This window comes from Tachypleus tridentatus, chromosome 8, assembly GCF_004210375.1.
Source record: "Tachypleus tridentatus isolate NWPU-2018 chromosome 8, ASM421037v1, whole genome shotgun sequence".
NCBI lineage: Eukaryota > Metazoa > Arthropoda > Merostomata > Xiphosura > Limulidae > Tachypleus > Tachypleus tridentatus.
The window spans coordinates 4943542-5087256 of NC_134832.1; the positions used below are offsets into that span (position 1 = coordinate 4943542).

General features: G+C 32.4%; 1 protein-coding gene and 1 pseudogene across 3 annotated transcripts; both read left to right on the forward strand.

The window, feature by feature from the left end:
* The first annotated feature begins 5677 nt into the window (after nucleotides 1–5677).
* LOC143258443 (U6 snRNA-associated Sm-like protein LSm5) lies at nucleotides 5678–20277 on the forward strand. Of its 2 annotated transcripts, XM_076517384.1 has the most exons (5): nucleotides 5678–5818; nucleotides 7967–8062; nucleotides 11835–11862; nucleotides 14263–14335; nucleotides 20104–20277. In XM_076517384.1, exons 1-5 carry the CDS (start codon nucleotides 5773–5775, stop codon nucleotides 20134–20136), a joined length of 276 nt encoding a protein of 91 aa, XP_076373499.1. In that variant the 5' UTR covers nucleotides 5678–5772; the 3' UTR covers nucleotides 20137–20277. The 2 variants fall into 2 exon arrangements, with proteins under 2 accessions (XP_076373499.1, XP_076373500.1); XM_076517385.1 differs by lacking the exons at nucleotides 11835–11862; nucleotides 14263–14335; nucleotides 20104–20277 and adding an exon at nucleotides 11309–11795 and having other exon boundaries at nucleotides 7967–8058.
* A 1218-nt stretch (nucleotides 20278–21495) lies between these two features.
* Nucleotides 21496–97377, forward strand: LOC143223862 (proton myo-inositol cotransporter-like; annotated as a pseudogene). Its single transcript, XR_013013174.1, has 10 exons — nucleotides 21496–21568; nucleotides 25084–25230; nucleotides 77180–77340; nucleotides 81681–81895; nucleotides 84810–84909; nucleotides 86045–86207; nucleotides 86352–86394; nucleotides 89816–90057; nucleotides 93876–94028; nucleotides 95885–97377. The product of XR_013013174.1 is annotated as a proton myo-inositol cotransporter-like (transcript).
* The last annotated feature ends 46338 nt before the right edge of the window (nucleotides 97378–143715 follow it).

Below are 143715 nucleotides of genomic sequence, written 5' to 3' on the forward strand. Positions count from 1 at the left end.
CTCACAGGTGTCTGTCGACTCACCTACAGAAGAAACATCTGTGACTGGTGAAGATTGTCTGCTAGTGGCACTTCCAGTATTTCTTAACCGGTAATGGGTTGTCTTTAGTAGAATTAGGTTTATGGTGTACCCTGTGTGATTAGAGATTTAAAATCCACTCGAGATTTTCTCATGTGGTCTCAAACTCATCAAGCACCGTTCCACCTTGATGTTTCTCAGACACTTTTATTTCTTTTGAGCCAAAATTTATTCTGAGGAACATGGTTTGATATACCAATTTGGGTGCACCAGCAACTAGTCAATCATTCTGAGCTTATGTCTGTAGGCTGATCAATGTCAAGAATATTCAGGAAATTGGGAAACGTCGCATATCCAGTAAAGAACTTCACTTGGACTCAAATCCTCTCTAATATCACCAATCTCTTTCCGATAATAAATTCTCCTATTGGTCATGAGAATTACATTTTGAGAATAAACCATTTCTAGTTAGAAGCATTTCTTTAAAGTTTTCCATTTAATAAATCAAACAAGAGCCATCCCATACATCACTCCTGTGGTGACGGAATCAACATTTATTTTTTCCATCTACTATGTGGAATTCACAGGGTTAACCGATTTTTAGTATGGTCTACCTTACATTAGGTTATTTGTACTAGATAATTACAAAACAATCTGAATTTAATTAAATGACTCTTAAAAGAAATGGAATTTATACATGATGTAAAGTATAAAATAATCTTTATTCAAAATACAAAGTAAAAATACAGTCTATTTGCATAGATTCTGTATAGTTTCTTTTCTACCAGATCAGTTAATTAATTAACAGTCATTATACCTCATTTGAATAACTCAGACTTTGAATCAAGTGGATATTCTGTATTTTGAAAAAATAATATAAAACTGACAATCTGTACCAAAGAAGAAACCTTGGTAAATGTACTACTTGACTTGTCATTCTCTTACAGCACGGGCCCGGCATGGCCAAGCGTGTTAAGGCGTGCATCTCATAATCTGAGGGTCGCGGGTTCGCATCCCAGTCGCGCCAAACATGCTCGCCCTTTCAGCCGTGGGGGCGTTATAATGTGACGGTCAATCCCACTATTCGTTGGTAAAAGAGTAGCTCAAGAGTTGAAGGTGGGTGGTGATGACCAGCTGCCTTCCCTCTAGTCTTACACTGCTAAATTAGGGACGGCTAGCACAGATAGCCCTCGAGTAGCTTTGTGCGAAATTCAAAAACAAACAAACAAAACAAACTCTTACAGCACAGATAGAATTTAACGAAAACCAGTGAAAGACATTGCTGTCGTATTTTAAAGAATATATGAAATTGCAGCAATATCCCAGAAGGCAAAGTATTTACTTTGCGTTTGAGAAGAATAAAAGTAACTATAATGAAACAACTGAATAGTTCAATGGGTCACGTCTTTAGAAGTTTTTCATAAATTCATGGCCCATAAATCATTAAGTTGATTCTGTTTTAACTACATTTATTCCTTTGTTATTCTCTATGAATAATTTCTGCTTCCTTCGTGGATATAGTGCTAGAACGCTGCAAATATCAACAAGAGCAATATCGTTCACTAGTAGCACAATTGCTATTTAGAAGTTATAACACTCCCAATGTTGAACGAGAATGACTAGTCATGGAGCTTATTCTAGCTTCTTTAGGATCTATCGTTTCCTGTACAGTAAAAAGTGTTTGATTCAAATAATTCTACATGATACCTTAAGAGCTGATTGGCAAAAATATATCTTGAGAGAAGAACAATTATTGATCAATTCGCAAGTTCAATAGAAAGCAACCATTCAGAGTCCACCACACATACATACACTGTATTTTGTGTTTTCTTATAAACGCAGACTGTTCATTTTACATTACACATCATGTGTAGTCTATTCATTTCTTTGTTTTAAAACCTAGTCAGTATAAGTAACTTTAGGTTTACTTCATAATTTATCCCACCGATTCTTCTGTCATAAAGTAGATTTACCTAATACTCTTTGCAGAATACAGTTAATATGAAAACACCACATTTCATTATGCTTTTCTACGCTGGGATATCTGTAATTCTAGCACTATGGTAAGTTATGTAAAACTGCTTACAACTAAAAATCTCAGTGTTAAGTTTAAATAATTTTCCATCTTTTTACACTAAATGTTTTAATAAGGCGTACACTTTCAGCAAATAGGACAAATACAAGAAACTGAACAACTATTTGCAATTCATTAGCTTCCAAAGGCTCAGCATCTAGTTCAATACCATATATAAAACATTAATTTATGTTTTCATTGTATACGTTTATATGAATCAGTTACATGGTTTATACATACCTGCACATAGTTTCTTGATTTTTTCCAAATAAAAAAAATTGTGGTTTAGAATCTCAAAAGAAACGTTCAGTGATTTTTCTTAGTGAACTGAAAGAGATAAGACACAGTTTTGACGTTTGAATAACATAAACTTATATTTTCTGAAAAAAATTAAAATAAGCTAATAACTTGGGTGGACTATTCCACTGTGATAAAGTAAGATAATAAGTAAACTGCATTTAAAAGATAAATAAAATTAACCCACATGATCAGCAAAAGGGATGGACATAGATGAACCTTTAGAACAGAAACAAGTTAGCTCACCTGAAAGGTCGAGAGATAACAAATCGCTCAATCGCAAAATACGTTTCTCTTTATATGACCCACATGAAAACAGGTACCAAAATGCTACTTCTGCTCCACATTGACGGTTGACAACAAATATTGATTATGAAAATTTTAACACACAAATATACTAAATTGACGTTGCAATCATTACTTTATGAGTAGTGTAACGGATTTATCGTTGTACGTTTATTTTAATACCTACGTATGTTTCAGTCTAATGCAAGTGACTTATATTGTTAGATGTGTATTGTTTTCGAACACTGCTGAACGTTCGAGAATTTTGCCTTAAACTATATAAGTCAATGCGCTAAGAGATAGATTATTATATGACCCAGTTTGGTCAGGTGGTTAGGGCGTTCGACTCTTAATCCGAGGGTCAGAGGTTCAAATCCCCGTCACACCAAACATGCTTACCCTTTCATCCGTAGGAGCGTTATAATGTTACATAAAATCCCACTATTCATTAGTAAAAGAGTAGTCCAAGCTTAGGCGGTGGGTGCTGATGACTAGCTGCCGTCCCTCTCGTCTTACATTGCTAAATTAGGGACAGTTATGGCGAAATTTACAAACAAAAACAAATTATTATTTGTCTCCTACAGTCAATATACTATAAGCTTCAGAATCTTTATTTATGATTAATACTTATTCACTAGAAAACTACAGATATTTGACCAGAAATGTTTATAGATTTCGAACTTCGAATGTTTGTATTTTTACAAGTAAAAAGTCAGGCCAACCAAGCTAGCTAGCTTAAACGAGGTGTAACAATCCCACTCAGAATTAATTTGCTAGTCTTGGATCTGGATCATCGATAAATTATTCAGTTTTTGACCAAAAAGAAAACTCAGTATAGTTTGTAAGTTTGTAAAATTCTTGCACATAAACGATTATTTGTAATAATTATTAGTTAAAACCGTTATTATGAATTGTATTGTTTTCATGTTCGAATATTAAAATATATTTGTGCTAAGAAAAAGGAAAGTATGTGTATATTAGTCTTGTTGGCAAATATCATACATTTGATATATATTAATATTCAATTAACTTTTAAATTAAAATTCAAAACAATTCTGCTATTTGAAATCGTAATATGTAACATACATAACATAATAAATCGGAGACTCGTCCGATATAAATTATAATACCTAATAGTAGTTATGTTGAATTTTGTATTAATTGAGGGTAGACGTTTAATTCTCAAAAATCATGAGAGAATTTATAATTTCGTTCATAGGTTTACGTAATTTTGTGTTTTGTCCCAATGCGATATTTCGTCTGATGGACACTAAGGTCGCGTTTTTTGCACCTCTTGGAGTATGACGGTGTGTTAAACAAAATACAAGGCCTTATTAACTAACGAATAAATATTTGCTGTAGAATGCCTATCAATGTTATAAGTGTAGCAACCAGTTTTGCCGCCAATTTTGATTACACTTCTTTAAATCGCATGTCCAACCTTTTTTTTGGAGGGGCTGCACATTTTTCTCACATCTAAGGTATTTTTAATTAGATATTACGATTTTTTTGTCGATACACCACCAATCCAAAGCAAGTGAGAAAGTGACACTCAGTTATACCCAACATTATCTTCAGAAATGCAGTCCTATTATTCAGAACACACCAAATCTTTACAGAACCAATCAGATCCTTTAAAATAAATGGTGGTAGTTTTTCTCTCTTAAACAGAGTTAATACCTTCTTTTATACTAAGTTCATCAAAACTTGATTAACAGTTTTTGTCATCATACACATACAGCCATATCAAACATTGTTATTTCTGCTAATTGCTTAAGCTAATATCATGTAAAGCAAATATTCTTTAATGTGGAAAATTTCATAAAATCTAGCAAACTTGTGCCAACAAATTGTCAATGAATAATAACCGTCCACTGTATGATTCTTTTGCTGATCTAGTTTGCTTGGCCTAACTAATGTTGTACTTATATATCTGCACCTACTCTCCGCCTATAGTTCTGTTGCTCTAAATCAGCTGTCTCTAATCCGAATGACAAAATTCTGAAAATGAACCACCTTTACTCTAAGATTAAGCTGTAGCAAACATTTTATACCGATAGTTCACATGACGTTCCTCAGGCACGAGCAAAAACATTTGTTAAATAACTTTGCACATGTAGCTTATATTTAGACCAAATTTGACATATAACTGTAGGTTGTAATTAGTATACGAGATTTGACAAAATTACGTGAAAGTTAAATATATTTTATGACAAAATATATTTTCTGTGCTTAATGTATTTTCTTCAAATTTGATATGTGAAATAAAAGTCCAGTATAGCATGTCTACTGAAAAATACGTAATAGTTTAGATTACCTCAGTCTTAGCTACAGAAAGTGGAGAACTACTAAACTATAACTCTTGTTAATAACACAAGGTGTGTCGCGTAGATTATTTTGGTTACCCGACACATTCCTATGCATCTTGGTGTGTGCGTTTGTTTAGGGAAGAGGTGGTTTTAAGGAACAATAAAAAAATAATTTCAATTGTTTCTGTAGACTTGCGTCTGTGATTTTAGACTAGATTAATGTCAAACACGTCTTTCTTATTCGATTCGAATATCGCAAAATTATTATTGCAACGAAATGAGCGAACAATGCTTGTCCTTCAAATAAGCACTGTTCATTCATATAAACAAAATATTTTTGATCAGTGATGTCCAGAAAACCCACTTGTAGAGAGATATGTATGCAAAAACAGCTCGTTTGGGTGGAGAAAATATTTTACATAGAAGAGCGAACAACGTTTCGACCTTCTTCGGTCATCGTCAGGTTCACAAAGAAAGAAAGAGGTTTCTATTTTCTCAACCCAAACGAGCCATTTTTGCATATATAAAAATATTTTTGAAACAAACACGAATTTTGTTAATAGAACAAACTATTTCTATCTGTTAAAAATTATATAACATTTTTACATTTTGTAGACATGAGTTTAGTATTTGGAAGGATATGCAATAAAAAGCTTTTCTTTTGAAACATTAACCTTTCAGATAAAATAATTATACTAGCCTGTGTTGCAACACAATTCAGTGCTTTTATTCATTCGTGGTATTTTCACTTTTATGAGAGGTCTCTTTTGTTAGATAAATGAATACGTTATGGCGGCAACGAGTATACCGAATCCTTCGACCCTTCTTCCTCTTGGTAACTGTCATTACATTTTTTTTTAGTTAATGTGAAAATACGAAATTTTTATTCGTACTTCTTATTCATTTTAATGAAAGAAACAATTTGTACGAAAAGTAAACGTTTGTTATTTCTTTGTACAAAGTACTATGATCAGAAAGGGTCAAAATTTGATTGAGAAAAGTGGTGGTTGAAAATTGTCTACGTTAGATTATTGTAAGCTCTAAAAAAACATCAACAAAAAGTTGCAGTTATTAATGGTATTAGTCTGTAATTTGTAATTTCTTTACCCAGTTTCACTGCATGTCACTATTACTGACATGTTTAATTGGTGATATTTATAGTAAAATTAAATATTAAAATTAGTAATAAAAAGGGTACGACACTTCAATTTTTAAATTTAACTTAGCCAAGTACCTCGTCACGTATTAAGTTATACTCATGAATGGATTAACAAGAGATCAACTGGCTCTCTTTACTATCTTGTAAAATCACAACCTAAGGAATGAGTTTGGTGAAATAAGTTTACACTTTATTGCAAAACAGGATTAATATACTTGCTCACATAACATCAGTACTAGTATTTTGTTTCAATGGAAACTGACTCATATCTGTATTTTCAGATGGCAGATTCTGAAACTTAAAACCAATAAAAAATTGAATTAAAGTTGATTTATTTGTCTCTTTCTTGAAATATCACTATACATTATTTTGATGTTGTTCAATGATGCCAAGTGATACTTGTTAATTTGGTATACATAAAAACTGGTAATTATCACTTGCAAGTTACAGTGTTATTTTTATTTAACAGAATATAATTTAATAATAAGTTGGAAACAGTCTTATGTAAAATACTTTCTAAAAACTAGATGACATACTGTAAAGAGATAAACAGATGGCAGCAGGGTATGATAAGTGTTAGGGCAAGAAGTTTTGAGTTATGAAAGGTATATAAGCATTGAAATGTGTATCACTATTGTCTCCTTTTTGATAATGAATATGAATCATTTGGGTAAGGTCTGTTGCCTTCAATAGTGTTAGTATATTGTGTAATTTCAAATCCTGTATTATATAGTATTTAATAACTTCTTTACAAACTAGTATGTAGTTGATAAAGTACAGTATTGGTTTGTAAAGTTAATTAACATTCAATTTTAAAGAATCTTCTTGGTACATTGAAGCTGTCTTATCAACTTAAAAAAGAAATAAAATCTCAAGTAAATACCTGATCATTTAATCATTTATTGAGTATTTCTTCAAACTCCTCCTTTGGATATATTGCATCCAGTGTTCTACTACATGTGAAGGCAGTCCATTCTAAAGGCAAAAAATACTGTTATAAAAGTAAACCTACCTAATCTGAATATAACTCCTATTCTGCCAAGTCAGAAATATAAAGCTTAGGCTTGACTAATAAATCTTGCTGATTTTTGTCAGTTTTTTTTTGTTATTGTAGTTAGTTTTTGCCACTAATTTCAGATTGCAAAAGTCAAGAATCATATGTCTTGTATGCAGCATTTACTTTGGGTATTGATGTGTAATATTGCCATAATTTTTTTAGTTCTCAAATCAACAGACTCATTTCTTGCTTAGTATTTCTAAAAGCATTGAAAGATTTTCAACAAAATAAACATGGATACTATCACATCTTTACAACTGAATGAATGACAACTGTGTTTTAAGTGCAGCAATGTAAGTTTTAATGTTTTAATTCAAGATTAGGTTACCATGGAAAATGAATTTACACATACAAATTCTAAATTTAGAATAAGAAACTAGTGTTATGCTAAGAAGTGGCTTATAAATTATTTTGCCAAATTATTGTTTATAAAGTATTATGTTTATTACATTCAGATTTTCCAAGTAGTAAATAACAGTAATGTTTATTATAAACATTATGATTACATCATCTGTTTAGTAATTTCTTTGTAATTATGATAATGCAAGACATGGCAAAATATGGAGAAATGAACAATTTAAGTAGTTTGACAGGGTTCCTCAATATCAAGTTTGTATGAATCATTTCCTAGATTCCTGAATTATAAGTCTGATAGTAAGACCAGATAGAATTTAATTAGTGGTTTTCCACTAATTCCATTGTTTATTAGCTTAAAGGTTTGTATTCATTATGGGTTTGCAAATCATGGTAGTTTTGTTTCTTAATAGAGTTGGTTGACAAATGCATTGGCTCCAGAATTCACATCATTATGAAAAATGATAAAGAAATTGTTGGAACCTTACTTGGATTTGATGATTTTGTTAGTATCCTTTTGATGATTTATATGATTTTAAATAGCAAGAATTGTTTAGATAAGCTTTAGAAATTTCAAAATAAAAAAAAAGGTATTCCACTAATTTTTGTTGATAGTAATAGTTTCAGTGAGATTGTTTGTATCATTTTAGTATTTGCTCAGATACATAATGTTGTACATGTGGTTTTGGAAATTGTGATTCAGTACATGAAATTGTTGAGGGTTTTCTTTTAAGTTATAATGTGGAATGTGGTTATTTTTTACTGTTTAGAACACAGTATTTGTGTATTTCTTTTTCATTAGTATGGTTATATTGAAATTTTTTAAATTAGATCTTATTCTTTGTGGTGTCAGGGTCATTTGTAACTTTTGATTTTTAAACTTAAAATATGTTTTATAAGTTTTTACTTACATGTCTGTTTAATGTTTTTGAATAGCATTACTTACATTTATTGTTAAAAGGAATATATTTTATATTTGTGAGATAAATGTAATATCTTGTGTAAAATTTTATGTTAGGGAATAATCCATTTTGGAATATCACTCCCACTTTTCCAACTATTTTGAAAGCTATGGCAGAGTATTCCAGACATAAATATTGCAATACAAATTTTTTTTCGTATTGCAGTATGTGTTGATAACTTTTTTTTACTTGTAAATTTGTTGTTCTATCAGAAAATTGCTTGCATTCTTTTGCTACCTTTCTTCAACACTGAGTGTCATGCCACCAGTTGGTGACTTTCCTGTTGATTCCAGTCTCATAAGGGCTTGTTTATCCCAGTTTGTTCATCTATGGCAAGATTTTGCCAGGGATCTTTGGGTCTTTCAGGTTTTATCTGAAGACCTTGCCATCTACTTCTTTTTACCTCTTCCATTGTTTCAGATACACATTTCTTTCCTTTTGTCTTTGGATTCTACTACATATCAGTGTCTGTCTGATACACTACAGAATATTTTCTCTCAGAATGCTATTGAACCTGTGGTTCACCCCTTTCCAGAGTTTTATTCCAGGCTATTTGTTGTCCCGAAGAAAACTGGGGACGAGCAGCCTGTGAATGATCTGTCATGCCTCAATTACTTTTTGGTGCTATCTTGTTTTACCATTGAGTTGTTTCTCATCTTCAGGTTAGTTTTCCTCCTTGTTTATAAATTGCCAAGGTTGACAACTTGATTACTTATCTATATGCTCCTGTATTATGGCAAACAAGATGATATTTTTTATTTGTTCATCGCAGGGTGGTTTGTCAAGTTCGTGTTCTACCTTTTGGGTTTGTATGTCTCTGTATGTTTTTTATTGGGTGGTTAAGGTTTTTACTATACTTGTGTCTACTTAAGGGTTGCACTTTCACCACTACATAGACAACTGGTTTCAGGTGGCTCATTTTGAACTAAAATCTGTCTGACATCCTTGTATGCTTTTTTTTTTTAAGGTGGCTCAAGGTGGTTTGTCGATTAAGTTGTAGACATCTGTCTTTGTTCCCACCCAGTATATTATCCATTTGGATGTTTTATTCAATACTCATCTTAGTCAGGCCTGTTCGCTTCCTCTGTGACTTCATTCATTGGAGCTGGCAGTCAACAACATCCTTACCTCTCCCTTTATTGCTGCTTACTTGGCCATATCTCTTTTAAGGATATGGCCCTCTATAATGGCACTTATCCCCAATGGTTATGCTCATATGAAATATTTTCAATGAACTTTTCACTATCAGTGGAACTATTCATAGGATTTTGTGATACTTATTACCATCATTCCTTCCCTGTAGATGATCGGCATTGGAGGTTGACCAAGGCTCACACTTTCTTTCCCTCATCTGGATTTATATATTTTCATGGATGCTTTGCTTCACAGCTGGGAGGTGTGGGTTGAGCAGTAAGTTGCTTCAGGCTAGTGGTCTTACCATATTAATATCCTGGAGCTTCTTGCTGTCCACTGGACTTTGGATTATTTTCTTCCTTTTGCCTGCAGTTCTTTGGTTATGATCCATACTGACATTTCTGTGGTAGTAATGTATATCAATCATCAGGGAGGCACCCATTTTCATTCACTTTGTTGTTGAAAATTAGATCTCTCTTGGGGCTGCATGTACAGTATTCATAATTGTACACCATATTCTGGGTGCTTTCAATGTTGTTTTGGATCTTTTTACACACCAGGACAAATTAGTCTTTAGATTTTTAAGTTTTCCAGTGGCTATGCATTTGGGTGGGTAATCTGCAACAGGATACTTTTGCTACTATTTTAAATATAAAGTTGCCTCTGTTTTGGTCTCCAGTGCTCCATTCACATATTCTAGCTGTAGATGCATGTTGTCAGGATTGGACGAACAAATTCCTTTATGTGTATCCTCTTATCCAATTCCTTCTCAAGGTGATTTTTATCATACACTCCACTCCATGTTAAGTCTGTCTGATTGCTCCTTACTGGCTGGCCTAGCCATGATTTCTGTGACTGCTCCAGGTTCAATCTGCTCCACTGTTGTCTCCTCTGTCTGTGTTGTCTGATCAATAACTTAATGCGAATACTTGTGATATACCTAGGAGATAGCATGGTTCTCAATCTCCTGGTCACTTGGGTTTGAGGGGAAATTGCTTTTGATCTTCATTTCACCCCAAATGGTTCCCAGCAGCATGGGTTTTGGATGTAGTTGACTTACTGAGTACAGTCTGTTGTGCTATAGCCACTCTACACCTGTTCTATTCATAATATTAAGTTATAGTTATTTTATATGGTTTGGAACATGATTTTGGTAATTTCTTTTCTATTTAGATGTGCTCTTTTCCTTTATCATCCTTATCTTCTCCACATTTCACAGTAGGGCAAAGAGTATACTTGGCTCAGAAGTGGCATGGTTTCCCTTGTCAGATCTTTGGATCTGACTCTCATTTTCACTGGTATCCATCACACACATTTTTGGAAGGGGGAGAATTTATCATTTCCTTGCACCAGTCTCTCCTCCAATGCAATGTGGGATTTAGCTAATTTTGTAAGTGTAAGTAAGTATCATATCAGGAGTTATAATTTTCCTATACTGAAAGTGTATTTCCAATAGGTAATTATCTCTCATACTTTCCACCCTTCCTTTCATCTTTAATCCAGTGCTTATGTCTTCTGCCAGTTTTTGAAGTGATAATTTGATAAAGGAGAATATAGGGAGTTGCATGCATCATGTGAATATGTTAGGTTTCTGTTGGTGGAGAAGTGACGCAATATGATTTGCACAAGTGACACATTGGAATTTTTCAATTTCAGTAGGGTGGAGCAGAAGGCTTGTGGCATGCATATAGAAAGAAATTTGCATATAGAGGACATCACGGAATGGTTATAGCTAATTTTGTGAGTTAAGTATCTAAGATAGATATCTTCAGTACAGGAAAATTAATACTTGCATTTGCAAGTGCTTGGAGTACTCTATAAGTGTATGTATGTTTAGATCTTAAGATTAGAGAGTCCAACAATTCATTATTTAATATTTAATATTATAAACCTAGGATTTAACAGGAGAATTACTTGAGAGTTTGACTTGGGAACTACATGTGTAGAGTGAACTTGTAAAGATTATAGGAAAATATTGGTGTTAACTTTTGAGATAAATTTAAGAGTTATTGTAATTTTTTTTTACTATACTTAGTTAGAAGCAATAAGTTATATGGATGTCCTCAATAAACTAGTGGTCTGCTACATGAACAGTTTATGTAATTTTTTATTTGTTTGAAAGAAAAGAGGGGCAGGGATATTTTTGAGTTTATTATGAAATGTTATTCCTTGACTTTTTTCTGAGATATGGTTTTAGAGGATGTTACTGAATAGTAAGTAGAAGTTCCATGTTTGATAAATAATTCATTTGAGAGATAAAAATTGTAATATTGATAGGAATTTGAATGATTTTGAAGAACAAACTGTTCATAATAATGTTTTATTGTAAGTTAGGAAGTAGAAATGTTTCATATATGACAAACTATTGCATAAATATATTTCTGGAAAAAATATTAAATATTAGAATAGTTTATATTTGCAGACATCATAGTGTAGGTATAATACACACAATGTCTGTATTGTTACTGTTTGAAAAAAAATAAGCAAATAGTTTAAAATAACATTGATGATCAAATTTTCAAATAAATCCAAGTTTTTTTATTGTAATCACATGTTATTGTTTTAAATTTTGGATGAATTTTATTATGATAATTTTAGATATTAAGAAAATAAGCAGTGATTTTTGTTTAAAACTAATTTTTCTGATTTTGATACAAAATAAAAAAGTGTAGAATTGTTAAACAATAATTGTTTGTCACATTTTTTAGAGAAAAACTTGTATTTCATTAAAATAATGGAAAAAAAATATTGTTTACTGATCTTGAACAAACTTTTCAGTAAAAGACATTAAACATTGAAAACAAAATAACACCAATATAAATCTATTAATAAAAGGATACACTAAATAAAATCAACTTGTAAATACAAGGATAGCATGTAAATAAAACTAAACTCCTTAGCTATTATATTTCACTGTTTGTCGCATAAGATGCAAGATGATTGTGTGGGAATGGAAAGGAAAGTACTTCTGCTGAAAAATTTGATCAATAAGAAGGTGTCACATTAAATTTAGGAAAATGGGGATGGTGGTATTTATTGATGGGTTTAAAAAAGCTGTAATAAAAATGCATTCTTGAAAGAAATGTCCAATCTAAATAAGAAGTACAGAGGTCATCTCTGTACATGAATTTTGCCTTAATATTTGTTGAGACGGATAAAGTTGCATGTGGTTATGATAGTGTGTCCTTGTTATAAATTCATCATAGATAAGTTTCAGGTGAGAAAAAATTGCTTTGTGCAATTTTTCAAATGACTGTTTCTAAATACTCAATACTAACATATTGATGTGACTTTTTTGTGTGTGCGCTTTCATGGATGTAATTCAGTAACATAATATATTATTAAATGTGAATCAAAATCAGTTTCACCACAAAATACATAAGGTCTATTAAATAGGTTTGAAAATAATAGTTTCCAAGCAAAGTAAAAATATACTTAGCCATCAGATAGCTGATAAAATATATTTTTCTTACTCGTAAAGATTAGAATGCATTGTTTCATTTGTTGGGTATCCTTGCTTTTAGTGATATTTTCAATCATAATCCCAGTAATACCTCATGAGGCTCAGGAAGTTTAGGTTAGTCTTAATTATAAATCCCAAATAGAAAAAAAATTAACAATCAACACAAGTATAATAATAAACATTAAATCAAAATGAAAAGTAATGGCATTCCATATACTAACATTTGTAATTAATATTATTAATAGAACAACAATAAATAAACAATATAGTATACCTTACTTTTGGAACACAAACAGTAGATAATTGTTGAATTATATTCTGTAGGAAATTATAAACTTGGTTTCTTTCTAGCATGTTGCTTTACCACAGGAAACTTATTTAGCAATCCTTCAATATAACATTAGAAGCTATTTCCATCTGTCACAATTCAAGATGTGCATTTCAGTTTAAACCATCTAAAATCTTTAACATTCATTTTTACTGATGTAGTAGAGGTTTCCATAAAATTAGCATGTATTATAACATTTCTGATTTTTCTTGTTTGTAGTAAGGCCTTTTTGTCAGTACCTAAGTTTGTCAAATGATCTAAATTTACATTACTTTTTTATATTAATGCTGTTTAAACCTGAATAGGAATTTTAAATGCTTAAATTTTTCTTCTGAAAGAAGTAACTGATAAGTTGGAAGATATTACTCTGTAGATATACCAATTCAAAATGAAAAGAATACTCGTGTCTTGTTTAAATTTTGAAAATTTAACAAATTAATATTTTGAATCATTTGTTTTTAAAAACATGATAAACATAATGTGTCTAGGTATTTATTCTACAATTTATTGCTATATCTTTCGACTACAAAAAAATTATCTGAAATTCAAAACATTAATTTGTTAAATTTTTAAATACTTAATAGTACGTATACATTTTGGAATGATTAAATAGTTCAGATGCTATTTCAATTAATAACAAGCCATATTTTACCTAAAGACAAGCTTTTTTAAAAATATTTCTAGTGTAGTTATGATTTAGAAGTCGTGTATTCAGATATATATTGCTGTAATGCAAGAAAGTGTTGTCTGTGTATGGTTACCTTTTTCAGATGCCATTCAATTATAGAAACATTTAAACTAATATTCTTGTCATCATTTTAGTGAGAGTACACCAGAAGGAAGAAGAATAACAAAATTAGATCAAATTTTGTTGAATGGAAATAACATCACAATGGTAAGATTAACTTGAAAAAATATATTCTCAGTGTATTTACGTTATTGGAAGATAATAAAAAAAACAACAAAAACTAGTATGAAATTTAACATGCACTAATCAAGCATAAAAAATACAGTATACTTCAGCTGGTTAATGCATCTAGAAGTATTAGTTTGAATCTAATTCAGTTTCATAAAATTCTGAATTTATATAATATGTTACCCAGTACAATATTAATTCAATTGAAACTGTTTTTAAAACATCTTTTTGTAAATTAAGATACTTTTCATAGCTCTCTGCTTAAAAATCAGAGAACTTTAAGGTTGGAAAGATTTTAGTGGACTAATTGATTAGAAATAATAATAGATATAATCTCATTGTACTTTAGACTTTGATGTTAAAAATAAAAAAAATTTAATAGTTATGTGTCCCCCCCAAAAGAAAAGCTTTAATTTAGTTTATTATATGATGGTAATGTTGTTTTAGACTGTTATTTTAATTTTTAAATTTTGTGATTTATGACCAGAACTTTCATGAAATGAAAATTTAGAAAATAGTTTTAAGTGTATAAAATGTGAGTTAGGAGAGACTAGAGTAAATTCATGATTGACTGTTGATTGAAACTGTTATAATGTAGATTGATTATTAAATATAGCAAGTTTGTTAGTCCTTAATTTCTTCAGTTTTGGAAGTATTAAGTATATGTTTGATGAAGAAATGAGAGGTGTGAAGATAGGAAGAGTACAACTGTTTAATGTTTGTGAAGTTAGGCCTATCATAAGTTTGCAAAATTGCCTTCTGTTTTTCTGGTAAAAGAAATAAACCTTTAATTTCATTTCTTACTTAATAATAAAAAGAACCCCCAACTCAATATAAACCATTGCAGAATTGGTTTCAGAAACATAATTTATTTTTATAAAAATAAAATAAGAACTCAAATTTAAGAAGAAAGGACAACAACTGTATAAAAAGAGACAAAGTAAAGAGAAGAATTATAAGAACAAAACATAATATTTATAAAATAATTATAAACAAAAATAAATTTGAGAAAGAGATTAAAGAAGCTATAGAAAATGTATGAATAGATGTCAGTGAAGTAAATAGGAAATTTTGTAATGACATTAAGAACTTTAAAAAAAAAACATCATTGAAGTACAGAAGGATTATAAAAACAAAATCAAAGAATTATGAAGTGATAGCAATGAAGTACAGAAGGAAGGATTGTAACCAGGAATGTAAAAAAAATGTCTCACTAGGATAAAGTGTGGAAAATGAATCAGCAAATGCAAGGACCAAATTTATACCATTCACTAAATCTGCTCGAGAATTCCAGCTTCAAACGTTATAATAATCATGCTTTATGTACCACTTCAGCTACTCCACTACTTCATTAAGATATGTAATTTAGTTGGCCAGTTAAACAAGTTTGCCCAGTTAAAAATCGGGTACATTATGATAGTGAGGTAAATGAGACACGTAGAGCACAGATGGTTCTAAATATCTTCCAAGATGAGTAGATGCAGTGTTGAGCAGAAATCCATTCACTTTGCTACACCTTTAAAAGAATCTGTTTTAACAGTATTGAGCAACCTTTCCATAAAAGGACATAATGACTAACAGGCATTAATAGACATCTTATTATAATGATTTGGAGTGTCACATCACCAGGAAGTTCATAAAGTTAAGTATAAGAGCAGAGATAGGAAAGAGAAGAAATATGAGACCTTGTGGAAAATGTGGAAAGATGCACCAACTTATTCAATGTGAGCAATTCTTAGATGCCATAGGGGATGTGGATATATGAAATAGGCTAGAAAGAGTTGTATATTTTTAATAATGCTATCTACTTGGTGATGGAACTTAACCATATATAAATTATAGAATTATCAGATGAAACATTCACTTCTTCTGCTGGAAATCTAGAAGAATTCTAAACATTAATTAGATGACTTCAGTAGAGATCAGAAATGCATTACTTAAAGAAACCAAACCATGATCAGAATTTATTGATGCAAAACTTTGCACTATAATGAATAACTGGTTCTATAATTACTTCTGTGTGATCAGTCTGCTTATAAATGTTAGGAACTTGACTCCAGAGATGAAACAACTACATAAATTGATACAATTAATAAGTTACCCAGTGATACAGCTGTATGTCTGCAGACTTATAGAGCTAGAAATTGGGTCTTGTTACATGTGGTGGACAAAGCAAACAATCAAAGCAGTCAGGAAGGAGTGGTAGAATCCTAGAAAGAGGAAAATTAGAAGGTAACCTTATGGTGGGAAGCTTCTCCACACCACATGATGTGTGGGTAATTGACATTGAAGAAAGGTGCATATTAGGAATAAACTTTATATTGAAATGCAGATGTGACATTAGACTAGCTTTGAACAATTTCAGAGTCTGTGAGCAGGAAATACCCATGAAATATGTAATACCACCACTAAAAGTTGCTTCAGTGGAAGTTATGATAGAAACACAAATTAGTGAAGACAGCTAACCTAAATTGCAACAGAGTGGAATTCAAGATGACAAGTGCTGCAAGCCAAATATCTTTCATCGTGATGACATTTGAAGTATTTCAGTTGTTTGAAAGAAGAATCAATCAGCATTAAGTCATCCTGCTGAAGAGCCTGGAGTTATTGAGGCCACTTCAAGGAATAGAGCTATCAGTGTATTCCATTAATATGCATGTTTGAAGAGAACTATCTTGCTCCAGTGACAAGATTGCAAGCACTGATAAAAGGCAAGAGGTAATTGTACCATAATATCATAAGTCATGGAAAAGAAAACCACTAACAAGATTTAGTGAATGGATAGTAAAGATAGTTACAGAATAAAGAAAGAATTTGGTTTTGTAATTAGAATTTTGTTTGTAATAAGTTTCATACAGTTGATGATGTAATTATTATATTATCTACATTTACAAACATTAATGTTGTTTAATGTCAAAAGTTACTTATTGCTAGTTATGAAAGCTTAAGTTTAATCTGCAGTTGCTTTCTTTGAGTAACAGGATTGTTGAAGGAATTTCTTAATCCAAAGAGCAGCTTTGGAGGTTATATTTTTAATTTAGACAGTTAGATTGTTTTGACTGCAAGAAATGAGTGCACAAAGCAGTGACTACAGTTTTCATAAAAGTTTAGGAATAATTTGAATGGTAGAAAATGCAAGATGAGTCATAATATGGAGTGAAAGGCCTGATTAGCACTGGATAAGGCAGGTTTTGCATGATTAACATATTATAACATGTTGTCCCCTACTTTCAGGGGTTCTTATGGTAGTTTCCTCCTGTTGACATTGTGATTACTTGGCTCGAACATTTGCTTCTGAAGAAGGAAGGTCTATCGTCAAAAAGTGCTTGGGTTATATCAAGACATCTTGAACCTATATATTTTTCTGACATCATGAATTGACGAGAACATTTGTTTGACAGTTTTTGTGAATAATAATAAAGAGATAATCCATGCTAAGAATAAAATAAATAACTTGTGATGAACTTGGTCCCTAAAAATATGATTTGTGAATGATTTAAATAAAACTATAATAATTACAATTCACTTCCTTAATCTGGTTTGCAACATAAAAGTTGGTATTCATGAAAATTAATGATATATATGTATTAATGTATGTAATATTTCTAATACTTAAGACGTGTGTGTGTGTTTGCTAGAAAGACTATTTCTTAATATTTCATAATACAATAAAACCTGTCTAAGGTGTAATTGCACGGGACTGAGTAAAATTTCCTGCTTAAGCAGGTTTCCCAGCTTAGGCAGTGAACATGCATATCGTTAACTATATATAATTTTTGAGTGGAATGTTCTACTTGCTTGACTCAAGGGAAGTAAGTTGTTTGTGAATAAAGTTATTATACTGTTTTTCCTATATTTATTAGAATAAGAACAAAAATAGATATTCAAAATATACATAAGTACATAAAATCTTAAAATTTATTTGAAGAATGTGTCTAATTTCAACTGTTTTGTTTTTCATTTGCATCTAACATCAATTTTCATGGTCATTTCAGATGCTCTCTTACAGTCGTCCATGTTTGTAATAATACGCTGAAGCATAGGTTTTCTATATTTCAATTTTATACACTGTATAATTCCATTATCTAGTGGCTGTAGAACTGATGTTGTACATGGAGGTAGAAAGACTAAATGAACATTTGAAAGTTGAACTTTTGGGTGACAAGTTGCATTATCTAGGAAAAGTAGAATATTCCTGTTCTTTTGTTTCATTTGTTAAAAATTCCTCGAATGCAGCACTTGTCATCCATGCTTTCCATTCCACAGGAAGTTGATTCTTAAATTTTTGTAACAGTGCAGATTTTCACTTCTACCTATTACCCGTGGTAAATTTTCTTAAATTTTAAAATTAAGGAAGATAGGAATTTATTTTTTTCATGAGAATTATTTAGAGAATAGAATTTTGCACTTAAATGTATTTCTACAAATTATGAATCTAATAAACTGCAAAAATGATAATAGCAATAAAAGGAACAGAATATATTTAACCAATACTTACTGTAACAAAACGTCCGAGAATTCATTAACATTTAAACAAATTATTAATTAAACAAGAATTTATTAATATTTAAAGAAACTATTAATTAAATAAGAAATTAATATTTAATCAAAAACATTTTCTTTTACCTTACTCAAGTTCTAATCTTACTTGTTGATAGATGAGGTAGGTGAAAGATAGTTTTCTGTCTGTGTTATTCAGGTTCTGCCATATAGAGGGCATTTTATAAGAGAAATCTTAAGATAATGCAGCAAAATTTTGATATTTCCAGCTTGTACAGGTTTCTGCCCTATGCATTTTCCAGCTTAGACAGTTTTCACTGTATATATAATACCTAGACCACAACTGACCTGGTGAACTCTTATGTAGTGTGGAAGCTAGCTCTCTTTTGCACTGCATGTGGGAGATTTAGTGTAATTTCCATCTTATAATATTCTTGTTTGTTTTCACTTATAGGTTTGTAGAATAATGTATTTCCAGATCAAACAAAACTTTACTAAAGGAATCTGTGTTCAGCATTATCTGAAAGTGCTTCTTAGACCTGTAAATGGTCTTAAGGGGTAATGTAATTGTACAATATGATGATCTTTGTAAGTTTTATTGAATTCTAAAAGCGAGAATTTTTGTTAACATTTAATATTTCATTGTCATTTGAAATAGTGTACACTCTGTTTTAATACCAAATAGTTTTATTGTTTGTAATCACTGAACTGCATTAAAGTTGTAGGTAAATTGTTCCAATAAGGCCATGCTAAGCAACACTGAGAAGTCTTAAGGTATTACATTAAGTGTTCCTACAGCATAATATCTGGATAGTGTTATAAAGCTATTACAACTGATTCTTTAGAAACAAATTGATGTTACTTTGTATTTATTTCAATCTGTTTTCATTTATTTAATCACACTGTTTTTGGTTTACTAACTATTAAAGGTAATTTATTGAAATGTAATATAATTAGTATAACTTAGAAATATAACCTTTATTTTTTTATAAGTAAACTTCAGATGTTATTTCTTATCATCTGACTTTTAACAGTTAACAGTATAAACAGTTTTACTGTTTAGTTGGTTGCTAGGTGTAGATACATACAAATTCCCAGTTATGTGATTATTGGATGTGAAAATTAAATTTTAAATAATTAGATTTTGCTGAGGAGGTAATCTGCATCTAATTATTTTCAGTATTAGTCTACTGTCAACATAGATGCACATAATGAACTAAGTGATCTTCCCTTATTTATTTTTTTAGATGGTACCTGGTGGAGACATGCCTGAATCTTAAGTGTAATCCATTTTGTGAAGCGACAGAAATATTATACAACTCAATTTCCATATTCATTGATTCTTTTATGTTATTGGTAGTAGTAATAATGTACTATGATTAATTGGATTCTTTTGTGAATAAAAAAATTCAGTAAAATTATTTAATTATTGTACTTGTAGAATTTTAAAAGTTATAATACACCTTCAGACACACTGAGAGAGAGAGAGAGAGAGAGAAAGGACTTCAATGTGAAATGAGGTAATCTTATGATACTTTTGAGTTTAGTGTGCTATTTTTTTTTGTTTATGATAAACACCATTATAATAGTTTTCATGTTTTGAGAGTAACATATGATAAATACACAAATGGATATTTATACTTAATGAGAATTCTTTTGAATTACAGATTGTAAGCTAGACAAAATACATTTTGAAATGATAAAACAGCACAATTGAAGTGTTATTTGTTAGCTGTTTATTAAACTTAAATTTTTAAAATTTAATATTAGTGAAAATAATATTTGGGGTCCTGGAAACCATTCGCTTCAAAATTCTGTGATGCTGTAAAGAGTGACATATGTTTTAATCATATCATATTTGATTAAATTTGCACAGTAAACCTTTACAGTGATTAAAATTACTAATACCCAATAGAAAAGCCAAAAGCTTGTACAGAATGAAGCTTCAGGACTATTGGATGAAGAAGAAATTTCACAATGACAATATAGGAAAACCAGTAGATGCAAAATTCTTTATTAAACAGTGTTATGTTGCCAAGACTGGCAGTGTTTCTTTAGTCTGCTGGGAATTAATGCTGCACAACAGTAGTTTATTAGCAAGAGACAAAATTGTATGCCAGTTTGAGACATCGCATCAGTGAGTATGTCAAAATTATGTACAAAAACCACATGAAAATATAGAAAACTATGACATTAATATATCCAACAAAAGTGTGTTTTGTACTAGTTATAGTGAAACACATGATTATATCAGTTATTACAATCTTTCCTCCTTTTCTTACCTCAGGAGTGACCTTGTCTCATACTTTAATAACAGGCTGTAAGCTATAGTAATTGTTTAAAGCTTGTCCTCTTTTTCTTCAGGAATGTTTCTCAGTGGTTTCTAAATAAAATAGCCAGTAGTTGAGAATCATGTTGTTGTTTTTTTAAAGCAAAAGTCTAGTTGGAAAACTTTAAGTTAACTCAACCTGTGGTAAGTCAGAAGTTCCAACAGCAGCGTAAAAGTTAAACATCGTGAACAATCAAAATTATATGGGAAGAAAAAAATCTGGAATCAGGTGTGCATGTGCTGTGCCTGACCAAATTTGTGACAAATGCACTTCCTCCTGTGATAGGGGGACACATTCCAGAACTAGTAAATGTGCAGTCACTTAGCTGCTTATGGAGCAATGTCATGCAGCTTTCTTGGTCAGATTGTGCCAACAGTCACCAGTCAGTGAGTCAGTAATTCTACCAAATGTAGCCCTTAATATTTCAAGCAATGCTCTTAACTTTTTATGACTGAACTGTACTATTAAATAAATTATAAATGTGTATAATACATGGAAGAACTGGCTTAATATGCACCTGACAAACATATGGACTATACAAGCACTTTTATTTCAACGTTATATGATGTAGACACCAATGTATAATTTGTAGTACGTGTCTCCCCTGAATGGCTGCATAATCTTTATGGCAACAACAAACGCCAGTTGCTTACATCATGTGCTTTTGGAAAAACGAGCTAAGATGAAGCCTGTAGATACCATCAATTGAATTAGGGTTACCTAAACTTAGCAAAAAATGAGCAATTGCAGATTGCTATTTAGCAACATTGCAATACTCACATGTATTTTTTCTAATAATTATCACCAAGCTACACAGAATAAAATGTGACTTGGTGAATTAGGGGGCAAGCTGTTTGTAAATTCACTTTTACAGCACACAAATAAAATGATGCAATGTGGGTAATGTTAAGTTGCCTCATTTCGCTACTTGAGTTAAAATGGAATTTTGTTTTTCACTCGAGCATTGTGTGTGTGGGATGGTGTATGTTATTATTCATCGGTAAGTATTAGCTGGCTTGATTACCGTAATTTTAGTATGGTAATTAAAAGCTGGTTGATAGTGTAAGAGGGATATTTTGTTTTGATTATTGCTCGAAACAGCAGACAACAAAAAAGCCCCTGAAATGGAATACATGCCCACGGTTTTGGTTCTGAATTTATAGATAGAAGTGTTTAATCAGTTAAATGAGTCAATTACTACCTTCTATAAAAGAAAATATGGCATTAGCATCTAGTGAGGTCTTGAATTTAATAACGAATTATCTAACATTTACCCTGCATATAATTTTTGGTTCTTTAATGGGTGAGTTCAGCTAGCGTTTTATAAGAATCAATAAATTATAAATACCTAACATTTTCAGTTTTAACCACAAAATCTGATTTTCTTAAACGTATAACAAAGTGTAAGAAAAGACAACAAAACGAAACGACGTACAATTAGTAGCAAAGTGATATCTACTCGCACAGTGAGCTTAAGTGTGACAAAGAGCAGTTTGATTAAAATATTGAAGAACAAATGTATAATATTTTTATCGTAGATACTCCAAAACCGCAACTTTTACTGGTATAATCTATACAATTTTTGCTTTGCATTGTTACATTACATATGTCTATAAATCAAGAAAAATGCATCTCTTTGCAAGTTACCCGAAAAGTGATGTCTAAAATAAAAAAGGTACATTCAGATACTATATCCTACATCGAACTTAGTTGAAATGTATCCAAAAATATTTTAGAAAAAATTAGTCACATGTAATGGTTCAGTGGTACTTTCATCTTCAATAAGATTTAGTGATCACAATTACAGTGTAACACTGTGAGAGTATTCTAAACAACGGTATAACCAGTATTTATATATGCAAAAACGAGCCGTTTTTGGATATATATTTCTCTACAAGTGGGTTTTCTCGACATCACTGATAACCAGTATTTAATTTTTTAGAAAGAACAAAGAATTATTTGTAGGGAAGTAATGTAGTTGATCACGATAATTAAATACCAATTAATAATGGAACCGAGGCTTTCATAGAAGTATTTATAGGGTTTCCACCTTTTAGTTAAAATAATATCTAAAACAAATTTCGAATCTCAGATCGGAAAGAAATGAAATATTGACTATACTAATAAATATATATTTTATAGCAAAGCCATACCGGCATACCAGCTGTGTTCACCAAGGAAAATCGAATCCCTGGTCCTAGCGTTGTCATTTCGTAGACTTGTCGTCCCACGGGGACCATTACCTCTTATGATACTAGTAATTTTCAAAGAAAAATGAAATGTTTGAGTTTGTACGTTTTTACGCCAGGGAATACCAAGAGCCACAGAAAAACAAAACTAAATTACTGAGAAACGTGTAAATTGACTTCTCACATCACATCCACAAACATTGACAGAACAAGCTTTTCCTAACTCATGCAATTTTAGTCATTGGAGTCCGCATTTAACTTCTAGGCTTTCAATGTGATAGGGCCCGGCATGGCCAAGCATGTTAAGGCGTGCGACTCGTAATCCGAGGGTCGCGGGTTCGAATCCTCATCACACTAAACATGCTCGCCCTCTTAGCCGTAGGGGCGTTATAATGTTTCGGTCAATCCTACTATTCGTTGGAAAAGAGTAGGCCAAGAGTTGGCGGTGGGTGGTGATGACTAGTTGCCTTCCCTCTAGTCTTACACTGCTAAATTAGGGACGGCTAGTACAGATAGCCCTCGAGTAGCTTTGTGCGAAATTCAAAAAAACAAAAACAAAAATTCAATGTGATGGAGTCCCTTTGTGTATAGGCCCGGCATGGCCAGGTGGTTAAGGCGCTCGACTTGTAATTCGAGGGTAGCGGGTTCGAATCCTCGTCACACTAAACATGTTCGCCCTCTTAGCCGTAGGGGCGTTATAATGTTTCGGTCAATCCCACTATTCGTTGGTAAAAGAGTAGCCCAAGAGTTGGCGGTGGGTGGTGATGACTAGCTGCCTTCCCTCTAGTCTTACACTGATAAATTAGGGACGGCTAGCGCAGATAGCCTCGAGTAGTTTTGTGCGAAATTCAAACCAAACCCTTTGTTTATAAAAACAAATTATGATTTCTAAAATAAACCATTCATAAGCAAGTATAATTTTTATTCTACTCGTTCTATACTGTGAACTTTATTTCGTTTCGTAAAGAACATTTTATTTACAAATACTTTGACTATTTTTATCGCACGTTATTGTGTTTCCACATGACAAATTCTATTTTCTACCGTTTTAATGGAAAGAACAATGACCACTGCACTGCAGTTACTCCAACGCATGCAATTTATTAAAGTCGAAATTTTTAAGGTTTTATTTTTTGAATAACCTAAACTTTTGAAAAAAAAAAAAATTGTCATGATTTACTGAAAATTATACATTTTACCTTTATTGTTGTTCTTTTTATACAGTAATGGAGAAATGTACCCAGAGGTCGCTCATGTTAAACGTATTGATAAATGCTGAGTGTTAAAAGCAGACGCTCTCTTCAACGAATCTGGATTCTCGTGCTAACCGAACACAACATTACGCAAATGTCAAAATCTGCTTGAACTTTTATATGCGATCAACGTAAGAGACTAATTCTGCTTCAAACGATATATTAGGAGAGTATAAAAAAAACCAGTACTTAAGTAACATTTACACTTGAAAAAAGATATAATGTCTTCTGAGTTTTTAAACAACTTAGAAGGGCAGAGGTTAGTGGTGGACCGGGCACCTCTAAAAACACCAATGTTTGTATACTCTGCAACTTTAATTGTAGCATTTGTGGATATGACACCTTGATTATTTTGAATGCAATAACAACTTTGCGAGATTATTTCAAACTAAGCTATGCATTACAAAAGATAGTCACCAGCGTAACCACGGCTGCTGCCTTGTTTTTTTAACCAGTTGCTAGTATTTTAGCAGACAGATTCGGACGTAAATCTGTTTTAATTCTGGCGAATTTTCTTTTCGCACTTGGTTCTATTTTCATGGCTACAGCTCTTTATAAAAGGATGATTATCACCAGTCGACTCATGGTTGGAGCCGCCATAGGTGAGACCTTAACAGATATTGTTATTAAATATCCAGTTTTTTCTAGACATTTATCTTTGTTATTTAATTTTAGAACGTGTAAGTATTTTAAAATCCAGTGCAATAAGTTGTACGTTCGAAAATTTTCAGTAGTTAACACTACTTCCTAAACGATGTAGTGCATTTTTTTCTATGCGCAGGATAATTTGGTCATGTAAGACATTATTAATGCTCTTCAAATTTTATTTTGTATTTTTATTGACAAGAAATATTTTGCTATTAGCCTTATTATTGATTTTTTTTACACATGATTGCTTTTCTTTTAATGTTTAGCAAGATAAGCCGTAATTTAGAAACGTTCTCAATATTATGTTATTACATTCATTGTCTAAATTAACTTTACATATACCTAGGGCAAGGCGAGGTCTGGTGATTAGCTTGCCTTACTTGAATCAGACTGTGTATGTGCAACGTCTTGTTATCGAAAAAACGCTCTCTTGTTTGGGACAGCGGGCGCGCTTTGAAACTATAACTCGAGTTCCACTATTTGGTCACACAAAAGTTGGCGACTACAGCCTGAAACATATATGAATGGAACATTACTTCAGACTGCCACATTGGCAAAATTTCTAGGTCTAACCTATGACTCAAAATTAACATGGATTAACCATGAAAATGAAATTAAAAATAAAGTATGGTGAAGAACCAACTGTGCTTGGTATTTAACTAACAAAAATAGTAGAGCATCAACAGGCAACATACTAAAAATTTACAAAACATACATTAGACTAGTAATTGACTATGCAGCTCCAGCATGGATAACTGTAAGTGACAAAACAATTAAAACCAAGCTACAAACAATACAAAACATATTCCTCACAATAGCATACAGAGTTCCCAGTACCACATCATCTAAATCATACACAAATATTCAAACATAGCAGATAGACTCCTACATAGTATGATAACGTATTTTGATAAAAATTATGTGAAAAATGAATTATTATTCGAACTAGATAAGTACCTTATACATGATGAAGATAGTCCTAAACACCTCTCCCCGATCAACATATATTTTAAACATAAAAATAAATGAATGGAAAAAAATACATATATAAAAGGGAGGGGTAAAAAAAAGACCGCCATCGAACTAGACTTTCTACTGATAGGGCAAATAATATATACCAGTACATGGACATTCCCTGAAAAGGGTCGAAGAAATTCAGCCCACTCTGACCCTAAAACAATAGCCATACCAACCAACAATGCATGGTCATGATCACAAAGGAAGGAGGAAGAGGTCAAAGAGCACCTGACCCTCCAGGGTACATATCATTACTCAAATCCCAAGAGAGAAGACGGGTACTCTTGATAGGCGACGTTTGTTCGTGTTTTGATAAACAAACAAGCTTGTGCTTATATTTGAAAATTTCAACATAAGTAAGGCTGTATTCCATGTTCTTTATTACACTAAACAATAAACAAATATTTCTAATCTATTTCTCGACTCATTAGGTCGGGCTGATCTCATTCTGTGTCATCACTCCACTATTGTTAATACTAATAATGTTCAAATAATATATTTGATAGCAATGAAAAATTGATCAATAGGAAATATTTTTTTACTCACCTACTGACGTTTCATTTAACAATGTTGTTATTTTCCATCGTCTCTTTATATTCTTTCATCACGATATTAAAAAAAATCGTCATCACTTGAGTTATAAACATACCGTTTGTTCAACTTGGGCTTTCTTTCCTATATTCAATAATTTTAATAATGAAAAACAAAAATAACACCAATACATTTAAATGTTGTTATCGAATCCGGAGTACGTAACTATATCAGAATGGAAAACAAATTTCTTTGTATCTCGTAGTTTATGGTAAGTTGCTAAACGTTTGTTCATTGTTAGATATTTCTCACATTTAGAAGGTAGATTGTAATTATAAGATATTGAACAATATCTTTAAGCTTTTTTAGCAGACGTACATTTGTTCATGTGTGGGGACTACTGGAAAACTAATAAAAACAACTATTAAAAGGCTGTATTAATTTTAATCCATATTTTTCTTGGTTTCCGAAACGATCACTTCTTCTCAGGGATTTGGCAAACGATTTTTCTTAGCTTGTTATATCAATACAACTTAAAGCATAATGTTTGAATTTTGATAATCTTAGGATAATCTTGTTTGATCAATACAGTAGTCCTAAGATTATCAAAATTTAAACATTATGCTAATACTTTAAGTTGTAATGGACCATTTTCAGGCAATGAATAATTAATAATAATTACAAATTCAAAGTGTAACTTGAAATGGCTTGTGAGGAGCACTGTAATGAATAACATTAATGCAGGGTTACACGCTCACTGTAAATTTTATGCTACACGAATGTAATTATTATTTGTAACTACTAAAGGCGTGAATTTGAAGCCATGTGATATAAACGAGAATCAGTAGAATTAGATATGATGTAGAATTTTACATGTAACGTGACCTCTGTTGTAATGCTTTATTAATTTTGTTGTTAGCTGTAGACGCGTCGAAAATTAATTATGTTTCTATGATTTCATTTTCTTTTGTGGAAGTAAAGTCACTGTACATACGTAATTTCATCGTTATTGCTTTGCATGAGGTCATTAAAGTAACCTTTAAATAAATGTAAACCTTTTTGCCATAGTTAAGTAAGTAAAATATGTACAGGGGAGGACGAAATTTCACGTGACCCCCTTGAAAATGTTTTTAAATTGGCTATATATTCTATTAGATAACAGAATAATATGTAAAACTATTATGTTTTTAAAATGCAATAGACGAGATTTCTTCAAATATGGTCCGATGTAATATAATCTCTTCAAATTTTAATACTGGCGTTTGTAAATATCTGAACTTTTCATAATTTTAGTTACATTTTCTTATAAAAAATGTTGTTCACCTGCTGTAGATTTTTAGATAATTTTATTCCAGCTACCGTACAAAATTATCAAACAAGTTTATCTGCAATAATCAAATGTAAAAATGAAACTTAAAAGTAATACAAACCGGTTTCACAAGTTAATACTCAGTCGTCATTTCCTTGGATTTCAGTACTGGCATGCTTTCAATGAGTTTGTGCAAATATTCCTGAGTGATTTAGTGCCATTCTTTCTTGAATACTTCAAAAAATTCATCTGTGTTTAGCTTACAATCTTTCGTTAATCGGTTTAACTCAGCTCATAAATTTTCAATCACATTGATATTAGGTGATTCACCTGGCCATTCCATGACACCAGTTCTCTTATTTCTAAGATATGTTTTAACGGTTCCACAATTACAGAGAAACTTGTTTGATCATTTTGTAGGCTAACTGGAATAAGAAGATTTAAGAAACTACAGCAGGTGCATAACAGTTTTTATGATAATATGTTACTAAAATCATGAAAAGTTTAAGTATTTATAAAAGCCAGTGTTAAAATTAGGATTTGAGATCATATTTCAACCGATCTCATCGAGTGCGTTTTAAAAACATACAGTTTTACATATTTCCCTGTTATGTAATAAAAGATATAAAAAATTAACAACATTTTCAAGAGGGCCACTTTTTTTGTCCACCTGCTGTATGTTATAACAACATCAGATGTATGTGGAAGAGAAACTTACCTCTGTTTCTCATTAATGATTTTATTACAGGCTTTTCTTTATAAACATGAACAATAATACATGTAATAACGTTGTATTTATTTTAACTGTAAATATAGATGTAATATCATATCAACAAGCCTGCTCTTCACATAGAAAATATCATTGGAGAGCATTTTTGTCTGATGCATAATTCTCAATTAATAAATAAATATGTTAAATAAACTTAATAGTAGAAATTACAACATTGCCAGTGAAGTGTTTTTTAGTTAGATGTACTTATTAAACTTTCTCAAACGTCGTCTGATGGTTAGCGTGCCTACAATGAGAACCTGATAATTAATGTTATGCGTCCTATTGCTTATAAAACCAGCTTCGCACTTTGGGGTATGGATGTTTGATAGGAGTGACTGTCAAATCTCACTATTGTGTCAGACAATAATATTCCTGTAGCAGTAGTACGTGATGTTGAAGTAGTTCCCTTCTCTTTACTCTGTCGACTTATGTCCCCTGTTGGGAGAGGCATAAGTGTAAGGACCTTACAATGCTGAAATTTCGGGTTCAATTACCCGCAGTGGACACAGCGAGTAGCTCATTGTGTCATTTAAAAAAAAACAAACAAACAACCAATCATCTCTCATCGAGTGCGTCCATCAGCTCAAAGCTAGATGTGGCTATGTACAGATAAGCTTTATCAAAGTTCTAAGGCCCGACATGACCAAGCGTGTTAAGGCGTGCGACTCCTAATCTGAGGGTCGCGGGTTTGCATCCCCGTCGCGCGAAACATGCTCGCCCTTTCAGCCGTGGGGGTGTTATAATGTGACGGTCAATCCCACTATTCGTTGGTAAAAGAGTAGCCCAAGAGTTGGCGGTGGGTGGTGATGACTAGCCGCTTTCCCTCTAGTCTTACACTGCTATATTAGGGGCGGCTAGCACAGATAGCCCTAGAGTAGCTTTGTGCGAAATTAAAAAACAAACAAACAATCAGTTCTACAAACAAACTACTGTATTTAAGATCTAAGATATTAGGTTAAAATCAAGAATTTAAAGAAAGAACTAGACCACACTAAACATGCTGTCCTTTCAGCCGTGGGGGGTGTTATAATGTCGGTTTGGTAAAAGAGTAACCCAAGAGTTGATAGTGGGTGGTGATGACTGGCTGCCTTTCTTCTAGTCTTACACTGTAGAATTAGGGACGGCTAGCTCAGATAGCCCTCATATAGCTTTGCGCGATATTCAAAATCAAAGAAACAAACAATCGTTGGTAGCTCATAATCTATAAAAAGACTGAAGATCGAGCGCGACTGAATTATGGAGCTGAAATATGTTTGAACCAAAACTCTGGAGGAAATATAAAGTTTACGAAATGAGATCACTGCTTACATATCGACCTAAGTCGATTATTTACATAAATAAAGATTGGTCCAGGACACGTTACAGTACTTACAAGTTACATATATCATACCCTCCGATGGGCCAAATTTAAAATACATGGTTCGATTTCCAGCGGTGAATAATGTTTATTCTTTAGGTTTGCGCTAAAAATAACAAATTTATTATTTACTTCTTCGCGAGGTCCGACATCGCCCATCACACCAAACATGCTCTCTCTTTTTCAGTCATGGGGACGTTATAACGTGACTTTTCGTTGGTAAAAGAGTAGCCTAAGAGTTGGCGACGGACGATGATCACTAACGTGTTTCCTTTTAGTCTTACAACGTTGGATTAGGGACGACTAGCGCAGATAGCCCTCGTGTATCTTTGCGAGAAATTCAATACAAACAAAAAAAACAAACAAACGTATTCGCGAAATGATAGCAACGCATAACCATTTCGAAGAAAACTTTGACCAGTATCAATGTGTTTAAACAATTTATGCACTTAAAACTTTTCTTTTTTATTTTGTCCTTTTTTTTTTGTCCCCGCTAGTACAGCGGTATGTCTCCGGATTTACAACGCTAAAATCAGGGGTTCGATTCCCCTCGGTGGACTGAGTAGATAACCCGATGTGGTTTTGCTATAAGAAAAAACAAAAACAAAACAAATTGTCCTATTTTTAAGGAGACATTTTTAAAAATGCATTCCGATGATTTGATTCCAAGTGCTACGAAGCTAAAAACAATATTTTTCATAAGCATAACTCCCTTAGAATTAATTAAATAAAACATTTTCTTAACGTTGTGTAATAGAGGTTTTAAAATTAGGAGCTTCTTCAGTATAAGGTTTATTTGTATTTTAACTGCAAATTTTAAAGAAAAAGTTCAGTGTAACTTATTCTTTCTTTTAAATAAATAAATATATATATTTATACATAATTGCAGACATATAGATAACGTGTACATATTTACACTACATTATAAATGAAAGAGGTTATTTATCGGTATCGCTAAGTTAGAAAAAGATGTAACGTTTTTATCGCTCTAGCTAATTAACAAGATGAGTTTCGACGGATTATTCAGGTCACTTGTGGACAGAAAGTTGCAATTATTATTTAGAACACGAAAAGTATTTTCAGACCCTTAATATACATACACATATAAATAAGGAAAGGGAAAACTCGTTAGTTTACATATGTTATCTTTTACTAATGACAAATAAAGCCAAACTGTCATTATGAAATGTACAATGTGTTCGATTAATTAACATATCACAAAATTTTTAATTATTTTATTATAGTACAAGGAGAGCATTAAATTACATTACAACGTCGCTCAGTGTAAGAAGATAGTTTGACAAGTTCTTAATTTCTTACTGTATAATAAATTACTGAATTATTTTTTCATCACTTGAAATTATTTGATTTTCTGTGATTTTCAAACAAACTAGATAATTTTATTGTTCTAGCTCGAAGAGCAGTAAACTGATCTCAGACTGATTAGCAAGTGATTAAAGTAAATGCAATCAATGTTATTGTGATTAGGTAACATATAGCTGAACTTTGCTAAACTGTAGCAAAATATCCAATAACCAAAGTCATTACTGATTATTTGAGACCTTTTGCTGTTTATAGCGTTAAAATGTCGTTGTACTAGTTTATGAATATATCCTTTGATATAATATTTTAGGATTAAAATATCGTTGTACTGATTTGTGAATATTTCCTTTCTTGTACGTTAATATAATTAAAATATAGTTATATTATTTTGTGAATATTTCCTTTTATATGATCTATGTTACATATGTTATACTGATTTGTATAAGGTTTGTTTGTTTCTTATACAAATGTACAGAATTGATACGTTTATTAGATATATTTCAAAGAATTTTTAGGCTGTGAAATAGGTGGAAGAACATTATTTATGGAGAATAACTACTTGAACATTTTTAACATTTTCAGAAGAAGGGCTAGTGTGGAATCAGAAGCAACTTTGGTATCAAAAATGCCCTTCGTTCCTATTTATTTGTAGTTTAGTACAAAGCTGCACGATGGAATATCTACGCTGTGACCATCACGGATATCAAAACCTAGTTTTTCGTGTTATAATTTCACAGACTTACCGCTGTGCCACTAGAGGCACTTTCCGTACAATAATATTATTCATGGAGAAAAACTGCCTTGAAGGTTTTACCACTGACAGAAGAAGGGTCCATTGTGATATCCGAAACGCCTTCACTGGAAAACGTGCTTTTGTACAAGAATATTATATATGGCAGAGTTCTGCTCTAAGATTTTAATATTGACGGATGAAGGGTTTATGGTAGAATATAATATATTTTTGTATCAAAAATGTATTTCCAATTCAGTGATGTCAAGAAAACCCACTTGTAGAGAAATATATATGTGAAAAACGACTCGTTCGCTCTTCTATGTAAAATATTTTCTCAACCCAAACGAGCCGTTTTTTGCATACGTATTTCCAATTGCTGTCCATTAGTAATATTATTGAAAGTCGTAAATTGTTTGTTATGGTATTGATAGTTTGTAAAGTTTTATGTTATCAATACAACGTTAAGAGAGATAAAAATATAGAACTATCATATTTTTTATAAAAAGCAAACTTCCAAAAAACGACAAATACATGTCTAATGAAGTTTAATGTGCAACATTCTTGTTCCGCAAAAGATTTGTTTTCCCATTATTTATTACTTCCATTTCTTTTTGTTCTTTGGTCAACTATACTTCAATACTCTATGTTTCAGTAGATGTTGCACGCAAAACTTTTACAACAATACCTCATGTCTCATTAAATGTTGTTTGAAGTTAAGCACAATGCTACACAATGGGCTATCTGTGTTCTACCCATCAACGGCTATCGAAACCCAGTTTATAGTGTAGTAAGACGCGGACATAGCGCTGTGCCAGTGGGGGAGGCATGTTAGTAGAAGTTGCATGGAAAACTTTTACGACGTTGTTCCATGTTTCAGTAATAGTTGCATGGAAAACTTTTTCGACAATGTTCCGTGTTTCAAAAGAAGTTGTATGCAAATCTTTAAAGAGGTTATTTGAATACAGTAAACTGATATTATTTAAAAGTGATTATATATATTTCAGAATGTGTTCTTTACGAGATACATGACGATTAAGTACACTTATCGTTAATCACATTGCTGTAAGTATAGGTGTGATGGTTTCCTTTGAAACAGTAAGACACGGATTAATCAGTGATGTCGAGAAAACCCACTTGTAGAGAAATATATATGTAAAAACGGCTCGTTTGGGGTTGAGAAAATATTTTAAGTAGAAGAGTGAACAACGTTTTGACCTTCTTCGGTCATCGTCAGGTTCACAAAGAAAGAGAGATAACTGACCGGAAGCTGACCACATGTTTGAAAGGGGTTGTGTAACTGAGTGTCGGAGTGTAGAGGGCGGGCTTAGATGTTTGAATGTATATAATTACATCTACAGTAAACTATGGGGGCTGTATTCCAGCCATCAAGGTTTGGGATATACACGAATCTGATGGCACCCTGTCTGCTTACAAAAGCAGGCAAATTCTGATATATCATGTCTTCCCTTCAAGGAACACACCTCGTTCAGTAACTGTGCTAAGACAATATCTTGACAGTAAACAGTACAAGGAAATATTCACAATCACGACTTGTTGTACACAATGTTTCGATTTGGACATTCTTGAGGCTATGTGGGATTACGTGAAAACTGAGAAGGTCATAAAGTCAACTTGGTCAGATTTTGGGGAATATTAGAATGCTTGGAACAATATCCCACATTACACACTGATAAACTCCGACCGATGCAGGAAGGAAATGAAGTGTAGTGGACAGTGTAAAGCAAATAACTCTCACACAAACTATTACATAATGCAGTGTACATTTTGTCACTTCTTTTGTATTTTCTGCCACAGTGTTTTGTATCTTTAAAAAAATTAAACATCTAGTGTCACTACCAATTGTTTGTGATTACTCTCCGTGTATACCTTATGTATTTCTCTAATTGTTTCAGTTACTGTAAATAATAAAATAGATTCCAAGCTTTTCCTCATTTACGTCATGTAAGATAGCTATGTTTAGATGACATTTAATGAACATTATTAAATTTTCATGGCATCTATTTGAGCTATAAGTACATAGATATGATAAGAATTACAGTAAAAAGTTTTCCAAAAAGTGTTCACGATTTTGTCTTTTCAAAGCAGATGAAATATTCAAATTAGTTAAACCATTTTTGTGCAAATGAATGAAATGTAGAACTGGTACGAGTGGTTAAAATAGGTTAACATTAAATACAATAGCAGTTATGAAGGACTCCTTCTTTAGACTACTCCTTTCTTTAGAATACTAAGTATTTAAACTACGAACATCACTATTACACGTAAATGGGAGTTTATTTATTCTTAATTTTCCAATCTAGATATTTTAATCTTAGAATGTTTACAGTTCTTTCTTTAAAAATCGCCCCGCAAGACAAAAGTGTCCTGTTAAAACTTGTTGCTGCTAAATATAGCTCCCCCCCCCAGTGGCTTAGCGGTATGTCTGCGGACTTACAACGTTAAAAACCGGATTTCGATACCCGTGGTGAGCAGCGCACAGATAACCTATTGTGTAGCTTTGTGCTTAATTTTAAACAACAACAACTGTTAAATATATTTTTTTAAACTCTAGAATAAGTTCCACACTTTGGAACCATGACTGTGACAGTAAAGGCAAAGTCAAAATGCACTATCCATTCAGATAGTACACATACGCGCTGTTGCCAACAATAAACATATGGTGATTCAAAACCGCGTTGTTATGCATTTGTTATACACATTTACATGACGAACTTATAAAGCAAGCGCATATTAACGAACTCATATATATATATATATCCCAAAAGGTTCAATATATTTTTATATAAATATTTATTGTATATTCATGTGTCTATGTGAGCAAAAGTCAAACGTACGCGGAACTAATGTGTTATTATACACACTCGTATAGTGTAATGAATTTACTAACTTGTATGTAATAACATTTTGGCCCACTTTGTTCGATTATCGAAAACCCTGCTCGCCTAACCGCACCCTGTCAGTTGGGATTCAGATCGGAGCAGTTAAATGTCAATCAGGATGTGATGGAGTGGTGAAAATGTAGCAGAAACCATACTCTAGATTTCATTGATTCTACAGAGTCCAACCGTTACATCATGAGTAAAAGTTCTTTATGAGACAAATAATAAGGGAAGCGTAACAAATTGAAACGTGTATAAAAAGAATTAAAATTAAATATTTTCTCCCTTATTCAAAATATATTTTTTACTTATAGACGTGATATAAACGAAAATATAGTAAATCATAACTACATTAATTCAATAAACTACTATTCCGTGAATACTGAGAAATACATATTTATAACTTTTACTAACTTAACTCATGGTTTGTATATTTTGTAATTAAGCACAAAGCTATACGTTGGGAAATTTGTGTTGAACCAATCAAATCTATCAAAATTCGGGTTTTAGCTTTATAAGTCTTCAGACTTTCGGCCAATCACTTTTACGGTAAGAAGATCTCATATAAAGTTCTACATTTTAAAATCTAAACTAACTTTAATTTGTACAGGAATCTGTATTATTAACTACTCTATCTATACACAACTATTGAATATAATTATTTAACAATCAAATCATTAATTAGAAATTACATACGTTTTAGATTGTATTGAATGCGTTTATTGTTAAAACATTTGTTAGCTACGTCAATGTAGTGATAAAAGTAAATTTACTGATGAATGTATAAGTTTCATATCTTGTAGTTTTATACATATATATATATATATTTATTTAAATATTTTTACCATAATTTTATAAGTCAAAACAAAACGCATTAAAATTAATCAAAAGACATTGCATTAAAAAAAAAAGAAGATTTTAGGGTAAAAGCTACAACGTGGAATTGTAAAATATATTCTAGGTTTTGGAGGTAACTGCAGGAAGTAGGACCCACACTGCAGTGGGGATACACCGTCTATCAGTCTTAACCTCCAATTCGCTCGTCTCACATAAGAAGATTAGAAATTAGGAGAGCAAGATGTGGGTATTTATTTAATTTCACTAATATTTATTTAAATATATATCATACATATATAATTTTCTAATTTTCAAGATTCTTAGCTCTTTATAATTATTTTCAACACTCAAACCTTTGTAATATAGTAACGTTATAAAATAACAATATGTTAATTTCGAAATTTAAAGAGAAAAGAGTATAGCACCAGAATATCTCCAACTATTGGTTATTAAGCTGTTATTTTTGGTTATTAAACAAATAAGTTAAATTAGTAACGATGCTTACACAGAGAAGACAAATAAAATTATAAGCTAGTAAGTAGGCTACAGGATGAGTAGGAATGGCAAAACTTATCCTGGTGGGAAAAGTTTCTGTTGAAGTAAGCCTTACACAATGGGTATAACACCTTCCACAACATTTACAGGCATGTTTAAGATAAACTATAAACAGTATATTTTGTTAACTATATTGGTAACTGGGTTGATTTCGAGTTCTGATCCATATAGGCATCTTGCGTTGATCATAGGTTAATAGTATGGCCAAATAGTTAGGGCACTTTCCTCCAACCATATTCACCCTTTTAGCGGTAGGAGCATTATAATGTAATGATTAATCCCACTATCAGGTAAAAGAGTATACCAAGAATTAGTGATAATTGAAAAATAGTAACTAAAATAAAATATCCAAAATCAACTTAAGAAAATACACGAGATAGGAAATACTATGTTATTAATTTTTGTCTAGACATTTTTATATGTGAAAATGTACAAAATGGAGTAATTACACACAAAACAACTGAAAACTCATGCATAAACAAAGAGAATAAAGTATGAAAATTGTCTGCTTGATTTGTTTTCGCCAAGAGATTTTTGGTTTTAAGAATACGCCGATAGTAAGTTAAATTAAGTTTATTCAGATATGAACTGCTATAAATCGGTGTTAATTGATAGTGTAATTGTGACTTATTAAGGTTGGAATATTAAGCCACAGCACTCTCTGCGGCGGATATGTCGAAATTACACGCAGCTAATGTCTTGTGTGGTTTCATGCGCATGTGTAAACCTACTTTCACGTTCTAAGCTGCAGGTTTCTCTTTTAACGACTTTAGATTTTAATTGCACACGTAATTTTCTGAAGATACATCAAATGCTTTGTGATTTATGATAACTTCTCGGGTAGTGAGATGATTAAAACAGATTGAAGTTATTCACTTTAACGGTACGTGGAACAGTATTTGTTTCCCAATTTTTTTAGGCGAAAGAAAAGAAGCAGTAAAAACATCACACACATCTAAAGTGTAAGATTGGATAAATGAATAAAATTTAACTGGAGTTGATGTCAACCGATTTTTGTATTTGTCACATTTAACGTGACAATGATTTTTCACTGTGAAAACGAAATGATTTTCATAATTGTTGAAAAAGAATCGCATGAACCAGTCTAAGGTTAAAATTATCAGGTATTACTGATGTTCAAAGTATCAATTCTTTTCTCAATTAGTTCGTTGAATCCCAGACTCTGAGGCAGCGTAATGTATTTTAAGTTACTGTATAAATTAAAAATATATATGGTAAGTCATTATCCAATTTGTTCTAATTACTTCTTAACGGTGAAAAATTATGTATACCATTACAACACACAACAAACCAAATTTTTAAAATGGATGTTGAATTAGAAACTTAGGCGTGACAGGAAAATCACAAATACGCAATACATTTTGTGTGCAATTGTTCTAAATGATGGCTTACGTGTTCTTGTTAATCTTTAACAAAATCTTTAAATTGCCTGTGAAACCCTTTGATTTCCAGGTATTGTGGTTGATAGTGAAAAATAAAATTCAATACGTAAAAGTAGGTACTTTCTTTAAACGACTTTTGATATGGCTACGCTAAGGCTTAAGTAAGTCGGTTCAGTCAAACTTACGAGTCTCCAAACGTTCCTGATCCTCTTGTTTGATAGTTATGTACACCAGCTGGAATTAAAAAAGATCTAAGAAATTACAGCAGGTGCACAACACTCTTTATAAGAATATGTAAATATAGTCATGAGAAATTTAGGTTCATGTTTATGAAAGAGAACGTACTGATGTTTAAAATGCCGTTCTTTATTCTAATACTTCTTAACGTGTTCTGACATAATATTATTAATTTGTTGGCGACATCATTACATGTACTTTTCGCGTAATTGACAACCTCTTGAGTTTAGCTAGGGTGATAGACTGCTTCATACATACTGTGTAGTTAGTGTTGTGCTTGTCAGCTGTTAAGCATAACACTACACAATGGACTATCTGTGCTCAGTCCATCGAAGGTATTGACTGTTTGTTTTAGAAAAACAAAGCTATTCGAGGGCTATCTGCCCTAGTTGTCCCTAATTAAGCAGTGTAAGACTAGAGGAAAGGCAGCTAGTCGTCACCATCCACCACCAACTCTTGGGCTACTCTCTTACCAATTAATAGTGGGATTGAACGTCGCATAATAACGTCCACACAGCTGAAAGAACGAGTATATTTGGTATGACGGGGATTCGAACTCGCGACACCTAGATTACGAGTCGAGTGTCCTAACCACTAGGCCATGCCGGAGTGTAGCGCAGATGTTGAAATACAATTTTTAATTTATAGACTTGTCGCTAAGTTCGTGTTTTGAAAATAAACAATGATTTTTATGGTAGTCATCTTCTGTAGATTAAGTTACCTGATGGGTCAGTGGTAAATGTACGGACTTACAACACTAAAATCTGGGGTTTGATCTTTTTTCGATGGAGATACCACAGATAACTCATTGTGCTGCTTTGTACTAAAATAAAAAATACACACAACATACATAGATAGAAAAGTAAAAAGTATTTGTTAATTTTGCGACAATCGTCACCAGTTGTTTGTATGCTAGTTAGAAAAGTAATTGTCGGTTATGGCTAGGCAGAAGTTTACGTCACTTTTATCGTAATTAAAAAGTCCAGTTATTAACTGTTGGGGAAAATGTTAATTACCACAAGTTAATTGAAAATCTAGTTGCTAGCTATAAATGAAAATTTCTGAGTAACTATTTAGAGTTTTAAGGTGAAAGGTTATATGCTATCCATCCATAGATTAGTTGGAAAGTTGTTTGGTATTAATTAATTATTTTGTTTCAGTGATGTATAAGTATAGTCTAGCTTGAAATTCAGTTGTCACTTGTAAATAAAGAGCTGCCAGTCCATTTTAGAAATTGAGATGTTTTATTCGAAATATCGCTGATATCATGCGACGGTTAGTTTATAAATACTTCTAGCACTTATTTCGTGACTAAAATGCCACTTAAAGCACTTATTGGCTAGGTAGACATTCCACAGAAAATACTTACATGCCAGAACGATATTCAATAAACATTTTTTGCATACTAAAATGAGTTTGTGTACATGTCTGCTTGGTTTTGAGGATTTCTGTTAAAAAAGGTTTTTCCCACTAATGTCAGAAAGTTTCTTTCGGGGGCTAGTTAGGAGTTTAATAAAAACCGCGACTTTGTGCTATTTGGAAATTATTTCATGTTTGGTCTGAGATTAGACGAAAACTTTTGGTCGGGTTTTGTAACTCGTCATCTTTTTATATGTTAGTGATCGTAGTTTACTATGTTTAATAAGATGACTTTCAAAGTTGAGGTGAATCTTGAAAAGTTTTAAATAGTTGTTTGATTTTTCTTTCTACTTTTCTTAGTCTTTATAGATTAGGCCCGGCATGGCCAAGCGCGTTAAGGCGTGCGACTCGTAATCTCAGGGTCGCGGGTTCGCATCCCCGTCGCGCCAAACATGCTCGCCCTTTCAGCCGTGGGGGCGTTATAATGTGACGGTCAATCCCACTATTCGTTGGTAAAAGAGTAGCCTAAGAGTTGGCGGTGGGTGGTGATGACTAGCTGCCTTACCTCTAGTCTTACACTGCTAAATTAGGGACGGCTAGCACAGATAGCCCTCGAGTAGCTTTGTGCGAAATTCAAAAAACAAAAAAAACAAACAAACTTTATAGATTAACAGTTTTTATTACCCTTTATAACCAAAATTATTTAACATATGGACTGTCCAAGGGTTTTGGAAACACTTTTGAAAAAAACAACAACATACCAGGAAACCTATTTAGGGATAGTTTGTTTTATATGCAAAAAATAATTTTTGAGTTTTTTACCGTATTCAATCACAATAGTCTAACACGTGCAACACAAGTTTTATGTCAAGTGTTTAGACTTTGTGGATACAATGACGCAGTTTATCCTCAATTCTCAGTTTTGTCAAACCCAAATCTCTGTGAGTTCTTTCGGTTTGGGATCTCACAAGGAACATTAAGGAAGCCTCGCGGAAGGGAGCAACTGAAGGCATTTAGAAATTCCCGTTTATCGTCACTCTGCGCGTAGAAGTGAAGTGCAGGGGAGAATAACAGACTAACAAGAAACATGGGAGTAGCGAGAGTAACGAAATTAACATTAGCAGTGTAATCACAAGAAGATAACAGGCAAGAAGATGCATTAAACCCGATCTCTGAAGCAGTCAAGATAATTCATCATTGAGTGTGGCACTACAGAGAGATAGATAGGCCCGGCATAGCCAGGTGGGTAAGGTGCTCGACTTGTAATCTGAGGATCATGGGCTCGAATTTCCGTCGCACCAAACAGGCTCGCTCTTTCAGCCGTGGGAGCGTTATAACGTGACGGTCTCTCCCACTATTCGTTGGTAACAATTAGGGACGGCTAGCGCAGATAGCCCTGGTGTAGCTTTGCGCGGAATTCAAAAACAAACAAAACAAGCAGATAAGAGATAGAGAGAAACAAATGAAATCTTTTGAACTCTATTATACCATTAACATTCTGGCTTATTCTAAGCACGTTTACTTAAACTATAAACATGAGTAATGTTAAATAGCAGACTTGGGGTAAGATAACGAATCATGAAAATAGCCAAACAACACTTTTTAACGTTAATCCCTTACGTAACACAACAACTCATGAGAACTACAATAAGAACAAATAAAGCTAGCAAAAATTAAGTACAACAGTAATGAGATAACATTACATGGACATGGTTTTGAAAAGCCATGGCCCATACATTAAATTAATACCAAAAAATATAGCACATTAGTAAAGGAGGGAGTTGTTGTTTGTTATTAAGCACAAAGCTATACAAAAGGCTATCTGTGCTCTTTCCACCACGAATATCGAAACCTGGTTTTTAACAGTAAAAGTTTGCAGTTATACTACTGTACCACTAGGGGCGAAAGAAGGGAGAAGAGGTCACATTGTACCTGACCCTCCCAGGTCATCAAAATCAACGAGAAAGGAAGCGAGTTACTAGCGTAAAGCATGTCATTTATGAAGCTACGTAAAAATATCCTTAGGCGTAATGTCCGGAGAACGATGAGATCAGCTGACTGGACCTCCATGTCTAATCCACTGACCGAATGTGATTTTTTTTGTAAAGTATTTTGAAGATGTTAAGGGAAGGGTAATCTTACTGAGGAAATAACACGTTTATAACATCTGTCGGTGGTGTGAAGAAACTTTATACATGTAACATTCAATAACCCGTGTGCATCTATGTTAAACGGTTTTCCTGGTAAGAATCTTTAAGTCTGTTTCCAAAATTCTTGGACTCTGTATACATTAGAGATAATCTTCACAGAATATCGCTCCAATCCGATATTTTTAGTTTTGCGTATTACGTTTGTATATATATTTCTGAAACGTTTTACGATTACTTGAATTACCCGACTCATATTTTACACTTTGGTAGGGTAGTGTAGTTATTAGACTTTCTAAACTCTATCATTTTAAAAAACTTTTACTCCTACATTTGTCCTCCGATGGGACAGCGGTAAGACTACGGACTTCATCGCTACAATCAGCGTTCGATTCACCTTGGTGGACATAGGAAATAGCATGACGTGACCTTGATATAAGAAAACGCACGTACTCTAACACTCTCAATGTGTAAATATAAACATATACAATATTTATAAGAACAAACTTTTACGTTTTTGTATAAAGCTGACTGAAGTAATGTTAAATGTTTGATTTTGTTGTCATAGATTTAGATTTAGGCCAGAAAATGTAGATAATTAGTTTTTCACAGAATTAAAAAAATATATTAAAGATATACTTTTTGTTATGATTATTGTTCTTGTCCTTGGTGATTGCCATTAATCTTAAATTTAACTTGTTTCTGTGAAAGTATTTAAATACTTCTCCTAATCATACCTTAATGTTATGGTTGAATAATTAGTATGACAACTGGTTTTATTCAGTCAATTTTTATACCTTAGTTTTTTTAAATTTTTGTACATAAAACATCACCAGATTATACCATGTAGCTTGTCTCATGTAATTGTTTCAGCTCTTTGTTTTAGAGAAAGCCACACCGGGTTATCTGCTTTGTTTACCTCAGTGAATCGAACAATGTATAAGAAGAGACATATAAAAAGAAACTGAGTGTTGTTTGAAAATTACTGATGTGTATATTGGAAAAGATCCAGAACTTTTCTAAGATAAGTTTGATCGAATATTACTATAAACTGAGCTAATTAAATAGTTTTACTATAAACACATTTTTTCTATGCATAAATTAAAAAAAAAACATGACAAGATTTCCTGTCTGACACATTATTGTTAGGTAACAATTATGTAATACATCTTATGTTTCTGGTAATAATCGAAAATAATTTTTAAATCGTTAGAACTTTCAGTTTGATTATATGAATAAAAAGAGCGTAGTGCATGATTGCTCAAAAACGTATAAATTATTTCTGTAACATAAAAATGTGTAATTAAATTCTTCAGCGCCCTCTATAATATTGATTATAAATTGTACTGCGAGTTTGATAAAAAGACGTAAAGCTACTTGAGTAATGCTTCGGAAGTTGCATCAAGATGTTAGATCATCCAGGGATTTTTCACGAATGTGTCACTAGGAGGACATGCTTGTCTATTATAATATCACCTGACAAGAGCAGCATGCGTATGACAGAAATCTTCGTTACGTAGTGGAATGAATATCCTGACTAATTCCTCTTTTGTTGTTTAGAAAGACGTATGGGAAGGATGGGTTTCGTTGGCTAAATGATCATCTCGAATTTTATAATACACGTATTTCATTCGCAATAATTTATAACTGTTTATGATAACACTTACAACGAGTGGTCCTTTCGTTATGGTACTGAAATTACTGCTAAATGTTGCCTACATTTGTGAACAGTAACTCATTTGTATTTACAAGAAAACTTTAGGAAATGTTAGTGCAGTGATAAATAAAGAACATACATTCTGTTAATGCTGAAAACGTTGAATACAATTTCATATATGTATAGTCGAGATGGTACAAACACTGTACTATAAGGCATAATTTATTTCAATTCTCACAGTAATTCCCATTATCTGTCTAATACGCGACATTTTCTTAAGCACTTCGATTAATATTATCATTTTCATAGTAGTTTACAAAACCTTTTAGTGATTTTTAGTTTGTCTAGATGCGCGTATTTCTCAGGAGTTTGCTGCAATAGAAAATACGTTGTCAGGCAACACCTAATCGTGCAGCATTCAGAATGAACAAGAAATAATGGATAAACTAGTTATAAGGGTAAGAGACTATAGGTGAACAATTTCTAAAGGTAACAGAAACAGATGAACAAGTTCTAAAGGTAACACACTATAGATGAATTAGTTCTAAAGGTAACAGAAACAGATGAACAAGTTCTAAAGGTAACAAATATAGATGAACAAGCTCTAAAGGTAACACACTATAGATGAATTAGTTCTAAAGGTAATAGAAACAGATGAACAAGTTCTAAAGGTAACAAATATAGATGAACAAGCTCTAAAGGTAAAACACTATGGATGAACTAGTTTTAAAGGTAACAGACAAAAGAATAAACTAGTTCTAAAGGTAACAGACAATAGACGAACTAGCTTGGGTGACATTAAAGTAATGTTGTTTGAGTTTTATTTTTTAAACAAAATATCCAAAATATTATTGTTTTAATTTATATTTTCTTTACTTTCAGATCCACATGATATATATTGTCATTCACAAATAATCCATGTACAATGTATATAGAAATAGATTTTTCCAAGGATTTCATCTTGTATTGTAACAGGTGACTACAATCAGAGATAGCACTTACTATTATGTTTCAGATAACTTTAATAAATATGTTCTTCTACCCTAACTGCATTAAACAGTGATAGTGAATACTTTATACTGATAGTAAACATTTGTAGTATTAATGCTTGTAAGCTTAATATATATATAGTGGACTGCTAGTGGCTCAGCAGTACGGTCGTGGGCTTATAACGCAAAAAAATAGTTTCGATATCTGTGGTTAGCGCAGCATTGATGGCCCTTTGTGTCGCTTTATGTTTGTCTGCAGAAAAATAAAAAATAACTGGAGAGAATGGAGAAGCTATTAAACAAATAGTTTAATAGGACATACAAGTAATTTAACAAAAAGCTTAATAGGGTTGACAAACAATCAAACAAATAGCGTAACAGGATCGACAAATAATTAAGCAAAATAGCTTTGTTAATAGGGTAAACAAATATCTTAATAGGGTATCAACTAGTTGTTCATGTTTTAATATTCAGATTTACTGAACAGTCTTGGATATAAATGGTGAAAAGTGCTGTTTAAACTGTATTATTATCACAGAAAGGTCTGTACACAGGAAAGCAATGTTTTCAATATGATGGATGAGAAGTTTCCTTATTAACACCTTGCGGACGGATCACGACTTTACCTGTGTTTCATGCAAAGCGTTTTTGTGTACCATTTATTTAAAAGTTGAGTTTGAAAGGTGTCTGACACATTTATTTTGTTCATAACTCAACTATACTATTTATGTGAATCTTACAGAGCATAGACGTGAAGAATTTAGTAAATGTTTTAACGTGTGATATTTTGTAAAACATTTTCCTTTATGGAGTAGAACCTGCCATGGGAAGGAGGAACTGCTTATATTGTACTTTCTTATGTTGATTCGGGACTTTGTAGATTATATGTGAATTGAGAAGGCCTAAGTTTATTATATAAAGTACCACATTTGTTGCTCATTTCTCTGTTTTTCTGAGAATGGTGTAGTATGGGAAGTACTGATTTGTACGATCAACACCTTTCACGTGTGTATTGGAGACCACACACTGGTTATTTAAAACTTTTTCTTCAATGATTATATTTTTTCCTTCCTGTGATAAAAACAGATGAGTCTTGTAAGGTTGAAACCATTCTCACTTTTCTCTTGTTTTTCCACGTGAAAATGAGAACATCACTTTTTCTATGGAAAGCTGTTGCACCTTTTTTTATTGTTGAAACTTCATGCTTGGCAGGAACCCTCTATTCACTGTGGCTGTTCTACAGGTTCTTGTTTTATGTTTTAAGAACAGATTTGTAATGGAAGTACTGTTGTTATAAATGTCCTGATATATGTGGGGCCATCATCCAAGATTGGGAACAAGAACAGAAATAATAGTTTCCCCTCCCAGTATAAATCTCCATGTTGCAATATAACCTGTGTTACTCTCATACACCATTCTTACCAGCAGGTTATATTTTAAAATTTTTATAGGATATATATTCAGAATTTTATACGTCCTCTCCATAGAATCATGCCTTCATCCAATGACAATTGTTGCTATGGTATGTATAGTGTCCTGAATTTAGTGAGGAAATAATCCAGTATTGGTTGAATTTTAAGGAGCCTGCCTGAAGACTAATCTATTTTCTGATTATCATGATTATCAAAATGTCCAAGTTTCTTCAAATCTGTTTCTACTCATTGCCTACGAGAATACTGGGATAATCAAGCGGATTTGTAGTAATCTTTCTAGTTATATTTCATTGTCTGTCCCTTTAGTAGAATAAGGCCTAGGAATTTCCTCATGTCTGTACGTGTAACTTCAGACCATTGAAGATTTTTAGATGACATTTTATGTTTCTCTGTAGTTTGATTATGGTAGATACGCATTTCCTGTCCAAACATTTGGAACAAGTCATCACCATACATTGTCACAACAGCAACACTTCCAGGTTTGGATTGAGTTATAATGACCACTGGATTTCCTTCAAATATTTTCAAGTTCGATGAAATATCTATTACTCACCAATTATCATTATCATAACGAGAAAACAAATCACTAACAGGAACATTTGTAGAATCATCACCACTTTCTAATGAAGAATCAGTTGAGAGCAGAACAACTTTACGTATCTTTGTAGTTCTGACAATATGTAGGTAGAGTCACAGTCAGAATGATCCACAAACACATCCACATCAAAATTTTCATCTTCACTTGGAATGTGTAACAAATTATCTTCAAGTAGTTAGTAATTATCTTATTTTAACTCAGCACTACGTTTTCTGTGAGAAGCCAAAGATATGGGTATTGTAAGCAAAATTAGAAAAATAATAAACGTGAGGAAGAAAATAAAACGCGTCCGATTCGTTTCAAATCTTAACGTTTTGACGCTTTGTATGAAATAGGAGTAAACTCGCTATTCGTCCGAAACGGGTTAAGAAAACAATGTATGTATGAAATTCAGATGTTCAGGTTATATTTTTTCTCTTTTTGTTTAGAGCATGCCGTGCATTAGATTAAAAAAAAAACAATGAAATAAATCGTCTCTGATATACTATGATTCAGTATTTTGTTGTTTTGAATTAAGCACAAAGCTACTGAATGGGCTATCTGTGCTCTGCCCACCACGGGTATCGAAACCCGGATTTTAGCGTTGTAAGTCCGCAGACATACCGCTGAGCCACTGAAGGGTGCAGTATTTTGAAACTGGAAAAAAAAGAAAAAAAATCTCTTTTAATAACCTTAAACTTAGTAATTGTTGTGAACGCTTTATTTTGTAACACTCAAATTGTTTTCTTTAAAGTAAGTTAAAACAATAAATGATACTTTTAAAGCCGTTTTTAATATAATTTTGACATTGTAACATATTATGAAAAGTATAAGTTAATAACTTTGTTAAACTTTGTTCAGTCAGCAAGGTAGATGTGATAGTTGAAAATATATGCTCTACACATTCACTACATGCTATGCAAAACTAAAGGTGTCTGTAGGGTTAGTGTTTTACTACGGTAACCTTAGAATAATAAACATATTCTAAATGTATTGAATTTTATCCACTACTAAATGTTATAGACATGGATTATGAAAAAACTGATGGAAATAAAAAATAGTTTTACTAATCAAAGACATTTCATGGTAGTACAGCGAAACTTGTAAATGATCAATTTCATCCTTGGAAAGAGAAATTTAATTCTAGATTATGGATGATGATGTCTTATTTTGTTTATAGGTTCGGAAAGACTGTTTTATCAGATTGTAATGGAAACAGAAGTAGTCTTAAATTTCATTATATTCTTGACAGATGATGTATATATATATTACAAAACCATATAACGTATATTTGTACCCTGAAGGAAGATATACTGTATCCATTATGAAAAAAAAGACTTGCAACTATGCAGTTCGTTCTAAGCTGACAGCAACTGAAAACAAAACGTGAACATTTTCAGATGAAAGAATAAATGAATGAATATTAAAGCAGCTTTCAAATACCATCTATGTTCTTAAAGAAAATTTCAATGAGATAAACTCATAGCAAAGATGATTTGTAAAAGAAGAGAGTTACATGGAAATGAAAAGGAAAAGTCAAGAATTAAGGAAATAAAGTACTGTTCAGTATTTCACTGGTAAGGTTTGAGAATGATGTAGAGAAATAACAAAAAATATTGCAATGAAATAAATAAGAGTGACATGCGTTGAAGAAGAAAATTCAGTGATGAATGATAAAGAAAGATCAGAATTGAGTGAGAATGAAATAAAGAAGCGATTATTTAAGTTGCACAAGTAGCGAGATGAGGGCCGGAAGGAGTGTGAGGAAGATGGCATTTAAATATTTGATGTTTTATATAATGTAAAAAAATCTGTACTAATTTTCCAGTTTTCAAAAGAAGATGAATATGTAAAACGACTAATCTGTACTAATTTTCCAGTTTTCAAAAGAAGATGAATATGTAAAACGACGACACTATCAAATTTTAAAGCGGCCTCTAAAAATTATCTTTAAAAATAAATTCTGAGTGAATTTGATAGATATTGTCTGAAGCACTGTTTTGAATTTAAATTGTTAGAAGAAACAGAAGAGAGCAGTATATAGATCTAAGGAAGACAAGAGAAAGACCTGATGATATGGTTAAAATAGTTCTTATGAAGTTGCAGTTGACAGAAACTAATATCATATTGACTGAATTTTGCAGCTGCTAAGTTAAAGTAGAATGAATGGAAGAGAAGTGACGAGAAAGAAATGAAGGTATAAGTTAAAAGAAGGATGTTTTAGGACAGAATGATCTCGAAATCAATTGGGAGGAAAAGCTGAATCAGTTGGAACATTAGAAAAATTGGCCATTTTTTTGCAAAATAAGAATTTTTTTTAACTGCCAAACACTGTGTGGATAAAACTAACTTTGTTAGATTTTAAATATTTTGTTTCAAAATCTCGAACGCTTTATTTCATATGATTTCATGCGAGTAAGCTCTAAAATCGAGGGTTTTATTTTCCATAGTAAACAATGTGCATAAAACGCACTGTGTGGTGTTGCAGAAAAAACAACATCCTGAGCTTATAATACAGGGTTTTTGGAAAGTTACTCTGCACTTATATATGTATATGATTACAAAACTGCACAGTGACTTTCCGAACACCCTGTAATTTACATTCGAGAGACACCATAATTTTGGATTCTAAGGATAACAGATTTAACCTACTTTAGTTTTGTTCATATTATCGTAACGTTCGCCCTTAGTTTCGAATTTTTCTTTTATATTATTTCAAATGACAACTGTACAACTTGTACGTAAGTCTTATAAAAAATAAGTTCTCTTCAATCGTGTGGTGGGTATCTTGTAACTTGAGAATATAACTTTAGAGACAATGTTAGTTGTCATCACGTAATGTTAATTCCACCAATTTTCCTTATGGGGATGTAAGAGGAAAGTAAAAAAAAGTTATAAAAGGCTATAAATATTTAGTAATCTGTATATATATACCTACAGTAATTCCATTTTGTTTCACGATATATTTTTTCGCTCTAGGTTCGAGTCTCAAACTTCGGGCAAAAAGTGAGTGTTCTACAAACTAAGATAAAAGGCTAATAGATCGTGTTTTGTAGCAAGGAGCATCTTAACACTTTAAACTTTTACCTGTCTAAAAAGCGTTTTATCTCATTACATACCTGTATTATATAAAAGTGATCAAGTGTTTTTGCTTGTATTTCGATGTAGGTTTATAAAGCTACACACATTCCCGCAAACCAATTTCACTTGTTGGTTTATTTTTTTGTGTGATACATATGTACACAGTTCTGGTATTTGTTCTCCTCGATGCTCCTATTTAAATAATAGTCATACAAGTCTTTATCACAATATCATTTAGTCATATATGTCTTTATTTATCAGAGTATTATATTAGTTATACAAATACTTGTTTATTACAGTAATATATTAATCGTACAAGTACTCCATTATCACAGTATTATATTAGTTATACAAATACTTGTTTATTACAGTACTCCATTATCACAGTATTATATTAGTTATACAAATACTTGTTTATTACAGTACTCCATTATCACAGTATTATATTAGTTATACAAATACTTGTTTATTACAGTACTCCATTATCACAGTATTATATTAGTTATACAAATACTTGTTTATTACAGTACTCCATTATCACAGTATTATATTAGTTATACAAATACTTGTTTATTACAGTAATATATTAATCGTACAAGTACTCCTTTATTGCAGTGTTATATTAGTCATGCAATTACTTTTATATCACAGTATTATTTTATACAGTGCATTTCGAGTCGAGCTCTTTAGCTACAAGGTCATCAACACATCGAACAGAGTTTAAATATTCTTGATTATAAATAATAATGTTCACTGGTTTAAGAAATGAATTATATTTCAAATAAAATAACTGTTTTTGTTTTTTTTCTAATTTGGAACATAAAAGATAACGTACCGAACAAATAACCTGCGAGTCCAGCGTTTGCGCCTCACACTTCAAATAATAAAACCATAAACGCCAGTTGCTATGGATGAGGTAAAGGGCAACATTCATCATAATGTGTTCTTATCAATGCTTCTTTCAATAGCCATCAGCATTCAATAATGTCCTATGATGCCATACGAAGAACATTACGTAAACTGTTATACATTAGTCGAAAATCTCAAGTTCACAGTTTCAGTGGTGCTTAGACTACAAACTGTGGATAACAAATCATTACACTTATGAAATACGGCCTGCCAACATCTGTGATATAATTACAGGCCATATTTCTCGACGAATGGATAACAATAAAATAAGACACCTTCTGGTGTGTTGGGAAGTCAATGCTCACGCTATTATCAACAACAAAAAGATGACCCAACTCAACATTAGGTAGGAGTCCTATTAGAGTGGTTAAATAATATACTAAGTGTACCTACAAGATATTTAGATAGCAGTAAAGACATGTAAGCTTCAAGTGAATAGTCATTATTGTTTACCTTTCCGTTTTTCATGTTCTATGAATTAATTTCGAGATACCGTAACATTGAAACAAACGAATTAAATGCAGTTTTTTATTTAGGTATTGTTGCATTTCACGCACAGTTATTTGAGGGCTACCCGATCTAGCTGTTTCTAATGTGGAAGTGATAAACTAGAAATAAGGAAGCTAGTCAACACCGCTCATCGCCAACTCTTGGGTTACTTCTTACCAACGAATAGTGGGATTAACAGTCACGTTACAGCATTTTCACGACTGAAAGGGCTAGTTAGTCTATTGGGTGAATGAATTCGGTTATTAGGTTACGCTAGACCTTATTTGTATATAGTCGTTCATGTTTAAATTCGCTATAAATTGGAAACTCTGCATCCAGTGTTATTGAATTTCTTGGATGAAGTTGCATTTCCAAATGACCTTAACTAAGTGTTAAGCTCATGTACATGATATTTTTATTTTTAGTCAAGTATATTTTGCTCTCATAATCTAAAAAAAGAAAAGAAACAGATCAAATAAAGCAATATACGTAGTTTAAGTAGCTCTTGTAACTTATTTCGCCATAAAGAATATTGAGTTATTATAAACGTGCTGTATTTCTTTCTCCTATATAACAACACGAGACAATAATTTTTAAAGCTCTTCATTAATAATTTTTAGAAGTATCTATTGCCAACTTAGCAGTAGTGTAAAATGACTAATATAATTCAAAACAGGGGCGGCATGACCAGGTGTCTTAGGCACTCGACTAGTAATCCGACGGTCTCGGGTTCGAATCCCCGTCACGCCAAACATTTTGAGCCGTGGAGACGTTATAATGTGACGGTTAATCCCACTCTTTCTTGCCCAAGACTTGGCAGTGGGTGGTAATGACTAGCTGCCTTCCCTCTAGTCTTACGCTGCTAAATTAGGAACGGCTAGCAAACAATAAGTCAAAACTAATTCCCTCATAAGTATTCAATTTCTATACCGAAAAATATTTTGTATTTTCAACATGAACGAAACAAGTAGGAAAATATTCTAAAATTAATGTATAACCATTTTTGATTTAGAAATATACTTACCAGAATAACAAAATACAATTAGCAGCACCAATTGCTTATCCAGCTACTCGGGTTTGTCTGTCATAGTTATAATAACACCACAGATGAAAGTGCGATACATATATAACAGCATATTGTAGATCGAGCCTTTCCGATATGCAACCTATATCAAAATGAATTACCTGTATTCTAAAGAAGTTCCACTTTACTGTCAGAGCAATGACTGCTGGGAATCACAACTCTTTAGGATGGACTTTTTCATTATCGTTTGGTATATTAATTTTGTTTACAAAGAATTAAAAGTTTGAAAATGATCGGAATTCAATTTTTGGTCCAACCTTGATTGGCATGTGTTCTAACCCAATAAGCTATCATGCAAGAAGAAAGAAACCAACAAAGAGTTTCTATTCTATTTCATTTAAATTAAACTGTATTAATTAACATTCCCAAGCCATTCAAAAATAATGTAAATATTTCTTTCAAAATGATAATCAGCCGTTTTTTACTTGCGATATGAATTCACATGCTGGTCATTCTGTTTTGTTGACATTCAATCTTGACTAGCCTTTATCAAAGCTAATTTTGTCACGTAAATTTTACTCATATCATCTGGCAACTCTTTAATCATTCTACAACTGTTCTAAAAAGTTGAAAGCGAAAAAATGAACAAGATATTGAAGCTGCGAACTTCCTAGTTCTTCGTTTCTTCTCTCAATTTTTTGTCACTCTTTTTTGTTTTAAGTTAAGTTTCCAAGATATATAGATTATGGAAAGATTATTTGACAAATGTTTTAATCGTAATCTATACTCTCTATAAATTGAAAATTATCATATAAGGCATTTATAAATTGTCTGTTTTGAATTTTCGCACAAAGTAATACGAGGGCTACTTGTACTAACCGTCCCTAATTTAGCAGTGTAAGACTAGAAGGAAGGCAGCTTGTCATTGCCACTCACCGCTAACTCCTTGTGCTAATCTTTTACCAACAAGCAGTGGGATTGACCGTAACGTTATAACGTCCTCCGCGGCTAAGAAGGCGAGCATGTTTGATGAGGTGGAAATTCAAACCCAGATCCTTATTTTAAAAGTTGAGCACCCGAACTACATGGCCAAAGTACTTGTTTGCTTGTTCTGCATTTTAGTTCCAAGTTACACAAACGGCTAGCTGTTTTTGGCCGTACTTAATTTTGGTTCAATACACTAAAAAGAAGGAAGCCTCTATTACTTACTTTAGGCTTTTTTTTATGATATCGTAGGGTATGTATGTTTCTTGTGACAACTAGGTGCGAACACTCAGTCGTCATATTTATAATAAGGGAATACTAAGCGCTATACCACGCACAGTCTATTTTTAATTGCTAACAGCTTGAAATAAACGTCAAGATTGATACGATGTTTAATGATGAAGATAAAGACGATTGATAAAACATAAAACATTTTAGTTACAAGTTCGAACATTTCGGAATAACTTATTTCAATTTTCAGCGAAATCTGAAAATTGTGTTACAATGATGTTATTACTAATATTATAATTATTAGTTCACTTAGCTATTAAGAAAAGCGGTAAATGAACGGACAGAACAATGTTTATATATATATATATATACTAAACTGTGGATTTGTTACGCGTGAATATTTATAACAGTTTTAAATCTTAAGCTCTTTGTGAATCGTTAAGGGTCGAGCGGTCTTTAGCTACATGTATATCTTCTTTAATGTAGAGTTCAAGGTCTGAATATTCTGTGATGATGATAGAGAAATCGTTACATTAGATATTGCGACTGGAGGTTTCAGAATGTGTGCGAATGGATGAGTGGCTAGGTTTAAGTTGTGGAAAGTTGACTCTGTTAGAAACAACTAACTGTTACGAGAATCTATTTTTTGAGTGACATTTCATTTTGTCAATGTACATGACCTTACAGTCACTACACGTCTATTTATGCACGAACCATAAAAGTTAAGGTGCTTGATCTTTGTACTGAAGTAAGTGTTTAATGGGTCTCTATATTATTCCAACCTAAATATGAGAATAGAAGTTTTTTCATTAGGGAAGAGAGATAGTTTTTACTTGGTATAGGTATTGTGAACCCATAAAAAGAAGGGAGACAAAGGGAAATTTGGGAAAGGTGTGTACATTGGCTGGTGGTTGAAATTTGTTGTTTAAGAAATTGCATGTAATCTTCCTTAGAAATGTGGTCTGACAGCCATTATTTAATATGTATGTATGTCGGGTAGCTATAATTTAAGAAGTATTTATGTAGAAAGGTAATTTATTCGTGTAAAATAAAGTGATGAGAACAAATCTTAAAAATCCTATTTAATAATGATACAACAATACGTATTACGTTTGATGAAGTTGGCTTTGAAACTATTAAAATGGACGTAGACGCCAGTAAAAATCCTTTCATTATATACAGAGGTAAAAAAAATATTTTAACTTTTTCGTTAATCTTAACATATAAGAAGGGTAAAGCATCATTTTCTTCAAATTTGGATCTGAATTTCATATTGCAGTGTTTGTAATTTCAGATGTAATTGCAGTTTTGGACTCAGGTGGTCATACCAATTAGTTTGAATATTTGTCCATACACATTAATTTACTCTAATCCAGTCTAGAAAAATATCCAGTTTGAGGGTAGACTGGTAGAGATCTTGCTATGTAATAAAATCGAATAAGAGTATACGCATGCCCTTCCCTTGGTATTGCTAGCGCACATAAATATAGCTAATAAAAATAAAAAGGTCTATTAGATTAATTTACAATAATCTTGCCTAAAAGAATTTCAAGTACCGCGGCTATTGAGAATTTCCTCTTGTTATGAACATGAAGATTTCGAGCATAAGAGCCCCCTGGTAGCACAACGGTTTGTCTGCGGACTCACACCGTTAAAAACCGAGTTTTGATACCCGTGGTGGGCAAAGCACAGATAGTATATTGTATAACTTTATGCTTAATTCCAAACAAACAAACTCGAGCATAAGTCATAAAAGCTGAATAGAGAGTCTTTGGGTTTTGAGATATCATCTTAACGTTATAAAATGTGGAGTTTGTACTTTCATATTAATATTTGAAAATATATTCAAAACAAAAACTTTGTAACTGGATAACCTTGGGAAGTGAATTTTATTTATAATTGTTAAGGAGATGAACGTTAACTGATCTATTGCATTTTTAGTGGAAAATAATACTTTCATAATGAAATAAATATATGAAATAAAAATTACATATATTGGTGTACAGATCTTGTGACTCAAAAAACGAAATAGCGCTAATTTAGAATATTTTAGGTAAATGTGTGTATGAGAATTGAAAATCACGCGAAAATGTGTGCATCACACGGAGAGTGATTGGTGTCTTGATGGGTTGACGACCAAGACACGAAAGAATTAAGTCAAGTGTACAATAAACTGTTATTTCTGACATTGTGGTAGAATTTCAAATACGCGACCTTGTTTTAGCTTTATCTGTGAGTAAAAAATAATCAGTTTTATGGCATTTAAACTCTTTAAAAAAAGTATTTAAACACAAGATGATTTTAGCTTGAACTTTCACATATTTTTGTCAAATGTCATTTTCATTGAAACCACATTTCAAATTATCAAATTACACTACCAGTAGAGACGTGATGAGAACATTCAAATTATTATTTAAATATTTGCCTGCTAAGTGGTTAGGACTCTGGACTCGTCAATCTGAACGTCGCTAGTTTGAATATCTACTCACTCCAAAGATGCTCGTTTTTTCAGCCGTGGGGCGCTATAAGGTAGCTGTAAGTTCCACTATTCGTTGATAAAAGAGTAACCCAAGAGTTGGCGGTGGGTGGCGGCGACTAATTACTTTTACTCTTATACTACTAAATTAATGACGCTAGTGCAAATAGTCTTCGTTTAGCAAAACAAAAACAAAAACAAACTGCAGAAATAAACTGAATCATTCTTGAAAAAAAAGAATTTATTTTGAGAATAGGTAAAATCTAGTGAAATATTTCAACTACAATTCAAATGAATATTATTCTAAGACAATATTTATTATGGCTTTAACTCAAGTTGATTCATGCAACTTTAAAGTTCTTTATGCTTGTCTTAAATTTCTTTAAGTAACTAATGACTCTGAAATGTCCATAGTCTAATTATGTTTATACTGCTGTCTTCCTTTAATGTACTATATTCTATGCCACGACTCAAGTCTTTCAATTACTGATATTTTTTCTTATATATATATATATATATAGTCACATACAAACACAGACTTTACATCCAATTTCTTAACCATGCAAAAGAAAGCGCAAAATAGGCGACAATTCAGAATTAGATGAGTTGGTGATTGTCTAATATAAGATATATAGAAATGCCACTTGCAAGCTTTCAGACCTGAAACATCAAGGTTCAGTGTTGATTACTTTGCATTTAATGTGTTTCAGTAGGTGTTTTTCTCATTCACTTCTGTTACCGAAAGACGATAAAAAATGTGGACTCAAGGAGAGCAAGGAAGTTTAGTTAATGTGTAATTAGTTTACAAACTCTATCAAGTGTTAGTAATGTAAGATAACCATAGAAGTTAAGAATATTTAAAGAATTAGATAGATAAGGTAACTGTTCTGAAGGGTCATACATAAGAAGTATATTGAGCATTCATTATACTCACCTACCAAAAATATAGTGTTCCATATATAATCGATCAATATTTTGGTTATAAAAATGTTTAACTAACGTTATTATGTTATACAATAATTGAAATATTAGGCTTAGTGTTTGCGATGATTATGATTAGCTATTGATCATTTAAAGTTTGGGCTGGATATATTCAAGGAATGAACATGATCGATCGCATACCTAAAGGTTCGTAGTTCGAGTGCCACATGTTACTAAATTCATTTTGATCTTTCACCAGTAAGGGCTCTAAAATTAAGCCCCTCCCAGTGGCACAGCAGTATGTTTGTGGACTCACACTGCTAAAAACGCATATAGCATATTATGTAGCTTTATGCTTAATTCTAAACAAAGGTTAAACAAACTAAAACAGGGCTATTCAATCTAGCTATTCGGTTAAGAGCAGCTATGCATGCGATGGTATTACTAACTGGTTATAAGTTTGGCATGACGATATTTGAACCTGTCATGTACTGGCACCCTGTCCAGGGAAAATGTGTTGCAATTCTCACCTGGCATGGAAACCACTCTTCAGCACTATTTCCTGTGTGTTGTTTAAACATGGAATTGCTTTCACTTTAACTGAAACTTAACCCTTCAAATATTGACATGGTCGTATAACCTTGGATTTTTTGTATAGTTTGAAAAATATTCAAAGTATTTAAAGTAATTGCAAGTATAGTAGCACTGTACTAATGTTAACTTTAAATACAACAGCTTTTTAAATTAATTGTTGCGTAGGAGACACTGATCGAATTTTAGAATTGAAGGGTTAATTAAATGAACAACGCCATTTAAAATTAATCCTAACATATTTCACTGCATTGATCATGTGTTGTTGACTGTGCACTAGCAATAACATTATAATTTTGCTTCTGACTATATTAGAGATAATTTGACAAAAAGAGAAGATTCACAAGGTATATGTAATGTTTTAGGACAAAAAATGTCAGGTTAAATGGTCAACGGAAAACATTGTTCGTCATTTGTCTGAGATACTAGCAATTTTTTATTTAACACGTTTCTCAGAAGTTAAGAGGTGTCTTTATACTAAATTTTGTTGAATATTAAAAGTAAGTTTAATCCGGAAACTCTCTAAGAGGGTGGTTTTGGACATGTCTTTTTGAGAGAACTTTGAGATACGTTTATTTGTTAAATGATAAATTTTAAACAAAATAGAGCATCCCTAGTTAGTATTACGGTCTAACCACTGGGAGTAATCTCAGTATATATCAATACAGCCACATTCTAAGTATTATTAATTAAGCAATTACCAATTTGTTATGTTTCTTCTATCACCTTTCCGTGTCTAGCTTTGAGTTAAAACACGACAAGGAAGATCGAAGCATTACGATAGTTAGTAGTAGAATGAGCAGACAGAAATAATATTGTACTCGACTTGCTGTACAGTATTTATCAAGGTGGTTCTAAATAGTTTTTTGACACCTCTGTGTTGTTAGGAGACTTCCATGCTTCTTGTACATGATCGTTAATCCCGTGTAGAGCGAACGGATTTTAAGCACCTTACCACTTCAAATCACTTTTCATAACCACAACTCTGAAGGAATATGGGAAATACCTTCTTTTTTAATCAATAAAAATGTCTAAAATTTCAGTTCAAATTAAGTCAAATCGAATTAGGTGGTTTTTATTTAAACAAGAACAACAACAAAAAATAAAAATATTTTCGAATTCACAACCATGTGAGAGGTAAGCACGTAATTGAGTAGAGTTGAAATGTAAACACCTAAAATAAAATATATAGTTTTATAAATGCAGGTACCAGACCTAAACACTGAAACACACATTGTTCCAAAGACGCAGGAATTAGGTGTAATAGAGATGTAGCAACATACTTTGGGTTGAAGTATAAGACGTTGAGCACCTGATGAAGGTGCTACAAGAAGGTTTCATAATTAGTTACTTTTTGGTTTGTTTTCTTTCCATGTTTCACAATAAATCTGTCGTAATCAGTGTAGCAAAAACTGCGATAAAGATCGTTTTTAATGAAATGGGTAAACACGTATTGATGCTGACTTAGTTTCATTAATAGTTTTAATATAACAGTAAACAAATGCGTTGTTTCCGTCCTGTACATGAGTTACAATTTTATTGAAATAAGCTTCGTTCTAAAGATTGTTTCAACATCAATGCATAATAACATACTAAATAAACACGTCTTAATGAAAGAGATAAAAACATCATTAAGTGCAGACATTTAATACAAAAACTCGGACATATAAATATGTGTACATTGTAACATAGATTGAGATTTCAGTAATAACGCCAAAATAGTGGGCTTTGTAGAAATTATGAAGGTAGAAAAAGATGTAATATCTTATTTCTTCGATCTTAAATAGATAAATATACTAAGCTTTCATTATTCTAAGTCGATTATTAGAACTAAAAATGATAGCCATCATAGAGAGATCGTATCTTACTGTTATGACCTTTGAAAACATACTTTAAGTAAAAGAAACTATAATCCAAAGAGCTCTTTTTCACTGTAAGGTCATTTTTAGTGTAACATACACGTTGTTGTGAACTCCAGATAATATAGTATCACAAACTAACGCTGATAATAACATACACGTTGTTTGTGAACTCCAGATAATACAGTATCACAAACTGACGCTGATAATATCTTAACTTTCTGTGACACTTCCTAGTTCGATCTTTTATTGGATCTACAAGTAATTAATGTAGAAGTGCTTGAATGGTGACTACATTGTTCACGAGGTAGCATGTCGAATGTTAGCAACGTTTCAGGAGCTTAACAACGTGAAACATACACACGGAACTCATCAGACAACTTACTACCTTGAGATTAATCGGAGTGTTATCTGACATACATATCACATTAATTTCTCTAAGTCATAGCTGTGTTTCATTAAACTACCTCCTTTTATTTTGTTACAGTAATTGGTTTGGATGTCACTTAAGTCGCAATGGCCTTCGGCAAGTTTTATTAAATATTTTACATAAGGGAAAGTACTTATAATATTAGAAAACTTAGTTAAATACCTTATAAAATAGTCAAGTACTGATACTAAATTGAAATTCTTGGTGACGAGAAACCCACTTGAAATAAAAATGTATCTCAGAACGGCTGGTATGGATATTCGCATCCCGGTCGCGCCAAACATTCTCGCCCTCCCAGCCGTGGGGGCGTTATAATGTGACGATCAATCCCACTATTCGTTGGTAAAAGAGTAGCTCAAGAGTTGGCGGTGGGTGGTGATGACTAGCTGCCTTCCCTCTAGTCTTACACTGCTAAATTAGGGACGTCTAGCACAGATAGCCCTCGAGTAGCTTTGTGCGAAATTCCAAAACAAAAATGGTATGGATATCAACACTTTTACTGATAAGCAGAGAACAGTGTTTTGACCTTTCTCGGTCATTTTCTTAACCTAAAGATGACCTAGGAAGGTCAAAACATTGTTCTCTCTTATCAACAGTGTTAATTCCTATACCAGCCGTTCTGAGATACTAGACTTAAATTTTGTGTAAAGCTATACGAGGGCTATCTGCACTAGTCGTCCTTAATTTAGCAGTGTAAGACTAGAGGGAAGGCAGCTAGTCATCACTACCCACCGCCAACTCTTGAGCTACTATTTTTCAAATGAATAGTGGGATTGACCCTTCACGGCTGAATAGGACGAGCATTTTTGGTTTGAGGGGGATTCGAACCAGCGACTCTCAGACACCGAGTCGAGCGCTCTAACCACTTGGCCATGCCAGACCTGGTGTTTTTTAGATTATTTACTATTATTAATATCGACGTGTGATGGGTATCCCTGGCACATATTACCATAGCATAAAAGCTACCAATCTCTTTGTATTTGTAAACATCTTTGTGACAAAACAGAAATAACTTTTTAAACATTCTTGGAAATAAATTATATTTTTAATTTTAATCATTTATACGCATATATATGTATATATATAATAAATTTAAACCACAAACGAATACAGTTTTATGTTTGTTATTAAGCACAAAGCTTTACGCTACACAATGGAATGTACATGCTGTTTTTTTCGCGGGTATCGATACCAGATTATAATGGTTATAAGCCTTCAGACTTGCTGAACAATAATTTTTGAATACGAGAAAAACCAATGAATAAAGACTAAAATATTAAAGCACATAGTAATAAAAGTACAAAAGTGTATATATATAAAGCTTGTAAATTTATTGTATTCTCATTATAATTTATTACTCATATTAAGAAAACTTAGTGCGAATGTCTGATCGAGTCGTGTATTTTAAAGCCACACACTTTTAGCGCACTCAATGCCCTGAAGCGAAGTTTATATTTGCAGCAATGGGTCGTGAACTATGAACCTTCGAAATCACATTCAGGGCATGATTCTCACTAGGTAAAACTAGGCCTTGAATTAACGAAGAAGTAACTACTCGTGAAAAACAAAAGAACGTGTTTTTTAACGCTTGAACTGTTACTGTAGGCTTAATGAGAATTTATTAGCTTAGTATTTATCGTATTTATCACATACAAGTGGAAATGTTTAAGAACCTGATAGGTAACACGATCGGCTCTTGCCCAATTGTTAGCATGTTGGAAAATGTATGGTTCGCAACCTGCTGCCGTACCGAACGTTCTCGATAATTTGCGGTGGTGGGTACGTTGTAAGAGTAACTATCAAACACCCTATTTGATTAGACAAGAGTTGCCCTAAAGACGGCGGTAGCAAATCCTGACTCATTGCTTTTTCTTTGTTTACTGTTTGAAAATTAAATATGGGTATGCTAAAAAAATACCTTTACGTATCTTTGCGCGAAACATTTAGTCTAAAATCATGTTTTTTTCTAAAGTGCTGAGTTAAAATAGGTTAGAATGATTCAAGTACTTAATATTAGAGCATCTTCAGCACTAAAGGTTTGTTTTCTGTGATATAGAACAGGAACTATTGTTTTTGTTGATCACTAATTTAGTGCACGTCATTATAACTTAAGAATCATTTAGTTTGTTGAAGTTCGCGCACAGTTATTCGAGGATTATCTGCGCTAACCGCCTCTAATTTGGAAGTGATAAACTAGAGATAAAGCAGATGTGACTACCTTCACCCACCGTCAACTCTTAGACTATTTTTATTTTACCAAACAATAGTGGTATTGACTGTCACATTATAACGCATCCACGGCTGAAAGAACATGTTTGGTGACGGGAATCGATTACACAACTTGAGTGCCCTCATCACCAGGTTAAATCAAACTAGCATCATTTGATAGATTTTGTAATGTTTGATGTATAATTTGTGTTCTAGACATGTAGGTGTTTTATCTTATTATTTAAAAGTGGTTAAATGTATATCTACAGTTGTGCTATCGCTGTGAAACTGAGAATTATATCAAATTTCATTGAAAGAAATCGAAACTTTTGTTATAAAAAAAGTGACATAACTGTTAGAAAACGGTACATTTTTTAAATTTAATATTTGTCATTTTTACCGACGTAAAACGTGAAATAAAACTATATAAATCTGTTTTATTCAGCAAAATAAATAAATAAATATTTGTTTTTAGAGTAAGACTATATTTGGCTTTCTGTTGTGTCCACTGTGGGGAAAGGAACTGAATTTTAACGCTATGAATTCATAGGCATACAGATGCAACACTGTTATACCTAAATAGGTTAGATAAATGAAGAATTTAAAAACATGCACATAGAGATCGTAAAAAAAAGTAAGTAAATAAGGCTATTCGGGTTCCATGTTGTTGCTTAGAATTACGTTTGGTGGAGTCAAAACAAGGATTTTAGTTTAAGTAAATAATGTTTACAGTATGTCCATCCTCATTTCCTTACTTTTCAACAACTCTCATATTTTTATTGTTTGCAAGCTTTTTATGCTCAACTATGGGTAAAGGGTTAGTTAATATAGTCGCTAACTTTATACATTGCAATGATAATAAACATAACTAGTAGCTATCTGATGTGGTTCATGATGATTTACAGTAGCTATTGATTACTTATTCAAGATGTAAAATGTTAAGCCGCAACCGAAGATTATCACGAAGTTTTATTTGAGAATATAGCGAGAATTTGAAGTTTCTGTTTAACTAACTTATCTATATATAATGCATAACAATATGTAAATATGTGTCTAGACTAATGCACAACATTCACTAATCGCTTATAAATTTTACCAGTAGCAAAGATGTCTTTTCAAATGAAATGTATATCTTTCTAAAACATCGCTTTAAGTAAATCTTTGTGTTCTTTAAAGTAATTATTCTAGAAATGTGTGTTATAAAATTTATTATGTGTATTGATTTTTTAACTTCTTCACTTCATATGTAATACATGGTTTGGCTCCCTTAACACTCCTATTGTACAGTATACAAAGCATTGAGTATCTACATGTAGTAATCTAATGGTTACTTATTATTGGGTAGTAATTCTTGTTTCATCCTATGTTCAGGCTTCTTAAAGAAGCATAAGGTATTTGTGAAAAAGGTAACTTAAAGTAGTAACGATACCAACGCTTACATTGAAATTTTAGCTGTTGTAAAATATAGAAGAAACAAATGGACTTTTAATTAGCACTAAGACCTTTCCAATACTTTACTACAAAAGATTTGGGTGCAACATACCAAGCAGTTTCTGTTTTAATTTGGCAAGGGAATGATAAATATAAACAAGACATTATGAACGTATTTCCTTTTCCTTGTAAGTTTTTGTGAATTATTTATGTGTACGGCTTTAGTATTCAACAACAAAAGTTCTAAAGTGTTGTTTGAGCTAAATCATTACTGTTTAAGGTGATTTTTGTTGCGAAAGTTCTATTACGGTTTTGTGCAATTTCTTGCGATCCCTATTATGAGCTACTTTAATAGTCCATAATAACAAATAAAGGAAAAGAAAATTAAAGATTTATTCTTATTTAAATATGATAATCGTGAAAAATATGCTCCGAATAAAAATGTATGTGTGTTACAATGGTGTTTGCGTACTTTCTTAACTGACTTTAGTTGTTTCAATAGGGTTTTCCAGCAATATATACGCACACTTCTGTTTCAACATATTTGTAATGTTTTGGATTAGTATGGTTGTGAAGTCTCTGTTAAATTGCACATACGTAATTTTATTTTACGTGACAATGTCTTGTTGTTTTGTGAAAAACGCAAAATGATAATAAGTCTTATTGATATCATGTTTTCCTTTCAATTTTTTTGAAGCCTTACGACGAAACAAAAGCCAAACTTTGTATTTTTAAGCATGATTTTATTATTTTTCATTTTTCGCCGTCTAGCCTAGTGCTCTTGAATATATACATTTTTATGTCAGATCGATTAATGGAAAATAAAGAGGAATGGCGTACTTAAGTATATCGACAACAGAGGATCCCACAATAGAAAAAGTGAAAGTTCACATTTTGTTTCAGAATTTTTCCCATAAAGCTACACAAAAGGGCAAGCTGTTTAAATTTGAGCTGACAGAAGAGAAAGAAAGCATCTCACAAAATCACCTGGTGTAAACTTATGTGTTATTCGTTCCTTAGACTCATGGTATTTTATCGCATTTTCACAGCGTACGCAGACCCACAAAGAGCTGAGCGAATTTGGTTTGTTTTGTTTTTGCAACGGAGCGCGAACTACTAACCACTAGGATACGCTTTTTCCATTGCTTAAACATCTACCTGATGTTGCTTCTAGAGGTGTATTGCTATTACACGCAATAAAACAGCAAAATTATCAGGCTAACTTGAATTAAGAGCTAAGAAGGAGTGATAGACTTTCTGTCAAGCCCATGATCCATTGATAAAATCTTAGACAAAATAACTAATTATAAAATCAAAGATTTATCAGATTAATGTTTTTTTTCTGACTGAGAACATCCATAAAAGTGCAATATGTTCCCTTTTAAACCTCCAGATGTTTAACACGTGTGTTGATAATAATGTGGTTCTGACATTATAAAATTAGTTCTCTTTCGAACATCGTAATAGAACTTACCTACTTCGTTAGTAAAGTTAAGGGCCTGGCATGGCCAGTTGATTAATGTTGCTCGACTCGCAATGTGCGTGTCACGGGTTTAAATCCTCGTCACACCAAACATGCTCGCTCTTTCAGCCGTGGGGAAGTTATAATGTAACGTTTAGTCCCATTATTCGTTGGTAAAATAGTAGTCCAAGAGTTGGCGATGGGTGGTAATGATTAGCTGTCTTCCTTCTAGTCTTAAACTGCTAAATTAGAGACGGCTAGCGCAGATAGCCCTCATATAGCTTTGCGAGAAATTAAAAAAATAAACAAAGTAAAGTTATTTGAAACGATCTAAATCTGTTACTATGGAAAAGTATTCCAGTTAAACATACAATTCTAGCAACTCCATTACCTGAGAAGCACCAGCAAGAAGATTTCCTATGAGAATTATATTTTGACCACCAATAGAACTATATGTTAACCATAAGAAAATATATTTCCGAAATAACGTTATTCTATATAAATATATACAGTTCACATCCACGAGTCTAGAGTCTTGTAAAACTAGATCTCACTCAGTGTAATTTTACCAGGTCTGACCTCGCAAGGGTAGGTCTTCATAATTGTATAGAGATATCAGCCACATTAATTACAGTTGTGTATGTGGGTTTCATTTCACTTTCTGTTGCATGATAAGTTAGTTATCAGTTTAATAACAAATAATATCATTATCCAAAAGCATCAATGGGCTGAAATGTAGCCCTTTAATGAGAGAACATAACATCATGGGAAGAAAATAAATCGATATAATGCATTACAAACAAGATGTAAGAGCCCATGCACATAACAAAAACAGCCAATTAAATTAAAACAATTATTTAAAATATTTTTATGTATTTATTAATAAATGTTAACTGAGTCATTACAATAATATCAAGGTCAGTGGGTATGTTTATTAATCTTGACGCAACGGAATTTGTTGGATTGTTCGCAATATAAGACACCCAATAGTCTTGATACACAACACAAGGGGCTGTAAAGTGATTCAGAGATTATGTAGCATAGTTAAACAAAATTTCATTATTTTAGAAATATGAAAAACTTTAAAAGCTCTTCTCGGTGCATTCTTAAAAACGAAAACGTAACAACTAATTCAAATATCAACATGTTTGCTCTCTTTTGTATATGTTATGTCTGTTTACGTCTATTGTTAACCCTTGTTTCAGACCGCGGTAAATAATCCCATAGTTAGCTTTATGTCTCTATTTGTCTCGTACTAAATAAATCTAGTTCCGAATTTATACTTAATTTTCCCCTTCTACTGCAGCTTCCTTACACAAAATACATTAGTTAAATTTTGCTATGCTGAGTGTGACCTGAGCTACAGATATGGAGGTCCAAGGTTCGAGACGCTATATGCTGTTGAAGAACTTTTACACTTGCATGTGTGGAGACGTTATAACAGTGACAGTCAGTTCTGACATTAGTTTAAGAGCAACCGCGAAGGCGACGGAGCTGTGGAATGATTTCCTTTCCTCTAATCAAGAGTTCTAAACTGAGGATGCCTGAGACTTGCGTATATTTTGTATAAAATATTGTTCAGATTGAAAATACAAAGTACCAAAACAAAATATCATTAAAGCCTCAGGATCTAACTATGATCAAAAAGCAATATAAAAATTTCCCAACCTAAATACTATTTTAAAAAGTGAATGAGTGTAGATGTCAGTAATGATATTTGTTTTAAATAAAAGTAATGTTCGAGTCTTCAGTATTGAAAGAAACTTCATAATCTCATTGAGCTCACATTTTTCGTTTCAGTCTATAGAAAGAGTAATCTTTACATTGATAATTGACGTTGCGTTTCTTCCCTTTGAGGGGCCCGGCATGGCCAAGCGCGTTAAGGCGTGCGACTCGTAATCCGAGGGATGCGAACCCGCGACCAAACATGCTCGCCCTTTCAGCCGTGGGGGCGTTACAATGTGACGGTCAATCCCACTATTCGTTGGTAAAAGAGTAGCCCAAGAGTTGGCGGTGGGTGGTGATGACTAGCTGCCTTCCCTCTAGTCTTACATTTCAAAATTAGGGACGGCTAGCACAGATAGCCCTCGAGTAGCTTTGTGCGAAATTCAAAAACAAACAAACAAACAATTCTTCCCTTTGAATAAAAGGGGAAACTTGAGTAAGTAATAATAATGATGGAAATACCAGTAATATACTGAGATTCTTTCATTTGTTCTTCAGTGTGTTACAAGTCATATTCCTTTTATTATTTCAACATAGTATTTTAAAGCTGATTTTATTTAATCTGATTAATATTTTAAACACAAAGAACAATTATCGAAAATAAATACGTAAAATAGATAGTAAGGATTAACATACATACATGATACCATAAGTAACATAACCTTTAATACTAAATTTTGTTCCCCCCAGTGGTATAGCGGTATGTCTACAGACTCACTCGATTAGAAATCGAGTTTCGATACCCAGGGTGCGTAGAGCAAAGATAGCCCACTGTATAGATTTATACTTATTTTGAAACAAACAAACAAAAATACTTAATTTACTAAATTATTATTATTTTTTTTAATTTTATTTCTTTTGACTCTACAAATAACTTGATGAAATATTTAGTAGTATATTTAAGGCCCACTGTTGAAGCCTTAGTCATGTGGTATATGTAGATAAGAAAATGGAAATATTCGAAGAGTTATATCATAATTTAGAAGTATATGTAGACTTAAACAATTGGAATAATAATCGACACTGACTTCATCATAGTCTTAGATGTGGAATATTTATAATTAGGCTAGTTAATTATACAAACACTAGAAACATATATTAGCGTTATTCAATGGCTAATAGTCAATTCATATAAACCGAATACTTTGTTTATGTGTTTCTAAGTTAATTTTGAATATTTTAGTTTATTTTTTATTTGAAACAAAAATAGCTTTATTTGGTATTCGTTGAAATGTTTAAAAATATAGAGAAATGAATGCGGAGTTATTACTGAAAAAAGTTGTAAAACATCACAATCGTAGATTTTTACAGGTAAACTTTTGTTTTGGAATGAGTAGCAACAAACATCGCAACTTTATTACAAAATGATAGTACAAGTACAAACACCGTTTTATTTTGGTTTATTAGTGTTTCGTAGACGTATCGATACAGCTGGAGTTAATTAAATAAGGGACTAGCTTTACATGGATATTGATTTATTATCATTAGGAACAAGGCCTAATTATGTCTGATCTATTGGCAAATACTCTTTTAGAATTATTTTAATTACTTCTAATGGCCTTCTAGACTGATAAACTGACCTTTTACACTAGTAAGTTTCTACTAACAAACTCTGTATCACATATTTATTTAACAACAAAGTCATTGAAAGTAAAACTGTATTTGTTTTAGAGTGTGCGCAAATTAAAAGTACCTTCTATCAGACCCCAGAGAGAGTAAAACTCAAGTTTCTATAGGGATGTGACTGTGAAAATTATTTTCAGATGAATTAAACTTTATGTTGCAAATTAAAGTAGCATATAAAATATTAGATGTTGTGAAATGTATCAAATAATGGTAAACTTGAAATAATTATGTGGTCACAGTTTCCATCAATCGACCTCCATTAGAACCTGAAGTCAAGCAGATTCGTATGTTGGATTGGCATGATTTGTGTGGGTTTGTACTTTCAAAGCTACATCAGGCTATCTGTTGAGTCCGGGACGTTGTAAATCCGTAGACTTGCCGGTGTACCAGCGGGGGACTGGTATGATTTGGTGATTAAAGGTAGGCTGGAATAATCGCACTATATTTGCTGTTCAAAAATATATTTAAAATCTTGGTTCCAAGAATGAAAAAAGTTTGTTCTGCACTTACTTTTCTATGATTTAGTTTAGTCACCTTTCGAAATAATTATGAGACAATTGTAGGCAAATTTTCTATTTAAATAGTTTAATATCTATAGAAACATTAATTTCCTTTCTACAATTAGTGTAAATATATAACACGTATATTTCATGGTACACACTGATGCATTTGTTTCGTAGAAAGGCCGGAAATTATTTAAGTATTCTTAATTTACGTCTTCTCGAAAGTCATAAGTTAAAAGCGATGATCGCTTTCAGAAACATAAAGTTTAATGTACCACTATATACGTTCATCATGTGAAAACGAACAAGAGTTCCTGATCTCCAATATAGTATAATAACTGTTTATTCGAGAAAAAATAAAAAGAAAGGCTCAGCTATTACTACTCAAAACGCAATCATCACACTTTAGCATGAGTATTATAACTATCTTTAGTTTGTATTTGAGCTTTGCAGCTTTAATATATCGTTCAGTAATAGCTAGTTCTAAGCATTTGGCGCTGAATGCAAGATTTATATTGGTTGATCTTCAGGGCATATATCTAGAACTCGCTCTCGATGTGTGTTTTTATACTTATAAGATAACAGACAGTAAGAAAGGACTCTTTCTTGCCTGAACAAATACGTTATTACTGCTTTTTATAACTTATTTTAAGGTAATTTATACTCAAATGTCAGAAACACTAGTTTCTAATTCTCGGAAAATAAAATAGAAAGTAATAAATAATATTACATTTTTATTACTCGAATAAAGCAAATATTGTTTGTTATAACACGAATATTTATTGATGGTTTAATCATCACGTGAGGACTTATTTATTAATGGATGGAATTTTGAAAGTTTTTTGGAAACTAATTTCTCGCGGAAACTTAAACAAGTGCTTTATGCGCATGTTCTTCCCCTCTTTCAAACTAAACTTATCTCAACCAAAGAGTTGTTATTTAGAGAGGAAAGGAAGACCTGTGTTTATAGGTTAACAGCTGTTATTCGCATGACATGTTCGTATATTGCTTACTGCCTGAGTGGTCAGTTTATTGTATCACGTGGAGCAAATTCATGTTATATGTTCTCTTACAGCACTCACTGCAAAATACTGATAGGACATTCATTTGTTTTCAACGCAAAATAAATATAGTACTTTAGCAGTAATTAGAAGAACTAATGAAAATATTGATGGTATTTTCAGTTAATTTTGTTTGTGTGACTTATATGTTATCAAATTTATGGTTTCATATAATTAAGAGATTTATATATTCTCAAGCAATTTGGTAGTTTAGAAACACGTTTAAAAGTTCTATAGTGTCCATATAATCTCATTTTAATTCTACAGCATAATCAGTCATTTGTTTTTTTACAGAACTATCAGATAATCATCACCTCATATCTGATATGTCTCTTATTTTATAAAAAGGAGTATTCATGAAGGGCAAAAACAACTCATCTTTTCATGTTGGCGACTCTTACGTAGTCTCACGACCAAATTTTATCTCACTTGTCTATGCTGATTAACTTACACTCCACTGCCTCACTTGTCGAAGACGGAGTGCCCTTTTTAAAGTTAACCTATCTTCTTGGTAACGTTAGCGTTCATCCTAGCGTTTTATGTTAGCTTCACCTTTATATTATCAAAGTGCATGATTTGACACAATACCCACAAGAATTCACGGTCTAGAAAACTCTGAAAGGACTAGGGACGTAGAAAACAATAAACAAATAAAAAATCCTCAAGGTTTCAGTGTGAAACTCTTGTTTTATATTTTTTTACTGAACAACAATGTGATTCCTCTAGTTTTATATCAGAAGTAGAAATATCTCTTTTAAAGTTTTCACTACATTTTTTTATTTATAACAAAAATGTTTTTCTTTAGTTATGGACTAATATTAATATATACATATATATTAAAAGATATAGACTAAGGAATTGGAAATGAGTGGATAATATAACACCACGTAAATACTTTTTTAAAATAAAATGTAAATCTCTGTGATATTTCATGCTTTTGTGGGTTTGTTTCCATGTCTCCCGCTAAACCAACTGATTTCTGACACAAAGAGCTAGGGGTTCTATTCCCCACGGTAAACACACACGGTTCTGCTCTAAAATAAAAAGAAAGCTTTTTCCCAGTTAGACATTTTCTACAAAACACAGATTTATGTTTAATGTGCATTTATTAATATTAAAGTAATGCCTACCATATGTCATCGAGACGTTTGAGTATACCTTTCTGATTGTGCGATTAAATATAGATTTATGTCATAAGCTATGTAAAATATGCAAAATTATTCATTTGTTTTCATGGTGAGTTTTCATACTGTATGAATTAATTAAATATATTTTTGTTTGCTTGTTGTTCAGCGTAAAGCTACATAATGGACTATCTGTGCTATGTTCGTCACCAGTACTGAAACTTGATTTTAGCATTAGAGTTTTTCAGACATACCGCTGAGCCATTTGAGGGCACTTCAATATTTGAAATCAAACATTTATACTTAATTACCCTTGTAGAGTGACATGTAATAAAACATTAGTTAATCATAAGCCTTCAAGTTACAGCAATAATATCTTAGTGCTCAATATATTACAGTCATGCTAACCACCAGCTAAGGCTCGAAGGTGTGACTTCTTTTGTTTGGGACAAGCTTATATATAGATTATTGTTTGCTTATTTGTTTTGAATTTTGTGCAAACCTACACGAGGGCTATCTGCGCCAACAGTCCCCAATTTAGCAATCTAGTGTAAGACTAGAGGGAAGGCAGCTAGTCATCACCACTCAAAGTCAACTCTAGGGCTGCTCTATTACCAACGAATAGTGGGATTGACCGCACATTATAACGCCTGCACAGCTGAAAAAGCAAGCATGTCTGATGCGACTGGGATCCGAACCCGCAACCCTCAGATTACGAGTCGAGTGCCCTAATCACCTGGCCATGCCGGGCCATACATAAATCAAACTTATGTGTTGCTAAAGAATCTACAATTCTAAAGATATTGTACTTTTAAAAATATTCTACTTGTATAAACAATTGACTTTTACAGATCCTATAATTCTAGAGATACTGTAAGATATTCTACTTCTACAAATGGTTGACTTCTACAGATTCTATATTTCTAGAGATACTGTACTTTTAGATGCTGTATTTCTAAAGAAACTGTACTTCTAGTAATACTGTATCTTTGCCAGCAAAATTTCCTCAAATTACAATTCGTCATTGGCATAAAAGGTAAACTGTTAGTTTCTCTTCAAAATACTGTACTTATAAATATATTATATTTCAAAAAACTACATTCCTAAAAGTACCGTACTTCTAAAGATGTTGCAGTTTCGTAACGATACTTTACTTATAAATATATTGTTATTTTGTCATCTGAACTTCTATTAAATTACAATTTGTGTAAAGGTCTTACTTAGTTTTCATTCAAGATTTTAAATTGGTTTAAATTACACTTCGTTACTAAATTAAATTCTTGGTTTCCTTTTTTAAGAAAGCGGACTTAAAAATCGTGTTTTCAAACACACAAAAAGAAACTAACGTTTTCATGCTATATAAACAAGTACGTTGGAGAATAAAATATAAGTTTAATAAATTAAATAATTTGTAGAACGTACTTGTTTTTTCTTTGTCGTAATTGCATTAAGTAATGCTATTAGTCGATTTTTTGTAAGCTTTGGAAAAGTTCAGGTGCTTGAGTAGTTGCGTAAACAGCACTTCTGTATTTCCTTGGTGTGGAGGAATTCTCTCTATTTTAATTTCTTGCCAGGGTCTCGTCTCTGTGAGGGAAAGAGAGAGAGAAAATCGAAGTCTGTGAATAAAACAGAATTTTCTACCATATTTGTTTGTTTTTGAAATGCTTCAGAGCAGTCATGTCTAGCTAAGTAAAACTTGTTTTATACCTACTGCAAGAATAATGCGTTTCCTTGAAGAAGTATACAAAAATTTTTAATTTTTTTTTCTTTCCGGGAATAAAGCCAAATAGAAAATCGATATGCATATATTTTTTTCAAAATCATCTTTGTTATATGTATTCGCTACTAGTTTATTTAATCTGAACAGACAGAAAGTTAATTAATTTAATAATCGAACAGTAACAAACCAGGTGCATCAATGATAAACTTGATGGCTTATAACTTTGAAAATTAATAAGCTCATTACTTCAATTTCCACTTAAATAGAAAACAAACCAGTTGAATGTTATCGCTAATAATTAACAGCTCTTTCTTTTTATATTTTGTAAAAAAAATACCGCTGTAATGATGCTGGTTTTCTGAAGGTTATTAGTGTACTTGAGGATACACCGATAGTGATGCTGGTTTTCTGATGGTTATTAGTGTACTTGAGGAAACACCGATAGTGATGCTGGTTTTCTGATGGTTATTAGTGTACTTGAGGATACACCGAGATAGTGATGCTGATTTTCTGAAGGTTATTAGTGTACTTGAGGATACACCGAGATAGTGATGCTGGTTTTCTGAAGGTTATTAGCGTACTTGAGGATACACCGAGATAGTGATGCTGGTTTTCTGAAGGTTATTAGTGCACTTGAGGATACACCGAGATAGTGATGCTGGTTTTCTGAAGGTTATTAGTGCACTTGAGGATACACCGAGATAGTGATGCTGGTTTTTTGAAGGTTATTAGTGTACTTGAGTCTGTTTTCTTAAATTCTTATTTACTAGATAACACAGAAAATTAATTTTTCTATTTTGTCGTGGCTGACAAATAATGTAATAACATAATTAGATGTTGTAAATAACGTACAAAATAGATTGAAAAACATAAGGTAAATCTTGCTGTTACAATTACGGAATGAGGAAAATGAATAGCGTTTGAAAAGTTTAGTGAGTGCAATTACAGTATAGTTTAGCACATTGTTAATGCTACAGGATTAATCAGCAATAGTGAAAAGTAAAATTATAACAAACAAGATAATACACTTAGTTTAAAATCACCAGTAGCACAACAGAACACTAAAACCTGGTATAGTAATTTAGTAGAAATAAAATAAAATAATTTTTTTTGAATGACTATCGTCACTAAAAACATATCGAAGACAATATATAAAAGTCGAGTCCAAAAACGTGACCGAATATACAATAAATAGTTATGCACCATATATTACCTAATCCACTATGGCTAAAGCAAATAAAGGTTATTTAAAACGAATTGTTTCGGTATTGTAATACTATTATACGTAACAATTGACATATGCATTTTAGGTGTATTGTAAATGAGCTTATATTAGACATGATTTTTAAAATATGTTAATTTTGGAAATAAGATGTGAATCGTACGATTATTGCATTTAAGCTTTTATAAAAATGCAATAATTTCAAATTAAATGAGGTATGTAATTTAATCAATATTTGAGAAAAGAGTACTATATATGTTTATTAGTGCGAGATAAAAAATCAACATATTTCGTACCTCAAAACAACTAAAGAGAAGTTATCACCTAATTTTAGTGATAGAATGAAATCACGGATTATATTATAAAAATGTGGGTGAATTAGAGTTTAAAATAATGGATTCAAGAACGTTGATTGTTTATTATAGATAAAAATATTGTCAAATTTCTCATTTTTGAATAATTTACTTTTCCCGTGTGATATATATATATATATATATATAGTTTTAATAATTATGGTATAATATACTGTGATAGAAGTATTTAAAATTCAATTTTCAACATTTTGAAATTCAACATTTTGCAACTATTTCCACTGATTATAGTTAAAAGAAATCGTTATTTTAAAGCAACATCCATTTTAAATATGTATTACTATGTAATGTATAAATGCCATGGATAACAGTGATAAATTGGTTATGCAAATAATGTAATGTACGATTTCGTTTTCATTTTCTTATAAAAGCTGGTTCTTTGGTGTCAAACTTGTGAAAACTGGTATGATTCCTTTAATAAAAGTATCAAAAGTACCCATTTTTATATCAACTCTAATCTACATTTTGTCTTATTTATTATTTACAAAAAATACAATAGGATTCTGAGGTATAATTTCAGTTACTTCTCATGGAAGTATATTTTGTAACCATTTATACAGCGTAATGCATTACTTGTATTGAAATATTTCCACAAGGTAGAGTTTTGATGAAAACAGTACAACGTACGTTTCTGTTCCTTTCAGCACGGGTGAGAGACAGTTGTATTTAATATTTTTGCAAACGGAACAACCATTGAATTTTGTAAAACAGATTCTTTTAAACTCGTAAAATACACTTTCTAATTAGTGTTGTGTTTTATGAAAATTTATTGCATTTTCTGGTATTATTTGTCTTCGACGAAAATAAATAATTAGTATTGCAGTTACTTCAAGTTGTTTCTTTTTGCCCACTTTGCTGTTTTATTTAGAGAATTAGAAGAAGCGATTATTTTTCAAACACAATAATGCATTTATTTTTCACTGTGTTAGAAGATTCTCACACATACCTTCTTCAAAATTTGAACGGAAAGTGTGTTTGTGTATTTTCTTACAGGAAAGCCACAAAGGGCTATCTGCTCAGCTCACCGAGGGGAATCGAACCGCTAATTTTAGCGTTGTAAATCCGGACACATATCGCTGTACTGGCGGGGGGCAGGACGAAAAGAAATTCGTCTAATGAATAGTTGCTACAGCTATAATCGGACACACGCGAACGTTTTCCACGTGTCCAATCAAACAATCCTAGTAGAAAGAAAATCACAATACGGTATTGTTGTAAAGTCACTTATGATAGACCGCCTCACTGTTAAACTTTCGATATATTTTTAAGGTCGTTTGACGAACCTCTAATATGCGTGTAAATTGGTCTGTCAGAAGAGTCCAAGAGTTTTTGTTTTGTATTCCACTATACATCAACTCTTCTTTTTGACGTAGATGATGAATCATTCAGTGGAAACGTTTGGATTTGAACAAACGTTTTCTGTCTTAAGTTTGTTCCTTCGTCAGATGCAAAGAAGGCTGTAGAATTTCATTCTGCATTGAAACACAAAACTTTAAAATAGCTTACGGAACACCATTTTTCTATTACCTTTGCTTACAAAACATCATTTCTTTATTACCTCTGCTTACAGAACACCATTTCTCTATTACCTTTTGTTGTCATCGAGGAAAATTTTGAGGATACTATTGACTTGTGTAATGATCTACTGAAAGTAGTTTTCATTACTGTGCTACAAACATACATACACATATATGTGTGAGTGCCATAAAGTACTACTTTATTGTACTATTACTGTATTTAGCTATACAGTAATATAAAATGTATATAACTCGAGAGGTCGCTCTTTGTGATAAAGTGTATGTAATTAAGCAACAATATGTTAATTATGTGTATATTATATTTTATATAAATATATGTGCAGTACGCTTTAAAGTGGGCTGCGGTAACATGAATTGTAGTTTTTTATTTTCAAATTATTTTCTGGTTTTGTTACACAAAAGATATTGTTTGTGCAAAATGAGAAAATATTATTAAACAATAAGTTTGTCTATAAACAAAACAATATAAAGTACCTTCTTAAAATATGCACATATAAAGATGACTTCCAATACACAGAAACATCTTAGCAAACTAATTACAGACATAAAACCTACTAATAAAATATACTCATATATTCAGCTTTCAAAACACAAAAAATCGTAGCAAACTAATTATAGAGACTCAAGAATAAAGCCTAATAAAATATACTAATATATACAGCTTTTAAAACACAGGAAAATATTAAGTTAATTACAGAGGCTCAGAAACAGTCAGACGTAAAGCTACAAATAAAATATACTCGTATATACAACTTTCAAAACACAAAAAAATATTAGAAAACTAATTACAGGGACTCAGAAACAGTCAGATGGAAAGCCTAGTAATATAATACACCTATATTTCATGTCTTAGTGAGTTAGCGATTAGTTTACACACTTACAACGTCAAAATCTAAGACCGGAATGCCCGTGATAGACAGAGCGTAGATAGTTTATTGTATATATTTACACTAAATCAAACAAAGAAGTGCATATATTACAATTTTCAAAACAGAGACAGTTAACTCAAATATGGTGGTTCAATAACAGGGAAACGCAAATATTGCTAAGCGATATGTTGGGAGAAGCGTGTTTAGAATTACAGGAGCTAGAACACATTTTCTGTTTGTATTGAAATCTTGGTTCTTTCTGTCGTGACAATATTTTCAAATAACTATACACTAAATCAGTATTATAACTTTGGTTTTACGTCATCATTTTTGGCTTTTTTTTCGTATCATTGAACTCTTGTTTTCACTTCTGAATGAATAACATAAATTTTCTTTAAATACATTAATCATAACATCGAATAAAGTCTTACTCCGTTTGGTGTGTGTTATGTTTTATACTGTGGTGAAACTTATTTTTTAATAAGTTTATTTGTTTGTTCTTTTTGAATTTCGTGCAAAGATATATGAGGACTAGCTGCTCTAGCCGTCTCTAGTTTAGCAGTGTAAGACTGGAGGGAAGACAGTTAGTTACAACCACCTACCGTCAACCCTTGAGCCACTCTTTTACCAACGAACAGTGGGAATGACCGCACATTATAACGCCTCTACTGCTGAAAAGGCGAACATGTTTGGTGAGACGGGGATTCAAACTCGCGACCCTCAGATAACGAGTCGGGCGCCTGACCATATCAGGCCTAAATAAGTTTATACAAGACGTTAAATGCAACTGTCTGTCTTGTATGTCTTGGTGAATTATCTGTTGTTGGCAACCTTAAGTTATATTCCTTTGCGTTAGAGATAGAGATTAAAATTCTTTCTCATTAAGTTTAAACTAATATATATTTTTTTCAGGTCTAATATTCACGACATTGCCCGTGTATATATCGGAGCTATCACCGCCTGAAATCCGTGGAAAACTGGTAACACTGAATACATGTTTCTTTACTGGTGGACAGTTTGTAGCTGGGATAGTTACTGGAGCTTTTTACTGAAAACAAGTCGAGTGGATGGAGGTTAGTGCTATTTACAGGTGCCTGTTTAACATTTTGTGTGCAGTAAATGGTTGAACTTTAACCAGTGTTTCTTCAAGTTTTTCAAGTGATACTTTAAACATGTAAGATGAAAGAAATATGAGAATAAAATAATGAATGTATTATAGATGCAATACGAGCAACAGTAGTTGTGCAGCCATTGAAATAACTTGAAAGAATGATGTTAGTTATATCATGTTGCTTTCTCTGGATCACTGCAGTGACTTTTGTGTTTAGCTTTTACTGGGTGAAAATCAATGTTTGAACACGATTTTTAGCTTGTAAAAACCCTTTTTTCAATACACAGTATCATCTAAACGTTTTCCATTTTAGCCCATGTGGTCGATTCTTAACACTAATCCTATCATAACAGCTTCTTGAACTGACATATCAAAAGTTGGTAAGTCATATTATATTGTGGTAAAGAATAGAAATGGGACATTTGAACTGTCAACTCTATCTTCATAAGATATATCTATGGGTATCATGTAAGAATGTCATAAACCAAAAAATGGCAACCCACTTTTGCTGGACTTTGAAATTTCTTAAGGCACAATGCACATATCCAATATCGGGGCGCAAATCATAAACTGGGACATTGTGTAATGTCCTGGATTTTTTGGAAGTAAAACCCAAACTGCGTTAAAGCTATACAGTCTATCCGGTTTAACCTCAATTTTTCCGACCTCACATGTTTAGAAAACGAATATAGAAGTGGGTGAAAGATTGGAGCTATTGTGATAGCATAAGGTTGAGCTTGGTACAGTGATATCTTAACATCTTAGTATTTATGTCCAGACATCATACTTGAGGCTAGAATATGAACTTTAAGGACATCTTTGCTGTCTCTGCCATTGATGTAAAGTATTAAATAAAATTATTATTTTTCGTATTACTTTTCTTTTTGTGAGCAACTTCCTTTCCAATTCTGGTTGCAGACAGAGAGATGTGGTTAAAAAGGTAAGACGTTGTGAGATTGAGCACCCAAATGTGCACCTTTTGTTATATTTATTTATTTTTTCTTTTTCTGAACATGTGAGGTTGACGAATTTGAGGTTAAACTAGGTAGACGGTGCATTTCCCAACGTCATTTGGGTCTTATTTCCACTAATACTTCAAAAACTAGGACACATTACATGATGACCGTTGGATACTTGATTTGTGGCTGCGTTTTTTAAAACTTTTTCGAGTATATTTTTTTATCCATTCATCTATTTACGTATTTATTTATTTTCACTTTCTACAAGACTCTCCTTCCCCACAGTGCTACAACGTTGTGTCTACGGAATTACAATGCTAAAAAACGGAGATGTCCTAGTGTGTAGCTTTGTTCTTTACTTCAAACAAACAAACCTTCTCTACACAATTTGAATTTAATTGTATCTTATCTATGGTTTGGATACGCGTTGAAAAATACACACTACCCTAGTTTTGGATGTCATCTGTATGAGAACATTTTGTTGTGTGGTTTGATTGAATATATTCCTATATATATATATATATATATAACCTTGAATTACTTTGCAAAGAAAAACATCAGAGACAGTACTACAAATGTGTAGAGTCAATTTCTACGAAACTAAGCTTACATCTAAAACGACGTTCACAAAGTGTGGGGTTGATGAAGGTAGAATTAGGTGTTTGATCCGTTCTAGATGCTCCATTTACCTCATTCATAGCGCTAACCTATAGTCCTCCTATGAGCCTGTGCTGGTAAAAAAACTACTTGATAAAAGATTAAATACAGGACTTCTTTTAAAAAGAAATGAGAAAATGAAGTGTAAATGTTCACTACTTGTTGTAGTATTTTCCATTTAGGCTTATGTTCGTAAAAGCTGTAATGTTCAGTTTGTTCAGTAGGAGTTATGTCATAACACAAGGTTCACATGAAAATAGTTTACTTTATTACAACGTTTAATTCTTGTTTCTGTCGGTCATAAAATCCTAAGTCATATTTTTATTTTTCATATTTTTCAGGACTGAAAACAGTTAAAATGTAATTCATGCAGTAGTTGCGACGTTAAAAAAACCAACATTTTACTGATGGCAGAAGTCTTGGGACATGCTTTGCTTAACTAGGAAGGGGTAGACATATAAAAACAAAACAAATGCAAAATAAATGTATAGGCTTGAGAGATTTTTCTGTTTTGAGTTTTGCGCATAGCTACAGGAGGACTATTTACGCTAGCCGTCCATAAGTTAGCAGAGTAAGACTTGAAAGAAGGCACCTAGTCATCACCAACCACCAACTCTTTGGCTACTCTTTTACCAACGAATAGTGGGATTAACCGTACCACTCTAATGCACCGACGGATGAAAGGGCGAGCGTGTTTGGTGTGATGTGGATTCAAACACACGACCTTCGGATTACGAGTCAAACGCCCTGAGCATCTGGCCATGTCGGGACGGATTTGAGACCATTTTAACATTTTTTTTTTCAAACTGGTTTATTTAAATTTTACTTAGATTTAAAATATTGATCATTATTTTTCTTTACTTTTCTGCTATTAGAATCCTTCTTGTAGAATGGAAGAGGATACAAACAGTATGCAATATTGTGATGTTATATACTAAGTTCCATGTTTGTAAAATATTATATAGTTTATTTTAAAGTGAAGGAGAAGATAAACATATTTTGGATTTTGTAAGTTGTCCTTGTCTGTCTGTCGTGGGCTCATTTATTTTTAAAGTACTTCAAACCGTTAGTTTATTGGCTACTTCTGACGATATTAATTTCATAAAAATATTAACATTAAAATTTTACCTTAAAAGTGCTAGTCAAGGCCCTGTTTTTGACAGTGGTTTTGATAATATGCTGGCTGACGCCTTCTAGTGAACAACAACGGCTACCAAACCAGTTCTTAAAATATCGCATGAGCTATTTACAAATCCTATCAGTTCATGTATCATGAAATTTGGTATTGTCTCGATGTGCTGATAACAATTAGTTCTTTCCAATCTACGATTTGGATAAGAGAAAAATACATTATCTGAGTTAAAGATATAATTGATTTTCTATTTAGGTAGGAGATAAAAGTGTGTGTGTGTATATGTGTTTTCTTATAGCAAAACCACATCGGATTATCTTCTGAACCCACCAAGGGGACTCGAACCCCTCATTTTAGCGTTACAAATTCGTAAGCTTACCGCTATACTAGCGGGAGACAGATAAAAGAGTTTGAGATCAAAACTTAATTAGTGTTAGTTTTAATTTAAGTGAATGATGTACTTTTAGTGGTTATTGAAGATTTTAGTTTGCTAAAATTTGATATGGCAAGAAATGACTTCATTAGTGATTTACAATTATGTTTATTTTGCCACATTTGTTCAAGTTCTCTATATTTACATATCTCGGCAACTTTAAAGATTAACTGTGCCAACACAAACTTGTTTAAGCAATATTCGACACGTTACTTCGCAACAAAAGAATAACATAAACTTTAGATGAAGTATAACTTATTTTTAAACATTAACTGAGGGTGAAAAACGATTTTTTTAAACTGCATTTTAAGTTTTTGAGTATTAAAAATATGTTTTCATCAGTAAATTGTTAGGTTCATATCAATGATAATATTTAGTGAAACCTTATATTAACACACACATGTATATATATATATATATATACATTCCGAATAATTTTATTAACTGGCTACTAAGCAAAGCATTATTGAAAAGAAACAAGGTATCATTTAGTATGTGCTTATTGAGTAATGAATCGTTTCATGAAGTGATGCCTCCTAGTGGCACAGCGGTATGCCTGTGAACTTACAACGCTAAGAACCTGGTTTCGATACCCGTGATGGGCAGAGCACAGATAGCCCATTGTGTAGTTTTTTGCTTAATTCAAAACGACAACAACATGAGGTGGTATGTTCAACATTAACAGTAGTCATTAGTTATGTTTCTAGCCACTACCACAGTTTATGTAATGATTTTTTTTATTAAAATACAATGTATTTTAACCACAGAAAATGTTTTCATGCTCTTGTGTATTATTTAATGACATTACATACAGTATACTTAAACACGTTTTAAAGCAGTTATTTTATTTACTAAACTGTTTAAGCAACTATTTTGCTCTAATCAGATTTTATTAACATATATAATTAAAAAGTTAATTTAAAATACTTTATCGCGGAAGTAAAAACTTAGATTTATAAAATTGTGCGCTATTCTTTTTACGAGAAATGTGTGGACTATTTATCACTTTGAAGGCACGAAGTATGTTAATGTTGGAGATCTTCAATTTACCATCGTATCGAAAGGAAAACACCGTATATTTTAGTAATTTTAAACAGGAAAGGAATACTTGCTTTTTTCAGATTTATACTGGGATTAGCAGCAGTTCTCTCTTTTATTCAGTTTTTTGGGCTTTTTACAATACCGGAATTACCGAGATGGCTGGTTGCTCAGGGCAGATATGAAGAGGGTTTGAAAGTTTTGAAGAACCTGAGAGAGAAAAGTATGAACGTGGAGGAGGAATTTGACAGAATCAAAACAAATTGTTTAGAAGCTGAGAGAGAAGTGACAATTAGATGTTGTTGTTTAGAGTTAAGCACAAAGCTACACAAAGGGGTATATGTGCTCTGCCTACCACGGGTATCGAAACCTGGTTTTAGCGTTATAACTCCGCAGACATACTGCTGAGCCACTGGAGGGTACCAGATTAGATACATTTGATAATGAAAAAGACAACAACCAAAATATTAAAGTGATATGTTTTAAATAAGATCCACTTTAAGTGCCCGAGAAACCTCAAGTATAAGAACTTGCAACGTATGGTAGCACTGAAAAACCATTTGCTTTCCTTTACTATATCTGTTGTAGTATATATATATATAATTCTTTAATAATGCTGCTTGAAAAAGTTATACAACTTATCCATTGAAATTAAAATTTCCTATTTAAGTGACACACCTCGGATTTAACATATATAATGGAATTATCAAGAAACCTGCGAAAAAAAAGATATTGAAACACAGTCTGATGTTTCATCACAATACTTATGCCTGTATTTAAAATGAATGTTCCGTTTCCTAGATTACACAAACTAATATGGTTAAATGACTTACGTCTATATTTAAACAGAATATTCTAGTTTCTTATTTACCAACATGAATATGGTTAAATGATACTTAAATATACTTACTAGGTTTGACAATTTTGAAATTTTCTTGTCCGTTTAATTTGGTTTAATAGAAGTAAAATGTAAAGAAAATTTGAGTAAAATGTTTTATGTCTCAGTGAAAAAAACACTTTCAAATATAATAATTAAAACACTAAACTTGCAAATACAACCCAAAAACTTTGGGTTTTAAAATAGTATTTTGGGTGGTATTTATTTTTTTCTCTCAGAATAAAAATTAACTAAAGATTCCACTTTATGTACACCAAGGATATAAACGTAATTAAAAGAGGCCAGATGTAGTGCTGAAGAACTTGGAACTAATGCACAAATGGCACAGAGGATATTTGATTGAAGGTATTTACTGAAAGCTCTGTTGCTTTGTGTAAGTTTAGATCCTTGATTCTACACAAAATTCAAATGTACGTATTAATTCAGAATTGGCAGTTTCTTTTTCAGAATAAGCAAAGGTTATTACCTAATTAACTGAAGGATCGTGAGATTTAAAAGTTGCAACCGTAACTATAAGCAGTGAAACTCAGTTAAATAAATTAACTACAGAATTTTCTTACAAGATATCAGAAACCTGCTGGTTTATAGTAAAGAACAATTAATGCCATATAATCTATTAAATGGCTTAATTTATTATACATATATATGTTCATAAATTTTCCATAACCAAGTCTTTTGTCCACTGAAATTAGAGTCGAGAATTGGTTTCTTCATGGACGATTCTTTTGATAAAGAGTTAATTTAATATTCATGATGTTAGAAAAATACGTATGTTCGAGAAGTTTCGATAGAAATGAAACCCTACAACCCAAAAATTTAAAAAGATCCACTTTTCAAAAGCGCTCGTGTTATAGGGTTTCTATTTCATTTTTCTCAAGAGTTAACTTAACAGTAAGTTAACTATAATTATTACGACAATAGAGCGACGTAATTATTTATTTCATGGATCAACAAGTGTAGAATTTATAAGTGAATAAAAACGTAATTTGTAGGAGTCGGGTGAATGGTCTTCAATCAACCTGATCGTCTTACAGTAGAGCTAGAGTACAAAACTAAATTATTTGTGCGTCGTTATAAACAGCATATCCTTAAAATAAAACTTTCGTGCAAAACACTTCATGTTAACAATTGTGGCTACATGTGGTAGAATTAATAACATTTTAATCTTATTGTTTTGAGCTGAAATGTGAGTTTTCAACGACTGTGCGTAATTTAAACCCCAATAGTCTTAGTGAATCAGCGTTACTTCAGTGGGCTTATAACGCTAAACATTGGGTTTCAATACCCGTGGTGGACAAAACATTGATAGGTCATTATGCAGCTTTGCGCTTTACCATAATTAAAATGTCTTTGAATGAAGTGTCAAGTTTATTTCTTTTGAGGAACATCAGTGATAAACTAGCTTTATCCAATGGTGGTATTAGACAGTTGGAGTTGTAAACAAAACATGATTATATAATTTTATCTATTCATGTATTTTATTATCTTGCTTCACATAAGTACCTCACTGGTACAGCGGTAAGTCTATAGATTTACAACGCTAAAATCATCGGTTTGATTCCTCTCGGTGGACTCAGCAGATAGACTGATGTGGCTTTTATGTAAGAAAACACATACAAAAAAACAAATATAATGTTCATGTATCTGATAAGTTATTAATCACCAATTTTTCTACTATAAATTTATTTTGTTGTGATATATATTTTTAGAGAGAGTGCCAACATTCTTTTTTATTTATTTTTAGAATCTCTGTTTTATCACTATGACGTTACATCCAAATATGAGTGTATTAAAGCTAGTATTCTAGTTCAAAGACAGTGAGAAAATAATATGCTTAATTCTTTGGTTTATTCACTTAAACAGGTTAGTTTTTATTTTCATTAGGTCTTTACAATTTATTCCTATTTCTGTAGCAAACGTTCATAAATAAAACGTCTAAAGCACATAATTTATCGCTAGTCTAAGATACAGCTTTAAGTTATGAATTTTATATAATGTCTTTGAGAAGAAGGCGTGAGACTCAGCATGACCAGGTGGTTGGGCACTTGAATCGTAATCTGAGGGTCGCGGGTACGAATCCTCCGTCCTAAGAAGTACGCTTGCCCTTTCAACCGTGGGGAAATTATTATGCGACGGTTGATCCTACTATTCTTTGGTAAAAAAGTAGCCCAACGTTTGGCGGTGGGTGGTGATGACTAGCTGCCTTCCTTCTAGTATTACTCTGCTAAATTAGAAACAGTTATTGGTAGCGTTGGCGAAATTAAAAAAGAATCAAACAAACGAAAGCATGAATACCTTTTCACTTGTTTCACAGGTGCAACACCAATTATTAGAAATCCTGCTGTTAAACGTGCTTTAACAGTTGGCTGTCTTCTTCAATTCACCCAGCAACTTACAGGCATCAACACCGTTATGTGAGTTACATCTGAATTTCTATTGTTCATTGTTTTTAACAAAACTGATTTTTAACTACTACCAAACGCGTCGTAAAGATGCGAAGATTCTTCCTATGTAAATATTAATTAACTAATTATTAGTTGACAAAATTATTTTCTCAGCTAAAACTTCAAATAGAGTGCTTTTGAATTATCAATATAGATGATATTGTAAATCATTGTCTATATTTTTTTCAGTACTATCTATTCTATTTCAATATTGGAATTTAAATTGCTTGTTACTGTAGATCAAAAGTTTATATCATTCATACTTAATAAGAATTATGCAATATTTTTTGGATTAATTGTTTCGACATGTGGCGATATAAAAACTGGATAATGATAAAGAAATGTTGTTGATTCTAACTGACAATTTTTTATTATTTACCTATTCGTTATTTAAACATAAGATAACAATTTACAAACGGTTCCATAAATTTATTATGTATTTGATAAACCAGGAAAAAATATTATATCAGTGTTTATCAAATCCATTACTGCTCTATCTCGTAACCTAATGAGTCTTCTGGATTCGTCTTCACTTATTGCATTAAATAACACTCAGACTTTGTTAGTATCATAACTAATTTTACTATTAAGGAAATACTTTATCATACACGTGACGTATATTGTTTATTTTAAAAATAAATTACTGAAGTGATTACTTAAATGATAAATAATTTGCATACCTCATAAGGGAATAGATATATTAGATACAGATATATAATGGAATAGATATATTATTAGATATATTAGATACAGATATATAAGGGAAAAGATATATTATTACATATATTAGATATACATTATTAGATATATAAGGGAATAGTTTTTTTTTCATAGATATATAAGGGAATAGATATTTTATTAGATATATAAGGGAATAGATATTTTATTAGATATATAAGGGAATAGATACATTATTATATATATAAGGTAATAGATATTTTATTAGATATATAAGGGAATAGATACATTATTATATATATAAGGGAATAGATATTTTATTAGATATATAAGGGAAGAGATATACTATTCTATACGTTTTAAATGAACGGATTTATAGAATAAAAATCCAAACTTTATTGACTTCAGTTGAAAAGTTTGTTTTCAGGTACTACAGTGTCCCTATTATCCAGATGAATGGAATATCAGGAGGATCAACAGTTACCTAGATATCTATTGGAACAGCTGGTGTTAATTTTTTTTCCTCTTTATTGGGCTATTTCTAGTAGAAAAAGTGGCCAGGCGGCCTCTCACCCTATTTAGTTTAGCAGGTTTGTAAATATCATTATATCAAGTATAGTCTCAGAATATAGCTTGATATGGACGTTAGAAACTTTTTTTATAGGTTGCCTTTCTTATTAGTAAAAAAACGTCCGTGTTATTGGACGTTTTAAACTATTGATATACACTTGTAGATTTTGTGATTAGAGCGACTTATTCTCAACTTTTGGGTCACAGGTTTGAATACCCTTTGTTAAACATGCTCGTCCTTTTATCAGTGGAGGCGATATAATGTTTCAATAAATCCCACTGATCGTTGGTAAAAGATGGGCGGTATTAACCAGCTGCTTTCACGCTGCAAAATTAGGAGCTGCTAGCGCAAAAAGCCCTCGTACAGGGCTTTTTCCAAACTAACTAATTAACAATCACGTTTATCGAGAAGAGTCTATTGCTGTAATTTATTTTATTTCAAAATAATTGATGAAGTTTTCTTTCTTCCTACTAAGTCATGAATAGTTTTTTTTTTCTCATCTATGAGCGCTGTTAGAAATTAGCTTAAGACGTTTGTTTTTAATACAGAGAAACAACTAATTTAACAGTAGTCAAAATGAACGAATATTGCCACTTTTGTTTCAGGGAAAAAATACAAGTAGTCTTACGGCCAACGAGTGAATTGCTGGAACATGATAAACGTATACTGTGCACAACATGTGTGATTGCAAGACATTCACGCCATTCTATTGTAGCCAAACATCCTCATAAGTAAACATACTCTAAGTAAAAAAGCCGATAAGAGAAAAAAAACTCGGAGACAGGAGCTTTAACCTTGGACCTTTAGTTCACAGGGACAATGCTTTGTCTACTTGAACTATCTAAATGTACAAATTATCGTTGTCTCCTCTCATTCACAAGGTTTCTTTACCGTAGGTATTAAACGTTTTACCATTTTTTGTTTTCGTGGTTAGGCAATTAGTGGGTTAATTTACTATCACCCAATAATAGGAGTCTAACTGTAGTTATACACACACAAATATATATTATTAGTATTACTATATGAAATTAAACACACTTAGTGTCTGATCAAACAACAATTTAAAGTAGTGATATTGATAGTTTAAAAGCCTTTTGATCAAAGAGAAGAAAATGAAAGGTTTATATTTTTGGACAGCTAACTTGAATAAAGCATTTATCCTGCGGGCTATAGGTCTTAAGTTCAAGTCCCACCGGCGTTTCTTTTCACTTATCGTTTTTGTTTTGCTTAATGTTTATTAAAATGTACTTTTATTGATTCATAATAAGAAATTCTGACGAGAGGTAGGTAAATTCATGTCTTAACTCTAATGTAAACATTACAGTTTACATATTTCTCATATTTGAAGAATTTAGTTAAAAAGTCCATTAATACTACATTATATTACTTTTATCATACATCCCATTGTTATTAAAATGACCCATGATTTTATGTTGTCATTGTCTTCAATCTTAGGATAGTTAACCCAATGTTGAAAAAAAACAGGGAATGTACAACGTTTTACTCAGATAATGCAAAACTGAGTAACATTAGAACATTTAGAATTTTATACCCTATTTTATGCACTTTATTTCAGATCTTCGGTGCGTTATTAGTGACATCGGAGGTTTATGTTGGTGACTGAAAAAATGTTACAATGTAAAAGTAAAGAAAGCTTCAATAATTTTATATATATTTAATTATGTAAAATGTTGCAGCTAGCTCACGAGAAAAATGTACCTAGTGAATCTCCATTAGAACAATATCTTGATTTATAACATTTGTAAATATTATGACCTTTTTGTTACGTTTATCGATTTTTGAGTGAATCTGTCAGACAAAATGCAGTTTCAGTGACGAAATGAAAAACGTACATTTTTTAAAGTTTATAACATGTACAAGAAAATTTCAGGATGTTGTTGTTAAAGGTTTTGTATTTATTAAGAAGTTAATTTAATTGGATGTGACTTAGAGTTCCTTATATGGTTGTTTTATTACGGAGCAAGCAAGTTGTATAATGCAGAACTGACCTAGATCTTTCGTATACTTGCAATACTTTTCTATGATCTAATGACATTGTTGGTCTTAGCGGCTATACTTATTTTATCTAAATTTAGTCTACCCAGCTACGATGGTTAAAGAACCTCAAACAGATATACGTTAAATTAGCACAAACTCTACTCACAGTTATTGTAAGTGGTTACTGACATGACTTATAAAACAAAACTGTGTGATTTTATTACGGTGCAAAGCATGTATATACAAGTTACTATAGTGCTTACTTATGTGTTAATTCAACAAACTGAAAGTAAGTCATCCGAATCAACTTAGTCATATTCTATCTGTATAACATAGGCCGGTGGTGTTTTAAAATCGTTTCAGAACAGTGTATCCAATGTTAGGTTTGACGAAGGTATTTAGAGATTTATGCCCGTTACTACTTCTTATTACTACAAAATACATGGCAAACTACCAACACGTTTGGGTTACTACTTCCTACGTGATCTACGTTTCCTTTTGTGTTTATTTATCACATTTACTGAAAATTACATACTTATTAGTTTTTTTAACCAAATATTTAATACATTGATTTTTTGTGTTACATGAAAGGGTGGCAGTGACCCTTGGAACTCTGGCTATTGGCTTTAAACTAGTCGACATTCACTCTCCTCAGATAGATATTAGTAATCCTGTAGGCTCTGATACCATATGTTCCTCATATAGATCAGTATACATTAATAAAAGATAAAATTTCCCAACACAGCATTTGGAGCTGTGAATACCTTTTAAGAGAAAACTAAATTCAGATGAAATTACACCACAGTATACGAGGTGTTAAGGTTAAAATTACCCTTACATTCTAAGTATCTAAAGAATACATTTAAGGTTAAACTCGTTGATAATATTTAGTTTAAAAGACAAATAATGATATTTAAATTAGGTTTAAGTAAAAGAAAAATTTAAATGCTAAACAGCTAAACATATTAAGTATATTACTTGTTTAGTAGAGTCACCTTGTTGAATTAATCTATTATTGTATGTGTGTGGGAATCATGTCATGAAAATTATAAATATGTAAAAGAAACTATAAAAAGACGTAATATCATTACTACTCGTGCAACATCTCAGCTTCTAGAATAAAAAGGCAGAGTTAGTGCAAAGCCCCTCAGAAAAAGCTTAAAATCAGACGTTATATAAAAATATTTTTCTGGAATTTTTTATTGTTTCACTTTGATACCAGATGAAAGACATCTAAATTGAGAACATTTTAGATCGAAGAATCAAGTGATTGAGAAGTAAATACGTGTTAATAATAAAAGAAAAAATTAGAAACTTAATTATTTTGGCAAAGGTTTATTATTTGAATTTACATACTATATTTAAAACGTAATTATATTCAGAACTACCAGTTTTATATTCATTTTGAATAATTATGATAAGTGTTTTGAATATATTTTTGCTTAATTAAAAACCCGTGAAAGAAAGTTTCAAAAACATGTTACCAAGTTTCGAATTTTAACAGTGCTACAGGATATAACGGATTTAACGTATTTTGAATTAATAATTTTGCCTGAAGCTAGAGATATATGAATATTTTACAGTTTTATATTTAGTAACGAAAATATTGATAACATTTTATACATACAGCTTGTGTTCTCAGTGTGTTAACAATCTTAATTGTGGCTACTGCTTCTTCAACCTCCCATCTGGACCATCTAATGGAAGCTGTCTTTTAGCTGGATCAGACAAGCTTGATATGTCAACTGCAGGTCGGTGTAATGGTTCGGTTTTGGAAGATCCTTTCACGTGGGCTTACGGGTGGTGTCCTTCAGATCATTCGTGGATAATTCTTCTGGGATTTGTACTCTACCTCACGTGCTTCGCTCCTGGTAAAATTTGAAAATTAAGATGGCTGTTTACCCTGATATATATTTTAAATGTATCTTATTCTATCACTAGTAAAGAAACATTATGCTTAAATTGTACTTTCTAAAGAATCTGAAACATTGTACAATACAGAGTAAAGGGCAGAGTTAATAGTAAACTAGGAAAAACACGACTTTGAAATATGTCTTATTAAAGAGACATACTGCAGAATTTGTATTACGGATAACGAAAAGAAAAAAGGTATTTTCCAAATGTAACCTAATGCTACTCCATTACGTCATTAATCAAAACATAATCTTGATTTTATAAAACCTATTATAAATGTATTCGTTCATGATGTGTCATTACGTGCTAGTAACAAATATTTTTACACTACCCCATGAGGTGAAAATGCTGTACAAAAAAGCATTTATCTCCTAGAGGTTTTTTGTTTCTTTTTTAACCTCGAACTTACCGCATGTTTCATTAAACCTGAAAGTCTGTGTAAATACCGTCTTCAAATCTGATTCATTCTTCTTCCTTGCCCTCTGGTGACACAGTGGTAAGTCCGGACTTAAAATATTATAAACGGGGTTTTGGTGTCCATGGTGGGAACAATATAGATAACTTATTGTGTAGATTTATGCTTAAATACAAACAATCAATAATAAGCCGACACTCCTCTTTATATTCCTGAACAGAAATCTGAAAAAATAACTAAATATATATAAAAAAATTGTTATATAAAACAAATATATATTTTTCTTTAAACAATTTTGATTGCGATTAGTGGTGCTATAATTTTTCACCATTGAAAGATAAATTTATATTTCTAGTTTAACTAAGTGATGGTATTTATCTGAGAGAAATGGCTCAAATAATGTTTTTGCTTCAACACAAAATCATTTGAAACGTAACTTAACATTAAATGAGTAAACTTTGTAGAAACAAATTGAGAAAGAGTTGGTCTAATACTGTTTGTTTTAGAGCAAAGCTACATTGGGCTATCTGCAGAGAATCGAATCCATGATTTTAGCATTGTATGTCTGTAAACTTACCGCTGTCCCCCCGCTAAAATTGTATAGTGTTCCTGTTTCAAGCTCATTTGACTTACGAGTAACAAAGTAAACACGTATCACTAAATCTATTCTGAATTATTTGAATAACAATTAATATTGCAACTCAACTGAAGATAGAAGTAACGAAACCTAACAAAATTCTAGGTTCTTGGATGAAACTAGAATATAATATGAAGTACTAAGATTAACTGATTTTGATGCATGGCCCTTAACTCATTAGTAATAACCTGAATTACTTAGGTGTTTGAATATGATTGATTATACCAGGACACAACAAAAGTACTTTAGGTATTAGTTGATAAGTAATGGACTATACGTCAACACCAGACAAAATTTTAAACTAAACCCCTATACAAGGCTTCGTTTATTTATCTCCTTCGCTCTTTAAAACAACACTTAACGAGCCATAAACTTGGTGAAACTAATCTACGCAGTGGGGGTAGCAAATCAAAGAAACGCTTAGATCTCTACGTCATCTCTTCTTCACTGAAATTGACGTTCGAGCAAGGAAAAAATCATAAATAGAAGCGCTGAAATAGTTACTGACAAACTTCATGACACAATCTAAATAAAACTTGTAAGGTTTATGTATATATACTTATATAAATGATTAAAATACAGATTTGAATTTGGTGTATATTTATGAGAATTTGCAATATCTCTCTATGTTTATAATTTGTTTCGTACCTGTAAGTAATGAGTGAGTCGTTTTATCTTATTTTAGCTCAATAATTATTTTCGAATGTTGCTTAAAAATACTTTTTTCCATTGATTTAAGCTCTTGTTTGTTTAAAACTATGTATTCATTTTGCCTTGAAACGTATATAAATAACTTTAGTATATGTTTTTCGGAATCATCTTTCGCGATATCATTTCTTTCTTTCAATTTTAAAATAATATCATCTTTTCTTAACAAAGTTATACCACTATATAATGCAATCGAATTTTAGCTGATTTATATATTTTTGTCATAAATATTCTAAGTAATGCATCTGTCAGTAGCATTAAGTATATGTGAAGGGTATGATTACTTGAACCATATACAAACTCTTATATATATATCTATAAAGTAAAAAAAAAAAAAGAAAAGAAAAAAGAATATCAGTCTAACTATTCATTAAGGCACTTTTCATGTACTGCTAATCTGTAGTATGTGATACATCGTATCAAAATAGCTTAGGCCTATATCTTGTTTCGTCTGCTGAAAAACTGTCAATCAAATGCTTTAGAAATAAAAATCATATAAGGCGATTTGCACTTCTCACTTCATACTTGGAAAAAAATCAGCTACTTAATCCTTTAGGTAAACACAGGCCTTCCTTTTTTTACAAAGTTTAGAAACACTATGCCCTGATATAAGAAAATACCTCTAGATGCATTAATGCAATAATGTGATTTATTACAAAAATAATGATTATTTTGTAAGGCTTATTAAGTAAATATTACTTCACGACAATGAACACTGGAAAAGACCAAAGTCACTTTGTTTTGTATATTTATCTATACAAAAAGTGAAGTTACTAGTTATTAACTATTTCAGAAATGATGAATATAAACTAAATATTGAGTTTTAACAGGTTGATTTATTTCTGACTCTTTTGTGGTGTTATAAAATACAACATGCTGTTTTTTCAAGAATTACTGTATAAGTAAGGAGTCATTTTTTTCTAGCTGTAATGTTTTTTCAGTATTACTCGATAAAGAGGAGAAGTTAGTTACTCTCACTGTTCAGTGTGATACCTCTAAAAGTTATATTTAAAACTTATGTCGGCTCTAACTTAATCAACGTCACTTGTTTATAAACTTCAACTTGTACTCGTACCGGTTCTACTTAATTGAAAGTCATTTGTCGTTACGAGTTTTAAATATTACGCTCGTATCGGTTTTACATAAAGCATATAAGTTGTCGTTACCAGTTTTAAACCTTGTGCTCGTGTCGGTTCTATATAAACTATATCAGTTGTCGTTAAAAGCTCCCCACTTTTTCCCTCTCTAACTAAATGAACGTCAGTCACCGTTAAAGTCTTGATTTGAGTTAACTCTAAATAAAATATCATTAGTTATCTCTCAAACTTGTGTAAGATCTAAAACTAATCTTAGTTATTTCACTAACTTCTATCTGTTCTAGAGAAACTAATTAGGTATCGTACAAATCTGTGTTGATTCTAATTAAACTAACGTCAGTTAATAAGTATTAACAGAATAATGTCAAAATCTAAGTAGTTCAGCTGATTTATTTCAAATAGAACAAATATTACTTTGTAAAGTCATAAAGTGAATGATTTAACCATGAAGATTCTGGTTACAGAATGCTGAAAGTTAAAACAGAAGTGTGAATTTTAAACATAACACATTTAAAAACTTTCTAATAAAATATAGTAACATTTACGTAACTGGTACAAGAAAGCGGGAATTGTTAAAATCAGCTTTAAGTATAATAATATTTTGTCCTGTTATCAACTAATCTAAGTTTTAAAATTACTTTATTCCGATTGCAATTCTAGAACCTTATATTAAATACAAATTGATCAACACTAAATAAATGTTTCCAAAGTTTTGTTTTTCAAATCATCTCCATTTACATTGGAGGCCGCATTTGTTTAAACTTCCCTGTGCATTTCCAGGATTTCTTTCATTGACATTTTAATTGTTCAATTTGTTTCGTAATTACTACAATGAATTTTGTATTATCCTCACATGTTATTCAGACTAAATGTTCAGTGTCGCAGATTTGCCAAATTTCCACTTTGAATGTTATTCAGGTATGAGCTCTACACCATGGACAGTGAATGCTGAGATTTATCCTCTATGGGCCAGGAGCACGTGCTACTCCATTGCAGCATCAGTCAACTGGCTTGGCAACCTTTGTATTTCTATAACATTTCTATACCTTGTGGAACTGGTAACTAAATACGGTAGGTTTCAACTGGAGCAGTCTTCATACCCACATTCTTACGATAGTACGCAGTCACCTCTTTATATATGGGGCTGTTACAAATTTTTGGTTGATTTTGAGTCATAATTCTTTATCGTTTTTCAGTAGTTACTTAATAACTCTTATTTGAACGGTTTTCTGGTAGCAGACTTTTTATATATGAGAAGAGGATATCTGTAAACTGAATTTGTAATTTAATCCTGTTTTTTTTCCTTCAATTTCTTCAGTGTTTATCAACCATCAGCGATTGCTACTCCCAAAAGTCTTACAAAAACACTAAAAGTTCAATAATTCACTGGAAAAAAATATTTTTTTTCAGAATCGAGGCAATTTTATTATAGTCTTTTAAAGGTACAATGTGTGGTAGTTATTGGTTTGAGTACTTCTGTGTATATTTCTTTCTTTGGTTTTGCTCTACTAACATAACATTCATTTGTGAGGATCTGTGTTTCATTTATTGACCGTTTCTAAAAACAAAGTAAAAATTTCTTCCAAATCAAAAGCAGTGTTTCGTTTGAGTTCATTATTTTGGTGAGACCATATGAAATGGGTTGCCAACAATTTTCTAAAACTCCCAGTTATATGTAGCCTTACATTCCATACATTATTTCAGTGAAACATTTGGCAGTTGTTTGGGTATACCGTGCAGAATTACTTTCCTATTAGTTTTCTTTTAGAAAAAGGTCAAACGTGACCTGTAGTTAGTGTTCCAGGAATGTGAACCTGAGGGTCTATGATTTTTATCCTTCAGCTGTTAAATCTCTCTTCACGCCTTGGAGTCGTGAGTACGTTATCGGATGACAGTCAAATGTCACACAGTTGTAGCTAGCGCAGATAGGCCTTTTGCACTTTTCTGCGAATATTCGAAACAAACAAACATCTTTTAAAATGTTAGGTCCACATAATTGTCTTTTTGAAACTCAAGTCACAAAAGTCGGCGTTACAACTCTGAACCACGACATTATTTTCGACATTTTTCCATGGGTTTACCCCTGACGCTGGACATTGGCGATGGTGAGTGACACTGTCCACCTTACCTGTGTTTTTAAAATGTTAAGACCATTGGCCTTATTAAATTCTATTGAAGTTTTTACCTGCTTTTTAATTTTCTTTAGTTTTTAGCTTTACATTTTATAACGATTTTACTTTTATTTTTTTCCTAACCGGTTGTTTTGGCGCAGATACCCTGGCTTATTTACGCCAATAAACGCTAAACAACCACATGAATGTCACCAAACTAAAATGAAAACAATGTTGTACATCTTTATTTACCCTCAAAAACATTCTTAAGACTTTGAATAGGTAAAGAAAAGTATATCGTCCCTGTGAAGATATATATTTACTTTCATAACAGTTAAGTTTTATTTTAAATGTAACGTTTTCTAGTTTTACCTAATACTTTATTTTTCTTGTTTTCTAAATATTATGTTTGAAAACATGGTAATAAATTGAACCAAATAAATATCCACTTTACAATGATTAAAGTGATTACCATGAAACGTCTTAGACAACTATTAGGTATGATTATTACGTAACAGAAGTGTAATTATAATTATTCGTTTGTATAGCTTTGTGGGAACAATGTAACCTCAGAATAACCAAACTGTTGCTATTGGAAGCAGATCTAAGGTAACCTAATTTATTTATAGTCTGTCATTTCATTATTTGTTGTTAAAAACGTAATTGACGTCAGAACGTAATTATACCTTATTTACAAATCGTACATTCTGGACATATTTATCATTTGTCATAAAACAACAAAAATCAGAATAGCTAACTGAAAGATCGTATGTGGTATTTTATACATTTTATAAAACTGCATTTAAATTCCAACAGGGACGTTCTGGTTTTATACGAGTTTCGCTGTCCTTGGGTGGATTTACTTTTTTCTGATGTTGCCAGAAACCAAAGAAAGACTGCTAGAAGATGTGGAGGGATTATTTGCTTATCCCTGGTGGCAAGATGCGACAACAGCTGACGATCAAAAAACAGTACAGTATGTACACATTCGTGGCATCAATCAGGCTACCAATCTAGATTGGTAGACGAATCTCGGAATACGAGAGCTGACAATTTGCGAGGCCTCAAAATTTTGTTTGCTTAAAAAGAGAAAGTAAAAGCTAAATATTTAAATGCGTATCAGTATTGCTGGCAAGGCTTTTAGAGAACACATCCATTGTAACACGGATTGTCGTATTCTCTTGTAGGTTTTGATGTCCCAGTCACGATTTATAACACCCACTTTGTTACTTATGAATTGTCTTTAGCGACTTACTTTCTGTTATTACAAGGCTTTTTAGAGGTTGTTGTCAAGCTATAGCTAATAATCAATGCAGTTGTGTAAGCTATAAGTTACGATCTCAATCAGTGAGAATCTTAAACGTATCCTTGCTTGAATAAATGTTGCAAGAAACAAATACAAGAAAAATAATATCAACTAAAATAAGATATGAAACATAGGACTCAAACTGTTTTAGAATTATCCAACAGAGTTGTAGGTAATGATGACTTTAGTGTCATAACCCTGTGAAATATTTTATAATGGGGGCCTGGCATGGCCTAGCGCGTTAAGGCGTGCGCTTCGTAATCTGAGGGTCGCGGGTTCGTGCCCGAGTCGCGCCAAACATGCTCGCCCTCCCAGCCGTGGGGGCGTATAATGTGACGGTCAATCCCACTATTCGTTGGTAAAAGAGTAGCCCAAGAGTTGGCGGTGGGTGGTGATGACTAGCTGCCTTCCCTCTAGTCTTACACTGCTAAATTAGGGACGGCTAGCACAGATAGCCCTCGAGTAGCTTTGTGCGAAATTCCAAAAACCAAACCATTTTATAATGTATGTAAATAACGTAATCATTCTAATTATTTATTAAGTGGCTGTGGAGTTAAGTGCACAGAAAAAAAACACAACTACTTTGCGCGTAACATTTCAATTATCCAAGAAGTTATCAAAATACTAACCCGAATAATGCAATCGTTACACTCTGCCACTCTTCGATTCCTTCATCAGCATCTGAATATATTTTATCTTAAAATTCATCAAACCGAAAAAAATAGGTGTTGCTATAAATTGCGTCGAAACTTTCACGTAAGTATTGTTTTTATATGTACAGTAAGTAACACAAGAAATGTCTGTATACAATTGAATTGACATATAGTCCTTTTCTGCTGTGGTTTAAATTGAAACAAATAATTTTTTATCTTCACTTTTATCGTCATAAAAATGATTGTGGAAACTGAGCCGTACTTACATTTCGAATCAAACTGTATGAATCAATTAAAGAACCAACTGATGAGCAGTGGAAAATAACTACTGGATTATTCGGATTAATGAACTAGACTCTTACATCGTAGCTTTTCTTGTAACTGAAACACAAATATATTTATCATATCTTGAATAAAAGTAATAAAGGAATTTCAGGTGTCTTGTCTTCTATTTTGCCTTTAAGAGGAAGAACGTTCAAAAGTTTTATTTATAAAATTCTTAATAGTTTTTGAATAGTTAACAATAAATTTTGTTATTGAAAATAGTTCTGTTTTAGGAATTACCGATAAAATATCATGTATAAGTTTTATTGGATAATCCAGTGAAGTCACTGTGAAAACTACCCAGCTGTTTAGCCACCTTAAGGATGGTATCAAATCATACGTGAATACATAGGATTGTAGTAAGGCTAATATAATTATTGGGAGATAGTTTGTCCCTAGGTGGGTCAGAGGTAAGTTAACGGCTTATAACGCTAGAACTGGTGATTAAATATCTCTGGTAGAATCAACACAAATAGCCAATGAAATAGGTTTGCAATAAAACGAAATAACTAAAATATCTTGAATGTTTTCACAATCCTCACCGTCCTCTGTCAACAAAGCTGAATATATATATATATTAAGTTGCACTATTGAGTCTCTGATACCAATGAATGGAATAAGAAGCAAGTAACAAAATACCGTCATTTTTTACGCATCATTAATAATAATTCCAATAGACTGGAATCCATTCTTTATCAAATTCAATTAGGTCTCGATGGTTTGGCTATTTATTTACTAAGACATTATTAATCTATGCTGTTCGTGCGCCTCTTTATTTATTATCGCCTAGCTCTCTTGTATAATTTACTGGGGTGTGTCATATAATCAAGAGTTGTACTTTGGTTAAGAACTGAAAAATAGCTACCCAAGTATTTTTTATTCACCATTAATTGACAGTCTGAATGAACATTCATACAACCGCGCCCCCCGCTAATACAGCGATAAGTTTACAGATTTACAACGCTAAACTCAGGGATTCGATTCCCCTCGGTGGGCTCGGCAGAAAGTCCAATGTGGCTTTGCTCTAAGAAAACACACACACACACATTCATACTGTTGCGTTGTCCAATCGAATATAATCCACATGCGGATAACGAATTAGAGTACGTGAGAATTTGTACTTAACATATAAGTCTTTCAAGGACGAATTAAATCAGTCCGAGAAATATACGTAAATCTAAAATGTTGTTATATCTATCGGGTGTGTCTCCGAAAATCTTTATAATGTCAAAAATTTGTTTTATAGCATAGTGCAATAAAATGCTTACTTCGTTTTAAAATTGATATGACCCGGTATGGCCAGGTGGTTAGAGCACTCTACCAGTAGTATAAGGGTCGCGTGTGTGTTTTTCTTATAGCAAAACCACTTCGGGCTATCTGCTGAGCCCACCTAGGGGAAGCAAACCCCTGATTTTAGCGTTGTAAATTCGTGAACATACCGCTGTACTAGCGTGGGTCCTAAGGTTCGCGGGTTTGAATTCCCGTCACACCAAACATTCTCGCTCTTTTAACCGTGGGTTCATTATAATGTGACGGTCAATCCCACTGTTCATTAATAAAAGAGTAGCCCAAGAGTTGGCGCTGGGTGGTGATGACAAGCTGCTGTTGCTTCAAAGAGAAACGAATGAAAATCCTTATGCCAAATGATGTTTTTTTTAAACATAGTAGCTAGTTGACATCCTTTAGAACCTGAAGATGACCTAGGAAGGTCGAAACGTTGTTCTCTGCTTTACTAGTAAACGTATTAACATTCATGCTAGCCGTTCTGAGATGTAAAGCTTCGACTTACATCTAATATACGATGCTTCACATCAGAATGTAAAAGTACGACTTTTATCAAATATATGATGCCTTATATTAATATGTAAAAGTACGATTCATATCTTATAGATGACACTTTACATGACTATGTAAAAGTACGATTCATATCTTATAGATGACACTTTACATGACTATGTAAAAGTACGATTTATATCTTATAGATGATACTTTACATGACTATGTAAAAGTACGATTTATATCTGATATATAATGGCTTTCTTAAGTACCTAAAATCACGGTTTACAGTTATTACAACGCTAGAATGTTTCCAGCTTGTCGATCTTAAAACGCATTTTTCTATAGTTTTCTAAACAAACAGAACATTGGTTCAGAAATACTTTGATTATCTTTTATAACACAGTGTGAATATTATTTCGCTTCAAATTGTTTACAATTATATGTTTCATTCTACAAGGTAGAACAATTATAATAGAAGCAATTTAATCAGGTAGAGAAATGTTTAAAATCCTGCTGCTGCCATCTGTTTGTACGTATATGTTCTACGTTTTGTGAAGGCACTTGAAAACGATCAGAAACTAGAATATATAAAAACGTTTTCCTTTGCCATATATTACAAAGTTATGTGCATTGGAGGAAAAGATAATTAAACAGGAGAAGGTGTGAGTGTTTGTGTGTTTGTTTTATAGCAAACCCGCTTTGTACTATCTGTTATGTCCACCGTGTGGGGATCAAACCTAGGTTTTAAGCGTTCCAGCTCCGTAAACTTCCCGCTGTCCCATCAGGAGACAAATATGAAAAGGAAAGCACAAACTGGGAAGCATGATTCCGATCGTAGAAATGTTTCTAATAATTTATTATTAAAGTTTGAAACCTACGTTTCTGGAGACTTGTTATACACAAAACAAAGGTTAATAATTAACCATCAGAAGGGACTGAGGGCCACCTGAGGTAATTTTCTGGAGAGTCATTGTCAAGAAAATGAGGTTAATTAAATTTTTGATACAGAAAACACTGGCTTAATCCCTGTTTTTGTTTAAAATAATTAGACATGCTGTTGGTTGATTTGAACCTAATTGTTGAGAAATAATTACATAATAATTTGAATGCGTTTAACGTTAAAGATGTTCAGGTTTATCTCCGTTAAAGAGATAATTTGTAAGTTACTTTAAATGTTCGCAATGTAACTTGTTCGTATTTTATGTGATATCGTGATTACCCGTCAGTGTTTAAATAACTGTGGAATAATTAATAAAAAGATATTTCAAGCTATATTTGGATTTATGTGCATATGAATTAATTGTAAATAAAGCTTGCTATAAACGTCTGAATTCATGAGTTTTTCCAAGTTCTTATACTCAATAAGTTATGTGAGGAACAGCAGCACTTTGCGGTTGGGGGAATGGTTTTAGTTAGAGAAAAAAGACAAACAAACAAGTATTATGATTTATGTGAACACTGTTAATACGTCCTATCAAGAAGAAAACACACTGATGTTGATCCTGTCTAAAACCAGATCGTAATAAATATTACATTTTTTCTTCTCCTGTTCAACGGTGGTTAAGTGATAAATTTGAGGTTCGGTTCCACTAATGGCAGAGCAGAAGTAAACTATTGTGCAGCTTTGTGTTGAAAATAACGTAATTATCTCTTAATTTATCAAAGCAAATTTATCTGAGATTTTGCGATGCATTTTGTATTATCAAATATAATTTTGAAAACTAATTCTTCTCAAAGATTTAGCGATACCTGAATAAATACATTTTTATAGTTAAAACCAGTAAGCTAATAGTATGAGAATGTTATTTTACGTTATTATATTTATCAGAGACAGATGGTTATTTTTATTGAAATATACACAAGATAGAACTGAAAATTACGAGATTATTTTCAAATTTTTTCTCCACAGTGCAACTAAACGTGCTATAGATATTACCAATAAAAATAAAACTCATCACCAACGTTTCACGTGCACATTAAATTTATTTGTATAATATTGAAATAAAAATATAACATGATCTCCACGTTTTGGTGAACACGACCCACAGTGTTTAGAAGAATTAAAAGTACAAACATGTGTTTTCAGTCTAATGTATGGACACCTTCAGTTTATATCTATAACTTGAGCATGAAATATTTTGTGAAATATCTTTACATACAAATATGTGATTTTTTTCCACGGATCTTTCTTAATGGTTCTTCAAGAATTCGGTGGGTGGTGATGACTAGCTGCCTTCCCTCTAGTCTTACACTGCTAAATTAGGGACGGCTAGCACAGATAGCCCTCGAGTAGCTTTGTGCGAAATTCCCAAACAAACAAACAAAAAATCTTCAAGAATTCCTAAACAAATAACAATGTAGCTACTAAATAAAAGTCAATTCTGGTGAGACCTTTTTAAACAATATATTAATGTCCAATTTTTGATAAACTTGTTAACAAAATAAAAGTTTGTCTATCTGTTAACAATTATTTTAAAGTGGAATATATAAAGCAATATATTTAGTAAATGCAATTGTTGCTTACAAGATGGCGACCTGTAAACGTTGCAGTGCTGTTTCTATCTTACATCATATCTATAGATAGGATGTGTGACACTTCAAAAGATGACCTCTTCATGGAAAGATTATTATAGCCACCTAGCTACGTATAGTTTTACTGATCTTAATCTAATTTATAAATTGTTTTCTTTGCATTTCACGTCATAATGAAGGGTATTGTGTCTAACTAAATCCAGAGGAAATTATTGAATAGTGATTCTTTTTGATAAATTCAATGGCAACAATTTAATAACATATATTCAACTTCACCTATGGCTTTACGAGCTTGCAAAATATGCTTTAATCAAACTTTCAACTCCGTTATTTGCCAATAACGAAAAAATAAAAGACAACAGATGAAATATTAACCTATTATCGTTTCCAAATAAACTTAAGCCAATCGAACGAACATCTTATGTCCTTTTGTCATGATTTCCAGCGAATAATAAAAAAAATATCAAAACATCTGACTGATACAAAATTAATTTGATTCGACTTCTACTTAACTTCAGCCAATCGGGCAACGACAGTCACTTAATTAGTCATGTGAAGTACTGTGGAAGGACATTAAAAATTGGCTGTTGAAAGCGGTTAAACGGAAGCATCCCCCACCACTACTCTTGCAGCTATCTCCTAATACAAAGTCACCTTGACCTTCGCACAATGTATGCTTATTAGTTTGTAATTGAGCACAAAGCTACACAATGTGCTGTCTGTGCTCTGTCTTCCACAAGTACCGAAAAACGGTTTCTAACGTTATTAGTCTGAAGATAAATCGTTGTGTCCGCTGAGGACATATTGAATACTTAAAGCTTATGCAAAACATTTGGTAAAGTAATAATGAATACTGTAATATTAAGTTATTTTATGAATAAATTATATGAAAATTAGGATTTTTTAATTATTTGCCATAACAATCATCAACCCAACATAACCCGGGCAAAGGACGGCTACCTCAGCTTGTAATTAAGAGAAAAGCCCAAAGTAAGAGTAATAAATATTTTTGTTTAAATTCATTTCTCATGTGGTGTTGTATCCTACAGGATATATAATTCTTCTCGTGATCCGTAGACATACGCATGTTCTGCTGACGTGACGACAGTATGTATTGCGATGTTAAGCGTCTCTTATGTCACATGTTTTTAGTGTTCTCTGACTGACTGACAGACGACACACTACTGTATAATTATGCGAGTGATTGAAATAAGTCACCCCTCCAGGCGGCCTCCGGTTCTTTCTCAGAGAAATTATACGATTGAAAAACTTTAAAAATATACAACAAATCATATCTTGTGCTGATTTTAGGTAAAAACTCTTCGTTTTCTTCCGAATTTGAAACTGTGTATTTGTTTATTGAAATAAAAATGATCAGAAGGAGATATTCATAATTTAGCTTCTATAACAAAAACAAAGAATAAAATGAAACTTCTTTTAGCGATCTTTATCTAATTTCTAAAAATGGATTTACAACTCTAAAACCAGAGGTTGGCTTTGCTATAAGATAACACACATTCTAAAGATAATTTTATAGGCAGAGAGAAAGATCGCTTGCTAGAGAAACATTTAAAACATATGCAAGCAAGAAAACGGCGATATTTTGATTTACAGGTCCATTATACAGTAGTGTGTTATCTGTCAGTCAGTAAATGAACACTAATATAACGTCATATAAGGAACACTTCACATTGCAATTTCTACTATTGTGACAACAGTAAAACGCGTGGGTGCCATGAATTACGAAAATAATTAGGTACTCTGTATACTACAACACAACATAAAATATGAACTTCAAAAGCAAGAAATAAAAACATTTGTCATTCTTAACTTAGGTTTTATCTACTCTTGAAACAGAGTACTCTCAGAAACCCTATGGAAGTACACGTAGTGGTAATATAAAAGTATAAAGTTAAATTCTGTAAAGAACATATAATGTGGATGTGCAAATATACAAACAAATACGAGTGAGGCATGATATTTATGTTGTTGTTTTCAAAGTAATCAAGCATGTAAATATATTTCTTGTAGTATTTAAAGTTGTAGTATTTTTTCCCAGAATTCAACTCATATGAAATATTGTTACGATTTTCAGTTCTGTGCTGTTACAATTGTTATCTTTTCACTCAACATATGTTTCACAAAATAAGCGAAATATTTTAACTAAAACACAAATGTTCTTTTTCAATTTGTGAGTTAGTGTTTTGGAAATGTATTTTGCCGAATACCATGAAAAATTAATTTTAAAATATCATAAAATTATACTCAAAGATATACGTGACATTCAAACTTAAGATATTAGATTACATAAGAGAGATTCGAAGTACGAGTTTCATGAGGTTTCCCTACTCTTTAAATCAAATATTTTAGTTCTTATTTAGTATAAAGATATATAATTGACTGTTTTTACCCTGTCCATCACTTGAAATCGAAGCCAGGGTCTTAGTGTTGCAAGTCCGTGAAGTTAAAGCTGACATACCGGAGGGCTGGAGTACAAAGTAGTTTAAGAATCTACTAGATAATATACTAACTGAACACGAACGTACAAGATACATGGCAGTTTCTAAAGATAGTTTTATTTATACACACAAAAAAACCACTTCATAGAGAAAAAGATTCAGAACATATATAAACAAAAACACACGAAAGTGGTGATATTTTGATTTACAGAAATATTTGTAATAATTTATAAAAAGATGTTTTAGGTATTACTGTGTGTTTCTGTGTTTTAGTGCAAAGCGACACGTTTTGGTTCTGTTCTTCTCTTGTGAGAAAAAAGAGCCTCTAATTTAGTATTGCAAGAATGAAACGGTAACCATTCGCCTTATGGGATGTTCGCTGAAGGGTTGTCTCATATTCTCTTAACATTATTCCTTTAATGATTGATTATAAAATAAATCACTGTGTTTTGGTTATATCCTATTATATTAAAGATATTTGGGTAATTGTTTACGGGAAATTGAATTTACATACTTTTAGTTGGTTCTGCCTTAAGAACGCCAGGAATTGTCATAAGATAACTAAATACTTTAATAGTTCTAGTTGTTTACAGCAGCGTTAGGTTTGTCTGTTCATACCAAAAATGCTGTGTCTATCTGTCTTCATTCCTAATTTTGAGTCTTCTGGTGGGTCAGCTGTAAGTTTACGGACAGAGCAGAAAAATATATATGTAAAAACGGCTGATTTGGGTTGAGAATTTTTTTTTATGTAGAGGAGCGAAGAACGTTTTGACCTTCTTCGGTCATCGTCAGATTCACAGCAGAAAGCCCAGTGGAACTTTGATCTAAGAACAGAACCAACCAACTAACTAACCTTAATTTTGAGCTGTAGATCAAAGGGACCGTTGTCGACACTCATTATCAACTCCTGGGATACTCTATACCAGCGAGTAGTAGGATTAACTGTCACATTATGTCACGTTTAAAAGGAATGAAGACGTTGGGTGCTGGGTTTCGATCTAGCAGCTCACAGATTGGGGGTCGAGAGTTGTAATTACCAGTACGTATTCACTGTTTGGAGTGTTCGTGAGTTATTTTGGATAAATATCTTGATATTGGTTTTAGGTTTTATTCTCTTATTTTTAAGTATTATAAATTTTGTTGTTTGTGTGCAATATTTATATAATATTTGTATAGAGAACCTTGATATTTTAAGAAATTTCTTGAAAAGTTCTTAGTATATTCTGATTTCATTATTTTTCTGTTTTCGATTCATACCTATTTTCATTTTTTCTGTAACGGTACTGTATTTACTTGTAACTTACTCAAGCTATTAGCTAGGAAAAATAACTCCAACTATAATAGAATATTATTCTGCTGCCTTGGATATGGGAAAGATGAATGAACCTGTTATGGAGGTAACTTCTATACATACAGGTGACTGTATTTTGGTATTTAAGTAACAGATGCAGCCGTGTGAGGCACAATGAATGATTTATGAACTTTTGTTTTCCCTTGATATATACTTTTGGAATATAAATGTTGAAAGTACATAAGAATAAAATTATTCTGAGCTCTTTGAATTAAATAGCTTTTATTTTTTATTTAAGTTTTCTTTTTATCAAACAATAATAAATAAAATCTATCTTGAACGTATGTATAAACAATGAGTGGAAGAGAAAACCATCAAATAACTGATGTGATTTGAAAAAGAAAAGTAATTAATGTTTTGAAAGTTATAAATATAAATAGTGGTTTGTGTTTGCCCAAAAAAGTAAGTAATTATTGAAAGTTTATAGACCGTACGCATACCCCAGGTAATCACACCTATCTTTTTAGCTAGCACTGGGACAATCAAAATAAAAATAGCATCTTCTTAATATATCATCGTATTTGACAGTCCAAATGCAAAAGTAGAGTTGTAAGATAACCAAACACAAAAATAAACAAATCTCTGTCAAATTACTATAGTGTTAATAATGTTTTAATTATTTTTCTCTTTGGATGTACGATGCACAATTAAACTGTATTGCGTATTCGTTCTTTCTTTAAAATTATGAATTAAATGTTAATTTTTGTCCATTAGAGGAATGGAAGCTATCAAACGCACAAACACATAGCAGCAGCATCTATTCTGTTTGTCACGTAGAATTTGATTTTTTCTATAAATACGTAAGCGAGATTTTGCAGATCGGTAAATGTAAAGGTGAGAGTCATGGGACGGTTTTTCTCGGAAAACTGCAAGAACAATTATTTCCATTTTTTTTTACCAATTCTTAATAGACTGAATATGATTTACGATAAACCACTTTCAGTCAGTTCATTCAATATTTTATTGTTTTGTGAAAATAATTTTGAATTTCGCGCAAAGCTGCACAAGGGCTATCTGCGTTAGTCATCCCTAATTTAGCAACGTAAGAATGGAGGAAAGGTAGCTAGTCTTCACCACCAACCGACAACTCATGAGCTACTCTTTTTACCAACGAATGGGGGCTAGCATGTTTGGTGTGATGGGGATTCGAGCACATGACTCTCAGGTTATGAGTCGAATGCCCTAACCACCTGGCCATGCCAGGTCGCGAAGTATCTGATTTCAGGCCCCTGATTTGTTTTTCTTGACGAAAATGAGAGAAGAAACGATAAGAAAGGAATTTTATTATGAGTATAAACTGATAAGTTAATAACATTTTGGATATTTTGTTGACGTTTCACAGTTTATGTATAATGACTTTTCCCCACAAGAAAATAAGACAGTATACATAGTATTAGTTCAGGTTTTCCATTTTCGTTTCTTATTTATAATTTTAAAAAAACAGAAATATAAATACGTAGAGAATTCCATCTCTCTAACAAAACGACAAATTTAATAAAACCTATTGAGTTCCCGACTGACTTAGTATAAAAATTATATATTATTCTCGGTTGTTGAATTTTGCGCAAGTCGACTTGAAAACTTATCTGCAATAACCGTTCCTAAACGAGAAGAAAGACAGCTAAACAACAACACGTCATCTAGTTTAAAATGCTGTAAGCCTGTAACATACATATTTGGTGCAGAACATTTATCACCGTAACTGTTGTTATGATAAGAATTCATTATAAACTTTAAAATCACAAATTTTGATACTGAACTTGAAATTAAAACTATTTGGGTTAAATTAGTGACACACTGTTGTATGTCATAGTGTACAGATTAGAGATTCTTCTCATGATAAACTTTATGCTTTTTTTTAGAATAACATTTAAGTTGACTTAAATCTGTGACCTGCTAATTAAAGCGTCTTTAAGGTTATATCTCGTGTTAAACACCCCAAATCAGTTAGAAAAAATCAAGTACTTTTACTGAAATCCATGTAGTTAGCGAAGATATGGGCATCTCTTCCTATCGTAAGCCAATAAAATAGTTATGTTAAGGACAGATATAAATATATATATTTTAATATCATTAGATATTTTTACACCGAGAAGAAAACAAATAATATCTAATAAAAATTATGACTTCAGTATTAAAATCGTCTAAACAACAATTTGAAATGTTCCTTTTTTGTATTTCAAAAAACATGTTATGATAAGATGTTTACAATACAATGTTAACTACTAGTAAACAAAAAACAAGGTGGCAGGTAGAACTCCTTACCATTTGTAACTGTTTCACTTGAAATATTTGATGAACTGGAATGATCAACAAGTATAATAAATGAGGTACAGTATTGCAGTTATTACAGAAGAAGTTTGTCTGTTTTGAATTTCGCGCAAGCTACTCGAGGGCTATTTGCGCTAACCGTCCCTAATTTAGCAGTGTAAGACTAGAGGCAAGGCAGCTAATCATCACTACCCACCGCCAGTTCTTAGGCTACTTATTTACTAACGAATTATGGTATTGACTGTCACAGTATGACGTTTCCACAATTGAAAGAACGAGCATGTTTGGTGTGACTACGACCCTCCGATTACGAGTCGAACTCCTTAACCAGTTGGCTATGCCGGGCCAGCAGTTGGAGTTAACGAGAAATACTGTGACGCTGGGTGTGATGACAGTCATACCCTTCACTAACATTTTAATTTATATTGTAAGTGTATGTTTTAATTACGCTTCAGAAAAACAGTTATAATTAACTGAATGAAATTTACGCATTTTTCGTTTTAACCTTTTGTAGAGGCCGGACGATACTTGCAGAATCTTTTCATATGTTCCAGGCAACAGTATTGGAAAAGATCTGCAGATGTGCCACTTTGCCACTGTTGGGGAATAATGAAGAAAAAATGGCGTAGAAAAGCGACAAACGTATCGTGTGTGTACACAAGTTGCCTTCACAAGGTATCCATTTAACCTTCCCATATATATAGCAGTTGAAGAATGAAAGAGTATTAATTCTATTTCATACGAAGACATAACACTAGTGCTTCACAACAAAGCATTTTGCTTCTGTAATGGAAATTGCACTGCAGGGCTATTGTCAGTATGAACTGTCTTTAGACAAAACACGACCGCTCATTGCAACAAGGACTTCTGATCATATTGCAAAAGCAGTTTTGTTGACACATTTTTATAAAGACAGAACAACTTTAATTCACTGAGAAGGTTAGCTTGTGGAAAAATAAAACCCAGTGGATTTTATTTTGCATTTATGTTGTAGTGTTGCATAATTTGTACTAAATGTGTTTTTTCGATTGTTCTTTTTCTTAAGCTTCCAAAATAGAACTTAAATATTAAGCAAAACATAAGATTTTGTTGTCGTTTCTGAAAATATAGGATACGAATTTTATTTAATATATTTAGAACTCAAATCAGTTCTTCGGACTTAATTAAATACAAAAACAGCCCAATGCCTATAAATTGTAAGATATCTAAACCAATTGATACCAGGAATGTGTCGGGATTCTGGCAAAGAGAACTTTGTTCCAAGAACATTCAAAAAGTAAGAATCAAAGAGACTCTAGTTATCAAATGGCTAAAACTAATATTGAAAGTAAATAAAGTTAGTTATAATATTATTAAGGTGGAGCGAATATTAATTTGGATACTGACTACTGGTGAAACCACTGACATATGGACTCAGGAGTAATTATTGTATTCCATAATAGAAAGTTACGCATATTTTATCAGCGAAAACCACTTTCTAGCTTCATTAGTTCACACACTTGCTGGATAATAACTAGGGAAGGACAAAATATGAAAACTATAAACAATAATAATACAAATAACAGCTTATACTACAAAACAAAACAAAACAAATGCTCTTTTCAACATCTCAAAATTTTAATTAGTTCTCTCAGAGGAATTTAAGATCGTAAACCTCGCAAGTCTCTAAAAACGCAGAAAAATATTGGGCACGCACAAAGATATATTTAAATATAATTCATCAAATTGATTTGAAAATAATAAAAAATCATTCCAATTTAATTGTTTCTATTTTCTGTTCGTTATTGAATCCTGTAAATACATTTAAAAATAAGTTTCAACTAATGTACATCTTTAGTTTATATCATTCCTTTGTCAAGTAAGTATTAAATTCTTGAAATATTCTGATTTATGGAGGAGGTGCGATTGTGTTCAGACAAAAATCAATTTGCTTGATTTTTGAAGATGTTTCTTTTCATCTAGCAATACATGTTCTTTCTCGTCTAGTAATATAAAGGTTCTTTTTCGTCTAGCAATACGTGTGTTCTTTTTCCTCTAGCAATACGTATATGTTTCTTTTCGTCTAGCAATACGTATATGTTATTTTTCGTCTAGCAATACGTAAATACTCTCTTAAGTCTTACAATACGTGTGTTCTTTATCGTCTAGCAATATGTATGTGTTCTTTTTTTGTCTAGCAATACGTGCATGTTCTTTTTCATGCAGCAATTCGTATATGTTCTCTTTCGTCTAGCAAAAAGTATATATTCTCTTAAGTCTTGTAATACGTTTGTTCTTTTTCGTCTAGCAATACGTGTGTTTTTATTCGTCTAGTAATACATATATGTTCCTTTTCGTCTCACAATACGTATATATCCTTTTTGTCTAGCAATACGTGTTCTCTTTTATCTAGTAATACGTATGTGTTCGTTTTCATCTAGCAGTACATGCTCTTTCTCGTCTAGTAATACAAAGGTTCTTTTTCGTTTAGCAATATGTGTATTCTAGTTCATCTTGCAATACGTGTGCTCTTTTCTTTCTAGCAATACATGTTCTTTTTCATCTAGCAATACGTATATGTTTTTTTCGTCTATCAATACGTATACATTCTCTTAAGCCTTGCAAAACGTGTGTTCTTTTACGTCTAGCAATATGTGTGTGTTCTTTTACGTCTAGCAATACTGTTCTTTTTCGTCTAGCAATACATCTATGTTTTGTTTCGTCTTGCAATTCGCGTGTTCTTTTTCGTCTAGCAATATGTGTGTGTTCTTTCTTGTTTTGCAATACTGTTCTTTTTCGTCTAGCAATACATCTATGTTTTGTTTCGTCTTGCAATTCGCGTGTTCTTTTTCGTCTAGCAATACGTATATATTCCTTTTCGTGAAGCAATATGTATTTGTTCTCTTTCGTCTAGATATATATACGTGTGCTTTTTTTGTCTAGCAATACATTTTCTTTTTCGTCTAGCAATAAGCGTGTATGTCTTTCATCTAGCAATACCTATATGTTTCTTGTTGTCTAACAATACATACGTTTTCTTTTTCGTCTAGCAATACATGTGTTATTTTGGTCTAGCAATATATGTGTTATTTTGGTCTAGCAATATATGTTCTTTTTCGTTTAGCAATACGTCTGTGTTCATTTTCGTCTAGTAATACGTGTGTATTCTTTTTCATCTAGCAATGCATGTTCTCTTTCGTCTAGCAATATAAATTCTTTCTCGTCTAGCAATCCATGGTTTTTCGTCTGGCAATACGTATGTGCTCTTTATCGTCTAGCAATACGTATATGTTCTTTTCTTCAAGCAATACGTATACGTTCTTTTCGCCTAGTAATACGCAAGAGCATTTAATTTTACTAGCAGTGTTGAGTTCTAGGGATTCAGAACTTTTGATTAAATTCTTAGGCAACGAGAAATGGCAAATGGAAAATAACGTTAGCAGCAAACACAGCTTATTAGGGTCAAGCTAGCGGCTTGACAACATTTTGTTTGTTCTTACACAATGCTACATTATTGCAAAGAACATTCTGGCTTCTTCTGTTACGGGTTTAAATGTTTAATTTTCATACACGGTTGTTGTCCAGGAAGCTGTGTTATACACCCACATACACAGAAAACTCTTGAAAGTTAGTTACCTTTGTCTTATTACTCTTTTTATCCACAAATCCTATGTTTTGCTAATAAGTGACACGATGTCTATACCTTTGTTTCCTTTAGATTTTGGAGTATATATATAGTCATATTGACATTGAGTGTTCACTGACCCACTGGGGAATATCGTATCATCTTTCTCATTTTGTTGTTAGTCTCTTGTTCTGTGAGAGATCTGTAAATACAATGAATAATTTCCGTTTTACCATTTTTATATGCATTTAATTTATTTATTACCTTGTTACTACTATGCACGAACTTGTTCCCTGAAACATAAAATACATTTGCTCATATTGAATTATTACTAATAATCTAAATACACAGACTGAGGGTGGTGAATGATGTTAATCATCGTGTCACGTCTAGATGAAAGCTGTTTTAAAGACAACTGACTATTCTGAGTGTTTTCAACTCTTTTTTAAAATCTGATTTTACACATGTTTGTAAGCACGTTCCTGTTTACTTTAACCTAATTGCACATTTATTGAACAAACTCCTAAAAGAGGAAACTTACAAAAAAACCATTTAAACAAAACTATAATATATTCAATAATATAAACTATAATATATTCAGCCTTGTTAATAAGCTTCTGAAAAAAGTATAGCCGAAAATGTAACCACTGAAAATTAAAATCTGTAAAAAAGTTTAAGAGTGATGATTTTTATATGTTTGTTAAGAAATTACTGAATTAAACATCACCGGTAAGATAACCATAGAAACTAAAATTCCAACTTCACATGAAAACTATAAAAAAGTAATCATAGCATTTTCATGTTTATTAACAATCTTCTGAAAGACGTACACCTGAGAATGAAATAAACAGAAGCAATGACATAATTTCACTCCAAAATTGCAAAAGGCAAAGTTTTGTAATAATAATGGCTCTGACATGTTACGTAGTATATTTAATTTTGATATATAGCTATTCAAGTTGTGGCCACAAACTGTTTTAGAAAATGAATTTTTTGAAGACGTGCACTTTGCTGTAATAACGTTTTAATTTTTGTTACAGTGAAAACATTACAGTCCTTTATTGTCTGTAATTCTTAAAACAATATATGTAACTTATTGAAATATCCTGTGTAAGCAACAAAGCTAACCATAAAACTATGTATACGTATAGTTAGAAATAATGATGCCAACTAAAGGATATTTAAAAATTAATCATAGTGTTCAGCGTATGCTCGTAGAACACAAAAACTCTATGATGGTGCTTAACAGAGGCATAACTATTTTATTCACCGAAACCGTTTACATAAACTAGTCAAAGGTAAGTTTAGTAATGGTTTATTTTTGAATTTCGAGCAAACCTACTCGAGAACTATCTGTGTTAACCATAGTTACTATAAGTAGAGAATTGACAGTCACATTACAACACTCCCAAGGTTTAAATGAGTAGATCTGCCTTTCCATTTTCCTCCTACAACTAAATTATAGGGTATTGGATCTATAGATTTTCACCTGATGAAACCCATCAGACATATCAGTTATCAATTACTAATAAAAAATTAATTTCGTGCAGAAACTTACCACTGAGTCGTGTATGATTTATGGAATTCTGCTTGTTAACCCTTGTTTTTCTCTCAAGTAGCTTCTCCCACCAAACCTTAAACCACTAGAGGGAGAAGAGAAAACTGTTTCTGAACTCGTCCGATTTTCTAAGTACCTTGAATTGCACTTGAGTTCGTGTCAAAGGGCTCAAACCGAAACATCTATTAACTTAAAACTAAAACTACATCAGCTCATAAAAGGTTCTTTTTTTTTTTTGCTTGAAAAATTATTTACATTTCTATAATGATTTTCAAGCTTCTTGTTATAAAATTCTATGGATATGTTTAAACCGATAAACCTTATTCAGAAAAATTGAATAGTGTGTATACAGGTTATTATGTGATTACCTTTTTACTCGCGATTACAACGTGTGTTATTTGTGAATAATTGCTATCAAATGGTCAGACTTCTAAGATTTTCTCTTACACTGTTCTTTTATTTAATTTATTCGCGCACAGAAACTCCTCAGTAGTTTAGAAAAATAAGAGACTTCTAAATATTATATATTTTTAACTAAACAAACATTCAATATACTTGAATCTTTAACACAAGTTCAAAGTTGAGACCCTAAACTATTTTCAATAGATAGGAAGCTAAAAGTAATACTAAATTATTGTAGATTTAGACTATAAATGCGTATGTGCGAGCAAAATACCAAAACTCACAATAGTTTGAAAATAATAGAGAAAAGTGATTATTGTTAATCTGTTTTAGTTTGTTCAGTTTCAACAGCTACTTTTGAACAGATGCTTTACATTTCTTATTTTAGAATTACTGTCTATGTGCAGTCGTACTCAGTCTACAACCGTGCAACTTCTTAATAACGCTGCAGCGTAATTTTCATTATATAAGGCTCTATCATAAAGTATCTTGTCGAAAGTACGTTACCCCTCCCTCCTTCTTTCCATGAACTTTCTTTCGTACGAAGAAGACGGTTCCCCAGCACCCATACATCTGTAGTTGTTGCATATATGCGCTTGACTGATTTGTCTTGTTGTGGAATAACATAAACCTGTTTAATTTTTCAGTTGTTAAAGTCATGCAAAGGTTAAAACGATATACGAGGAAGTAACTTTTGAACACGTAACTTTTTTCGCTTTTCCAGACAGTGACCTCTCTTGATTATGTTGCACTTTGTTGCTAGGGGTAGCGAACAGCTTTCGTCATTTACCTTTCTATTATTTGGTTCTCACTTGTTAGAAGATCTGCACTTCACTTACCACAACTAACGACTTGTTACAGGTTTCTTAATGAATGGTCCTGGGAAACCAAGTTAATCCCTGCCACGTAAATTCTAGATACTCAGTCTGAACACATCTTAATGACCTGAGTGTATGAATATTTTGCACAGAAAAAAATATTATATGCACTCTCCAGCACGATCAAATTGACAAAATTGGCTTAGTATGTTGTATTTAAGTTTGTGTAACTTAGCTAAAAAATTATAATACATACAACATTCACATTTCCATTCAAACTTACCTATAAACTTCATTGGGTGAATTCTACTCTGGAAGATGTTTCTTGAAAGGTTTTCCATGATTTTGGGCTAACTTAAGAAAGTCATAGTGTGTTTTTAGTTAAAGATTTAATTTTCGGTTTTAAAGAGATGATCCGAACACTATTTTGTGAGTAAGTTCAAAATTGCTTTCAAAAAGTAACTAACAAAGCACATTTACATATTATTACAAACATTTTGAAAAAGGGCCAGTTTACTTCTTTCTAGCCAGATTCATGCAAACTAATTATAAAAACACATATAACAATGCTAAAACTTTGGTAAGAATGCCTAAACTATTTTGTTTTGAATTTCGAGCAGAGCTACACGAGGGCTATCTGCGCTAGCTACCCTAATTTAGCAGCGAAAGACTAGAGAGAAAGCCAACAGCCATTTCTTGGGCTACTCAATACCACGTAATAATGGGACTGACCGTCATATAATAATTCTTCTATGACTAAAAGAGCAAGCTTGTTTGGTAGGATAGGGAATTCGCACATGGGGTCCTCTAATTACGAGTCGATTGCCCTAATCACTTCGTCATGCCGGACCATTATAAAATAAGTACAAAGTGAAAATTATGTCATAGTCACTGTGCAAAAATGCGATATATGCGGCATTTTAGAAATATAAAATTTGATTTTAATTCTAAGTCGTATGTAAGACTTACGTTTAAGACGTACTAAGACAGAGTAAATCAACTTCTTAGTAAAACAGCTAATGTTATCAATATTAATGCTACTTATCAAGCTGTGCAGTTTGCTTAAGGTCCGGCATGGCCAAGTAGGCTAAGGCGTTTGCCTAGTAATCTGAAGGTCGCGGGTTTGAATCCCCGTCGCACCGAACATGCACGTTGGTAAAAGAATAGTTCAAACGTTGGCGCTGGGTGGTAATGAGTAGCTGCCTTTTTCCTCCCTAGTTTTACAGTGCTAAATTAGGGACGGCTAGCGCAGATAGCCTTTGTGTAGCTTTGCGTGAAATTCCAAACAAACAAACCAGATCTGTTTCTTATAGTCAACTCAACATCTCTTTTTATTTTCATTTAGATTATTAATATTGATCTTGACAGTTTTATTCTATTGTATAGTTTTAATACACAAACAAAAATAAAGATTTGGTGATTTCAAACTATGTTTATTGTTTTTGGTGATAAGCTACAATTTGGAATGCTCTTTGCTTATCTACCAATGATTTCATTATTTCCGATTCCTGCCATTTTGCACGTGAATTAAGTCAACTACCTCTTACATGAACCACTTTATGGCTAGTTTTGATATTACCTCTTTCTGTGCAAATATACCTCTAAATAAAACCATTGATATTTGTATATCTGAACATTCACGTAATAATATTTCGCTGAAAATATTGCTGAGCCTCAAATTAAGACCATTTTGGATCTTACTACCAGTAATTCACATTGCTTATTCAACAATACTTTTTTTGAACAAACAAATGGTGATGTGATGAGTTCCCCACCGGGTCCAAGACTAACTGATACATTTCTTTCGTATTACGGGCATATATAGTTCGATTCCTGCCCTGCTGACTTCAGACCTATTCTTTACAGAGATATGCAGACGATAGTTTTATTGTTTTTCACAACAAGGATCACTGTTCAAAATAAAAAACAAACAAACTTGAATTCACAACACCTTGCTATTAAATTCATTTACAAGATTAAAAATAACAATAATTTACTTTATTTACACATTCTCACTACCCCTAAAAATGGTGGATTTGGTACATAATTATACAGAAAAAAGACATTTACAAGTTGAGAGCTTTATCCAACCCATGTACAAAAGAAACTTCGTAACATGTTTGTTAAACAGAGCTTGTAACCTGTGTTCTACGTGCTTTGATATACATTCTGATATTTCTCTCATATAGGATACTCATATAGACTACCAAATCACTAATTACAAAATATTATTCATATTTTTTCTCAATAAGAAATTCACAAATCCACCCAGACTACCAACTGCATCCACACTTGCTATATATATTCTTGTCCTCCAAACAATCATAAATAAAGTTTAACTTTAATAAATCAAATTAAACATGTAATTCATCGTTACTATCCCCAAGTTTATCTCAGATTAGTTTTTAAATTCATATCACGCATACAGGATATTTTTGTGTATTAAAGACCTTTTTGTTCGTGGCTTACAAGTTTACACGTGTTAAAACTATAAGTCTTATATTGGTAAAAATAATTGCTATCTATTAGTTAGAGCCAATGAAAACACAGGAAAACACACATATACAAAGAATGTTGAGTAACCCCTCTATACGTTAACATCATAAAGAAACAGGACACGAACTTTACTTATTGATTATCAATATTCTCTGTTAGACCAACGTGTGGAATTACTGATTAAAGAAATTCTACAGATCAAACAACATCACCAACACTGAATAATACGAAGTCTTCTTTTATATTGCACTTTTTAAAATATGTGCAGTCTTTTTTTCGTGTACTACTCCTGTACTTTCTACGTGTTTTAGTTTTGATTAAATTATCGTTATTGCAGCAATGTATTTCAGTTATTTAGTTAAGAGTCACATAATACTTTTGTTTTGCTTAAATTATTGAAGATGGAACCTGTAGGGTTCCTAAACGTTTATTTTTGTTAAATATAAATAACGTTATCTTAAATACCGTTATCCTTTCTATTACAGAGTTCATGTAATAACTCTCATGACTGCTTAAAATGGTTAATAATAAAAAAGGTCCATGTAATAACTCCCATGACTGCTTAAAGTGACTATTTTTACAAAGTTCATGTAATTTCACCCATCATTACTTACCAATCCAGTGACACAGCAGTTTGTCTGCGGAACTTAATTCGCTAGAAACCAGGTTTAGATAGCCATGGTGGGAAGAGACACATACCCCCCTTTGTGTAGCTTCGTGCTTAATAACAAACAACGACTATAACCCGAGACCACTTAAAGCGTCTGTTTTCACAAAGTTTGTATAATTATTACCTAAAGCAATTTTATTCCTCTTTCTTTCTCATATATTAGTTTCCATGGTATTTTGGCTTCATTATGAAATAAATTGTATATATTAACATCTGGTTCTTTTATTTTTCTTGCTTGATATATTTAATTACTTCTAACTGCTTTGTTGAAAACTTAAGCTTGGGAAACCAATTGAATTAATATCGTATTAGTTGACAGTGTTAAGAGGGACATATCTCGAAGTTCTAGAATGAAAACCATACCAGCTGAGTTGGAAAATAGAAGAAAGTGTATTTAACGTTTGTACTACTTTTGTTACTTAATAAAAAAAGTATTCAATCTATTTCATGATCATTTTTCTTCTTAATATCATTCGTTATTTCATAAAATATTCTCTAAATATTTCTTACTTTTGCCACTTACTTTTAAAGAAATAGACCAGAGAGACACCACATAGTTATCACTATACATCCCACAGTCTTGGGCTGCATTATAACAACGAATAAAGGGATTGACCCAAACATTATAACTCCTCTACAACACAAGTGGCGAACATGTTTTGGAACTTATTTCGATACCGTAATCCGTAGATTGGGAGTCGAATGCCCTAGCCACCAGGTTGAAAACAAGTGTAATGGTTAACGTATGTTGTTATGAACTGATAATTAACTATCTGCTATAAAACAAAAAATACAGTAGCTGGAAAATATAAAGTCTATCACTTGAATACGATACACAAATAAACTCTAACTGGCTGATTTAAAGAGAAAAAGAATTCATCAGTTCCATGTGAAAAGACATACAACCTGTAGAATGTCACTAATAATATCTTAGGCCTACTTGCATAACGCAACATTCTCGTAGCTAATGCATATCTAGATCTAAATGTTTGACTTATCAAAATTCCTAGTGCAGCTGTGGTAAGTTCTACTCCTGTGACAAACATATCGGTTTTATTATACTATCAGCTCGTCATTAGTTTGATGTCTCCTAGGTAACCTGTACAAGAGTGGTGTTAAACGACGTTTGATTAATAAATCTATAAACTTGTACTTTTGTTCGTGGATTCTGTGTTTGTCTTTAGAACTTCCTAACTGCTGTCACTATAAGGCTAACAAAATTAGAAACGGCTTTCTGTGGCTTTGAGAGAGAATGGTGAAAAACGAAAATAGAAAAAAAAAAGAGCTTGTGTTTGGCCTCTGACTAGTTTATGTATTTTCAGCATATATCTAACTTTTATAATACCGGAGCTCTGCCAAAGTTTGTCAGACGTGTGACGTCACCGTAACCCTGAAGAAGCCACAAAAGAAAAACATTCGCTTAGATAAGGAATATATTATTTTATATTTGCCTGAAGTGTTAAGGTCGAGTTTCTTAACTTTTATCAAAATGTTCAAACGCCTTTAGTATGCACTACAAATTTTAAAAGACAGAGGGATAAAGATTTAATGTTGAAGACCTAATTTCTATAATTGGAAATCCATTTTTAATGCAACGCGTGTATGGGGCATTAATAATTTGAGACTACTTACATGAGTACTCAAATGAACACGCATGTATTATTCAGGGAGCACACGCAAGTCAATTCCCCTTAAAACAAGCAGTAAGGAAAACAACAACTGGATACCATATAAACATCAGTAACACGAAAATAAGTTTTAATTTTTCATATCTTAACGATTCATAATTTTTCTAATTACACTACACTATTAACAATTTTTACTTTTGTAATATTTTTGTACATTTCCTGCACTGACAACACGAGTGACTAAAAAACAACCTTTGATGTATGTTATGCAAATAATAAATACGTTTTTTACACACAGAATAAGTGTACAAATCGTTTTAGTAAGTGCTTTAAAAGCATATTCGCATCTATTAGTAAGTGTGACGCATTACACAAACATGTCAACGCTGTAATGTTCTGAATAACCAATACATATTTAGTTTTGGAAGTCTTGGGATCCGGATCAAATTTCAGGTGCTGTGAAGGTACACATTTCACTATGACCGTACCACAACTCTGATTTTCATGTTTAATCATTTTTGCTGTAAGTTTAGTTAACATATTAATTTCAATTATCTCTAATATATATCAGTTTACTTCTTAGTTATTTGCAATTACTTTTTGTTTTGATTTGTAGATAAGCACAAAGCTGCACAAGTTGCCTGTGCTATGCCAATCACGGGGATCGAAACCCGCTTTTAGCGTTTTAAGTTCGCAGAAATATCGCTGTGCCACAAGGAAGCGATTATGTCGTTCTTATTTTGAGTTATGTTTTGTTTAGGCATTTCGTCACTTAAACCGTTTCATTCTTCCTTAACAGGCCCGACATGGTCAGGTGGTTAAGGCGCTTGGCTCGTAATCTGAGGTTCGCGGGTTCCAATCCCCGTCGCACCAAACATGCTCGCCATTTCAGCCGTGAGGGCGTTATATGAAGGCGTTATGTGAAGGTCAATCCCACTATTCGTTGGTAAAAATAGTAGCCCAAGAGTTGGCGGTGGTTGGTGATGACTAGCTGCCTTCCCTCTAGTCTTACAATGTTAAATTACGGACGGCTAATACATATAATCCCCGTGTAGCTTTGCGCGAAATTCAAAAACAAAACAAATCTTCCTTGATAACTAAATCCAGGATCCTCTAGCTGTTAGTCCATTTTTGTCTATTAAATAATATACACTGGCTAATTTCATAGTGTTCACATTTTCCCTATTAAATGCTAAAAAGCTTTTATTTTTATTTTCCCTTTTCTTACATCTTTCGAAGCTCTACTCAAATAAGTGGTTAAGTCTAAAAACGCAAAATGCATATTTTTTCTTTATGTTCATTGACCTTAAGATTTTGGTCAGCAGTGTACTAAAACCTGCAAAACTGGGGCTCATCTTAAGTGATAGTAGTTTATAAGAATAGTGTATAAGGTCTTGCGGCTGTAGCTACTCTTCGAAGAAGTTATTGTAATTTACGTATATTAAAACAACTCATCCACACAACCTCCATTGTACATGATCGTTTCTCAAGACTACATTTACGCAAAATAAAATTATGAAAGTCCACTAGAATCACAGCTATGGTACTCGGAAAGTGTATGGAAGAATGGAATTGCTGTGATACAATTTATTTTGCCATGTTTGCCATAAAGAAAGCCCGCTAGAGCCCAATTAATTATCATGTCAGCTTTCGTTAACTTCAAATGCCTGAAATTATCTTATTAATTGTTCGAGGAGATATAACTAATGATTAAAGAGCCATTCTTGTATTGATTTCTCTGCTATACGAGTTCTTCAGTTTCAAGAACGCCGGTGTTCGTCTTATTCGAAGGTCCGGTATGGCCAGGTGATTAGGGTGCTCAAGTCGTAACCTGAGGGTCGCGGGTTCGAATTCTCGTCACACAAACATAGTCGCTCTTTTAGCCATGAGGGAGTTATAACTTAATGATCAATCCCAGTATTTCATTGGTCAAAGAGTAGTCCGAGAGTTGGCAGTGGGTGAGAATGGCTAGCTGCCTTTATTCTAGACTTATACTGTTAAGTTATGGATGCTGGTACATTTGTGTTGCTTTGCGCGAAATTCCGAAAACAAAAAATATCTTATTCGAATTATTTTGTCCCTTGGCTCTACGTCTTTAAAGATCTCACTGTATAAGTTTACTTATCGGATTGGTTTTTAATTGAAAAGTTTATTTCTGAAGGTACTGCCCAATTGAATGCCGTGAAATTCGCCGAAAACCAAGAATTTAGGAACTACATATGTCGTTAGCGGCGCCACGACAAGTATCTTTGTACAACACGCCGCTGAATCCGCATATACAACTCGTTCTCATAAAGTGTTGTTAACCCTCTGTGTGACGGGTTTGTTTGTTTTTGAATTTTGCACAAAGCTACTCGAGGGTTATCTGTGCTAGCCGTCCCTAATTTAGTAGTGTAAGACTAGAGGGAAGGCAGCTAGTCATCACCACCCACCGCCAACTCTTGGGCTACTCTTTTACCAACGAATAGTGGGATTGACCGTCACATATAACGCCCCCACGGCTGAAAGGGCGAGCATGTTTGGCGCGACGGGGATCCGAACTCACGACCCTCAGATTACGAGTCGCACGCCTTAACACGCCTGTGTGACGGGACACGGCCAAATAGCTAGAGTTCCAAGATGCAGATCAAAACATGTCGTCAAATCATTATCCAAGAATTCAGTGTGGAGGAGTGGACATTGGAATATAAGAAAGGCCAAACACGCTCCGCACTTTTACGGTCGAGGGCGTTATAACAGTGACAGTTAATTACACTGTACTATTAAGAGTAGATGCTTCAAACAGCGAGTATTACAGATTAAATATTTTGCGTTTGCTTGCTAAGTTTATGCGTGTGTGTATTATGTAAATTTTAACGTCTTTGTCACATATTACTCCTGTCTTCTTTTTTTTTTTGTTACACACTACGAAAAACTAGTTAAAAGTAGAATGTCTCGAACATACTCCAGGCATATTAGGATAAAATGTACTAATTCAACACCTACTTTTATCTAAAATATTATGCCCAATAAAATTCATGTGCGCTAGTTATGGAAGCTATTTCGAAAACGTACAGGATTTTATGGTGATATAGGTGGTGTTATTAAAACGTTAAACACCAGGATTAATCAAATGACGGAAATATTAAACTCGCTAATAAAATATAAATATCAAGTGGTTCTAAACACAGAACACAATCAGTTTCTAATTAGAAAACGCATTTTTTCATCTTATTATTTTTCAGTCCTCTTGTGGATCAGTAGTGAATTTACGCATTTATTAAGCTAAAATTCAGGGTTCGATTTCTTGCAATGGACACAGCAGATAGTTCAAAGTGTTTTGCTCTAAAACAAACCGAATTCTTATTCATTTTATATATTATGAAACCACTGAAACGTAAATATTAGGCGATAGAGAGTCAACTACACAAATCTATCAGAGATTTCAGTAATATTTATTTATATTTTACAAATAAGCATAGAAGAATGCTACGAGGAAAGTGAATAATATTATTTAATTTGTGTTTGTCATGTGAATAAAATATTCACTTAAAATATCAACATTAAAAAGAAGAGACGTGTTACAAAATATAATTTATCTCATCTAAGACCACATTTAGCACTATGATATAAGAAAGTGAAAGAAAGAGTTGGCTGGTTGAAGTAAACAAACAATGTTTTTAAAAAAGTCGCATTAAATTTAAGGAGATTCTCTTATATATGCATGAAAAGTTTAGGGAATCGAACCCGGTTCGCCTTGAAGGATAATTAGTATAAATCAATTAGGGTAACAAACTTATATTTAATTATGCTAATCTGTTTGTAAAAGTTTACTGTCAAAGCGAAACAAGTCCATTTTCCAGTGTAGCATGTCTTATAATTCACAGTGGTTTTAAAATATAAAAACACATTGATTTGAATGCCTTGCATAAGTATGCCTAATATAAAAAAACTACAAGAAATAAACTGTATTTTCTTAGATTTGTAGTAATGTAGTAAATCACGAAATTTAGTGTTTAATTTGTAAATAATTCCCTTATAGCTGAATATTTCGGGATAAATTGCAGTTGCTACGTACTGCAACATATCAACAGCTCCATTACCCTACATTGGTTTCATGGATAACCTCCCCCGGCAGAAGCAGCTACCATATCCCTTATGCATATGTTTGGCCAACGTTAGATCTGGTAATTTTTGTTCTTTGATAAAAAAAATATGCATTTTTCTTAAATGTGAATTTATTTTCTTCTCTTTACCAAATTGTGTAACTTCAGGGAAGAAAAAATCCACGAATCTATTATTTAACTTACTGCTTTCTCTGGAATAAACTAGTTTCACCGAATACATGAATCATCATTATTGCACGAGAGAAAAAGTTAATGGTGTTGTTGTTGTTTTTTTGTAATTTATTTTAGTCCGCAGAGGCTGGCAGGAAAAAGAGAAGAATGCACCTCCTCTTCAAAAAAGAGACGGATGAAAACTGAAAAATTAATTATGTAAGAGATATATAATAAGGCCTGAAGAAATTATCATAGCTGTAAACGATGTGAAAGTTTATTAGAGGAAAGGGTATTTCATTGATGAAGAGTGTGAAATATAAGAAGTTGAATAATAAATAGTGACTTAAACAAACAGGGAACCAATACATTGTCACTCTGTAAAAAAACGTGTAAATGGGTAAATTTGGTAGAGGAGGTTCATTATGAAATCAATTATCAGGTAGAAGAAACATGATACAGAGGTTCAATAAATGTTCAACCGGGAGTAAAACTTTGTGAGATAGTCGGACAAGATCGCCAAGTATGACATTTTGATTAAGAAAATATGCAGCATACAAATTACTTAGAGATGGGTGTAAAAATGGTGGGAAGGCGATGGGTTCATGTACTTTTTCTCTAGGATAATGCAGTTTGACATGAAAAACAAGCCTAAAAGCATGACGTTCCAAAACGTCAGACAGTGAGGCTGCCTCGAATGAAGGTGTTACAAGTGTTTAATAGAATTAGAATGGATGGATTTACTATTATGATTTTTGACACTTGATAGAGGGGATTTAGAGAGGAGGAGAGGGAATAACTTTCCCGTTCAGAGTTGTCATCTGATCCTTCCACATAAATGTGTGTCGCAAATATTACTAAGACATTTTATTGTGTCTGAGAGCCGAATGAGGACAAAGTCAGTTTGGACTTTAGAGAGGAATGGATTACTTTAATGATTGTATCTATGACGAGTAGGATGATAAAGTATTTTTTCTAATCCTAGAGACTTTAATAATGGAAAGACATCTGCGTTGGTTCCAGATAAAATAAAAAAGGTGTAGTTGGCGGATTGTAAGTTTTTATTGGTGATATTTGTTGGGAATGCGGTTACAAGAGCTGTATTTTCAGTTTACTAACAAAGATGAACCGATAATCTAGGGTGTTGCATATCAACATGTTACCTATAAAAGAAGACAAGATCAATGAGACATACTCGAGTATACGAAGAAGGAGTGTTAGAGATATCTTTCAAGATAAACTTCTGCACATCTGCTAGTAAGAAAATAGTTGACGAAACAGATGTAAGTAGTTGGAAGTGAAACGTGGAGAAGTTTGAAGATTAAGCCGTTGTGCCATACAGAAACAAAATTAAGTTAGAAGTCAAGAAAGGTTTGAAAGAGTTGAAATAATTGAAGAGCATGTCAGAAAGTTTGAATAATTGATTCATGATAGATAGAGAAGGCCAAAAGTTGACTTGGGAAATAGGTAGTATATCACAATGCCAAAGAAAGATGTAGAGTCGAAGAACAAAGATACATTCAAGAGTTTTCCTGATGACATGAATTAGGCTGATAGGACGATAACAATCAATCTGGAAAGGACACTTTTTAACTTTAAGGAACAGAAGTATACTGAACTGTTTTTCTAGAATTCAGGATGAAAATTCCAATCGAAGGAGAATTGTGTAGAATGTTGCAAGAAGAATTAAAAATTGTGTTGGAACCGGGATTTGTGTTGTGTCAGTCTTTTGAGAGACATTCAGAAATTTTGCACAGTAATTGAAGCATTTGAAACGGTCACATATGGAATATGTGTAACAGATGGGTGAACCGAGATATTAAGGAATCTGCCTGAGCTAAGGCTTCTGCAGGATAATGAGGGTCGAATAGATCCTGAGACTAGAATTTCAAGAAGGGAGAGAAAGCAATAATTCTGTGAAATAAAGATGTAGTTTTCTCTGCTTGTTAGCTACTTAAACCTATTCCAGAACGGACTCGGTTGATGTAGAGCTATTCTCTCCTGTTAGCTACTTAAATATATTTCCAGAACGGACTCGGATGATGTAGAGCTATTCTCTTCTGTTAGCTACTTAAATCTATTCCAGAACAGACTCGGATGATGTTACTGAGTTATGGCTTCTCGCTGAAGATTAGGATCTCTTGTGAGAAAGATGAAGCTCCTTGTGACATTCTTCAACGACTGCATCATTTGTTAATCTTTATGACATATTGTTAGCGAATCCTGATGTACGCAGCAAACGCCAAAGACAGGTTTGTTTTCAAATTTTATGCGTAATATATATGTAAATATAATAATGAGATTTAGATTGATGTATTTTTACTCAGACTCTCTGAAAAATATTACAAAAAGGTATTAAAATTCTCAAAATTAAGAGTTTATTTAGTACATTATCAAAACGACGGATCAGATAATTTTCAAAACCCACGTTGATTCTCCTTTCAAGAATATATGTGATAAAGCTTTGAAAATCATATAATGTGAAAGTCACTTACAATGTAAAGAGCCTTTTTCTTCTCATTTGTGACTTCTTGTTGAAATAATATTGTAACAGTGACTGAAGAAAGGTAGTTACAATATCTTGTAGTTTGATGGCTAAACTTACTTGTTACGTCAAATAATGTTTATATACAAGTTTTACCTACATTGTTTTCTTAAGTGCAATTGTTTAAGATATGCAACGCTGTTTCACATTATGACATTTAATTAAAGCCAGTCTTATACCTCATTACTTTGTAATTCAGGAAATATTGTAACTAAGCTAAACAACAGTCTCCTGCTATTATTCTGCAAGCAAATAAACAGTTGTGTATCGAGGGAATCAACAATATTACGTTCTGGAAAAGAGTTCCAACATACAAAACTCTTCATTTTACTTTAAAGTACAAGAAATGGATCAACAAAAATATCATAAAATAAAACTTGACGTATCCCTTAAAAACTCATTTACTCATTTATTATAAAAATACTTATCTAAATTTAAATATACCAACAAATGTAAATTACTTTACTTTCTTTAATATCAGTATTTATGTTCCCAGTTATATTAAAATATATTTGGAATATTTAGAAATAAATTTATCTTCCAAAGTAGGTTCATACCAACAATTATGAGCTGTTGATAATCTTGACATTTTGTGAATAAGGATCCAAATCTGACAAAAACAACAACAAACGAACAGGAATTTTGCTGAAGCGTCATGGATGAGAAATGACTAATTTATGCAATGACTAGTGCGTTCATAGAAATCAATCTTACAATATGGCATATTATCTAGTCATTATTATAATTGCATTGTGCATGTTTTATTAAATCCCTTAATAGTTAAAAGCATGTAAATCGGTGTGGGATTTGTAAATAAATGAGACGATACTAAAAACGAAGTTTCACAGCTATCCAGTTACGTTAATCTACGTTCCTTGTTATTGGGTAATCTTAGCCTAGAATAATAAAATAACGCGCCAGTTATAAGCTTTATTTGATAGATTTTTCATACATTGAAGGCTGTTTATTTAGCGGTTTTACAACTCAAACATAATACACGAATGATGTCTCATTAATTGACTAAGACGTTATTACAGAACGCCCATATTTGTTGTTAAAGCTTTAATTATTTACACTTCTATAAATCCAACCATTTTCGTGAAAATGAAAACGCACCTTGAACATTGAGCTATTTATAGAGAAACATATTTTTATTTATTTTTTGTTAACATAAAATCACGGATTTTCATAACTGTATTAAATAAACACAATTTCATCATTGGGAAATGTTTGAGTGCATATTCATGGCATTCTATAACTATATGTGAGACTATTTCGATTCTCGAACATGTTTTTTTAATATCTGATTTAATTTATATCAGCATGAATATTCAGAAAATACGAGATATTAACTTGCACAAATGACTGAAGTTCAGTACAAATGTGTTTAGTCTTAGTTGTTTGTTAAATCATCTATTCTGTTTATCTGAAAATTAACACACTAGTTCAAGGTTCACACTTTTAGCTTTTCGTAAAGATGTTTTCAAATAAAATGGTTAATTTTTTAACACAGTGCAACATGTACCACTAATTAGGCTTAGCTTAAGAGTTAAGAAAATGGAAAATTATCGAAACTTTCCTCGCGGAACAAATTTATATTTTTAAATAAGAGTCTAAACAAACAAAGGAAAACCTTAGAATATTAGGAAACATTTAGAATGCGAAAAACGACGGAAATGTCAGATTTAATGTTCTCCTTTTTGAATAATGTGTAATACATCATAGGCTTCGTTTACGTGACCTCTATGCTCTGTAACATTTGATGATCACTCAATGAACGTTTAAGAATTTTTTTCCAGTTAAACAACATATTTCAGGAAAGTAAGTGTCATTCAATAAAAGTGCTTTTGATATTATAAAATATCTGAGATTAAGAACAAATCTTTCCGTCTGTACGTGCGGTGCAGAATCGATCTTTTTTTCAATCTGATAATTTAGTTTCACTTATTTATTTAATGTTCTACAATTAATTCCATACATTGTAAAGGGTAGCTAAAAAACCTCACATAAACAAGTTTACATTTAAAAGAAGTATATTTTGAGTTAATTTTAATTTTGGAACGTTAAAATATATTTCTTGTTTATTGACTACTTTGGTCGGTACATAGCTAGGCCTGGCATGGCCTAGCGCGTAAGGCGTGCGACTCGTAATCCGAGGGTTGCGGGTTCGCGCCCGCGTCGCGCCAAACATGCTCGCCCTCCCAGCCCTGAGGGCGTTATAATGTGACGGTTAATCCCACTATTCGTGAAAGAGTAGCTCAAGAGTTGGCGGTGGGTGGTGATGACTAGCTGCCTTCCCTCTAGTCTTACACTGCAAAATTAGGGACGGCTAGCACAGATAGCCTTCGAGTAGCTTTGTGCGAAATTCCAAAAACCAAACCAAACCGGTACATTGCTGAAGCTTCGTGTCTTTAAACTCATTGCTGAAGAGGAAAACATTTCCAACACTACAGCCCTGCTAAAAGTACATGTCCAGACATTTTTGATAACACAATGAAACTATACTGTTGAAAATATGTTTTCATGGAACTTTACTGTTGAAAATGAGTTTCATAAACTTTCACTGCTTATAGCAGGGCTTTTTCTGAACACTGGCCTAAGTAAAGCACAACAACACCTTTTATCCAAACAACATCGTGAAGCTTAGGAAGTCCGTTTTCAGTTTAGTTCAAACTTATGCGTTTTCCAAATAGTTTCAGTTGTTCTTTCGAAAAATTTGTCAAAAGACACTTCGTAGGGACTTTTTAAAAGTCCTAACAAATGAGAACCTGTGATGTCTGATAGTATGTTAAGTTGAGCTGTAAGTCGTTTTAAGTAAGTGTTAAGGTCCAAATACCAATGGAAAGACTTCCTTATGCACAATACAGATTACATACCAATTTTTATAGCATGTAGTTCAACTGTTGATCTTCAGAAAACTTTCAACTGCCTATAATCTGTTTTTTTTTTTATTTAATTTATTTGGTTATGTGAAAGATTTGTACAGAATCTTTCGTTTGTAACCATCTAATGGTATGTCTCACTATATATATACATTTTAGTAAGTTTCCTTGCAAATAATTCTAAGTGCGCCTGATTATATGTTAAAATTTGTCTATTAGGAAAACAGGTAGGTTGAAAAAAATCAAATAAATATGACACAACTTACTAAACCCTATAAATCGAGCATGTGAACATGACCTGGATATTTTTGAGAAAGCTGTAATTTACACTGGAGAAATCAATTATTCAATTGGGCAGTTTTTAGCATTATAGTAAAATGAAAGAAAACACAACGGTTACAAGTTAACATCTTTCACTGTCCTCATCTTTATGTTATTGGAAAAAGGGCATGCAATGATTAATCGCGCCAGGTAAAATTGAACTAACTGTTCGTAGTGTCCTCATGTATTCCTGTTTCATTTGACACTTTAAAGTAAAGCGTTAAGCTCAGTGTCCCTAATTCGTCTTTAATAATAACTAAACTTCAAGGACGACACTATAATGTTCTACAGGGACATGATTTTTAAAGTAGATAGAGAATTGTGAAACGAAAGAAACGATTCAATCACGGTAATCGTATAGAATTGGCCATGAATGTGAAACTGCTTCATGACTAATGATAGACTTGCTCGTATACATTGCCAGAACAGAAAAAATCACCTGATATTGTAAACAAACGTTCCACAAATCCATTGATCACTTGATATTGTAAACAAACGTTCCACAAATCCGTTGATCACTTGATATTGTAAACAGACGTTTTACAAATCCGTTGATCACCTGATATTGTAAACAGAGGTTCCACAAGTAATTTGATCACATGAGATTGTAAACAGAGGTTCCACAAATTTTTTGATCACCTGAGATTTTAAACAGAGGTTCACAAATTATTTGATCACTTGACATTGTATGTAGAGGTTCTGCAAATAATTTGATCGTCTGAGATTTTAACAGAGGTTTCACAAGTAATTTGATCACCTGAGATTGTAAACAGGGATTCCACAAATAATTTGATTGCATGATTGTAAACAGAAGTTCTACAAATTGTTTGATCGCCTTATTGTAAACAGAGGCTCCACAAATAATTTGGTCGCCTGAGTTTGTTGGTGAAGATACTGACAAAAGTTAAAAGTATTTGTCTTCTGTTTAATATTTCTATATATTTACTTTGAAGATATTCAAATTTTTGACTAATACACAGAAATAACGCAATCAAGGCTATCACAGATCTAAATGAAACTGAGATACCTGTAAACATTACAGGTAAGAAAGTGATCCTCATACAAAACAATCTGAATGAAATGTTAAAATATATCGTGCTTACGAGTACAATGAGTATATGGTACTTTAACATTTGTATTCACAATAGTGAGCGAGTAAATCTGAATGATTCACGAGTTACATTATTGAAAGAAATTTCTTTTTCTCTAAGAGCCATACTGCATACAGCTGGGCTAACTGCGCTGCAACTTTTACAGAAAATTAACTTAGATTCTAGCAGTATACGTTTTCAGCATTAAAGAATTACCCGATAAGGATATTTACCATACTTACAGGTTCTGTTCGTGTAAAGAATCTCTCAATTCTCTACCTTTAATAATGACAAGTTTTTTAAAATAATAATATGAATAAAGATAATATATACATCATGCATTCTTTGCAAGATAACATACATGGAATACAACGAAAGTGAAAAGATTCAGACGTTCAATTTTGAGAATTTTTGCCCTTAATGTCTCCACGAAACACTTTTGTTTCGAAATTAAAATATTACATGTAAATGTAGTTTGAAGACGAAAGTTATTTGCTTTCTGCCTTTAATGCCATTCCTAGCCACAAACAGCACTTGAAATATAGAAATTAAATTAATGTCAAACAGCAACGGCGCGTGCTCGTTCCTCCACTGCTGTGTTCCTATCAAGCCTATAAGGTCTTTAAGGTTAGACAGCAGAGCTTCTGAAGATTCAACGTTGAGAAAACGTACCAAGCATTTCTAAGGCTGTTGCATACGTTCGAGAAATATAGCTGTCTCTGAGAAATTCTCTGTCTATTTTATTAGATATTCAGCTGGAAAGGAAAAACAGCATTCTGAAACCTCTCCTAATTCCTTCTGATTATATGATCTAAAAGGTACAATAACTTATTCTTAATATATTGGTTAGCGAAAAGATACCTTTTTGCCTTTTTGGATTTGTTTATAACATTTATAATAGTTTTGTTGATAAAGCCAGAAATTTTGACCTTTCGTTTTTTTCCAGAAAATATGTGTCAAACGTAAGAGTGTGGTATGCTTCATACATACAATGCGAAAATGAATATGTCAATGCATACACGGTTGTATGCGTGTTTGTGTTTATGTATAATATATACTCTCGCCTTACGATTCTTTTTTTACTGCGGCATATAATTTGTTATATAATGCATGAAGTAGAGAGAGAGCATTCTCTCTTCACAACAGGAAAATTAGCTGAAAGTTAATTTCTGTATTAATAAACCAGCAATGTAGAACAACACATCTCAGTAAATAGCCTTATAGTTTAATTTTTTTAATATAATTATATAAATTTAGATTATATCTGGCTCCATTCGAAAACCTTTATTTAATTAATGTTTGTAAATACCATCCACAAAGTGAGTGCTTTAGCTTGCAGTGTAATAATTAACAAGGTGGAATAAAAAAATGACATGTTTTACTTTGTTTCAATTATAATATACTTGTATATTAGGATATATAAGTGCAATTTTAGGTGCACACTATTAATCATGCTGTTTTATCAATGATAAATGAAACCGGGTTCGAGTCCCCATCGCACCAAATATGCTCGCCCTTTCAGCCGTGTGGGTGTTATAATGTTTCGGTTAATCCCACTACTATTCGTTGGTAAAAAAGTAGCCCAAGAGTTAGCGGTGGGTGGTGATGACGAGCTACCTTCCCTCTGGTCTTACACTGCTAAATTAGGAACGGCTAGTTCAAATAGCCCTCGTGTAGCTTTGCGCGAAATTAAAAAAAACAAACAAATATAAATGAAACATACAGTGGACGACAGTTAACACACATTTTCAAATGATATTATGATGAGAAAAGCATATCTTATTTAAAAGTTTAAGGAGATATATAACCTAGTCAATAAAACTAGATAAGATTATTATTTTTACGTTCTAAAGTGAAAATATTATTCAAGTATTACATATCCGATTTTTGTTTTCTATAAGATAATATTTTCAATAGTATATTCTATAAAATACGTTAATTATGAATTATATTCATGTGAAAACTTTGTTATCCTATCATTACTGATTTTTTATCAGCAAAATCAAGAATAAAATGGTAAGCAATACATAACATATGTATACAATTGTGTATGTGTGAATATAAATATATATATCAAAGTTTCCATTCTTTTTCAACGTGTTTTTTATCATACAATAGAAAGGAGTGAAGTTTTGTTACATATATCCATCTTAAAATAAAGCTATTTTTATTATATTTATATAATCGCTTTGTCTTAACGATGAGATTTCTTGAACGGAACAATGCTTTGTGTATTAAGCGTTGTAAGTTCATAAACTTCTTACTGTCCGGTGGGCACATATCAAGATTTTCTTCGTTACATCACTATCTTATTCGTGTTTGTTTCTAGGTTTTTCAGCGCTCACAAAACATGTATTTAATGTATCTAGCCAAGCCCGCTTTTTGTTTAACTGCTCGTTTACTGAAAAACGCTTGAATACTTTTAGGGAAAGATATTACTTCCTGTATAGTAGAAGTAAGTAATACGGAGTAAAGCACACTCGATGAAGATATATATATATATGAAGTAACTAAAGCCTAGATTATAAAATAATTTAAATAAGTAGTAATCTATAGATAATTATTTGATCTTTCAAAATGTTTAAATCAATTGCATTACTGTACTTAATGGAGAATGTGGTTTTACCAAATGTTAGGAATAATCGTTTCTTTGTTTTAGTACAAAGTTACACAATGGACTATCTGTATTGTCCACAGCAGAAGAAATAACCCCCTACTTTTAGCATTGTAAATCCGTGAACATAACGCTGACCAATCAGAGAATGTTATATACGAGAAGGAAAACAAAGACTATTTGAAAAAATACGAATTATATTTTCATCAGACCGAGGATACATCAATTAAATATATTGTTAACTTTAATATTATTATAATAAAATTAGTGTAAGAGGCTATCTATTATTTTTCTTAGTGATGGATCTTAAAGAATTCACTCTTAAACGTTTAGAACATTATTACAAAATCATGAAATAACGCGTAAACCGCGCGAAGAAAGAAAATAGGCTGAATTTTTGGCATATATTTTTCTATTAAAAATATATAGTTTGTTTTCGTAACATGAACTAGAGACTACAACTTCTAGGTTCACTCTAAGCTAAAAAACTTTATTTGAAGCCATTTTGTTCATTCAGCTGTGGGAAGTACTCTCTCGTTCAAACTATTTGATACATGAGCAACTCCGTACCTAGAAAATCCAAAGATGGCTTACAGTATCTAACTTGTGCTATATATTCCAAGACAAACATCTCATAATCTGTTAGTGCTAGGTGCACAAGAAGGTCGAATAGTCCAACCTAAAAGTGCACACATCTTTTAGTGTTGTTGTAGAAAATTATCAGTTACCTTTAACACTTTGTCGCTTTTCTAAGTTCTCATTTGAATTTTGTATTCGTTTTAAATTAAATTTTTATTCACAAACAGTGTTCAATAATATGAATAGTAAGACAAATCTTACATGAAATAAGATAAATAAAAATGTTTTGTTCATATCTAATTAGAAACAATTTGTTAAGCAAGGGAAAAGAGTTTATTCTCAGAAATTTCACATTCTGTTTAGTTTTCCAGAATCGTTAGACTAAACCCACTTTGGTAAATCGAGGAATATGACCATTTTTTCATAAAAAGAAAAAAGAGTCCATAACATATATCCATATCATAAGATATTTTACTGTGAGAAAATGCATTCGCAAGCATACTGTGAGATGCATAATATCTTATCTTAAAGTCGGGTTGAGGGCTAAAGTTCTGACATGCGTGTTCATATATATGAACATTAAATTTGCCATTTTGTTCATAACGTTTTCCGTATAAGTACCATGTTTGGAACAAGTACTTAAAGAAACAATTCTCTCTTGTAAATTACGAGTATTCGTATAAAAAGTGTTTGATATTGAACACTTTAATCATTAAAGTTTAATGTCTATTTATGCTAAGAAAGGCTCGCAATCGATTTTAATATCTTCACGGTGCACATTTACGATAATAGTTGTTCCTATTTGCATCTTATGGTCTATTTAAATTATTAATAGAAAACTAGTCTTAAAAGGTTTAAAGTTGAAACTCTATCGCCTTCGTAAGCACCACCTTTTTTATCACCATTTCATCATTTAGCTCTGCAAACCTACAGTAATTTTGATTGAAACTAAAACCAAAAAAGGCCCTATTTGTGAATATTTAACTTTTTTCTGTTTCAGTAACAGTTGCTTAACTACAGCATATGGTTTTTTATTTATAGATATGAAAGCGAAGCAAATATAGATAGTTATTTAACCTGCCGTTCACTGTAGAATGGCAGCTTTAATATAGCTATTGTCAAAAAAACAAACAAAACAAAAACATTCTTTGGAGCTTATTTAAAACAAAGAGGCCAAATTTATATCAATTTTAACCATTCTTCTAAATATATAACCTTTATTCTTAGAATAGCCTTAGATAATTATGACTGCAATGTGCTTTATCATGCAGTATTATTTGGTGTTTCATGACATTATACAATAGACGAAATTATATTAGTGAAACAGAAACAGAAGATAATATATTGACAGTGTATTTAACAGCATTTTACGTTTTATTAAACTTACTATGTTATCCTTTTCATATCATAACGCAATAAGAGTTAAATTGAGTATTTTTTTAAGTCTTCTACGAAAAGTGCAAAATGATAAAAGAGCATTAAATCAAGTTCTACATTTTTATAATAAACGGTAAAGCGCGAAGACGAATGTAAAGGTATTATCTGTTTAATTTAAATGTATTTTGGTTATAGTGAGTATGTTGCAAAAAATTAAAGTCAAAAGGTTTAAATATGTCATTATGCCTCACAGCAAATCGTCTTGATTTGAAAATTCATCGTAAACAATAAGTGTAGAGTTAAATATCCCCTTCCCCGTTATTCTCATCGCAAGAAATGCTTTGCAAACGAAAGCGCATTGAATTACTCAAGGTGAAAACTAGCTGAGAACAAACTAAAGAAACATTCAGACTCGACGATTGTTATTATCATATCATTGGTAGTTTGATTATAATTAGTGTATTAACTTAGTCGTCGGAATACAACTACGTGATTAGTTTGTATAGATTGGTCTTAGCCATCGACACTCAAAATTAAAATCCTCAAAGACTGAAAAGAACTTAAACAAAATTTTTATACAAGGTGTTTACAGATATTCAAATCAGTTCACTAATTAATTAAATATTTCGTGATTCATAAGTTACAATATTCTTGGAATTTCCATTTTAGGGTTATTGTTTGACTGGATTAGGTTAAAACTCAATATATTGTACAATAATAAAATATTGCTATTCATGATAAACAGACTTAAGAAAACAGCACTAAAATCTAAATTTCAACTTTTACACGTAGACTTGATTTCTGTCTACATCTGCTTTGAATGTCACATTGAAAGGAAATCTTGAAACGTGATTGTGGGTCTTTCACAATTGATTGTTTCAATTATAATATACTTGTATATTAGGATATATAAGCGCAATTTTAGGTGCACACTATTAATCATGCTGTTTTATCAATGATAAATGAAACCGGGTTCGAATCCCCATCGCACCAAATATGCTTACCTTTTCAGCCGTGGTGGTGTTATAATGGTACGGTCAATCCCACTATTCGTTGGTAAAAGAGTAGCTCAAGAGTTGGCGGTAGGTGATGGTGACTAGCTGCCTTTCCTCTAGTCTTACACTACTAAATTCGGGACGGCTAGCGCAGATAGCCCTCGAGTAGCTTTGAGCGAAATTTTAAACAAACCTAAAGTTGAAAGAGTTAAAAGTACTTTTGCAGCAACAACAACGAAGAAGAGAATGGATAAGATCCGAGAGCTCGTTAATTAGAAAATTTATTTCTGTGCTCATCAAGAACCACTTCCTTCATAAGCTTGAGATTACCTGAGGCACCTCACCGTGTCTTTTACCTTAACTGTGTTCGCTTATTTAAAGTAACTTGCATCAAAAGCTTTGTTTGTTTGTTTGTTTGCAATTATGGCCACATCTATACAATGGGATATCTGTATCGAAACCCGGTTCCTAGTTTTGCAAGTCCGCAAAAACTACCGTTGTACCACTGGGATGCCACATTAAAAGCCCTGAAATTTCAGTTACACATAGTTCAGTTTATTACTATGAAGAGAAATTTGCTACTATGTTTATTATTCGTTATATAACATAAAACTAAAAAAAGCATTTAAAAGTCACTTTAAAAGTCAAAACTAAAGAAGTAAGAGAAACCAACAGACTTAAAATTTATGACAAATTCACGTTAACAGCAAATTTTGTTCCGTGTTTCTCTTAATCTGTTCATTGCATTTTGAGAATCAGAGTGATGTAAAAATAGTCTTATGTTGTTTGGGAAGTATTAAGAGTGCGGCTTAACGCAATCTGACAGCGAACTTTCTGAATCTGACTTATATAAGAGTTGTAGAATTAACGTTAGGTGTATGAAGTTTAGCCTCTTCAAGTTCATATTTTCCACTGGTTTCTTCCTTATTTGTATCTAGTTTCACACTGATTCCTCTATTTGATAAAAGGCCTTGCATGGTCAGGTGGTTAAGGCACTCGAATCGTAATCCAAGGGTCGCGGGTTCGAATCCCCATCACACCAAACATGCTCGCCCTTTCAGGGCGTTATAATGTTATGGTCAATCCTTCTATTCGTTGGAAAAAAAGTAGCCTAAGAGTTGGCGGTGGGTGGTGATGACTAGTTGCTTTCCCTCTAGTCTTACACTGCTAAATTAGGGACGGCTAGCGCAGATAGCTCTTGTGTGGCTTTGTGCGAAATTCAAACAAACCATTTGAAAAATGTTACATGTCCTTAAACTGTATTTAATAGTAACACATGACCTTCGCTATGATGACAATTGAGCAAATACTGAGCAGTATATATTATATAAATTGTATTAAGTTTTGTTTTAGTCAAGAGTTATCAACACAACATGTTACAAGTTAATTCAACATTCATATAACATTTTTAATATTGAAAATACAGGATCCCCTGTTCTCTAATAATATTGATATTTTGAATAATTTGCACTTATTTGGAAAAAGGAACTTTTAGTAAATAGCTCACATGTAACTGACCAACGGCGAAAAAGCAGTAAGCCTGCGAACTTACAACGTTAACATCCGGGGATCCATTCCCTGAGTTGGAAACAAGAGGTAATCTGTTGTGGCTTTGTTCAAAAAACAAAAAAAATTATCTAGAATTACAAGTAAATAATTTAATTTTACTCAAATAAAAAGAGGCGTGTATTCATCACAACTAGTATAAATATATCTCAAGATTATATAACTTTAATATTATCACAGTATATAACTTTAATATTGCCAGACACTTATTCTTTATTATTTTATTTAATTTTTTCATTGTTTATTTTGGTGAAATATCTACAATTGCGAGGCCTAACCTGGTCTTGGATTCGAAACTTGTTATTGCGTTATATCTGTTTTGGAAAATTCATTCCGTCATCAAAGTAATTCCAGTTGAACACTGAAAGTAGCTTTGTCTATTCTATGATCTGCACATATCTAGCGTTGCTAATGAAAGACAGAATCTCCTGAATCAGAACACGTGGCGAATCCAAGGATAGGTTCGGCTCTACCATTCGTTGTCATATTTGAGATCTTTTAATTATAGTTTGGTCAAAGTATGTTTTCCTTATCACACCATACATTTAATGGTATGTCTTTCTTCATAGTAATTTTATTATTGAATATTTTGATTGCAGACTCGGTTTTTTTTGTGCAAGATAGTGAATTATATGCTTGATGTTACAACACAGACATTATCTATATACCGGACACTGCACTGAATTACTTTTATATACATATATTACTAATTCAAAAGAAAGTGGCTCAAAAAAAACCAAAATATATGGAATATATTGCTAATTTTCACGTGTATGTAGTTCGTGTATTTCTGCAGTTTCACAGATAAAATAATATACCTTATGTTTTCGTTAGTTACTAAAAGTTTATTTCTTTTCAAGGGTACTAACGTTTATTCGACTTTTCTTCGTAAGATAAATCATAGTAGATTATCTGACAGTATATTACCTACATATTGAAAGTCGGGTATATACATTTTGGCAATGTGTACAATAATAACCTTTATTCTGTACTGCACTTTCCTGAGCTTTAATTAGTTTCACATTCAATTTATCACGCTGCTCTGTATTAAGAATCAGGATAAGAGTTTCGTTATCTCCCTTAGTTAAAGCCAATTCAAAATACAGGAAGAAAATGCTGCGTGTTCTTCTAGGTAAAAACCTCTTCATTATTTGAAGGGTTATATCATTTTTAAAAGCAACTATTTTATCCTAAGAACTTCAAAAAACACACTCTTGGTACAAATTACATACAAAGAAAAGTGTTAAACCAGCGTTCAGTTTTTTATGATTAGTTACAAAACATTACTTGGATGTCCAGCAAAATAAAGTCATGCATTTGAACAGTATGAAAAAAACCCTTTAAAAGTATGAACATAGAAATAGCCAAGCTACACAAGTTTATTATTGTAACTATTGGGCGTTATAAAACACCTTTTACTGTTTATTTTTCAATCCCATTACAATTTCCAGATATAAAGTTGCTTTTAAAGGTACAATATATAAGGCTTTTGGAGTTAATTACACTATGTAACAAAATTTTTACTTTTTCTTCTTCTTGGGTAGAAAGTGTTATTTTTCAATTGCTTATGCCCAAAGTAAATGAAAAAGACCTATTTTTCTCTTCAAACTTTGCTTTTGTGACCTGGGTAATAAAATTTTCAAATTTACCCATTTTCCAGAACATTCCAGCTGATAGAGAATTTTCTCGAACTTACAAGAATTATCAAGAACTTTCTAGAATATTATAGAACTTACAAGAATTTGCAAAAATTTTCAAGAATGTTGTAGAACTCACGAGAATTTTCAAGAATCTTTTAGAATTTTCTAGAACTTTCCATAGTAATATATATATATATACAGGGGCTCACCACTCACCTCTTCAGTTTAGTTCTAGCTGCCTAAGTGAACACATAGACCTATCTGATTTTATCAGAGATAGCATCAAGAAGCTGCAAGCATTATCCAGACGCATTCTTCTATGTATGTGGTCAATTTATCAAGACAAGAGCGAAAAAGTACTCTGTGTCTGCTAAAATTTGTGAAGACTGAAAGGCATAGATACTTCGACATGCCTGTCGGGGATCAAGACAAACCCTGGGAACCTCATTTTACTCTAGAAGGTAAGACGGTCAATTTTTGCTTGCTTGAATAATAAGATTTTATATGATACAAATTTTGAACCTTCTAAATTTAGATATCTTTTAATTTATCATTTTTTAAATTTCCAGTAGTATAGAAAAAAATATCACATATAACATATTTTTTCATGAACCTCTTACACATTAGTTATGGATGAAATAAATTTATTTCTCATAATAATAATTTTATTTTGCTCTTTTGGAAGATGGTACAGAGGGGAAAAAAGTGTCATGAAGTTCACTATTTCAAGAATTTGGCGTGAACCCACTGACCACTCAAGCAGTTGCTACTTCTCCATGGTGGACCCTTCCAAACTTTAGATTGGCAAGAATACATCTGCTATCATGTATTCGGACCTTCCATCATCCATTGCCCCAGTGCCACACTGCCCTGAGCTCCCTGTACCCACTCTGCCAGAGAGAAAGCAGCCATCCTCAGAACAGAGCAGCAAATCAGAAGAGGAGGTAGACGTTGAAAATCCAGATTACAATTTCAGAGGTGCAGCTGGTGAGAGAAACCCATACTACCCCAACCAAAGAGACCTCAACGACTTGATCAGAGGTCTTGGTCTAACAAATTCGAATGCCGAGCTTTTGAAACCTTGGAGTGGGATTTGTTAGATGAATGTGTCTAAGTCGCAAGTCACCGACATTTTTAAAGCTTCTTCACTCGTCAAGATGGGCTCTGCTTCTGCCACAACGTATCCGGTCTGTGTGAGGCAATTGGAATTGTCTGTAACCCGAAATAGTGGCGCTTCTTCATTGACAGCTCATCTACAAGTATCCGTCTCTTTCCCTGGATCATTCAGTGCACCTCAAAGAGCAAGGCGAGATATACTGATTTTGAGCGCTGCTGCCAAGGAGCATATAACGGAAACATGATGGGAGGTTATATTTGGGGTTGATACGCGAAAGTGATTTACATTACAGTCGCAAATCTCGAAAAATTACTCACTTCTAAACATTTTTGTATAACTTTAGTATAAATACATGTAAATCTTGATTCATATGTTGTTTTATTCAGACCTTATGTAAATGAAAATATGCAAATTTGGCCATTTTCACATAGAAAATAAGTTAATTTCTAAATGTCATTATGCGGGTCACAAAAGCAAAGCTTGGAGGTATTAGTGGCCATTTTCTGTACTTTTACAACATAAGCAGTTAAGAAATAACTCATACTATCCAGGAACAAAATTTGTGTTACACAGTGTTATTACTGTAGTTTTATTCATTTCTTCTCTTGATGTCTTAACTTTGTTACATACGTTAAATATTTTGTATAGCTGATATTGAAAAATCATTGTAGCCGCATTCTATTATCTATGTTTACGAACTTATAACGCTACAATCAGGAGTTCGATTCCTCTCGATGGACACAACAGATAAAAACCACACCTTTATTTTTAACATGTAACTGCAGCTAAACGTTTTTATGCATCTCAAAACAACTAACTAGAAAGCTGATAAAACAATTTTTGTTTAAGTATTTAAGAATCTGATATATTTTTTTAATATTCAAATACGCTAACTTCCCAAAAGGTTCTGTTACTACACCAGTGTAGTTCTTTCGCTAGCGAGTTATTAACTGGTGAAAATAATTTTACGCCCAGTCCATGTAACGATAATAAATTACTGTATTTCTTCTTTAACGTTTGTTCAAACTTGAACACTTATACACTGCCGTAAGTTGGTGTATATCAACGTTCAATTAACGCTAGCTAACGTAATACTGACTACTATAACTGACATTCTGACTGGTTCATTCTCTAGCTTGAAATCATTCATCACACTTCGGAACTATCTCGTATTTACAATCTAGCTTCGAATGTGTTTGAACATTTTACCTCACATCCTTAGAGGTTCCTAGATGTTCTAAGCCTATCTTATTAAAACTTTTTACCTGAACGTCATTATTAAGAACCAAAGCGGGCCCGGCATGGCCAAGCGTGTTAAGGTGTTCGACAAAAACGTTTTTGCACTAAATCATGTTGTTGCACCTTCATATTTAAAAAGGTTAATTATCTAATTCGTGATGACGAGAAATTCACTTGAAGTAAAAATGTTTCTCAGGACGCCTGATATGGATATGCTTTTAACAATAAAGCATAAAACAACGTTTCAACCTCTTAGGTCATTTGCACGTTAACAAAGAAAGAGTTTTTCCTTAAGATGGGCCCGGCATGGCCAAGCGCGTTAAGGCGTTCGACTCGTAATCCGAGGGTCGCGGGTTTGAATCCCGGTCGCACCAAACATGTTCCCCCTTTCAGCCGTGGGTGCGTTATAATGTGACGGTCAATCCCACTATTCGTTGGTAAAAGAGTAGCCCAAAAGTTGGCGGTGGGTGGTGATGAGCAGCTGCCTTCTCTCTAGTCTTACACTCCAAAATGAGGGACGGCTAACGCAGATAGCCCTCGAGTAGCTTTGCGCGAAATTCAAAACAAACAAAGAACCCAAGAGCCCTCTACTTAATATCTAAATTAAACATATTACAACAATATGAATATAGCTTACAACATTATATTAAAACAAAATTATTGCCATTATGCCATTTTCAAAATATACTATTTAATCTTAAAGAGATATAAGTTTTTTAAACACACTCATTTCTCGGCAAAGCATATGCAAAAAAATGACAATTTTTCAGCTATTTTACGAAACACAGAATTTAGTACCTACTAGAAGACACATAAAAATTTTAAAGTATGTTTCTAAGAGACATAAATCGTTTGAGTTCGATACTAGTAGTAGGCAGAGCACAAATAGCCTATTGTGTAGCTTTGTGCTTAATTCCAAACAAATCATTTGAATTAATTTTATATATATTGGAAACTGTTTGGGCTTGTGAAGGTTTTAAGTATACTCTTCAAAAAAAGAAACGCAAAAGGGATATTTTTGTTATTTTAAAGAGAAATATATGTAATAACGTTACAAGCTCAGAGTATGTGATGTTACACGTGTTAAGGCACTGATTGTCAGATCAAAATGACAATAAAAGTTGTACACTTTGAAAACGGAGGAAAACATCGGATTTTTCGCCAAAACGCATTCGTGTCCAATAAATTTGTTTGAGAGATCTGCATGTTCTGCAAGTGCAACATGTGCAAAATCCCTATAAAAGTGACGGGTTCTCGGTTTCCATAGCTCAGTGTTAAGCCACCGACACGCAATACAGTTACGCCAAGACTGACTGAAGCACAACGCAACAACGCCATTGGTCGCTTGGAAGCAGGCGAATCTCGATCAGATGTTGCCAGAGCTGTGAATGTCCACCCAAGCACCATCACAAGGCTATGGAATCGTCACCAACAACATGGATCAACTTGTGACCGTCCACGATCTGGCAGACCTCGTGCAACCACACTCGCACAAGATCGCTACATCTGGTTACGTCACCTTAGGGATAGGACCACCACTGCGACGCCTACTGCCTCAACCATACCAGGGCTGCGTAGGATTTCCGATCAGACCGTACGCAACCGTCGACGAGATTCTTAGGCCCCATGTGCAACCCATCATGGTGAACGTCAACGACGTTTTTCAACATGACAACGCCCGTCCTCACACAGCCCGACTCACCACTGTCTTCTTGAGACACCACAACATCAACGTTCTTCCCTGGCCCTCCAGATCACCAGATTTAAACCCCATCGAACATCTTTGGGACGAGTTGGACCGACGTCTGCGACAACCTCAACCGCAGACTCTACCTCAGCTTGCAGCAGCTTTGCAGGCTGAGTGGACAGCCATTCCACAGGATGTGATTCGTCATCTCATCGCTTCCATGGGCAGGAGATGCCAAGCAGTTATTGATGCTCACGGGCGCATACTCGTTATTGACGTTGAGTGACGTTAAACTTCAACTAGTGAGCGTGGACTTCGCCTTTGCAGACTTTGGATATTCAGCAGTGAATGTGCAAAGTTTCACACATGCCATGCAGAACTACCCGGAATAAACTTGTTAACAATATGTCTCAAATTTTGCCTATTGCGTTTCTTTTTTTGAAGAGTATATTTTAAAATGTAAAGCTTTTTAACTGACTGTGCAACGAAACTTTTTGATTTATTTATAAAAGTTTCGATTCTCTGACTTGTGGTAAATAAGTTGAGCTAATCAAGAATACGAATTACGAATATGCCTTTTTTTTTAAATTTCCTTTACATAAGTGAAGTTCTAAAATTTGGATGACTTCTTCCACCAGAAACAAAAGTATCTTAGATACATTTTAATGGTGCTGAAAAGTATATACATAAGTATGCTATATTTTTTGCTGGTGTTTTCCAGACATTTGTACTTTTGTGAAGCTATACTGTAGTTGTTCACACTGCAATTGAAAAAAAAATGTTCTATTAAATCAGGTTTCGTTACTAAATTATTTCCCATATTGAAGAATAATACAAGAAAAAAGGATTTTGTTCAGAAACGCCATGTGGTCCTTGTCACTTTTCTC

Excerpts from the sequence above, each read along its gene's own strand:
- LOC143258443 (XM_076517384.1), top strand. The coding sequence starts at position 5,773 with ATGGCGGCAACGAGTATACCGAATCCTTCGACCCTTCTTCCTCTTG. Across the intron at positions 5,819-7,966 it reads TTCGACCCTTCTTCCTCTTG|AGTTGGTTGACAAATGCATT; the intron begins GTAACTGTCATT and ends GTTTCTTAATAG. Across the intron at positions 11,863-14,262 it reads TTAGAGGATGTTACTGAATA|TGAGAGTACACCAGAAGGAA; the intron begins GTAAGTAGAAGT and ends TCATCATTTTAG.